This window comes from Pan paniscus, chromosome 12, assembly GCF_029289425.2.
Source record: "Pan paniscus chromosome 12, NHGRI_mPanPan1-v2.0_pri, whole genome shotgun sequence".
In the NCBI taxonomy this organism is placed as follows: domain Eukaryota; kingdom Metazoa; phylum Chordata; class Mammalia; order Primates; family Hominidae; genus Pan; species Pan paniscus.
Genome location: NC_073261.2, coordinates 99,439,377 through 99,561,863, shown reverse-complemented (window position 1 = coordinate 99,561,863; position 122,487 = coordinate 99,439,377). Strand labels below are relative to the sequence as shown.

At 47.6% G+C, this 122,487-nt stretch overlaps 4 protein-coding genes and 2 non-coding genes across 17 annotated transcripts; 5 read left to right on the top strand and 1 right to left on the bottom strand.

The window, feature by feature from the left end:
• Window positions 1-17,195: 17,195 nt before the first annotated feature.
• Window positions 17,196-73,518, top strand: MAPRE3 (microtubule associated protein RP/EB family member 3). Of its 2 annotated transcripts, none has more exons than XM_034952809.2 (7): window positions 17,196-17,488; window positions 68,528-68,655; window positions 69,651-69,796; window positions 70,415-70,571; window positions 71,903-72,057; window positions 72,200-72,352; window positions 72,600-73,518. In XM_034952809.2, the coding sequence occupies exons 2-7, from the start codon at window positions 68,535-68,537 to the stop codon at window positions 72,666-72,668; spliced, it is 801 nt and encodes a 266-aa protein (XP_034808700.1). In that variant the 5' UTR covers window positions 17,196-17,488; window positions 68,528-68,534; the 3' UTR covers window positions 72,669-73,518. The 2 variants fall into 2 exon arrangements, with proteins under 2 accessions (XP_034808700.1, XP_034808701.1); XM_034952810.2 differs by having other exon boundaries at window positions 70,415-70,616.
• A 5,702-nt stretch (window positions 73,519-79,220) lies between these two features.
• Window positions 79,221-87,991, top strand: TMEM214 (transmembrane protein 214). Of its 8 annotated transcripts, none has more exons than XM_008952436.4 (18): window positions 79,233-79,472; window positions 80,369-80,568; window positions 81,435-81,585; window positions 81,894-82,028; window positions 82,270-82,352; window positions 82,787-82,892; window positions 83,005-83,086; window positions 83,377-83,478; window positions 83,861-84,002; window positions 84,115-84,192; window positions 84,446-84,537; window positions 84,784-84,832; window positions 85,002-85,115; window positions 85,347-85,464; window positions 86,041-86,137; window positions 86,327-86,495; window positions 86,642-86,793; window positions 87,008-87,991. In XM_008952436.4, the coding sequence occupies exons 1-18, from the start codon at window positions 79,334-79,336 to the stop codon at window positions 87,132-87,134; spliced, it is 2,136 nt and encodes a 711-aa protein (XP_008950684.3). In that variant the 5' UTR covers window positions 79,233-79,333; the 3' UTR covers window positions 87,135-87,991. The 8 variants fall into 8 exon arrangements, with proteins under 8 accessions (XP_003827120.3, XP_008950684.3, XP_008950683.3 ...); XM_008952435.4 differs by having other exon boundaries at window positions 84,332-84,537; XM_003827072.5 differs by lacking the exon at window positions 84,115-84,192 and having other exon boundaries at window positions 79,221-79,472.
• An 8,252-nt stretch (window positions 87,992-96,243) lies between these two features.
• AGBL5 (AGBL carboxypeptidase 5) lies at window positions 96,244-116,952 on the top strand. Of its 4 annotated transcripts, none has more exons than XM_055108139.2 (16): window positions 96,244-96,769; window positions 97,792-97,878; window positions 99,237-99,497; window positions 99,726-99,897; window positions 100,220-100,383; window positions 100,956-101,133; window positions 101,401-101,579; window positions 102,012-102,468; window positions 102,950-103,119; window positions 103,631-103,766; window positions 104,731-104,933; window positions 105,522-105,736; window positions 113,831-113,983; window positions 114,964-115,076; window positions 115,905-116,038; window positions 116,424-116,952. In XM_055108139.2, the coding sequence occupies exons 1-16, from the start codon at window positions 96,696-96,698 to the stop codon at window positions 116,593-116,595; spliced, it is 2,868 nt and encodes a 955-aa protein (XP_054964114.1). In that variant the 5' UTR covers window positions 96,244-96,695; the 3' UTR covers window positions 116,596-116,952. The 4 variants fall into 4 exon arrangements, with proteins under 4 accessions (XP_054964114.1, XP_054964115.1, XP_054964117.1 ...); XM_055108140.2 differs by having other exon boundaries at window positions 96,244-97,068; XM_055108142.2 differs by adding an exon at window positions 115,380-115,426 and having other exon boundaries at window positions 96,245-96,769; window positions 115,905-116,539.
• TRNAY-GUA (transfer RNA tyrosine (anticodon GUA)) lies at window positions 97,112-97,200 on the top strand. Its single transcript is given in 2 exon segments — window positions 97,112-97,148; window positions 97,165-97,200. It is a non-coding gene; the product is annotated as a tRNA-Tyr (tRNA).
• Window positions 97,544-97,616, top strand: TRNAA-AGC (transfer RNA alanine (anticodon AGC)). The gene has a single exon. It is a non-coding gene; the product is annotated as a tRNA-Ala (tRNA).
• Window positions 116,820-118,093, bottom strand: OST4 (oligosaccharyltransferase complex subunit 4, non-catalytic). Its single transcript, XM_003827077.5, has 3 exons — window positions 117,923-118,093; window positions 117,654-117,791; window positions 116,820-117,053 (listed from the first exon to the last, which is right to left on the bottom strand). The coding sequence occupies exon 2, from the start codon at window positions 117,788-117,790 to the stop codon at window positions 117,677-117,679; it is 114 nt and encodes a 37-aa protein (XP_003827125.1). The 5' UTR covers window position 117,791; window positions 117,923-118,093; the 3' UTR covers window positions 116,820-117,053; window positions 117,654-117,676.
• Window positions 118,094-122,487: the final 4,394 nt, after the last annotated feature.

The window sequence follows — 122,487 nt, the reverse complement described above, 5'->3', positions numbered from 1 at the left end:
CCAGATTTCCTCTCAATACAAAAATTTTGACACTATGGGCTTGGTTCTTTAAAAACTTTTATTAATTCTATACCTCCTGCCAGTTATAAGCTCTCACTGGGCTTTAGCTTTGAGTCTTTTCTTTTTTATTTTATTTATTTATTTTTTGAGACACAGTCTTGCTCTGTCACCCAGACTGGAGTGCAGTGATGCGATTACAGCTCACTGTGGCCTCGACCTCCAGGTTCAGGTGATCCTACCACCTCAGCCTCTAGAGTACCTGGGATCACAGGTGTGCACCACTGTGCCTGGCTAATTTATTTTTTGTAGAGACTGGGTTTCCCTATGTTGCCCAGGCTGGTCTCAAACTCCTGGGCTCAGGCTATCCACCGGTCTCCCAAAGTGCTAGGATTACAGGTGTGACCCACCACGCCTGGCCTCAAGTCTTTTCTTGATGACAAGTCAACTCCTAGAGGGTGCAAGGAAGGTCTGCTTACCAGCTCCACTCCAATCTCAAATTTCCAGTGCACCTAATTTTCACTTTACCACTACCTGGTCATCTACAATAACTGAATGCACAGTTATTAGTGCAATGTGTGTATATATCAGTTCTAGCCAAGTGAGTTCTGCCTCCTTTAAAAATGTTTGAATAAATTAGATCCTTTGTATTTTAAGGTTTCCTTACACTTAAAGCAACACATTCTATCCTTGTGTAGCTTTTTTTAAGTTGACTATTTTTTAGAAAAGTCTGATTTACAGCAGCACAGATAGTGCGGAGTTTCCATCTACTCCACACCCGGCCTCCCCTATTACTAACATCCTACATTAGCATGTTAAAATCAGTGAGCCAACACTGATACATTATCATTAATTAAAGTCCATGCCTATTCAGATTTCCTAAGTTTTTATCTAATGTCCCTTTTCTGATCCAGGATCTCCTCCAGGACACCACATTACATTTAGTTGTCATGTCTCCCGAGGCCCTGTGGACTGTGACAGTTTCTCAGACTTCCCTTGTTTTTGATGACCTTGACAAGTTTTGAGAAATATTGTTCAGAGATTTTATAGAATACTCTCTACTGGAATTTGTCTGTTGTTTTTCTAAATGGTTAGGCTGGTGTTAAGAGTTTTTAAAAGGAAGACCATAAAAGCAAGGTGCCATTTTCCTCACGTCACATCAAGGGTATATCCTATGAAAATGACCTATTACTGATGATGTTGACTTTGATCACCTGGCTAAAGTCGGATCTACCTTTTCAAATTTATATGGTTCCCTTTTATGAGCTAAAAGCTTCTCTTTTTACAGTATGTGACTTCTTTAAGCAACTAAATATGGTTTGTATTGCTATACTAAGTTTTTCCAGTGTTTGCTAGATGATTCTCGCAGTTAGGAATTTTTTGAAATTCAGTATCAGTTGTAAGACTTTTGGCCAGACGTGGTGGCTCACACCTGTAATCCCAGCACTTTGGGAGGCCAAGGTGGGCAGATCACTTGAGGTCAGGAGTTCAAGACCAGCCTGGCTAACATGGTGAAACCCTGTCTCTACTAAAAATACAAAAAAATTATCTGGGTATGGTGGCGCAAACCTGTAATCCCAGCTACCCGGGAGGCTGAGGTGGGAGGATCGCTTGAACCCAGGAGGAAGAGGCTGCAATGAGCGGAGATTGCGCCACTGCACTCCAGCCTGGGTAACAGAGTGAGACTCCGTCTAAAAAAAAAGAAAAAAAAAAGACTATTTGCCTGTGGGGCACAAAGACGCAAAGATAGCAGTAACAAGAAATATTCACATAAATACGAGCTCTTGAGGTTTTATCTGAAATCCTCTTGACTCATGGGTCAAAATTTAAGCTTTAATTTAGGGCTTTACACACACACACACATGCATTTACATGCAGACACACAGAGAGGCTCATTTTAACTACATAACCAACTTTGTGAAGGCTTTGAATAACAAGTGTCCATTACCTTAAAGCTATTTAAGTCCAAACTTCCAAAATCCAATCTGAAATTCTAGGAAAAGAAAAACAGAGACTAACCAGGTAAAATTAATAAGCAACTGTTAAGAAAGTATAATTTATTATTTTAATGCTATCCAGAAAGCTGTTGAAGCTTTCTATTGCTTTATATAACTTCAGATTATGTGAGTTTTATTGAACGAATTGATAAAGCACATATTTTTCCAACTGTGATGCATTTCAGTAGCAATATCCTATACTGCTATCAAAATCCCACATTTGACATCACATTTACAAAAAGCTTTAGCTATTAGCTTTAGTGCAGAAACTCAATTTTTTTTTCCTTTTGGAATATTTCTAGCCATGAAACTCAAATTCTCATTGAAATCATTTATGCAATATCCAAAATTCCTGATTTCACATTCTGCATTAATTTATCACCTCGAGGGGGAAAAAAGATCGCTTCACACTGAAAACAGTTGCTTACAATTATGCATATTTAAATTTCATCATCTGCTCAGTGCCTCTTGCTTTATTGGAATTTTTTTTCTTTTGGATACAGGGTCTGCCACTGTTACCCAGGCTGGAGTGCAGTGGTGCAATCACCTCTCACTGCAGCCCCGACCTTCTGGGCTCAGTCGATCCTCCCGCCTCAGCTTCCAGAGTAGCTGGGACCACAGGCATGCGCCATCACGCCCAGCTAATTTTTCAATTTTATAGTAGAGACAGGGTCTCCCTATGTTGCCCAAGCTGGTCTAGAACTCCCATGCTCAAGCGATCCTCCCGCCTTGGCCTCCCAAAGTGTTGGGATTACAGGCGTGAGCCACTATGCCTCATTTTATTGGAATTCTTGATTTTAAAATATCCTCTGGGCCAGGCGCAGTGGCTCATGCCTGTAATCTCAGCACTTTGGGAGGCTGAGACGGGCGGATCACGAGGTCAGGAGTTCCAGACTAGCCTGGCCAACATAGTGAAACCCCGTCTCTACTAAAAATACAAAAATTAGCCAGCCGTGGTGGCACACGCCTGTAGTCCCAGCTACTCAGGAGGCTGAGGTGGGAGAATCGATGGAACCCAGGAGGCGGAGGTTGCAGTGAGCTGAGACCATGCCATTGCACTCCAGCCTAGTGACAGAGTGAAACACCGTCTCAAAAAAAAAAATCCTCTGAAGTTTTACAGTCTAAATTTACCCTGAAGAGAGTTATTGTCTTTTGATCAGTCCCCAATGATGCCAAGTTTCAAGACACTGCAGGGGTTAATTTCAGTAAAATAGACTGCCCCTGGGGATAGACTTTGATTCCTTTACTGCTGAGGAATCAGAGCTGCTGGAGAACAACTTCTCTTGGGGAGGACGGTGGGCATTTTGAGTCCTAAAGGGAAGGAAACTTCAGTGGCAGTGCTTTGACGGCCCCTTCCCATCTTGCACGCATCTGACAGAAGGGTTCCTGGCGTGCACAGAAGAGGAAAGCTGGAGGCTCCATCACGGGTATTTTAGGACTAGCCACCACATGTGGGAGTTGCTGTGGCTTCTTCAAACTTCAATTTTCCAGCAGCCAGGCTTTCTTTCTTTCTTTCTTTCTTTCTTTCTTTTTTTTTTTTTTTGACGGAGTCTCTCTCTGTCGCCCAGGCTGGAGTGCAGTGGCATGATCTCCGCTCACCGCAACCTCCGCCTCCTGGGTTCAAGCAATTCTCCTGCCTCAGCCTCCTGAGTAGCTGGGACTACAGGCACGTGCCACCTCGCCCGGCTAATTTTTAGTAGAGACGGGGTTTCCCCATGTTAGCCAGGATGGTCTCGAACTCCTGACCTCAAGCAATCCACCTGTCTCGGCCTCCCAAAGTACTGGGATTACAGGCATGAGCCACCACCCCAAGCCAATACATGTCTTTTACCACAATAAAAGAATTACATTATAAAAATTGACCATTTACTAAACCACAAAGCAGGTTTCAAAAAATTCCAAAGTATTAATATTTCACAGACTTTGTTCTCTGCTCGCATTGCAATGAAATTAGACATAAACTACAACATCAAGAAACCATTAAGGAAAAATACAAGTAAATTGTGACGTGTTTATACAAAAGAAATATTTTCATACAAAACATAAAATGTGTGGTATCTAGATAATGTCATTTAGAGTTAAACTTAGAGCTTTATGCACTTTTCAAACAAAACAAATGTAAAATCAATGAGTAGATTAATGGTTATATGTGGCAAATTAACACACCTATTTCTCTATATTCCCTCTCAAATCCTCACCAAAGTGACATTTAAAAAGAAGGGTTAAGCCACATGGGAAAAGATAATGGGAAATGAGATTATGGCTTATGAGGGATATCAACAAAATTTGGAAGTTATAAAATAAATGGATGAGCGGGTACAGCGTGGAGGAAGCTGAAATGACTGCCTGCCATGAAGGCAACCAATGAGAAGCCATTTAGCTCCCCAGAGCCCAATAAAGAATCCCCAGTAGCAGCTCCTGGGATCTCCAAAGGCCAGAGAGTGAAATCAGGATGACGGGCTAAAATTCTCTGAGAGGAGCAGTTAGACCCATAGATCGTCCAGCTCCTGCAAGCAACTGTCCCACTCTCTTTCAGGCTGCCATGGGGAGAAGATGAATTTAGGTGGATTTAGAGAAGGACAGAACACTGAACAGTGACATCAGCCTATTCCCAGCCTCCTTCCCATGCCGTCTACCATAACCAATACAGAGAACTGTATTCCCCCAGGCAAGAAATCTGAGGATCCCTCTCTAGGCAAGCTAACTGGCATGAAGAGAAAATACTTACATTCTGATATTTGAGGGATCCAGTAGTAATTTGGCCAGTTCCCATGCAATCCTTCTATGGTGAGACACCTCAACCCACATGCCCCACGCATGAGTTCCAATCTTTCAGTTAGCCGGTTTGTGTCTTACTCTTAAAGATGAAGAAAACCTCCAAAAAGCTAGACAGTCCAGCCAGCCAGGCGCAATGACTCAGGCCTGTAATCCCAGCACTTTGGGAGGCTGAGGTGGGTGGATTTTGTGAGTCCAGGAGTTTGAGACCAGCCTGGGCAACATGGAAAAACACTGTCTCCATAAATAAATAAATAAAATATTTAAAATTACCCAAGTGTGGTGGCATGTGCCTATAGTCCAAGCTACTCAGGAGGCTAAGGTGGGAGATCACCTAAACCTGGGAGACGGAGGTTGCAGTGAGCCAAGATCATATCACTGCACTCTGGGCAACAGAGTAAGACTCTGTCTCAAAAAAAAAAAAAAAACAACCAAAACAAACATAAGAACAAAGTATCTCAGAGGAAACACGACTCAAGGAGTAAATGAAAATTCTAAAGATAAAGAGAATAGATTCATTAAAAGACAAAAGGAAAACAGGAAAGACAAGAAAATTAGATGATCAGTCTAACAAGAATTCCAGAAATAAGAGCACAGAAAAAACAAAGCAAGGGAGTTTATCAAAGAAATAATAAAAGAAAATTTCCCAAACTAAAAAATATGCATTTCCAGATTGAAGAGACATCATCACGAAATTTCTGAACAACAGAGATAATGCTTCAAGAGCCAGCAAGAGACAAAAATACTAGCTGCATACAAGAATTGGAAATTGAATGTCACTCAATTTGTCAACAGAAATACTAGAGGATGGAAGATCATGGAGCAGATTTTCTAAATTCTGAGAAAAATAATTTCTAACCTAGAATTCTGTACCCAGCCAAACTTTCAACCAACTGTTAAGGTATTATAGAAGAAAGTCATTTTCAGACATGCAAGATTGAAAAGATTGACCTTCCTTGGAACCTATTAGAGAGTCCATTTGAGAGTGTGCTCCACCAAAATGAATAATAAAAAGACATGGGCCAGGCACGGTGGCTCACACCTATAATCCCAACACTTTGGGAGGCCGAGGCAGGTGGGTCACTTGAGGTCAGGAGTTCAAGACCAGCCTGGCCAACATGGTAAAACCCCGTCTCTACTAAAAATACAAAACTTAGCTGGAAGTGGTGGCATGTGCCTGTAGTCCCAGCTACTTGGGAGGCTGAGGCACGAGGATCGCTTGAGCCTGGGAGGCAGAGGCTGCAGTGAGCTGAGATCCTGCCACTCACTCCAGCCTGGGTGACAGAGCGAGACCCTGTCTCAAAAAACAAAAACAAAACAAAACAAAAAAAAACAAGACATGGGATGAAGGAAATAGGACATTCAGCATAAGCAAGAAAATAAGGAAAGTTCCAGAATGGTGGTAGAGGAAGTTGTTCTCTAAGCTGCTGCACAGCTGGTCCAGAATGGAACAGTCCTGAGAAAATCCTGCCCAGCAGGCTAGAATAGCCACCTGCCCTCAGTATTTGCCTGTTTGTAACAAAAAGCTATAAATGCTCAGCTGAAAGAGGTTCTTGGGAATGGCAGAACAACCAAAAGTTTGCCCTGGCTCTTGATAAAGAGCTGAAGAAGAAAAGATTTGCAAGAAGAATGAAATCATGGCTTTTCTGAGTTTGCAGTTTTCTTGCACACATCTAATTAAACCTCTGCAGAAATTTCTACCACATCCCTAACCAATCATCTAACTCAGGACGCAGGATGTTTAGCCCAGTGACGGTGTGCCTTCAGCAGGCATATATCACACTCCCCAAAAGTTCTATTTATTCAGTATCATTTCCTTAACTGAAACTAAATTATCTGTCTTCAGCTTGTGCCCCTTTATCCTAACTCTTCCTATGAAGGCACACAGAACAATCTTATTCATAAACAGCTCTTCCAATTTCACACATTATTGCAGTCTTTACTTCTGCCCACTACATTCATGCTTTCTGGGTTGTTCTCAGAGTTTAGCATGAATCAGAATCACCTGGAGGACTTGTTTAGCCCAGCTTGCTAAGCACCACACCAAAGTTTCTGACTCAGTAGTTTTGATGTGGGGCCTAAGAACTTGCTTTTTTTTTTTTTTTTTTTTTTTTTTGAGATGGAATCTCATTCTGTCCCCCAGGCTGGAGTGCAGTGGCACGATCCGGGCTCACTGCAACCTCCGCCTCCTGGCTTCAAGCGATTCTCCTGCCTCAACCTCCTGAGTAGCTGGGATTACAGGCATCTACCACCGTGCCCAGCTAATTTTTGTGTTTTTAGTAGAGACGAGATTTCACCGTGTTGGCCAGGCTGGTCTCGAACACATGGCTTCAAGTGATCCGCCCACCTCAGCCTCCCAAAGTGCTGGGATTACAGGTGTGAGCCACCGCTCCCAGCCACCATCCTTATCTCAAAATGTGGCACCAACCCTCCAGAATGGAGTTTTCTGACTGAAGGTGCCCAGACAGAGTGCTCACCCATGCAGAGGAAAGGACCAACGGGGCTTTGCAGAAGCAAAGACAATGCCCCGCTAACTCTTGATAACCTGAGCAGCTGATGAACTCAGCATGTGCCCAGGAGTCCCCTCAGGACTTCCGGAGAGCAGATGGGGCACCTTCCCTCCGTAGCACGTTACATCCAGGACAGTCAAGAATCCCAGCCAGCCTGTTAGGTGACCGACGCAGGCCCTCGCTGAGCAGCAAGCAGAACTGCTGCCCTTACCTGGGTTCTCCAAGAGCCTGGGATCCTCCCCGGCCCTCAGACAGCCTCTTCCACCCCCAGAGCAAGGCGTTTCGGGGGCTGTGAGGTGAGGTTCCTGAGAGTGAGTGAAAGGAGCGACTTTGGGGATTAACTGTCTTGGACACATCTTCCCTCCAGACGTCTACTTCCCAACCTCTCAATCTTTTTTGCCTCCCTTCCACACTCATTGGTGCGTCCCTTAAATTTCTTTCATCGTTTTGTTTTTCTGGATTACCTGCCACAGCCTTTCTGTTCATCTCTCCACAGTCAGACCTGGGATCTGAACCCTGAGCTGACAGAGATGCTAAGAATCTGGCCTTCTGCTGCTCCGAAAGGATTGGGGATGTGGCAGGCCATGCCCGCTTGGGAGGTCAGGAGCGACTGTCCTCAGTGCCTGTGCCCCCAGACTGAGGAAGAAGGAGATGCTAAGGGTAGCCTTTCATATCACATACAAAGAGCCTGGGAAGATGAGATGGAGGTGAGGAGGAGAGGCATTCAATCCAGAGAGAAAAGGGAAGTAACGCTTATTAAACGCCTACTGTATGCTAAGTACTTTGCTATACACGTATGGGTTACTGATTTAAGGTTGGAGTGGGGCTGAAATTCCCTGTGTCTATTGGCCCATGGGATTAAAGACTGTTCTGTCTTGGAAGATAATCATGACTGATGAGCCTCTGAGGACGGAGGGTGAAGATTTTTAAAACTACCCTCAAGCATGAGCCCTAATACCCTCAGCCGACCCAGGTCATGGTGCTTCTCCTAAGGCCAAGAATTCCAGCCTGGGGAAGAGCTGGGAACAGCTGGAGAGGCAGAGGATTCCAGGAACGTGAAGCCCTAGCCAGTAACCTCCTGTGGAGAGTGACTTCACCCCCAGGCGGCCAGAGCAGCAGCTGCTGCAAACCGAAAATGCCAGGAAGATCCATCTTCCCCTGCCCCTGGCCACCTCCAGGCTGGCTTCCTCTTCTGCGTGGTCTCTGTCTGGTTTGGCATTTCTCTGCTCCCCAAGTCCTGGATCTTGTGGGATGGCCCGTGGCCACTGTACTACCTGTAAAGGCCTCCAGATGGTGCTTTCAGCTCATCAGTGGTCGCTGCTTTGGCTTACGATGTGAACGGATAAAGCTGAAGGAATGGCAGGTGTGTCCAGGTTACCAGGCCTCAATCCCTGCCCCCAGAGCAGCTCAGGCTCCGTCTGCCTTGAGTGCAGGTGAGTGGCCATAGCAGCCTTCTCCCGTCTGGAGCTCCCTGGAGGAAGCTGCCCCTTTCAAGACCAATCTCAGAATTTAGGATAAGGTTGCCAGATACAGCAAACACAAACACAGAATGCCGGGCCAGGCGCGGTGGCTCACGCCTGTAATCCCAGCACTTTGGGAGGCCGAGGCGGGCGGATCACGAGGTCAGGAGATCGAGACCATCCTGGCTAACACGGTGAAACCCCGTCTCTACTAAAAATACAAAAAATTAGCTGGGCGTGGTGGCGGGCGCCTGTAGTCCCAGCTACTCGGGAGACTGAGGCAGGAGAATGGCGTGAACCCAGGAGGCGGAGCTTGCAGTGAGCCGAGATCGTGCCACTGCACTCCAGCCTGGGCGACTGAGCAAGATTCCATCTCATAAAAAGAAAAAAAACAGAATGCCCAGTTAAATGTAAATTTCAGATAAAAAATAATTTTTTAGTTTATGTCCAAATAATGTCTGTGTCATACTTATGCTAAAAATTATTTTTTGTTTATTTGAAATTCAAATTTAACTAAGGTGTCTTGTCTTTATGTGGCAATTCTAGTTTAGGTTTATTTACAAGAGTTCTCCACCTTCTGTCTAATCCATGCTTATAGAACATCTACCAGGCATGTGTGAGACATGACAACAGGAAGCAAGTGTAGCTCCTGCATTTAGAGGTGAGTTTGAAAAAAGACATGTTGACACACAAGAAAATGTAGGAAGCATGGGATAGTGGAAGAAGTCTGGATTTTGGTGTTGGCTTTAAGTTCAAGCTCCACTTCTGATGTTCACTAGCTGTGTTATCTTAGGTAAGTTATTAACCTCTCTGGGCCTCTGTTGTTTATGTGTGGAAATAAGAATAATACCAACCTCTGGCTGGGCGTGGTGGCTCACACCTGTAATCCCAGCACTTTGGGAGGCCGAGGCAGGTGGATCACCTGAGGTCAGGTGTTCAAGACCAGCCTGGCCAATATGGTGAAACCCCTTCTCTACAAAAAAATACAAAAATTAGCCGGGTGTGGTGGTGGGCGCCTGTAATCCTAGCTACTCGGGAGGTTGAGGCAGGAGAATAGCTTGAACCCAGGAGGCGGAGGTTGCAGTGAGCTGAGATCGCACCACTGCACTCTAGCCTGGGCAACAGAGCAAGACTCCATCTCAAAAAATAAAAAAAGGAAGGAATAATACCAACCTCAGAAGGTGACAAAGGAGGTTATAAGAAATTGTATGTATCTCATGCCTGGCTGCCATAGGATCTGAATATATGCTAGTTTTATAAAATAACTACCAGGCCAGGCATGGTGGCTCACGCCTGTAATCCCACACTTTGAGAGGCCGAGGAGGGCAGATCACCTGAGGCCAGGAGTTCGAGACCAGCCTGACTAACATGGTGAAACCCCGTCTCTACTATTTTTGTAAAAATACAAAAAAGCCGGGTATGGTGTCATGCGCCTGTAATCCCAGCTACTCAGGAGGCTGAGGCAGGAGAATCGCTTGAAGTTAGGAGGCGGAGGTTGCAGTGAGCTAAGATGGTGCCATTGCACTCCAGCCTGAGCGACAGAGTGAGACTCTGTCTCTAATAATAATAATAATAATAATAATATATAATTATAATGAGAAAGAGACAACTAAAAGTGTCAGCCATGGTAACAATTAACTTTACCTCCTTTGGGAGACTGTCTACAACGAATGTAACACTTCACTTTTATTTTATTATATTATTATTATTATTATTATTATTATTATTATTTGAGATGGGGTCTCACTGTGTTGAACAGGTTGATCTTAAACTCCTGACCTCAAGCGATCCTCCAATCTCAGCCTCCCAAAATGCTGGGATTACAGGCGTGAGCTGCTGCACCTGGCCCACACTTCACTTTTAAATAGAAATAATAGCTAATACCATGTATTGAATGCCCACAACATTGTCCTAAGTATCTAATAAACATGATCTCATTTAATCCTTATATTAACTCTCCAAGGTATTTACTATTATTGTCCCCAATTTACAGATGGAGAAACAGAGTTAAATAGCTTGCCACAGAGCAAGTAAGTGGTAGATTTAGTGTGTTCACTCGAGTCCAACTCCCCAACCAATGTTCCTAACCTCTATCTTACACTACCTTTGCATGGATTGGCCCTTGAAATTTGAGTTGGTGACCACTATGAAGAGAAGCACAGATTGTGGCTACAGAGCATCTGGAACAGCAGATGGAGATGCAGAAGCTGGGAGGGGTGAAAGAATAGTTCTGGGGCCTTGAGTTGCTCGGCATTCTGGAAACAGCAGGTCATTAATGTTCACAGGTGTGTCTTAAGACCTTTGCAAGTTCTCAATTTCCACACTAGTTTCTATATAGAAGGTATAACTGGGGCGGAGAGGGGGGATCAAGTAGTGATCCTACTGAATGACCCTTACGAAAGTTTTGTTAGTGTTGATAGTCACCATTTATTGGATATTTATCCATCAGGCAGTGCCAGGCATTTTTCACACATTATCTCATTTAACCATCACAACTACAGATGAGAAAAACCAAGGCCAAGGTCACATAGCTAGGAAGTGTTGGACCCGGTGCTTGTGTAACTCCAGCAGGGAGGAGGGTTGATGCACTCTCTAAATAAGGGCTCATTCACTTCAAGGCATGTAATTAAAATTCATTCCTCAGCAAAATTGTGTATGACTTACATAGGTCTCTTGTAAACATTCAAAACCATGTCAAAGGTTTCCTGTATTGTGGGAATCAGTCTTATTTCAGTGCCCTGTTCCACTTCTAGCTAGTTTCAAATGAATAATGAATGCAGTTGGTAACAATTACCAACTTTATAGCACCTTCCTGTCTCCACCTCACAGCCGGGGCAGGGCAGGCTTGCTTGCTCCAATCTAAACTCTAGCCCCGCAACTCACAGAGTTAATCCACCCTCTTAGACTCCTCTGGTTTGCCCACTCACCTTGGGGAAAGTGCAGAAAGATTAGATTTTTTTCAACTTGCTTGGGTGATTTTACTCCAAGGTGTTAAGAATGCAAAGTACAAGGTGCTAAGAATACAAATGTAGATAAGATATGGTCTTTGAGTGTGAGGCCCTCCTATGGGGAAACATGGGGATAAGCATAATAACTGAAGGCAAAGGGGAACCATAACAAAGAATGGACCCGGTACCAAGGAGAAAGAGCAAGTAGGGGCCGGACGCAGTGGCTCACGCCTGTAATCCCAGCACTTTGGGAGGCTGAGGCAGGAGGATCACGAGGTCAGGAGTTTAAGACCATCCTAACCAATATGGTGAAACCCCATCTCTACCAAAACTATAAAAATTAGCCGGGTGTGGTGGTGCATACCTGTAGTCCCAGCTACTCGGGAGGCTGAAGCAGGAGAATCGCTCGAACCCGGGAGGTGGAGGTTGCAGTGAGCCAAGATTGTGCCACTGCACTCCAGCCTGGGCGACAGAGTGAGACTCTGTCTCAAAAAGAAAAAAAAGAAAGAGCAAGTCGGTTCTCTGGGGGAGGCCCATGACCATGCCACCAAGTTGGTGACACAAAAGCTGGTCTTGGAGAATGAGTCCAAGTTTGCCTGATGAAGGGAAAGGAAGGGTAACCCTGCAAGGCAGGCTCAGCCACAAAACAAAACCACTTGCTTGGCCAACTGCAAGAACTATAAAAGTTGGAGTAGGGGATAGGGTACCAAAGGAGTAGAAGGTGAAGGGGAAATGGTTGGTAGGGGCCAGATTGTAGTAGAGCTTGTCCACCATGTGAAGATGTCTGAAGTTTTATATCCTTTAAGCCAATGTTTCTCAAACTTTTCCACTTAAAGTACCCCAAAGGCAGTGGATAACACAGGCATGGGAATAGAGGGCAGCCCATGTTGAGCTCAAACTCTCTTTAAAGGTCTTGTCTTTGAAATCATGTGATTCTTATATTCTACTCCATCTTATGTCTGTTTGTTTTAATATAAAAATGTTTACCTTAATAAATAAAAATACATTTAAAATTAAAATAAGATAAATATTTTCTGAATCTCTAAATAAAATTTAAAGATTACGTTTAAAGATGTATTTATTATAAATAAAATTCAAGAGGTCAGGCCTGGTGGCTGACACCTGTTATCCAGTGTTTTTTGAGACCCAGACAGGAGGGTCGCTTGAGCCCAGGAGTTCAAGGGTGCAGTGAGCCATGATCACACCACTGCACTCCAGCCTGGGCAACAGAGCAAGACCCTACTTCAAAAAAACAAATGAGGGCCAGGCGCAGTGGCTCGTGCCTGTAATCCCAGCACTTTGGGAGGCCAAGGTGGGAGGATAACTTGAGGTCAGGAATTCGAGACCAGCCTGGCCAACATGGTGAAACCCCATCTCTATCAAAAAATACAAAAATTAGCTGGGCGTGGTGGCTCACACATGTAGTCACAGTTACTTGGGAGGCTGAGGTGGGAAAATTGCTTGAACTCGGGAGGCAGAGGCTGCAGTGAGCCAAGATCGCACCACTGCACGACAGCCTGGGTGACAGAGTGAAATCCTGTCTCAAAAAAAAAAAAAATGAGGAAGATAATCTATTCTATATTTCTTCCGCCCTGTTTCCTTACATGAATCCCCCATCCCGGAAGTTGCTTCAGCAGGTCTGAGGACAGCCATAGGGATTTAAGCAGGATAGTTATGTGATAAGATTTATTTCTAGAAAGAGCCTTCTGACAATGGTATAAAGAATGGATTGGAGATGAGAGAGGCTGAAGGCAGAGAGAGCAGGCGGGAAGCTCTGCAGTAACCCAGGCAAGAGATGGTAAAGGTGAAGCAGATAAAGAAGGGAAGAGTTTTGAGAGGCATTTAAGAAGTGGAGGCCAGGCACGGTGGCTCACGCCTGTAATCCTAGCACTTTGGGAGGCCAAGGTGGGTGGATCACTTGAGCTTGGGAGTTCTAGACCAGCTGGGAAACATGATGAAACCCTGTCTCTACTAAAAACACAAAAATTAGCTGGCATGTGCCACATGCCTATGGTCTCAGCTATGTAGGAGGCTGAGGTGGGAGGATCACTGCAGCTCAGGAAGTCTAGGCTACAGTGAGCTATGATCACACCACTGCACTTTATCCTGGGTGACAGAGCAAGACCCTGTCTCAAAGACAACAACAACAAGTGGAATTAGGGTCAGGCCCTGGGCTTACATCTGTAATCCCAACACTTTGGGAGGCCGAGGCTGGAGGATTGCTTGAGCCCAGGAGTTTGAGACCAGGCTGGGCAGCATAGTGAGACCTCATCTCTACAAAAAAAAAGAATTTAAAAGAAAATTAGCCAGGTGTGGTGGCACACCCCTGTGGTCCCAGCTACTTGGGAAGCTGAGGTGGGAGGATTGTTTGAGCCCAGCATGTCAAGGCTGTAGGTGAGCCGTGATCACGCCACCATACTCCAGCTTGGGCAACAGAGCAAGACCCTGTCTTAAACAAACAAACAAGCTAAAGAAGTGGAATTAACAGTATTAGAAAACTGTCCTGGGGCTGGGTGTGGTGGGTGGCTCAAGCCATTAATCCCAGCACATTGGGAGGCCGAGGCAGGTGGATCACATGAAGTCAGGAGTTTGAGACCAGCCTGGCCAACATGGCGGAATCCTGTCTCTACTAAAAATACAAAAATTAGCCAGGTGTGGTGGTGCATGCCTGTAGTTCCAGCTACTCGGGAGGCTGAGGCGTGAGAATCGTTTGAACTTGGGAGGTGGAAGTTGCAGTGAGCTGAGATCGTGCCACTGCACTCCAGCCTGGGTGACAGGGCAAGACTCTGGCCCAAAATAATAATAACAATAACAATAATAATAATTTGCAAATCATATATTATCTGATAAGGGATTTATATCCAGAATATATAGAGAAATCCTAAAACTCAACAACAATAAACAAACGGTCCGATTCAAAAATGGACAAAGGACTTGACTAGACATTCGTGCAAAGAAATTACACAAATGATCTATAAGCACTAAGACAACATAAAAAGTCGTCCAGCAAGCGCCCTGCTGTTTAAGTTTCAGCCACCTTCTGATTCACACCTTGAGCTAGAACCATCCAACTGCGGGCTTTCTGAATTCCCATCCCACAGAAATAGAGATAACGAAATGGTTGTTGCTTTAAACCACTGAATTGGAGTGATTCATTTTGTAGCAATAGTTAATGGCACATAGTAAAATGTTAATATGTAGAGAATCTGGGTGAAGGGTATAAAGGAACTCTTTGTAGAATGGTCCTCTACCTTGTGTATGACAAAGGGGTGGGGTTACAAGGATCATAGCTTCTTCTCAGGATTACTCAGGACAGTCTACACCACCCAAGTCTATACCTGTAACAATGAAGCTGAGCTGGAACTTCAGAATGGGAAAGCAAGATAAACTGAGCGTGCGACTTCCCTATTGCCTTGGTGACACCCAGATACCCTGCAGATGCAGTTAGAAACAGCTCCAGTTGTCCAACTCTGTGGCTAGAAAAAAGTGTAGCCTGGGTTTTTACTCTCCTAACCCCTTGATTTGTTTTGGGAATTATTGTCTACAAAGAGCTCTCTCCTTTCTGAGAATTGCTTTAGGTGGAAGAAGAGAGGATGTGCTGTGTCCCCTCTCTTTTCTTACTTACTCTATTTGTAACTTTCTTTCTTCTTTTTTCCCCAAGAAAATGGGCTTAGTTGGGGTGCTTTGGCACCAATAGTCCTGCGGTGGAATCTGTGGGAGCTAGACAGGGAGATTTGGAAGAGAATGCTAGGTTGTGAGCTCTTGCTTTTGAGTTGTTTGAAGAGAATGCTGCATCTCTGGCATGTCAACAAGCCCAGCAGAATCCAGTAACGTTCACCAAGAAGGCTTGATTAGAGCTGGTTAGGGGATGATCAGGATGGTTAGGTGTGAAGAGCTTACGCTGATTATGGAGGGTATGGGAGTCACGGGGTTGGTACCCAGTGAGGAAATTTACCTTAGTAGAAACATTTGGGATAGTGTAGAAGAGAGAAGAGCTAGAGGCGAGGATTCAGGAAATAGAGAATGCCAGAGTCTCAATTAACAGGATGGAAAGGTAAGGAGATGAGAGACTTATAATAGTAGCATAGTACTAAAAGACAAACTATGTGTAAAGGTATTAGAAATGGGGACTGGGACTCTGAGGCAGTTAGGCCAGAGAAAAGAAGAAGGAAAAGATTTGTCTTCATTTGATTCAATTACATAAGCATTTCTCAGAATCTGCTATGTGTCACATGCTGTGGTGGATGCTGAGGGAGCTGATGAAAAAGACAGAATTCCTGCCCACCAGGGTCACATAGTCTGATTGGAGACACAGACACGTAAACAAATGACGATAGTGTAAGGTGTGTGTAAGAAAGGAGGAATGTACAGGGTGGGTACAAAGGTGACCTCAAGGCATCCATGGGAATCAGGGCTGAGGGAGGAAGAGCCAGAAGACATCAGCACAAAGAGAACCAAGATGCTGAGGTCACAGGGGGAAAGAACATACTGGAGCCCTGGGCAGAGCAGTGCTGGACAAGGACAGCAAGTGTGGAGAGGAAAGGGGGATCCAGAAGAACCGAGGAGATCCATAACAGCATGCTTGGAGGAGGAAATTCGGGAAAACGAATGGACATGTCAGAGGGAGCTAGTTATGAGGAAGTGGACTGCAAACCAGATAGTGAGCAAGATGAAGAAATGAGGTGTTTATCCTTGCAATGGGAGAGAGACAATAAGGCTGACAAAAACTCAAGTGGTCTGTGGATAGACGATTTCGTTAGCTCGACTTAAGGGTAAAGGGCACACTCTCTGGTAGGAGATGAAAGGGGATGTTTAAAACAGGTAGAAAAAAATTGGGCCGGGCGCGGTGTCTCACGCCTGTAATCCCACCACTTTGGGAAGCCGAGGCAGGTGGATCACCTGAGGTTAGGAGTTCGAGACCAGCCTGGCCGACATGATGAAACCCCTCTCTCTACTAATAATACAAAAACTTTGCCAGGCGTTGTGGCGCACGCCTGTAATCCCAGCTACTCGGGAGGCTGAGGCAGGAGAATTGCTTGAACCCAGGAGGCGGAGGTTGCAGTGAGCCAAAATCGCGCCAGTGCACTCTAGCCTGGGCGACAAGAGTGAAACTCCGTCCCAAAAAAAAAGAAAAAAAATTGAATTTGGGGATTAGAGAAAAAGACTGTGATTGGAACCCACACACCAAGAGAGGAGATAAAACCCAGCCTTAGCTCTTCCATGTCGCTGAAAGAGAAGAAAACGTCTCTTTTTCCTTTTCCGTAGCCATAAAAGATGAAAATCCGTCATCCAGCTACTGAAATCAGGTGCACACGGTTGTTCCTCCTGTGATGAGACAGGGCGGAGGGATTGTTACCCTGTTGCCAGGGAAAAAGGAACGGGCTGTTCCCAGTTGCTATGGTGACGAGGTAGGCGCGTTCCCTCGGTACCGCCGCACACGTCTGAAGCGGTCTCTTCTCCTCGTTGCTACGGCAACGCAGTGGGCCTGTTCCTGTCGCCCCCCGCCTCCCGCCGCAATCGCTAAGGCAAGGTGGAGGTAGGGGCTGTCCTCCCGCCGCTCAGTTGCCTTGGAGACGGCGGGTGCCCTGGCCCCGCCCCGCTCGGACTGACAGCGGCGGCCGCATCGCGCCTGCGCAGTGCCCTCGTCCCCCGCAGTCTCTGTGCGTTGAAGCCGGAGACCGCGGCGGCCTCAGCGAGGACCCTCCGCCCCGGAGCCGCCGGCCGGAGCCGCAGCCTCTGCCGCAGCGCCCCCGCCACCTGTCCCCTCCCCCGCCGCCTCCGCCGGAGCCGCCTCGCGCACTGTGAGTCCGGGTCGAGGCGACGGACGCCGTGGGGCTGAGTCAGCGGGAGGCCAGGGCCCGGGCTGGGGGAGGGGAACCGGGCTCCCCCCGTCCCCGCCTCCCCACCCGCACTCCCGCATCCCGACCGCGCCTTCCCCGCGCCGGTCAACCCCCTCCATCCCTGTCGCCGGGTTCCTCCGGCCTCGGCGGCCCGGCCTCCCCAGCCACTCCCCCTCCCCTTCCCTCCCCTCCCCTTCCCTCCGTCTCTCCGGGTCCACCTTGAGGCTCCTTCCCCACTAGACGTGGCCACTGCACCTCTGCCCTGGGCTGATATTTTCTCCAAACTACCTCCCGTCCGCCCTTATCCCTTCTCCCTCCTCCTCACTCCTCCTAGGCCTGACATCTCCCGGCCTCTCTGGTTCTCCCCAGTGATGTGCCAGAAAAAGAGTGACAGGAGAGCGACGGGAGACTTGGGGGAGGGGGAACATCGGGCCAGGCCCAGCCTGGGGGCCTCGGGTTTCTTCCCCACACGCTCCTGCCTGGCTGGTTTGGGGAAGCAGGTCTGGACAGTTCTCACTGGCTGCTCAGAGCTTGCAGGGCTTTCCGAATAGATTTGGCTGGGAAGGGTTCAGCCCCATCGTGATCATCTAGCGTTTAATGAACGCGGCTAGTTCCTGGTGGCCTTCTAGTGGGCTGAGCTACTGCCCGGCCGGTGTTGCGGAGCGGGGAGTAGAAGTAGTGGAGGGAAGGGAGAAGAGGTTGCGTTTGGGAGCTCCAAGTTCCTGCGCTTCCGGTGTGTTGTTGTGAATAAGCATCTTGCGGTACTCTTTAAAATAATTTTTTTTTTTTAATCGCACTACAACCCTGGTATAATGTGAGGTTTGGAAAAGGCCTGATACCATCCATAGGAAGTGCTTACTGTTTATGTATGAAGGGGCTGTGGCAGGACTTGATCTTGGATTCCTGTAAATTAACTAATTGGATAGTAGTGAGTTTTTAACATAACGTGTGCAGAGTTGAGAGGAAGGAGAAAAATCGAAGCTTCTCCATGGTGTAGGTGTGAGGCCTGTACACTGTGCCTCCTCCAGATGTGTGTCTTTGTGGGGCTGTCACCAGATAGGGATTCTAGCATATTTGGACAATTCCCTGGGTTATGTTTGCTACCCCTCCACCTGCCCATCTTGCAGTCCCTGTTCTTGGAATAGAAGAGGGTCCCAAACAGTTTTCTTTTTCCAGAAGAACTGAGTTGAAGTCAGAGTTAGTGCCCAGAGCCAGAAACTCTTAATAAACATGTCTCAACTTGAGGGCCCCTAACTACTATGTGTGTACCTCATTGTCAGCTTCTTTTTTATTTGGCTTCCAAATTTCAGTGTGCTTTTAGAAAGCACGTGTAAATATAAGCCAGATCTACCGCACAAGAGGCTTTGGGATTTTTACTCCAGATGGTAAAAGGAACGCATGGTCCATTTCTAAAAATCATGGTGAAGGAGCCACTCATTTGGAGTTTCCGGGGTTGCAAACAATGAGAAATAACTATTTCACTCTTTACTTTGCTCAATCATGGCCTATTGGCAGCCTCCTCATAGCCACTCCCTGCCCCCATGCCCATCAGATTAGTTTACAGTAGCCAAGACGGCTGTCGCCCTAGTTTTAAACATAGAGATGAAGTTCAGGAAAACTATAGCCCCCATCCAGCAGGGCAGTTTCTTCTGTTTCGAATGCCAGACTGGGGTTTGGTGGGATGCACCTGCCTGTGGTGCAATGGGAACCGTGGGGCCTGAGAGTGGCATTCCTTCTGTGTGGTCCTGTGTCACATAGCTCACCAAAATACCCGAGCAGGGCAGGAGCAGACAGCTGTGCTGGAGAGCTGCTCCTCCTGGGCGGAGTGTATTTTGGGAATCAGCGATATTACTGGGGTGGAGGGTTGTGAATTAAGGAGGAAGAAAATGTGTCAAGGCTAGATAGATCAGGAGGGTGTAAGTAAAATGTTCCTTTCCAGTTTGCTATGGGATAGTACATTTTCAGAGGATCAGAGTAGTTTTTATATGGATTGATTTGCCTTTGAAATCCATACCAGTGTTTTATGAGATAATGATGGAATGCCTTTTAAACTGCTACTATGAGGAAACAGGACTAATACTTGTCTTATACATTGCCTATCCAGCTGTTGCTGAATGTAATTGTTAAGATCAAGGAGAGGGACATGATTTGAACCAAGTTAGACCTAAATCTATGTAATGGATATTGAGGTTTTGTAGGACTGTATTCTTGATTCTAAGACACACCAGCAATTTACCAATAGCTTTTAGGTAAAATAATCTAATGCTACCAGATCAAAATATATATGTTGATTCCAAGGTGCATCCTCATTTTAGAAACATTAAAACCCTCAGGAAGTGGCAAGACTTGAGGGAGGGATTTGTGAATCTTGGAACTGAGAAAGAATGCTATTGATAGTATTCCTGTGTGATGATGCCGTTTCTGACCTACCGTCCTGAGAGTGCATGCATTGTGAAGTTGAGTTTCTTCTAGTCCTTCCTGCACGCCAGCACACATTGTGGGGTTGTATTTGTAAGATGACTGGCTGGAGTTGGGCATAGTAGGAGGCTATTGAACGGAGGAAAGTTCCCATATGAGAATCCAACCCAAGGTCTTAATGTGGTACTCTCCAGAAACTGAGCCAACTAACTGGCAGCAAACGTCTTATGAGCTATTCCTGAATTTAGCCGAGTAACATTTGTCAGAAGCCGAACAGAAAATATATTTTTTTAAAACAGAATGCATCTGCCCTGATTTGCTTACAGATACATTTGTAAAGGTCCCAAGGCACATGTCTCCCTCGCTTAGGATGTTAGCACTGGAGGTGACCCCAGATGGTATAGTTTAATGCCCTCATTTCTAAAGTTGACACAAGACACCAAGAGTTAAATGACTTATCTAAGGTCACCCAACCCATGCAGAACATATGTAAAAACACTTTGTAAACTGTGTACACTAGGCAGATGAATGTTGGTGGTTATTAGTGGCTGAGTCAGGATTAGATCTCCAGATTTCCAGACTAGAGTTATTCTTCAACACCACATTGCCTCATCCCTCATAATGTTCCAAAGGGTTTTAATAAAAATAATTTAGTAGTCTGTAATTAGCCCTGTAGACAAGGGCTTGTTTTGTCATCTGAGATGTTGCACAGCCAGGCAAAATTTTGTGTCAAACTGTCTAAATAAATATTTATTCTTGCCACCTTAAAAATAATATTTTTTTATCACACATTCTGACTTCAGGAAGGTCTTTCTTTTTTTAACTTGCATCAACTAACAGAAAAGCAAATGTGAAGTTGGGTATTTGAAGTCTTTTCTACTTCTTATCTGTGAGACTGCCGCATTCCAGAAAGCAAGGTGGAGAGGCAGATGGGGCTGAGAGGAGGAGCGTGCACATTGGGCAGCTGCGGGCTTATCTTCCAGCTCTCAGAATGGAACCTTTTGTAGTTTCTGGGAGCCATAAGGACTTCTAAACCCTCTCCTTGGGAAGCGCGGAGGCAGCCTGGCCTCTGGAAGCAGGCAGGCTTGAGTTCAGATCCCCATCCAGCCATCTCCTGGCTGTGTGGCCTTGGGTGAGTTATGTTACCTCTGAATGCCAGTTTCCTCATTTATAACCCTGGAATAATAACTATCTGTTTTACAGGGTTGTTGTGAAGATTAAATGAAAGGGAGTATGTAGAGTGCTTCCTTCATAAGAAATAGCAATGATTATTTTATATTGACTAAAGCATAAAATAGCAAATAATGGTTTCAAAATTGTTTCGTGATTTAGGTCCATCTTGGACTCTCAGTTTTGTAGCCCCCATCTCTCAGCACCCCTCTCGGTATTTGACAGGAACAGAGAAAAGGTTTGTACCGGGAAGACCCGGCACTTGCATTATTATTTCAACTGCCAAAACCAGAGTATATGAAATGTATCTTTGCTCCATGTATTCAGCCAACCTGAAAGACTGGCAGGACAGGAGCATTTGACTTTAGGAGGCACAGATGTGGTGTGCTTGGGTGTGTGGTGGGGGTGGCTAGTTCTCCAGCAGGGAGGCCAGTCTGGGGAGTGGTCTTCATTTGAAATAGAAAAGCTGCTGAGCTCTTGCTTGTGAGGGACACACATGTGGTCTTTATTGACTTCCTCAACTGGTAGAGGCATAGATTTCATCGGTGACTTTGCTAAAATCAGCTTCTGCATCCGTGAGATCCAGGGGGCAAGGGAAAGGAGCTATTCATCTTAAGAGGGAAACCTTGCCAGTGAGCAGAGGTAAAGGGAGGTCATTTTGGATGGAGAGAATTACAGACTGGCTCAAGGCAGAAACTACTGAGTAATTAAAGAACCAGGGCAAGCTGTTCAGATGCAAGAGCAAAAGTGAATTTAAATTCCTAGATAAATTTCAGTAGGGAAGGAAATACCCATGTATAGACATCTAAAGATTGAAAAGAGAAACGCAATAATGTTTACCTCTGGGAGGTGGGATTTGGGTGTGGGGAAGGGAAAAGGAGACTCAAAGGGGAACTTTTACTTTATATGTTTTTGTATTTGACTTGTTATAAGAAGCATGTATGCTTTAGTCATTTAATGAAGACCAAATAGAATGGGTAGTGATTGTTGTTCAGTAAATACATTTTGGTACAAAAGAAGCAGCTGCCTTTACTTGGAGCCTCCCATGCCTGGGGCAAATAGGGTTTGACAGCTTCAAGCAGGCCCAGGCAGTTTGCACCAAATCAAGCTCTTAAGTGAGGGCAGGACCCTCCAAAGTGGCTGCTTCCCGGTCAGCCCAGGGTACTTAACTGACCACCTACCCCATCAACTCTTCCTAGTCTTTTCACTCCCCTCTTGAGAATAGTCCCCTCCATCTGTTGACCAGCTAAAATAATCATAATTATTCTAATAAGCTAATTTTCAGCTATTGATGAAAATGGCATCTGACTATATGACCTTCATGAAAAATTCCTGCCTCTTAGTTAATGTCAAGAGGGCTTGAAGTTTAAAGGGACCCAAGCTGAAATGCTGGCACACTGTGTAGCTAAGTTCTAGGTCAGACCTGCCTGGTACAGCACATCTTTCACATAATGACTTATTAACTGCTTCTGGTAGGAATTACTGGTAAACTCTGATAAAATCCTTAAGGATTGTTGAGCTTTTAATTTTGTCGTAAGTTGGCCAGCTGTATTTTCTAGCCAGATGTCATGTTTATTATAGAAAGATGACACACCTATCATTTGGACATGTGCTTTGGGTTGCTTACCCAGGAGTTAGGATGGGTTATGCTGAGTAATTCACATTCCATCACCCAGTCTTCCCTTTGGCCAAGAGTACAATTTCGTGTGACAGTTAGCCAAGTTTCGTGAAGCATGCTGTGGCCACGGATGGTTTTTCTTGTGCATAGAGTTGACTGGCCAATACTAGCATAAGCCTAGATCTTGCACTCACTAGCACCATGCCCTACCAGCTTTGCTAAACTGACCAGATGTTGTTAGTCAACTTTTTAGCATAACGTCAGTGTTTTAGGCTCTGGATGCTTCATTTGCCTCAAGTAAATAAGGACTTGTCCTATCTAAAATGCTTTAACCCCATGCAAAATGATTTTTTCCCTGAAACTATTTCCTATATATAGGAGATACATACCACTTGTGTGATACATTTAAAATAACTGAGCAAGAAGCATGGCTTCAAATCTGCCTTGTAGCTTGACTATATATAAAAAAGCTTAAAAGGATGTATATCCTTAGACCAGAAAGTGCCATTCTAGCAATATTTAGAAAATCAGAGGTGTGTACAGAAATAATGGTAAAAGATTTATTAATGCAACATTACTAGTAATATCAAACATTGAAAACAACCAAAAATGCCAGCAACTGAGGATTGGTCAGGCTCGCCCAAATAAAATACTGCATGGCATTAAAAACATTTGGAGAAGAATATTAATACCAGAACTTTTAATATCAATGAAAAAAGCAGGATGAAAAATAGTATGTCAAGGAAAAAACCATATTTATAAAGAAAAACATGAAAAACATACTAGAAGAGCATATGCCAAGTCATAAGTGATTGAGTAATGGGATTAAAAACGAATGGCTTTCCTTAGTGCTTGTTGGTGTTTTCTAAGCTTTTCTGCATTAAGCAACTATAACTTAATTATGACATTTTAAAACCAGTGACTTCTAGATTCCATGTAGTAGAGTAATCTTTAGAGTCTTCTTTGCCTCTTCCTTTTACTATTTACATGTATCGGAAGGTTTTAGTAAAACCTTGTATACCACAGGGCTCTGTTTTGGGTGGCCTTCTTTTCCCAGGTGTCTTTTCAGATTCTCTGTATTCCCAGTTCTCCAGTGTTCCAGGGGCCTTTTTTGAGGGTTTTGCTCATTTTTTGGTGTGGATGTGCACCTGTCTGAATTGTCTGTTTCAAAAGACTCTGCCCAGGCCCACTACAGTTGCCTTCCTCCCTTTGCCCTTTGTCACCTTCCGTTCAGCCATGAGCTCAGAGGCCCTTTTTCCTTCCAGGGATAGAGAGGGTTGGGTGCCCACCTGTGGCCACCCGATGGGCAGAGCCCTATGTAGACATAGGCTAGGCCACTCCCCCTGTGCCACACCAGGTCCATGGAGCTGCTGACTGTGTTGGTAGGGCCTGACCGGGCAGCTGTCCTCTGGCCTCATCTTTCCCATCCACACACACACACTGTACACTGCCTAGATGGCCCAGTCCAGTGGACTGATACCTGCCTTCAACCAGTGGTGGAGTCTGCCCAGCTCTGAGCACTGAGAAAGGGGCACTTTGGCCTCCTCCTGAGGATCCGGGACTTCGAGTTGAAGAACATATGGCCTGTCACATAGCTCGACCTGTGCTGTGATAAATGTTTGCTAAGTAGGATCTGCCTCTTCCTCCAAATGGTCTGGCTACCTAAATACTTGTCCCAGATGGGGTGGAGGCCTTCCCTGCTGCCTGGAATTATTAGTGAGCAAGTCTTTGGGTATGGCTGGCTGGAGAGACTCCACCACTCAGAGAGAGTGATTGTGGGACAAACAGTCATCTTATCTTGAGGGCATTGTGGTCCTGGTCACCTTGTAATTTATATGGTGTTCTCTGACTGGTAAGAAATGAAATCTTAACTGCTTCTGAGTCAGCAAGATCATAGTTGGGTCTAAGGTGTGTGTTGCCATGTGAAAGGGGCAGGTCTTAGACCACTAGATGAAATTAGATACCTTTCCCATGTGAGGAGTGTTTCACGCAGGCTTATCTCCAGTGGCATAATGCGTGCTGTGTAGCCAGGCCTTTCCGCAGCACCAGACTCTTGGCAGCCAGCCACCCTGCACCCCCACCCGCTTCCCTGAAGGTTATTGACACTTACCTGGGACTCTGATTTGGTCCTTGATTTGTTCTGATTTTAGATGCGTAGAGCTCATAGCTGAAAGCTCTCAGTTTAGGCATTCTATTAACACTCTTAAGTGACAGGATCACTGCTAAGTACAGAGATGTGTTATGCTGGCCCCAAAATAGCAAGGTACAGTGTCTTGAGACAACTTGATAAGATTTCTATTACCCCAAAAGTATAGTTCCCAGGTTTACAGATTATTCATATAAATTTGCATATCATCTTCACAAGACATGTAAGCATGCTCTCAGCACGTATTCTTCATCAAGCCCTTTCTCTGTGTTGTATTGTTAGTCACTATGGGATATAAAGGAAATGAGACTCAACCCTTGTCCATGAGGAGGCTGTAATGTGTGTGGAAGACAAGATGGATATATGGAATGATTAGTGCATATGACAATATTGCATGTCAGAAACACATCTTTGGTGCCTTATTCTATAAGACACAGTGTCAGCCCTTAAGGAATTCAGCTAATATTCTGGCAAAAGAGTTGGACACAAAACTATATGTCACTGTAACATGAGGGGATGGAACCTTATCAGCTATGGGAAAGGGTGCTTTGGTAAGCCAGAAGGAAGAGTCACCCTGAGCCTGTGAGAACCAGAAAGACTTCAGAGATGAAGACACACTGGAGCTGGGTGTGCAGGTTGATGTGGAGACTCATCAGAGGACAGCTGAGGAAGAGAGGCAAAAGAAATGAAAAGAACAGTGCATTGGGTGTCACTGGTACTACAGAGTCTAAATTCCAAAAGGATGCTGAGAGGAAAATAATCATTGTGAACTGGAGTAATCAGAAAAGACTTCAGTCTAGGTGCAATGGCTCACGCCTGTCATACCAACACTTTGGGAGGCCAAGGGGGAAGGATCACTTGAGGCCAGGAGTTCAAGACCAGCCTCAGCAACATAGCGAGACCCCATCTACAAAAATTGTTTTTAAATTAGCCGGGCATGGTGGCATATACCTATAGTCCCAGCTACTAGGGAAGCCAAGGCAGGAGGATGGCTTGAGCCCAGGAGTTTGAGGCTGCAGTGAACTATGATCATGCCATTGCACTCCAGCCTGGGTGGCAGAGTAAGGGCCAATCTCTATTAAAAAAAGACAAGACTTCACAAAGGAAGCAGAACCTGACCTTGCCTCAAGGATGAGCAGGCTGTGAGTTGACAGAACACCAGAGAGGGCTTTTCATGAGGCAAGGTACAGCATCAGCAAAGGAATGGCCGTGGGAAGGGGTGTGGTGGGGTTTGTAGGCAGGGCAGCCTTACCAGACTGAGGATGTGTGCTGGTTTTGAGTTTGGAGAATGTTGGTGACATTAACCAGAAATTAGGAAGTTTGAAGAGACAGTTTGGAAAGGAGTTGCTTTTTAGACACAGCGAGCTAAAAACAATGTGACTGTGGGTTGCAGGACATCCAAGTGGAGTGATCTCATAGAACCGGAAGCTGAGGGTCAGGTTGTGGATGGAGCTGTAGAGTGGGAGTCAGCAGCACAGAGGAGGGCTGGCTTCCCTCAAAGGAATCTCTCCAGAGGTCTTGCATGCAGAGTACAAAGACCAGAGCCCCAAGTAATAAGCTTTGAGAACTGTCCATAGTTAGGAAAAAAGGAACAAGATGGTGGGAAATTAGGATGATTCAGCAGCAAGGGAAGAGAAAATGTCTGGAAGAGAGTTTCAGTGCTGCTGATTTAACTAGATTTAAGGATTTAACTAGAAGGCAGTCATGATGATTGCTTAGGGTATCCATTCAGTAAAACACTGGAGTGGTTTAAGGGGAAAATTGACAGGGAAAAATAGAAGCAATGGCTGGTCACCAGAGAATGGCAGCAGGGAGGGAAAGAAAGTACTAACCAGAAGAAGCAATCGAATCAAATATTTTATTTTTGTAAAATAATTCTATTCTTTATCAGCAAACATATAAAATTGTATATGTGGTTCTTAAAATATATTTTGTGTATTAAAATGTGCTTCATCTGCAGACTTCTCTATATTGACATAATCCATATATTTGTAACTTCAAATATTTCATTCCTTTGGTGGTATCCCATCATATTGATACCAGTATGCTTAAACTCAATCTGTTGTTGGGCAATTGGAGTATTTTGCAAGTGTAAATATCTCTGATTTGAACATTACTGTACAAGTGACTTTTTTTCTTTTGTGGATTATTTATTCATGGTATATTTCATAAAGTGGAATTACAGAGGTGCAAAGGGTACAATTTTTTTAATAAGCTTTTTATACAACGTTCTTCATGGTGATCTAACCAACTTTCAATTAGAGTAAAAGTTTGGTATTGACGAAGAATCATTTTTTATAAGAAGGAGGTCTGAGCATGTTTAATGGCAGAAGGGAAAAGGAGTTATCCAAAGAAAATAGTACACGGACAAGAGAAAAATAAAGCAAAAAGGAATGATCTTTAGGATCCCAGGGAAAGGTTACTTTGAAGAGAAGAGGGCATAGCTCTTTCTACCCCTGACTTTTAGGGTGAAGTCCAGGATAGATTACTGGGGTTCCTCCTAAGAAAAGACCTTTCTTTCTTTAGTAAAATAGAGCCAAGGCCACTTGCTGAGGTGGGGGAGGGAGAGGGTTGGTGGGGAATTGAGTTCTTGAAGGTCTGAATTACCCACAGTGAGAAATAAGTCTGGGCATATGAGAGATGAATAAAGGTCTTATTGTGAATGCTGCATTGGACCTATGAATTCATAATGGGCTGAGTCTTTAAAGTCCTCTGGCCAGAGAAGCAGCAGTGAGTGGGGACGGGCACCAGGACTGGGTGTTGCTTGGCATGTTCAGGGCAAGGTTTCTGAGGAGTCAAAACTTAAGATGCAGTGAAGTAGCTGGCCCTAAGGCCGGAGGTGGAGGAAGGGCCACAAGTCGAAGACAGGCGCTGGTTGTCAGCCAGAATGAGGAGGCAGAGGAATTACAGGGGCCAGTGGGAACGGAAAACAGGTTTAGAATATGAGGGATGAGCAGTGAGGAGGCCACTGACAGAGGAAGATTTTCATATTAAAATTTGGCAGAGGCTTCTTTTACTTTTGTTCATCTTTGTATAATGTTTACGTTTCTAACACAGACATGTGTAACCACTAACATTTCTTAAAGGAATATTTGAAATCTCAGGAGTCGAGCTGTGCCTTCCGGGTGTGGCTGGATTGCTGAGATGGATGAAGGAGAAATGAAGATGGAGCTGGATCATGGAGCCTACCTTGAAAAGGTGTTGGGCCTCTAAGGAGCCTCCACGTGTCAGCCAGTGGCTTCTGTGGTCTCAGCTTGTCACAAAAGAGTGGCACCCAGCCAGCAGCCCTCCTCCACCTACACTCCAGTAGTGTTCAAAATCCAAGGAGGCCCATCTTCCCAGGCTTGACAGTCGACTCTTAGATGTGCTGTTGCGTGAGTCTGGTGGTTTCCAACTCTCTGAGCAGATCCCTACTGAGCCATGCCTCTCTGGCCTCTGTGAGTGAAGGTTCTTCCTCCAGACAGATAGAGTCCCTTGCTAGGAATGCAGTTTTGTGAGTGGAGCTTGGGTTCTACTCATTTTGTGAGGGTTCCAGCCCTCATCTCCTCCACAAGGTGCTTTGTGCAGTGTACAAAGTGTACAACTGTATATAACAGCCCTGTTTCTCTCTTGCCTATTATGAAACTTGGCCTAAAGTCCTTTCCTCCTCTGACCCCTCTCTTTCTCATGTCCTCCTAGATCATTCACTTTGACTCTGACCCTGTCTGACACCCTGGGTTGTGGTCTTTATTCCACCTGCTGGATTCACATTACTTTCATGCTGCACAACTGAAGCCATTTACACAGCTCACCATGCAAAGCAGCCACAGGGGCTGATAGCAGGGGACTTAACAAGGTGGGAATATGTGGAAAGTCAGGTGCAGGAGTCAACCTGTGGAAACGGAAAAGCTAGGGCTGCTTTCTTTCCAGGGCCTTACACTGACATTACCTTGCCTGGACATTTTGTAGTCCCATTTCATGAAAGCCAGGACCTAAGCAGAAGTATGGCTCCCTGCCAGTCCCTACCAGGAAGGAACAAACAGCTTGCAGTACAGGCCTCAAGCCAGGTGGGGCAGGAGCAAAAGTGCATTGTGTTGCCTGTGGAATTAAATGGACTCTCTGTAAACACAGCCTCCTGCCACTGTTCTTTTCTCTTTCCCCCTAGTCAGCCTACCTGAGAATAATTAGCCCTTGGCCTATAAGTAGGTAGAATGATTATTTTACTACTGTTTATCCATTTCACTAGATAACTAGCTTCATGAGGCAGGGACCATGTGAGACCTAGCAGTATGTGGGGCTCAACAAATAATTGGAGAATGAATGGATTTCTAAGGCATATTTGTTGCTGTCCATCCTTAATGCTATGAAATGGTACCTAGGAGTGAGTACATAGTGACCACAGTAACTAACGAAAAAGCCCTCACATTTGTCCCTAATGGACAAGAGTGCCAGCAAAAGCAATGTTTTGGACTTCTCAAAGTCAAAACTCAAAGACTCTCAAGATTTGGAGTAGCATTGAAAACTAGGAAGGCCCAACCCAGCTCCTGTCAGAGGGAAATGGAAAGACATGAGAGGAAGATCCCACTACCGCTACCACTATCCTGTTCAATAAAGCCTCACTTGGGCAGAGTTAAGCTTCCAGTAAGACAGAGACAGAGATAGACATTCAGAGACGGAACCCACCACATAATCTGTGCTTGCATAAATTAAAAATCAAATGTGTAGTGGAGCCTTTCCCAAGGGTGCATTTCCCACTCTCCTAGGTATGGATGACTAGATCTTCCAGGAGCCCACTGGGTTCCAAGCTTAGGCTCCAGAACTCCTTTTCTCCATGCAGCACCCCCAACCCTGCCTAGCAGCTCTCCCCAAGTACTGCTCTGCTTCCCCTGCGGCTTCTCAGACATGCAAGCCTCTGATTGAACTTCTCCTGGCCTAGAAGGCTGGATTTTTCAGGACCCAGCAAGGCACTGCTCTGGCCTCGTGGCTGTCCCAGGATGTGTTAGGAGGTCATAACACAAGAGGACTCATGCCTCCGAGGCCCTCTCGAAGGGTATTGGGAACTCAGTGATAATGCAGGCCCTGTCAAGGGTACTTAAGAAGATCCCATTTGTACCTTTATCTTTAAAATTCATCATTTGAACTCAGATGGTTCTCCCAGTATCTAGCTGTTCTGTGGAAATTATGTTGCTTGCCACCTAGAGCAGATGACCTCTTTGGGAGGTATTAGGAAATAACTAGTTGTTTTAAAGCTCCCAGAGCTGTTAGCTAAAAGATCTTATATATTCCTTTCAGCTTGGTTTTCTGGAATTGACAGCCTTTTCTAATTCCAAAGAGGCTGCCTATCAGCTTCCTTAAGAAGCTTCCCAAGATACCCATTGAAGGCCCGAGGCAAGCAAAGAGAAACAACTGAGAAGCCTTTGACTTCAGGTGTCCCTGGGTAGCAGCTGCCCCTCACCCCGTCCCTTCCCCTTGTTGGGGATTTGAGGTTTGGAAAGAACTTCCTCAGATGACTGCCAAGTCCACAGTTATTCCTCTGAAGAACACTCGAGAATTTTTGCATCACTTGTCTCACCCTCACCCTAATAATGTTTGTGTCCATGCATTAGCTTTCCCATGAATTTAAATATATTTATATATTATTCTCAAAATCATTACGACCTTGCCCATATTTTCAGAGAAACTTGTAAGAGTGTTATGTGTTTAATGCCTTTAGTGTATAGTCATAATCAAAAACCCCTTGCTGGATGGCAAATATAATTCAAAATTGCTTTTAGAATTAAATATTTATGAATTAAAACATTGCAGAAATGCACAATGCAAAAAGTAGAAGTCCTCCATAACTCTGTCCCCCAAAGAGAATCACTGCCACTATTTTGTTGAATATTCCAACTTTTTTCTACACACATACTAACATATTATTTTTTTTAAACATGGAATCTAACTATTTTTCATTTGTAGAAAAATTGGAAAAGATAGTAAAGAGTAAGTGAGAAAATTAGAACTACTTTTAATTCTACCACTCAGACAGCAGTGGCACCAGGGGGTGGTTTGGGTGGGCTTTAGCACTGCCCTCTTCCTGAAAGCTGCCCCAAGGAAACATATGCTCCAAATACAAATGTGTCCTTCTTCTGCATATGCAGCGTCAAGACTTTCTTCTAGCTCCCTCTTCCCACCAGATTACCAACCCTAAGCCCCTCCATACAGAAAGCTCGTTGCCACCATTGCTTTTCACTGTGGTGAACATATTACTCCATTTTCTTCCAGTTGCACATAAATCTTTTAACTAAGAATCATATTCATTTATAGTTTTTACAGTAGTCATATCAAGTTCCAGTGTAAATTACATGCAGAACGCACTTCCCATTGCCCCAGGTAACATTAGTTTTAATTTTGTCCCCAGTAGCACTATTTCCAAGACATGTCAGGGAACTGTTTTGAACTCACCCCTGGGAGATGCTTTCACTGTGTCAGTGGAGAGCTGAAACATAGGGGCAATGACTTGTTTAAGATCAAAATGAAACTCTGCCTTAGCTAAACTTACCCACAGGTGTCTAAATGCCCAAGATCATTGGCTGAACTGCCTGAGTTTACTGCAGCATTTGGGAAGGAGTAGAAGGGACATCCCTAGGTCCTGAATTCTTCCTTTTTCTTTAGCCTCAATATCATTTGCTTAGTACCGTTTAGGTAGATGGTGCTTCGGCCCTGAGAGAGATTGTTAAGACATGTGCTGTTGAAACTCTTCTTCCCTTTTGGGGAAGGATGTTGGCCTTTCCTCAAGTCAGGCAGAATCCCACCTGGGCCATCTTCCCAGCTCCTGAGATAATTCACAATATTCTCATTCCAAATTCTGTTCTGTACATCTCATTTCTCCATGTGCAAAGACTTAGCCAGAGAGCATTCTGGCAGCATAGATCTGAGTGGGTGAAGCTATTCCTATAGCAGTAATATGGCAGAAGCAGGCCCTGGAGACCCTCCCCACTTGCTCAGGTGTGGCCCAGACCAGTGCTGTACCATACTGCCATGGCCACAGGGCAACCACCATAACTCAGAGCAACCCCTGGAGAATGAGAGAGCAGCCTAGGAAGTCCCAGTGAGAGGAGACCTAATCAGCCAGGTATTCATTTCTTACTGCTGCCTAACAAATTACTGTGAGAGTTCTAATCCCCCAGAACTGGTAAATATTCCTTTATAGGACAAAAGAATAGGTATTACCTTATATGGCAATAAGTGTTAATTAAGTTAAGGATCTTGAGAGAGAGGTTTATCCTGGATTATCTGGGTGGGCCCTAAATGCAATCATATGTATCTTTATAAGCAGGAGGACAGAGGGGTTTTGAGAGAGAAGAGACAGTGTGGCCACAGAAGCAGAGATTGGAGTGACCCGAAGCCACCAGAAGCTAGAAGAGAGGCAGGGAGCAGATTCCCCCAAGAGCCTTCAGAGGGAGGGCAGCCCTACCGATGCTGTGATGCTGGACTTCTGGCCTCCAGACCAGTGAGAGAATGACCTTTGTTGTTTTCAGCCACTCAGTTTGTGGTCATTTGTCACGGTAGGCACAGGAAACTAATCCAGTGTGCCAAAATCAAGGTGTTGGCAAGGCTGTGTTTCTTCTGGAGCCTCCAGGAGAAAATCCACGTCTTTGCCTCCTCCATCCTCTAAAGGCTGCCCACATTCACTGGCTCCTGGCACCGCATCACTCTGCTTCCATCATCACTGTTCTCTGACTGACCCTTCTGCTTCCCCTTATAAGGACCCTGGTGATTACACTGGGCCCACTCAGATAATCCAGGATAATCTTCCCATCACAGAAACCTTAATCACATCTGCAAAGTCCCTTTTGCCATTTAAGATGACATATTTATATGTTCCAGGGATTAGGACACGGACATCTTTGAGAATCTACCGTAGTCTGTAAGCCTAAATGGTATGGGTATGTTCAAATTAGATGCTACTCCCTGAATCTTGAGAAAAGCAGTATCAAAGGAAACACTTCTTTATACAGAAGTGGTATCCATGGAATGTATTACCTGCACAGGTTCTCTCAGGCAGAAAACATGGAAAGCTACGTCAGCTGCAACAGAAAGATGGGGGTATGAATGTGAGCTAGGCAAGATGAGGTTCTCCCTATAAGTTTTCGAGGTGAGAGCGTGGGGGAGGGTCTTCTACAGCACTCACCTTTGGTCCTTCTCAGGCAGACTAAGCTGGATGGGCCTTTGGTTTGGGCCAGTAAGGGCATTCCGTGCAGCCATCAATCATAGCACTGGTGCCTGTGGAGACACCGGCCACTGGAGAAGATCCAGAGGATGAATCACAGCAGTAGACATGGTGTGGGGATTAGAGGTAATGGGGCATGCTTGTTTGAATGGAGAGTGAGAGGGCTGTGGGAGATGCTATGGAAGATGGAAATGGTGCTTGTGGAGTGTTGTTTGGAGGGAGAGTGGGAAGCTGAGGAGCCACTGTGTGAAAGAGTTTCCACCTAGAGGTAAGAACTCAGGAGGGAGTGCCCCGGTAATAGCTACCCTTGAAGTCAGATGGAATTACTTGAAGCGGTTTGGCTTCACATCAAGACCATCAAAAGTCGAGTTCCCATTCTGCTCCTGCCTATCTCTCTAGCTCTGGAAAAAATGATTTCTTCCTCAGAAGTAAATAAAATTTCCTCCTTGTGTATCAGTGTAATGTGGGAATAAAAAAATAAAAAATTTCCTCCTTGAAGAGGATGAAAAAGCATTAATTATTAATGTTTATTTTCATATTTACAGATGAAAGACATGCTGAGTTCAAAGAGGTAGAGTTGGGACTGAGGAAGAGAATTAACTCTCAGCATTAAAATTATCCACTAGAAAATATTTATGCCTGTTTTGAAAAGTCTGGCTGGGCGTGGTGGCTCACGCTTGTAATCCCAGCACTTTGGGAGGCTGAGGCAGGTGGATCACCTGAGGTCAGGAGTTCAAGACCAGCCTGGCCAACATAGTGAGACCCTGTTTCTACTAAAAATACAAAAAAATAGCTGGGCATGGTGGCAGGCACCTGTAATCCCAGCTACTCGGGAGGCTGAGACAGGAGAATTGCTTGAACCTGGGAGGCGGAGGTTGCAGTGAGCCGAGATCGCGCCATTGCACTCCAGCCTGGGCAACAAGAGCAAAACTCCATCTCAAAAAAAAAAAAAAAAGAAAGAAAGAAAAAGTTTCTAGGGGTTGAATATAAAGTTGGAGAATTTCAAAAAGAGATCTGACAATCAATAAAGGGATCAGAGAAGAATCTTATTAGGACAGAAATGTTTGTGTTCCTAACCACCCAGACTCATTTCTAGGACAAGGCATTAGACAAAGGTGTCAGCAAGCAGCCACCTCCTACATGCTTGTGAAACACTATGAGAAATTATGGTGCATGCCTTGGAAACTTGCCAGATAATTAATGGCTTAATTCTGCTTCAGCTCTTCTTTTCATAACACAAAGGTCTGAGACTCCAATTAATGAATTTCACTTTAAAAAGAAGTTTGTTGAATACTTGCTCTAGTTTAAAGCATGAAGTTCAAGGTAGGGGACACAAAAAGAACCCATTCTCCTGGGGCCACCTCTCTAGACAACACTAGCTCCTAAGCAGGCGGGCCTGCTGGAGGCCAGGTTCTAACTGCCAGAGCCATTGCTACATGGTGTGTCCCTTGGCCCACTGTGAGCAGCCACAGCAAAGTGATACCATTGTCTTCATGGGACCAGCATCCTGACCTGGTAGAAGGGGAGGCTCCTCCCTGACAGTTTTTAAATACAAGGACATTCCAGCATCTCATTATTCTGTGATGGTGTGAGGTAATATCTGTCCTAGTCTCTAGCTTGTTTTTTTTCAACTTGTATATCAGAGCATCAAGAACACTGCATACATTTAGCTGCTTTTAAAAATGTTGGCAGAAGAAACCAATTAGCTAAGTGGTCATTAATAGCTGCAACTCATCATTGAAATTTTTCAGCAAATTTCTTTATATTTGTTCCGCAAGTTGTTTTATCTCATCACAACATTCTGGAATCCAACCAGAAAGGAGACTGAAGTTTCTGGAGATGAGGGAAAACTGAAATGTAAAACTCATGCTTTGCCCTGACTCAGCTTAATAGTCAGTCCACTGACTGATTAACAGTGACAAGAGCAGTGCTGGTAAATGGGGAAATCGTGTGTGTGTTCTCTAGAGCGGGGTTCTCAAGTGTAGTCCTGCTGCTGACTCACCAGGAAAGCCAGCGAAAAATGCAGACTCTGAAGCCCCAGCCCACAACTGTCCCTCTCTGAGGGTGGCCCAAGGAATCTGCATTAGTAATAGGCCAGTCACCTATGTGTACCCTAAATTTTGGGAACCTCTTCCCTAGAGGGGGTTTCCTCCTTGAGGTATGTGGAGTTGATCTTGGCTTGAAAACCTTTACCCAAAGCCAAAAGTGGCCCCTGACACTCCTTGGCAGAAAAACTCTCCTGCTTCTCTCTTTGTATCCCCTTGGACCTAGAGAAGAGTTGTGCTCCAGCTCAGCACCTCTGTGTGTAGTGAAGTCCCAGTTTATTATTCATTCTTGCTGCCCTACAGGTAGACAGCATCACCACCTCAGCTTTTTCATAATAGCCATGTAATTCCAGCACCAATGTATCCCACATTGATAAAGAAGCCAAGCCTTGGAATGCCACCATTTCACCTTTCACTGTGTGATAGCATTCTGAAGTTTTTCTTGGCACTCGAAGAAGAAAAGGCTGTGTAGAATTTCTGATGGCTGTTTTGCAGAACATCCAGAAACACCCGCTAGGATCCAAAGCCCTAGGCAGTCCCTGTTTAGTTGTGGTCAGGGAAAGAAATGACTCATCTCTGCATGAGCTGGGTGCTGTGCAGGATGCTTTCCATACACTGCCTCGATTAATAAGAAAGTGATCCGGAGTCCGTGCAATGCAAGGGAAAGGACAATAACAGCAGAAACTGAATGAAAGGCAGGCTTGAATTCTGTTCTGAGCTGTGGTGTGACTCATCAGGGTAGGAAAGTCGGTTCCCCAGTGCCTCTATGTATCCTTCTGTAAAATGAGGTTATTGCTGTTCCCATCGCCCAATCATCAGGTCAGAGTTGGGAATACTTTGAACTTCCCAGATGAAAGGTGATATAAAACTACAAAGTGAAGAGCTGGTGTAGAGGAGGGTGCTACAAAACTAAAAATGAGATGGCTAAGTGACAGCACAATCTAAGGATGTCAGGATGCTCCACTCTGCTGCCAGGAGACTCTCCGGACTTCATTTGCCTTGCTTGTCTTATGAAGGATGGTGTGAATACTCACTATCACATAAGGAGGGGCAGCCTAGTGTGGTGGTTAGGAGAAAAGACTTTGGGGTCACTGACCTGTTGAATCAGAATATTGAGTTAGGAGATGGAGAAGCTGCAGTTTTAAGAAATTTCCAGCTGTGTGTGGTAGCTCAGGCCTGTAATCCTAGCACTTTGAGAGGCCGAGGTAGGACGATTACTTGAGGCCAGGAGCTCAAGACAAGCCTAGACAACATAGTGAGACTCGGTCTCTACAAAAAATCTTAAAATTATCTGGGTACAGTGGTGCGTGCCTGAAGTCCCAGCTACTTGGGGAGCTGAGGTGGGAGGAACGCTGGAGCCCAGGAGTGTGAGGCTGCAGTGAGCCTGAACCATTGCCCTCCAGCCTGGGCGACAAAGCAAGACTGTCTTGAAAACAAACAAAAAATTCCCAAGTGATTTTGATGCAGACCAAAGTTTGAAGAACAGTGTAGCTCCCCTGGACTCCTGATGGTTCCCAAGGAAGCTGTGTATTTCCACACCCCCTCCTATGCGCCCCGTGCTCTCCCCACTCCCTGAGCCGCTTTCCACTCAGTCCTTCCTATGCATGCATCAGAAGCATCATCTTTTGGGTTTGCTTCCACTAAGTGAACTCCCACTCTTCCTTCAAAACCAGGTTACACATCACTTCTTGCCCAAAACTTTTCCTGAACCTTTGCAGAGGAATGAATCCTTCCCAGATACCAAAGAATACCATGCAACCATCAAAGAGAATGAGGGATGGAAAACTAACCATATTTTTAGAGGAGAAAAAAAAACTCACAATATTTCTATTTTGATTCAGTTTTTCTTAAATGACTGTACAAATAGGTATATATAGTTTGAATATGTATATAGAAAGGTCTGAGGAATATACATACCTGGTAACAGGAAACTTTTAAATTTTATGCACCTCTGTGTTTTTTAAATCTACATACTATTTTTATAATTTTTTGAATTTAATAACAATTAGAGTAATTACCAAGAGAGTAATTGCTTAAATAATTACAGGGAAGAATCAACTGCTGTTATAGCCCTAGTATATCATGTTATGGTTGCATGTGTCTCCCTCCACTGTTCAGCTGTGAGCTCCTGAATGGCAAGGCCTTCAGGCTATTCTGCCTGTCACCAGTGCCCAGCATTTCCCTGACACTCAGTGGGTGCGCGCCACGTACTTACTGAACTTAAGAGATCCACGGCCGGGCAGTCTCATGCCTGTAATCCCAGCACTTTGGGAGGCCGAGGCGGGCGGATCACAAGGTCTGCAGATTGAGACCATCCTGGCTATCATGGTGAAACCCCGTCTCTACTAAAAATACAAAAAAATTAGCCAGGCGTGGTGGCGGGCGCCTGTAGTCCCAGCTGCTCTGGAGGCTGAGGCAGGAGAATGGTGTGAACCGGGGAGGCAGAGCTTGCAGTGAGCCGAGTTGGTGCCACTGCACTCCAGCCTGGGCGACAGAGTGAGACTCCATCCCAAAAAAAAAGAGATCCAAACAGATTGTAGGGAAGCTTAGTCAATCAGTCCCAGGGGAGGTCGGGTCTGCCACTGAGGTACAGCCTGTGGTCAGTTGGTATGTCTGGTCCTAGTGGAAAGACAATAGCAGGAAGGAAGTGATAGTGGTGGCTGGACCAATACTGCCTACAGCCTCACCACAAAAGAAACAGTTTGGTGGTGGTGATAGGGAGAAGAGGACTTTGTTGGTGACGATTGGCTACAAATGGTCTGTGGGCCACTGCCGCTTGCTTTCTCAAATCCCTACTCCAGTTCTATCAGCTGTGTCTGCCTGCCCCGAGGTAGCCCCTACTCTTTCTAAACAATAGAATTCCACATTCATTTTATAGAGCCCCACATAAATAAAAGAAATTGGACTATTTTCACACAGTTTATCTCCTTTCTATTTCCATCCCTTCAGAATCCTGTAATCATGAGATTGCCTAAATGGTCTCTCTGGAAGGCCTTGGCAACTTCTAGGCACCCATCCTGTCTTGCATTTGTAGATCAGATTCTCAGACTCCAAATTGGGCCAGATGTAAATGGGTAACAACTGTCTGTGTTCTCTCTATTCCACTAAAAGCATCGGGCATTCCTCTTCTCCTCTTATTGAAATAACTTGCGTAAATCATGCTAGACTTTGCACCTTGACCTCCTTAGGCCACACGTGGAAATCCCTGCCCTTCACCACCACCACCACACACTCATATACTTTGTGCCAGATTCCTAAGAGAGATTGAATGTGTATAATTTTTTAATCTCATGATTTTGGAAAATCAGAAACTGTTACTACTCCATAACTAAGGGAGAAGAATAAAAGAGGTATGTTCATATTTATTATATTTATATCTAAGTGCTATAGCAATACCTTTTGACAAAAATGTAATTTTAAAGTCACATTTTAGGAGAAGCGTAGTACTCATTCTCACTGACTAATGTTACCAGATAATTTTTTTTTTTTTTGAGATGGAGTTTCACTCTTGTTGCCCAGGCTGGAGTGCAGTGGTACGATCTCATCTCACTGCAACCTCCACCTCCCTGGTTCAAGCGATTCTCCTGCCTCAGCCTCCCAAATAGCTGGGTTTACAGGCATGCACCACCACGCCTGGCTAATTTTGTAATTTTAGTAGAGATGGGGTTTCTCCACATTGATCAGGCTGGTCTTGAACTCCCGACCTCAGGTGATCCACCCACCTCAGCCTCCCAAAGTGCTGGGATTACAGGCGTGAACCACTGCACCCGGCCCAGATGATTTTTTTTTTTTTTAAATCCTGACCTATACTAAGAGTTTGGAATGGATATTTGAGGGGAGGAGAAGACAGGTCACTCAGCAAACATGAAGCACCTACTTCAGCCATGCTTTGGAATTTAAAAATGACAAATGTAAGATACTGCCTCATCCCTGCCCTTGAATTCATGTTATAGTTTTAACACACACCACTGCAATCATGAAATGTGGTATACATTCCATAAAACTAGAATCAAATAGGATCAATTGCATCTTACTCATTGATATCCTTGTGAAGACTGTGTAGGCCAGAAGTGAGAAGATGATTTGAAACCCTTCTGTTTCCTACATGGAGTGTTGATTCTGTATAATGTGTTGCTTCTCTCCTGAGAAATCCAGGGTTCTGTTTTATTTCCTATTGCACATGTTGTACTTCCATGCCCTTTTTATATTCTGCTACTTTCCCTAGTTTCAGTTTAGTCATAGGGATTGTATAGCTCCTACTTTTCCTTTCTCTGGAAATACCATGCATGTTTTAACTGGAAGACCCTGATGAGGTAAAATATTAGGACGTTATTAGCCAGGCACGGTGGCTCACCCCTGTAATCCCAGCACTTTGGAAGCCAAGGCGGGCAGATCACCTGAGGTCAGGAGTTTGAGACTAGCCTGGCCAACATGATGAAACCCCATCTCTACTAAAAATACAAAAACTTAGCCGGGAGTGGTGGTACACACCTGTAATCCCAGCTACTCGGGAGGCTGAGGCAGGAGAGTTGCTTGAACCCAGGAGGTGGAGATTGCAGTGAGCCGAGATTGCGCCACCGTACTCCAGCCTGGGCGACAAGAGTGGAACTCATCTCAAAAAAATAAAAAAAATTAGGACATTATTAAAATAAAACCAGAAACTGGTTTGTTAAAGCTCCTTTCTTAACCATCTGTTCTATCATCAGTCACTTCAGGCTGTTTGGTGTCAAAATTACAGAGTCCCCCACCATATTACACCAGTTTCTCTACTTAGAGCTAAGTCCTTCTCCAGGTCACAGAAAGAAGTTGTTCCAGGGATAGAAAAACTTCCTATTGAGGGAAAGTTCTGGGGAGGTCAGGAGGATGTGTAGCTCCTGCCTGATGTCCCTAACACTTCAGGTGGTGACTAAACTCTTGGTATGGATGTGACTCCCTCCCCATGAGATTGCCAGGTTGAAGACCAGCTGAGGAGTCATCTGCCCCCTTCTCAGCCTTACCAACTCGATTTTTGCTGGATTTAGGAAATAGGACAGTTCTGGTTCTTTATCCTACTACTGTAGGCCCTACTTGGCGATGACCATTGATTGTGTCCAAAAGTTCATGCCTGGCAGGAAAGCAAGAACTCATGATGGATGTCTTGAGAACCATGCTTCCTTGAGTAGGAGATGGCGCTCTCCCCCCAGACAGAGACTAATTGAGAAGACTGACATTAAGGAATGCTACCAGAATACCCCAGAATTTGACTTGAGCCCTAATCTTTATGTGTGGGAGCTGTCCAACATTTCAGCATACTTTTGCATTTGCCTACTTTGAAAGAAACATGATAATAATCTGACTGTCTTGACTGTTTTACTGTGTGCCATGTTCTGAGGAAACTGACACAATTCAGGATCTAGCCTCTCAGGTCTTTTGATCTGATAACTTAATTATCAGCTTTTCTTGAGGTCACCAAGCCGTGAGAAAACTGACTTACATTTATTTGCTTAGGCACATTTGTACCAGAAAGTCAATTTAATAAATATACTTCTTCCCTGTATCATGGTGGCTTGAAAATCAGAAAGGTAATCAGAGCTTGATTTATAAGCATGAAATCAGAGCAAATACAGTTGGAAGTTAAGAAATGATGTGTTATCCACACCATGGTTCAAGCTTGATTAATTCTCCTCTCTCTACCAGAGGAGACATCATTCATCCTAGTGACCAGAATACCAATTCTAGCTAAGCAGAGTGGTCCATTGGACAGTGTTACAGTTGCACTAACATAGTTTTCCTTTCTAACCATCTTTTTCTCTAGATTCCATAATAAGCCATCCCCTTTTTATAATTGCCATTACAATCAGCTTCTACATCATGACATCGTTACAGTTTGCCAAGTTTGTAGCTTATTTTGCACTGATAAATTTTAAGTAAGTCCTGCTCTGTGACATCTAGGAAGACATTGTAGTTTTATTTACAATATCTCCAAATCACTCTATTTCTCCTGATAGGTAATCCTGTCTATAACATGTAGATACTTATTAACTCATTAGCAGGGATTGGCAGACATTTTCCTTTCTTCTTCTTCTTTTTTTTTTTTTTTTTTTTGTTTTAAGAGAAGAGTGATGTCTTACTCTGTCTATCACCCAGGCTGGAGTGCAGCAGCAGGATCATGGCTCACTGCAACCTTGAACTCTTGGGCTCAAGTGATCTTCCCGCCTCAGCCTCCCGAGTACCTAGGACTACAGGCACAAGCCACCATGCCCAGCTAATTTTGTTGTTGTTGTTGTTGTTCAAGATGGAATCTCACTATGTTGCCCAAGCTGGCAGACATTTTTTGTAAGGGCCAGATAGTAAATATTGTATGCTTTGCTGGCCATATTGTCTCAAGTCAAAACTACTGTACTCTACTGTTGTAAAGTGAAAGCAGCTATAGACACTAGGTAAATGAATGGGTGTGGTTGTGTTCCAGTAAAACATCTTGACCAAAAGGGAGGCTCTAGCTCATAATTTGCCAGCCCCTGCTTATTAGTCATAATCACAGAGGGGACTCTATTCTTTCCTGGTTTTGCTGCAGTCCTATTTTGTCCTAGATATTAATAGGTTGTTTAAATCTTCAAAAGTAGTTTCCACTCTCCCCTAAAAGAACTCAGAATCCTCAGAGAAATGCCTTGCTTCAAGACCGAGGCAGGGAAACTGCAAGTTGATCCTGGAACAAATTATTCTTCTAGAAAGTAAGGAACTTACCAAAGAATGATGGGATGTGTCAACAAGACTCAAGAGCCAGCTGTAAGGGGCTCCCACTGTGGCCACCAATACTGGGACACTATGAACATCAAAATAAATGATAATAATGTATTATAACCCTTTGAATAAAATAATCATCTATGAGTTTATACTGGCCTAAATAAATAAAAGAAAAAATAAATGGAGGAGAAAGGGATAGCTCTTCCTTTATGATGGAGTTAAAAGTTAAGAACAGTTCTCAAGTAGGTTGGAGGCCAAATCAGAATGGGGACTTTTTCAAATACCTGAGGGTCTTTCTAAGAGAGGTGTGTGTGTGTGTGTGTGTGTGTGTGTGTGTGTGTGTGTGTGTGTGTGTGTGTGTTTTGGAAAAGCTCGCCACAAGATACTAATGGGCCTTTTCTCTTTGGGGACTACTGATATTCCGGCCACAGAAGACAGTGGAAAGATAGCAGAGGGAAGTATGTCTTCAGCTTGCTTGGCCCATTCATACCTGCCTATCGCCTCTATTCCTTGTTATCCTCATCAATCTATTTGGCCATCTTGGAACCTGGTGTGAGTCCAAAAGGAGGAGCTCCTGCCTCTGGGGTTTGTTCTTGGGTACCCATAGAAACAGGTGAGACATTAGAAGATAGGAATTTTATTTTATTTTATTTTATTTATTTTTGAAACAAGGTCTTACTCTGTTGCCCGGGCTGGAGTACAGTGGTGAGATCATAGCTCACTGCAGCCTGGATCTCCCGGGCTCCAGCTTGATCCTCCCCACTCAGCCTCCCGAATAACTGGGAATACAGGTGTGCACCACCTTGCCCCACTAATCTTTTTTATTTTTAGTAGAGATGAAGGCCTCACTATGTTGCCCACACTGGTCTTGAATTCCTGGGCTCAAGCGATATTCCTGCCTCATCTCCCAAAGTGCTGGGATTACAGGTGTGAGCCATCTCACCCAGCCAACAGGAGTTTTCTTAACTAGCAGAGACTAACCCTACAAGGTTTCCTTGTTAAACCCTTCACCAGGGCCAGGCGCGGTGGTTTACGCCTGTAATGCCAGCATTTTGGGAGGCTGAGGCGGGCAGATCATGAGGTCAGGAGATCGAGACCACAGTGAAACCCCGTCTCTACTAAAAATACAAAAAATTAGCCGGGCGCCGTGGTGGGCGCCTGTAGTCCCAGCTACTCAGGAGGCTGAGGCAGGAGAATGGCGTGAACCTGAGAATGGCGTGAACCTGGGAGGCGGAGCTTGCAGTGGGCCAAGATCACACCTCTGCATTCCAACCTGGGCGACAGAGCGAGACTCCATCCCAAAATAAATAAATAAATAAATAAATAAACCCTTCACCTGAGGAACAGAAAAATACCTGGAGGGAAAGTATCTAGTGAAGAAACGGCTCTCACTTTCCAGGGGATCTTCAAGAGAGAAAAGAAGCCCATTAGCAGAGAAATTAAAGTCAAGTTGTGAAGTAAGCATTTAAAATATTTTTATTCTATTTTGAACTAGTGTAGATATCTGGAGACCAAAGTTGTAAAATACATGATATGTGATCCCTGACTTCAAGGCACTTATCTTTTTGGGAAGATATTTGAAAAAAAAATTAAATGGCAATAGTAGAAATTGGCAGTCCCCAACCTTTTTGGCACCAAGGTTTTGTGGAAGACAGTTTTTCCATGGATGGGGTAGAGGGTGGGGGTTGGTTTCAGAATGAAATTTCCACCTCAGATCATCAGGCATTACTTAGATCAAGCTTGTCCAATCCGCAGCCCATGGGTCGCATGCAGCCCAGGACAGCTTTGAATGTGGCCCAACATAAATTTGTAAACTTTCTTAAAACATGGAGTTTTTTTGTGATTTTTTTTTTTTTAGCTCATGAGCTGTCCTTTGTGTTAGCGTATGTTATGTGTGGCCCAAGACAATTCTTCTTCCCGTGTGACCCAGGGAAGCCCAAAGATTGGACAGCCCTGAGTTAGATCCTCATACAGAACACGCAGCCTAGATTCCTCAAATGCACAGTTCACAATAGGGTTTGCGCTTCTGTGAGGATCTGGTGCCGCCACTGATCTGACAGGAGGTGGAGCTCAGGCGGGAATGCTCGCTGTTGCTGTGCAGTCTGGTTCCTAACATGCCACGGACCCGTACTAGTCCGCAGCCTGGGGGTTGGGAATCCCTGGTAGAAAGGATAGTTTGGTAACTTAAATGTTGTGTAGCAGGGTACATATATGCTTAATCCGCAAGTGAATTATGTAAACTCAATATTCACTAAATGTAGAGGAGTAAGGAATTGCTGAAGGCTAGAGAGGTCAACGAAGACAGAATAATAGAATTGTTGCATCTATTAGAAGGGACCTTAAGAAGTCATCTAAACATAAAATCTCAGCTAGTCCAGCCTTCAGTCTGGTTCTTGACCCCGATAGGGCATGCCCACAGGGTGTCATCAGCTTGAAGACCTGCCATGGTGGGACCTCACCCTTTCCTGGGGTAGACATGCTGCCTTTAACCATGTTAAAGCTGTCAGTTAACTGCTTTAACTGAAGCAGTACTGAGAATGTTTGTCTTCAGTGGGTCAACATCTGTTTTTCTGTATCTTCAACACTTTGGTCACAGTTTTACAAACACTGTGGTCACAGAAAATAAGTGTAATCCCTACTCTTCCTCTGGGCCCTTAAGTCATTAAAGGCAGTTCTCATGTCACGCTGAGTTTTTCTTCTGTCTCTAAGCTAACCCCTTAGTTTCTCCACCAGGTCCTCGGCTGACCGAGATTGGAGCATATCCACTCCACTCACTGTCATGGTCTTTCTCTTTAAACAGGCCTGCTTGTGAATGTTATTCTAAAAGTTTGCTGCACAGAACTGAAGTCAGTATTACAGGTGTCATCTGACAAGCCCAGAGGGGAGGAATATTATCACTTTCCTCATTCTAGAAGAAGGACTTTATAACCAGATATCTAGTTTCAAATCAGTTCTGTTCTCACTGGCTGTGTTACCTTGAGCATGTTACCTAAGCTCTCTGAGCCTCAGTTCAGTTCTGCTAATATCTGAGAACATTCTATGTGCTGGACACCATGCCATACAATAGAGCTGAAAAAAATCCCAGCCCTTGGGAAGCTCCTAGTGACGTGGAAGAAATAGACATACTTCTGTGTTAGAAGTATCTCCATACAGTATTACAGAAGTACCCAGAAGGCTAGGCTAACCCAGCCCAGAGGAACAGGCTGGGAGTCAGGAAAAACTTTCCAGGGGAGTTGACACTGGAGAGAGTACATGCCAGTGTAAAATCCTTATGTCTTTTGCACACAGTTTTGCAAACCTTATGTCTTCTGCCAAATATCTTCCATTTGTTTTTTAAGATACAAATGCAGAACCTAATATGTGTTTATTTGGAGTGGTTTAGCTTCTTCCCATAGCCTGTCACAGCACTTTGGAATCCTGATTCTGTCAGCTAGTGCTCACAGAAATGGTGGGACATGAGCTTGGCCTTGAAAGGAGGAGAGCATTCCAGTACAAGCCAAGGCAGGGAGGGATTCAGTATTAGGGAGACTGGCAGGAGGAAGAACAACAGTCTGACTGAAGTGAGGGGCTTGGGGTTGGAGACATCAGAGAAAGGGTTTGGGGAAAAAGGAAGTGGAATTGATCCTACAGATGTTTGGTCTTGATCCTACAGAATAGAGATATAGAGAGCCACTGGTGCTTAGGGGAAGGGGGTAACTAAAGCAGTGTTTTTGGAAAGTTTGTCTTGCAATGAGTAGCAGGAAAAGTTGAAAGAATAGGGACCAGAGGCAGGAATACTATCCAGTCACAAAATGGCAACAACCTGGACAAGGATGATGTCGGTGAGAATGGAAGGGACAAGATGAATGAGAAAAATCAATGACTTGATGACAAGTTGGCCAAAGCAAGAGAGGCAGGATTAGGGTCCAACTACATGCACTTTTTTCTTCTTTCTTTCCTTCTTTCTTTCTTTCTTTTTTTTTTTTTTGAGATGGAGTTTCGCTGTTGTCACCCAGGCTGGAGTGCAGTGCAGTGGTGTGATCTCGGCTCACTGCAAACTCCTCCTCCCGGGTTCAAGCGATTCTCCTGCCTCAGCCTCCCGAGTAGCTGGGATTACAGGCATGTGCCACCACACCCAGCTAATTTTGTATTTTTAGTAGAGACGGGGTTTCTCCATGTTGGTCAGGCTGGTCTCGAACTCCCGACCTCAGATGATCCACCTGCCTTGGCCTCCCAAAGTGCTGGGATTACAGGCGTGAGCTACTGTGCCCAGCCCAACTACATGCACTTTTAATGTGACTGACATCTCATAGATTTTTTTTTGGCAGATTCTTTTAACCACTTTAGTGGATAATACAAATTTGAAATACAAATTAGCTCTAATATTTTACCATAAAACATTTCATTTTTTCCACATTATCATTATTAAGGTTTCCATTTCAATTCTGAATATAGTTCTCAATATTTTACAACTGCAGTAAGGAAGAAAAAATATTGTTTTCAAACTACTTATCTTTCTACCAATTCTCAGTTGTTGGTTCTTAAAAAATGACTTCACAAAAATTTTAAGATGCTAATAACAAATTTCCACTTAAATATATGGATGGCTGATTTTACAAATAAATGTATGGGTTTGTGTTACTATTATGCTTTCCCTAGATAACAAAACAATAAAAGAAATTTTAGTAATATCAAGTAGGTACTGACCAGGTGAGTACTGTGAGACAGTGTCATGAAAAGGTTCTTAGGGGTTGAAAGACATGGTTTCTGCTCAGAGGACTCACCGCGGAGCAAAGGAGAGAGACCCGTGGACAGATAAGTACAAGGCAGGCTCCTGTGAGAAATGACAGAGCTATGAGGCTGTGGAGGCCCAGAATGTTCTCCATTATGACCCGATGAGGAGGGAGGAGGGAAGTGGAAAGAGGAACAAGGGTAGAAGAGAAAGGAGAAAAGTGAAAGACTTAAAAACAAGGAGGGAAAAGAATGAAGAAGAAAGAGTTACAAGGAAAATAACTTGCCATTTTTTACACCTAATAATGTATGAAGTACTTTCAGATTGGTTATTTCATTTGATTCTGCCAAGAAAGCAAGACATGAGAGACAGGAGGAGGAGGAGGGAAGCAAGGCCCATGACCAGGAGAAGGAGCTGCACCACAAAGAGCTCAGAGCCCCTCTGGCCTCCTGGGCCGGTGCAGCTGCCGGTGTCCACTGGTGAAGGTGGACCTCAGTGGCCCTAGTTAGAAGCCAGTGGGACCTTTTAAAACCAGAGCTCCAGCTGGGAAGTCTGAACCTCCTGGACAGAAAGCAACAGAAGCCTTAAAGTAGTTATCTTGGCAACTATTGTCAAGGACTCATTGCTGCCTGACCACAAGATTTATCCAATTATTTATCTACCTTGTTTTATTTTTTAATATTTTGTTTTTTTCTCATCACGAAAGTAAGACATATTCGCTGTAGAAAATTTTGAAAATTCAGATAAACCCAAATATGAAAATAAAATCCCATATAACCGTACCATCAGACAGAACCACAATTATAATTTTAGAATATACTTCACATTTTTCTTCAACAACTGTTGGTATATTTTTGTTCTGTAATACAGTCATACGTTGCTTAATGATGGGATACATTCTGAGAAATGTGTCTTGTGATTTTGTCATTGGGCAAACATCATAGAGTGTACTCACCCAAACCTAGATGGTATTGCCTACTACATACCTAGACTGTATGGCATAGCCTATTGCTCCTAGGCTACAAACTTGTACAGCATGTGACTGCACTGGATACTGTAGGCAATTGGAACATAATGGTTAGTATTTGGGTATCTAAACATATGGTCTGGGCATGGTGGCTCATGCCTGTAATCCCAGCACTTTAGGAGGTTGAAGCGGCAGGATCACTTGAGTCCAGGAGTTAGAGACAGCAGTGAGCCATGATTGCACCACTGAACTCCAGTGTGGGTGAGACAGAGTGAGATCCCATCATTCATAGATAGATAGATAGATAGATAGATAGATAGATAGATAGATAACTGATAGATAGGCATATAATTGATAGATAGGTATGTAGATCTAAACATAGAAAGGGTACGGTGAACTATGATTGCACCACTGCACTCCAGCCTAGGAAACAAATCAAGACCCCTTCATTCATTCATTCATTCACTCATAAATAAATAAATGCATATATACACACATACGTAAATACATGTATACATACATACATAAAACTAAACAGAAAGGGTACAGTAAAAATACAGCATAATCTTATGGAACCACTGTCGTACATGCAGTCTGTTGTTGACGTAAACATTGTGATGCGGTGCGTGACTGTGTTTTCCCCCAGCTTGATGGACTGTAAACATCTTTCCATGTGTTTTATCAGTTGGGATTGTGTTTTGAAACAAGTAACAGCAAACCCTGTCAACAGTGGCTTGAACAAATAATGGGGTATTTTGCTCGTGAGGCAGGAGTCTGAAAGTAGGAGGTCTAGGCTAGTGGAACAGCTCAAGGACGTTGCCAAGGACACTCCTGCTGTCTTAGGCGGCTGTGTTGCTTTACGGTCTCAAGGTGGCTCTTAACTCTCAGGGAGGCTGAGAAAGCAGGCATTTTGTTTTACTGGCCTCTCTATTGGAGACGGGTAAGGAAGAAGGGTGTTGGGATGGGAGCTGAGTCACCCAGCCAGCAGTGCCAGCATCATTACATATTCTAGAACATCCCTCTTTTCAGAGTGGCATTGTTTGGATGTGTCACAATTTATTTAACAATTCATTGTTGGACATTTCGGTGGTTTCCAGTTTTTCATTATTGTAAACATGCTAATATCTAAAGTTTTACACATATCTATAATTAGTGATTCAGTATAAAATTCCTAGAAGTGGAATTAAGGTCAAAGAGTACATAAAATCTAAAGGCTTTTAATCTTTTTTTTTTTTTTTTTTACCAAACTGCTCTCCAAAATGGCTGTACTAAACTATATTCTCACCAATCATGTTTAAAAGAACCCATTTCCCTGTACCCTCAAAACCAGGTTTTTTGTTCTGTCATTAAGCTGTTATACCATGCCCATTAGTGTGGGTTTAACTTTGTATTAGCCCTGACCAGACTCTGAACTGCCCATCTTGGAACCCAGAGCAGTTGCCCCCTTCTGTGTTGCACCTGGGGGTGTTGGTCTGCAGGCTGTCCTGTATGTCCAGGCAGGCTGGTGGGGCCCTTGTGCTGATGGGCACTGCAGAGGACCCATGATGTTTCTTGTGAGCATGCACCTCGCTCATCTATTCTTGTTTTGAAAGTCCTTTCTGCCACTGTGAAGTCATCATTTGTCCCACCTGAGTCCTAATTCAAGGCCATCCTGGCTTGTCTTAGATTGAGATGCACCTGGGAACTGGCCTTTTTCAATACAGTGCACCCCACATCCTCACTCGTTGCTCTTACTGGCCTACCTCAGGTATAATGGCCTTACAGGTCTGAGTCATCATCTGTAACAGAGAAGGCTGAGAAGATGGTGTCAGTAGATTCTGGGGACATTTTAATCTATTAAGCTGCTTTTGAGACGTACTACAGTTTCCTGAGGAGGTGGCCAAAAGAGTGAGTGATCCCTATGCATCAACACTCTATGAAGTAATTACTAACTGGTGAGCAGTTAGCCACTACGTACGGCCCTTCTCATCCAGTGAGGAGTCAGCCATGGATGAGACAGAAGGAGTCCCTGAACTGCAATCCTCTGGCCAGATTCTCTGTATGCACACAGTGGTGTTTCAATATTCATGAGTGTAGGCAGATAGTCACAAGTAAACAAATGAGCAATGAATCCAAATGAGCAAGACAGGCTGAATGCAGAACACAGGCCAAAGCCCCAGACCACATCACTACCCCTCTAAAATCAGAAAAAAAAATCAGAATTCTGATTCCAGGAGGGAAATGATAAGGACTCTATTTCAATGCTCCCTTCAGGACCTTGCCCTGATCTCTTGAGAGGTGACACCCTCAAGAGAGAAGCACCATCTTAGGGAATCAGCTGTCTACGAGCTTTTCTCATAGCCATGGCTTTACGCTTCTCTGTCAGTTACCATCACCACTTGGAAAGGGAAACTACAATTTATGAAGCATCTGTTATCGATCCAGCTAATGCCGGGAAGGTGATACCTGACCAGTCACTACTGTCAAACTTCCAGCTCACGGCTTCTACCCAGATCCCTCACTTTCCCCATGAGAGGGTGCTGCTCAATATGGCATCCACAAAATCAGTCCCTCACACAACTTACTTATTTAACAATATCACAGTCCCCATCCCCTTCTCCTTACCTAATTTCATTGTTACCGGCCCCATGTCAAAGATTATTTAAAACTCCCCGGCTGTCAAAATTCCATTAACAACCTCTGACCTATAACCGTCACTCACTGAATTGACGCGTGTGAGGTTCTGTGCGGATGCTCCACTTGAGTTAGCTTGAACCTTCACAACAGTCCGGCAGCATAGGTATTTTAGAATTATTAGTAATGTTGAGCATGTTTCACATGTTTGTTGGCCATTTACACTTCCCCTTCCATGAGTCATCTGTCGAGAGGCTCTGTGCCCACGAGCCATACACATAATGATGTCCAAAAAGCGCTTCTATTTTACTGTAAGAAACTCAGGCAAAGAGAGGCCGCCTTTGCCCAGAGGATCTCTCATGCCTGTGAGGTCGTGAGAGGCAGAGCTGGAGTTGGGTGCTGTGGAGTCCTTTTCACCACCTTTTTCATGCACCATGCTGCCCGTCCACATAGCTCAATGTGCCTGTTTATTTCTTAGGAAATACACCACAGGGCTACTATTTAGGTAGTGCAATTAAAGTTTACTTTCTGAATTCTCTATTTCCCCTATCTTTAGCAGAAAACTTGGGAAAGCCTAAGTCATTTTCCACTTCTTAGCCCCTTCCTCCTCCCCCTCATTTTCTAGGCAAAAATATGATAAGAGAGTAGCTTGGATAATGTCTAGCTTTGTTTTGGTTCTCTGGTGATGTGAATTTTTCCCATTGTTACCAAACTCCCACTTTTTCCACGTCGAAATACATTTCATGATAGCTGGAGTATGGCAACAGTACTCCTGAGTACAGGCATGCGCCACCATGCCCAGCTAATTTCTATTTTTGTAAAGATAGGGTCTCACTATGTTGCCTAGGCTAAAACCTTCTGATAAGGATATTTTCTAGTATCTCATGTTTAGAGCAAATTACTAGAATATCAAGGATCCAGTAAAAAAAAAAAAAAAGTAAATGCCATGGATATGTCTAGTACAGATTTATCCCAGGTTACTAGGTCTTTAGTAGAAGGTATGAATGGTGAGAATTCCTCAGCAGGATTTCCGGATGTTTGTTAGACATGAGCACACAGATGACTTGTGGGTTCTCAAACTCGACAGCCCAAAACAGTTCACAGAAGAGTAAATATATATGGGTAATAAACATAGAAATATGTTCTCCCTCACTAGTAATCAAAGAAACATTATTTTAAAGATAAAAAAATACTTTTCTTTCAATCAACACACTTTTTAAAATAATAACAATGTTGGTGTTGAAATGAGCACTCATAAACTTCTGGGGAAAAAAAGAAAGGTACAGCCTTTATGGAAGCTGTTAGTCCTTAAAAAATATATCATGCCCTTTGACCCAGTAATTCCCTGCCCAAGGAAGTAGTCACAGATTTAGACAAAAATTGAATGTTCAAATATATTAATTCCAGGACTATCAAAAATCAAAATGCCCAGCAACTAAAGCTAATGTAAGAATAGCATGCAATATTATGCCCCATGGAACATGATGCTTCCTAATATCCTTAATTATTCTTTGAAGTGTCCACAGTATAATCTTAAGTGAGCTCGTGGTCTTCACTGCACTCTCAAACCTGCTCTTCCTGCAGTTTTCTCCATCCTTCCAGTGGCTTGGGCAAGAAACTTTGGGGTCATCTTTGACCTCTCTCACATCTCATAGTGCTCTGCAGCAAATCCTCAGTCCCACATTTTGTAAGATTCTCCCTACTTTCCAGGCCTTCTGCAAAGCATGAACTGCAAAGGCTCGAGGAGGAAAGAAAGCAACACTGAACTCCCTTGAGTGGTTAGGGTTTTGTTTCCTAAATTAAGGCACAGTTTTCCTTTTCCTTGAATTAAGTTATCTAACTCTTCCTCCTAGGGCAGAATCAATGGGCCAAATGGCCTCATTGAGAACATGACATCTAAAGGGAGAGTGGCAGGAGTCAAAGTATTATTATAATGAATAGAAATAGGTGAGGGAGAAAGTAATGGGATTTCATTGGTGGCAATCCTACTTGCTGAGAAATGTTGTATATTTTCAGTGAGCAACAAATATTGTACAGCATGGAGGACCATCAAATTTAAAAGAGACCTTAAAACCAAGAGTGTGTCGGCCTGGCGCGGTGGCTCACGCCTGTAATCCCAGCACTTTGGGAGGCCGAGGTGGGCGGATCACGAGGTCAGGAGATCGAGATCATCCTTGCTAACACGGTGAAACCCCATCTCTACTAAAAATACAAAAAATTAGCCGGGCACAGTGGCGGGCGCCTGTAGTCCCAGCTACTCGGGAGACTGAGGCAGGAGAATAGCGTGAACCCGGGAGGCGTAGCTGGCACTGAGCCAAGATTGCGCCACTGCACCCTAGCCTGGGCGACAGAGCGAGACCCCGTCTCAAAAACAAAAACAAACAAACAAAAAAAAACAAGTGTGTGGAAGACATTAGCTTAGCTGCTGTGGCTATTAGACAAGTAGCCTTTGCCATTGGGTGAAGAGAGACTTAGTAGACTATTGATGTCTGATAATTCCCATTATTGGGGAGGAAATGTAATTTCTTCTCAACCTTCATAAGTTCATAGTTGGGACAGACCCCTGTAACAAAAGACAGATCAGCAAAAGAAAAACAAGCAAAGTTTTTTTATTTTGTTTTTCTCTTCAGAGACAGGGTCTCACTCTGTCACTAAGGCTGGGGTGCCGTGGCATGATCACACCTCATTGAAGCCTTGAACTCCTGGGCTCAAGCAATTCTTCCTCCTCAGCCTCCCAAGTAGCTGGGACTACAGGCATGTGCCACCACGTCCCACTTTTTTTTTTTTTAATTTTTTGTAGAGACGGGGTCATGCTATGTTGCCCAGGCTGGTCTTGAACTCCTGACCTCAAGCAGTCCTCCCGCCCCAGACTCCCAAACCACTGAGATTATAGGCATGAGCCACCATGCCTGGCCAAGCAAGTTTATTAATGTGTGGAGGGCACAGAATGCAGGAGAAACCCCAATGAAAGGCAACTTCAAGGCAGTGGCGTCAAACTCTGGCTTATATGCCATCTTCAGAAAAGAACAATACATTTGTAGAGAAATAACAGGACAGAAGAAAGCAATTTTAGGCTTCCAAAAGGGGGAAACTATGGGAAGTTAGATACATGGGAAGAAACCAATGGTGTAAGGTTTGTTTACAGATTCCTCTGGTGCTGTGTCTGGGCTGATAAGAACTATCTCCAGTAAAGAAGAATTTATATCCTGTCTTTAGGCAGAAAAGCAGGAGAATAGAGCTCATCCTCTATTTGCTGCTCTTTAATTACTTTTAGCTCAAAAATAAGTCAAATAGGCATATTTTAGGGTGACATATTCTGGTTTTCCTTTACCTTGAAGTTGAGTCATAACACCAAAGGTTCGTCTATATCTTGCATGTACAAATAGGTAGAAAGGTTTATGCTAATTAGGTGAGCCCAGATTGGCAGGTTGTTGAAGGGCTAATTTAACTCACAAAAGGCCTCTTCGTGTTTAGAATCCCAAGGAAGAAGTTTGGACTTGGTTAAGTTATCCTGTGATGATTTTAGAAAAGTTGTAAACCTGCTATCCTCATTAGCCAGGATTCTTCTTAATTGTGTCTTAGAAGTAATTGGGAAAGTTTTGAATGGCCTGTGGTCTGTCAGAAGTAAAGGATTTACTGCCCTGGGATAAATTATGTTCTGCATAACGAACTTTATTTTGACAATATTGTAGTTTCCCTTTGAAAACCTTATGCCCTTTCTGAAAGAAAACAGTAGATAGCTGGAACAGTCTTGGAGCTTATCTTTAGAACACAGCAAAAGGTCATCCACATGTCAAACAACAGTAGAATAACAGATATTTAAGGTCCTTGAGGTTGTCATTCAGGACTTGTGAAAAGTACAGAGGGGGCCCCTGTTAATCTTTGGGGCATCACAGTCCAAGTATACTGTTAATGTTCCCAGGAGAAGGCAAACAAATATTGCCTATTTTGATCTAAAGGAATACTAAAAAAAGTAAAATACATATCTACAACCGTAAAATATGCAGCTTCAGGAAGCGCTGGAGATAAAGAAGTATTTGATTCTACTCAGAGAATGACTATTCTATTTATGACCTCAAGGTCCTGAGCAAATCTCTATCCCCACCTATTGAGTTTTTTGACTGGGAGGGTAGGGATGTTACGAGGACTTGTTTAAAATATGATGAGTCCTTTCTCTATCATGCTTTTGACTATCTCAGTCCTTCTTTAGCTCTGGTTTAGAGGGTATTGTGCAAGTTTGGGTAGAAATTTAGATGGATGTTTCTGAATCTTTATGGATTCAGCCCCAATAATCCTACAGACAATTGGATGTTTGAAACTTTGTCCTCTTTCTGTTCTAAAGTGCCTCTCAAACAATTTTGTTCATCAAAGCTTCCTTGACTAGTGACTATAATTCTAAATTATACTTGGTGAAATTATGGCATCTAGAAAAATAAGGCCACAAATTTTAGTGATAGCGTAAATGCATTTAAGAAGCGAGAGTCTTCTGGGCTGGGCACAGTGGCACATGCCTGTAATCCCGGCTACTTGGAAGGCTGAGGAGGAGGATCGCTTGAGCCTAGAAGTTCAAGACCAGACTGGGCAACATAGTGAGACTTCATCTCAAAAATAAATAATTAAAAATTAAAGTTATGAAATTTATTTTAAAAAGAAGAAAAAATCTGAATTTGGATTTTTTGGAGGGAAAAAGAAGCAGGAATCTTATGAAGCAGGAGTACAGGTTTAGGATTAAACTGAGACAAAGCCATAATTCTAGGAACAGTCAGTCCAGAGTAACTCAGGTTTAACTCCTCCTGCCCTAAGCAAATGCCTGGGCCTTCCAACTACAAACTCCAAGCAGATTAACAGTTCCTAGAGGACAGAAAGGTTTGGAGAGGAGAACTCTCCCAGAGCCAGACTTCCATGGACAAAGCAAGAGAAGACTGAGGAAAGTTCTCATAGGGTGTATTTGTAATCACCCAAAACTGGAGACAACCCTGACATCCTCAGTGGGTGAATGAGTAGACTGTGGTACATCCATACGTGTGCCATTGTTTGGAATACTACTCAGCAATAAAGAGGAACCATTAATCCGTGCAACAACTTGGATGGAAGTTAAAGGCGCTATGCTGAGAAGAAAAAAAGCCAGTCTCAAAAGGTTACTGGATGATTTCATGTATATAACGTTGACAAAATGACAAAATTATAGAGTAATGGGGAACAGGTCTGTGGTGGCCAGGGGATAGGGTTGGGGGGAGGGCACAGCTATAAAGGGGTAGCATGAGGGAGTTTCTTTGAGATTATAGAACAGGTCTGTATTCTGGTAGGGTGGTGATTCCATGAATCCATCCATGTGATAAAATTTCATGGAGTATATGCCAAAAAAAAGAGTGCATGTAAAAACTGATGAAATCCAAATAAAGTCTGTAGTTTACTTACAAATGTGCCAATGTGGATTTCCTGGTTTTAATAATTGTTATGTAAGATGTTACTGGGGGAAGCTGGATGAGTAGACATGAAATACATGAGAATTATTTGTTCTGTTTTGCAACTGTGAGTCTAAAATCATTTCAAAGTACAAAAGTTTACAGAAAATTGGAGGGACTCTCTTGGGAATCTCTTCAGCTTTTACTAGAAAAGATAATATAAAATCCTCTGCAGAATTATAAATTGAATGCAGTTTCTAAGCACTGTAATTTCATTTGTTGTAATTTTGATTTGGAAATTATTTTAACTATAGTATTAGCAATATTTTGTATTGTTGACTAAAATACTGTGTACCTGAAAAGAAAATCCTCTGGAGAGTTTCCCTTCTAGATAAAATAACTCCTTAACAATGGCGTACAGAGCTACTGGTGATGTGGCTTTCGTCTGCCTTTTTAGCCACATCACCTTCTGCCCCAACATGACTCTGGGATGAGCTACTTGCAGTCCTTTCCTTCCTCCCCGTGCATTCCCCTTTCCTCTTAGCTCTTACCTGCCTGATGAGTTTCTCTTTCAAGACCCAGTTCAAACCATGTTTCCTTTACAAAGCTTTCCCTGATACAGGAAGCAGAGTTGCTCCAGCAGCTCCTGTATCTGGAGTTGGAGCGTGATGTGTTGCCCTTTGGTTATTTCGTTCAGTTATCTAGCCCTCACCTAAGTTCATTAATTTCTCGAGGGCCCAGAGTGGGTTCATTTCTTCCTATAGGTCCTGTGCTGGCACAGGGGCTGGCACACAGCATTGGGTGCTGAAGCACACATTCCACAAATGGTGATGAGTGACTGACTGAATCTGAGGCTCTGCAATGTCCTTAGAAAGCAATTTTGTCTATTCTTCCTGCCTTAATACAGTAATTTCCCACAAAACCAAACATTAAAAAGGGCTCTGATTAACCACAGTTAAACAAAGTTAATCAATATGTACAACATTATTTTCCAAACATTCAACTTAGTTAAGACTTTATTATATAAACACATTTCTCATCTTGCTTTTCATTTGTGATACAGTGTTGTGAGTAGCTGGAGAAAGATCATGAGTCGCACTCATGGGTCTTCTTGGACAGATAAAATCTAGAACTTGAGGGTAGGATATGGAGTCTGAAGGGGGATGAGTGAGATGTTGAGATAAGGAGCACAAGCCTACTTTTAATCTATATTTCTTTTTTTTTTTTTTTTTTTTTTGAGATGGAGTTTCGCTCTTTGTTGCCCAGGCTGGGGTGCTGTGGTGTGATATTGGCTCACTGCCACCTCCACCTCCCGGGTTCAAGCCATTATCCTATCTCAGCCTCCCAAGAAGCTGAGATTACAGGTGCGTGTCACCACACCCAGCTAATTTTTGTATTTTTAGTAGGGATGGGGTTTTGCCATGTTGGCCAGGCTGGTCTCGAACTCCTGACCTCAGGTGATCCACCTGTCTCGGCCTCCCACAGTGCTGGGATTACAGGCATGAGCCACAGCACCTGGGCCCAATCTATATTTCATTTCAAATTTTAACTGAAAGAACCAAAATGCTCTCCACCCTGCAGGCAGTCACTCACTATCTACCTGAAGTGCTGCAGCAGACACACATGGCTGTGATGACAAATGCCTGATGTCCTTCTCCAGCTTCCTCCTGGGCAAGTGATCAAGGACTCCACAATCATCCGCAGGTCTAGCTGCTGTCCCCACACTCCAACAAAATGACTCAGAGTTTCATCATTTCTTATTGCACAATCTAATGACCATATCGCCACCTCTGGTCTGGTAGCTTCATTAAACAGGGCAGATGACCTCCTCTTTGAAAGTGGGCCCTCCCTTGGCTCCTAAGACATCACCTTCTCTCCACCTCCTCTATTTTCATCGCGTCCCTAACAGTCCTCCAGGACTGAGTCATTGGTCTTATGCTCTTTTTTTTAAATAAAAGTAATAATAAATATGTTTCCCATGTCCAGAATTTCCCATTTTCTCCTCGCTGCTTTCTGGCATCCTGTCATCTTTAAAGGCCCAATTAGGTGCCACCTTCCTCCAGAAACCCTCTAACTGCTGATCCCCCTCTCATCTTTTTCATGTGCCTGGAACACTTAAAAGCCAAAGGTGCTTTCACTATTTAGCACTTCATATATTCTGCTTTGTGGCGTCCCTTGTTATTGTATAAATTACTCTTACCTCTTCAACCAAAGAAAAGCTCCTTAATAAAGACAAGACCCATGCCTTGAAATGATCCCATGTCCTCATGATGCCTCACTGGGTGTTGAGCATTTTGTCAGTGGTCAGTAAGCACTTGCTGGTCGAGATTAAGGCAATGCTAGGCCGGACCTGGTGGCTCATGCCTGTAATCCTAGCACTTTGGGAGGCTGAGGCAGGTGGATCACTTGAGGTCAGGAGTTCAAGACCAGCCTGGCCAATACGGTGAAACCTCATCTCTGCTAAAAATACAAAAATTAGCTGGGTGTGGTGGCACACACCTGTAATCCCAGCTATTCGGGAGGCTGAGGCAGGAGGATTGCTTGAACCAGGGATGTATAGGTTGCAGTGAGCTGAGATCATGCCATTGTACTCCAGCCTGGGCAACAAAGCGAGACTCCATCTCAAAAAAAAAAAAAAAAAAAAGAAAGAGAGAGGTTAAGGCAATGCTGCAATGTCTTGAAAAAATAAGTATAAAGAAGAAAACTGGGCCAGGCACAGTGGCTCCTGCCTGTAATCCCAACACTTTGGGAGGCCGAGGCAGGCAGATCACAAGGTAAAAAGTTTGAGACCAGCCTGGCCAATATGGTGGCCCCGTCTCTACTAAGAATACAAAAATTAGCCAAGCATGGTGATGGATGCCTGTAATCCCAGCTACTCGGGAGGCTGAGGCAGGAGAATTGCTTGAACCTGGGAGGTGGAGGTTGCAGTGAGCCGAGATCATGCCACTGCACTCCAGCCTGGGCGACAGAGCAAGACTCCATCTCAAAAAGAAGAAGAAGAAGAAGAAATCCTCTGAAATTCCCTTTCCCTCCTCCTGATTCTCAAGGGGTGAAGTCTGGGCAAGTCATCCTGCTCTAGAGCTGTGAAAAATCAAATCGTCCTTCCTGCACCAGTGTGGTGGTGTGGAAAGAGCATAGGATTTGTGTTCATTTGGCCAGGTTCAGCTCTGATCTTGCCAGTGGTTGATCTTGAACTTGGAAAAGTCACTGGAATCCTCATCCTTCATTTCCTCATAAGCAAAATTGAGGTAACAACTCAAAGGCTTTCTGGAGCTGGATGCTGTAATCCACAAGAGTGGCATTTCTGGTGGGAATTTCGGGCACTATGGTAGGGCAGGAGAGAAGCTATCTGCAGGCCTTCTGGAAGCTCTCCAGTGCATGTCCCCACTGGGGTGGGGGCTGACTGTCTCCACGTGGGGTTAGTCCTGCAGAACAGGCAGGTAGAGTAGAGTCTGAGGGCATGAGGAAAGGCAGTCTACTGGAGAGGGCACAGAGAGTTCAACAAACACTGAAACTTAAGTTTGTCCTGGACATCTTCAGCATCCGACTTTCTGGTGGAAAGCTTAAAGTATAAATGACTGTGCCCTCCCAAAAGGGCACAGAAGTAAAACCGGGAGGATTTTGGGAGGGGACTGGATGTGGGGTGAAAGGTATGGTGAGAGCAGAGAAGAGGGGCCTGAGCCTGGGGTCAGGGGAAAGTAGGCTAAACAATTCACAGGATGCAGACATTTCAGAGAAGGGTGACACATCACTTGGCCCTGAACAACAACTATAAGCCAGACAGTCCAAAGAGACATAGTTCCAAAGGAACATAAAGTGACATGGCTTGTATGTGTCCCCAGAGACATGGATGTGCTTTTGGAACTTGAAGGATAATTAAGAAAACATCAGACCCACCAGGGCTGCTGCAAACATGACAGTTCCCTTCCCAACACGTCATGGCAGCTGCTGCAGCTCCCTTCCCTCTATCTTGAGGCTAGCCACAGATGGGCCAGCAGCCCACCCCCAGAGCAGACCAAGCAGAGAGGTGCTCCCAGGAGTTACCAGGTTCCACTCTCGGAACCATCTTAAAATCCTGTTCTGGGAAATCCAGCAGCACCATGTTATATGCATTAGAGGGAGACTGTTTAAATCCCTTGCCAAGGTTCCCAAGGCTTCGTGCTGCATCTGTTTGCGTGTAGCCAGGGAGTGCAGCTAGCATTCTCCTCTCCTTGCTTCTCCATGTAGCCAGTGGCACCTCCTCAGGGTCAACAAACAAGAAATGAAAGCAGAAAACCACACTTTCTGAGTCCACCTGCCATCTGAACCCCCCAAACCCTAGTTTAACCTCTCCCATTCATTCATTCATTCGTTCATTCAATAAATATATAGGTACTGAGAAGCTATTGTGCACTGAGCCCTGAGCCAGTACTAATTGAGGGAAGAAATGGGCAACATAGCTCCAAAAGCACAGCTCTGTCCTTCTGCCTGAGGCAGCAGAGAGTGGATACCCAAGGCTGTCCCTACTCTCTCCCTGCTCAGGACCCTGATCAGAGGGTCTGTGGGAATTGGGTCAGGGTGCAGGAAAGAAGATGTTGAGTCAGATATGTCTATGTCAGTGATCTTGCCTATCAATAAAGGTTGCTCAGCCCCCAAAGCAGCGTGATGGTGAACCTTTGGCTCCTGCCAGCGGTACTCATTATCCTCCCAACAGCCCCATGCTCAATCATACCATCATTCTGATGCTTCATGAGAACTGAGGCTTGGATACCTTCGCCTACTTGCTTGTGTCTCACAGGCAGCGAATGGCAAAGCCTGTAGCCAAGTCACACTGTCTGCCTTCTGCTGGGAGCCTTGGATTGATGGGTGACTCCATGGACATTTGTTGACCTAAAAAGTAGGTGTTTGAGGAACTGAAAGATCTCCAGCAAAGAACCTTTAGAAAGAAAATATTGCCTATCTGCCCACCTAGATGAACCCTACTAAAATGGATTGATTTTAGCGATGAGAAATTCTGTTTACTATACTGCAGGGTTTCCATTAACCCTCGAAGTTATGGTCAGATAGGGTGACCTAGCCAGAACCTACCCCAAGGACTTCTTCCCTGGCTAGCAGCTACAGGGATGTGGCACCATTATCCCAACCAGCCTGGGGAGAGCCTTTGTAAGAGTTCAGATCATTATTCAGCAGGACATGTCCAGGATCCCAGTGGCTGGAACTTCAGCAGGGCTCAGGGTCTTAGAGTTGTGACCTAAAAGTGTTGTGAGAACAAAATCCTGGAGGAGTTTCAGTCCCTTCCTGAACCCACAGCCGTCCAGATCCCTGTCCTGGATCTGTGCGAGGGGGCGCATGCTGGGCTCCAGGCCAACCCTGCAAATACTCCACTTGCCCCGTCTCTGCATTGATTAATCCAGCTTTGAGAGGCTGAGCCTCTCAATGAATCAGGTCCTTGCTCAGCCATAAGAAGAAGGTGATTGGCCGGGTCTGCCAGGGCTTTGTGACCCGCTGGCTTGCTCCCCAGCCCCTCAGAACCCCTCAGCCCCACCTGCACATACTGCCTCCATGCAAGCCCAGAATAACCTGGATGTGTGACTCACAGGGGTAGGGGTAGCAATTTTGCAGATTTTCCAAACAGGTGACTTCAGCCCCCTGGGCCTGGGCAGGAAGGGGTAGCCCAGTGACAATGGGCATAGTCCCACTTCAGGAACGGGAAACGTGTTGGCTGGCTCTGTGGAGTTCTCTCTCTTCTGATCCCACAGCATCTGTTCCGGTTGTCTTGGCTGGTAGGATGGCGTCTACAAAGCAGGCTATATGGGAAATCTGGAGCTGGGGAGGGATTGTGGTCAGAGCCCAGCTTTGGAAAGCCCATGTGGCTGTCTCAAGGCAAAGCGGCAGAGAAAAGTTCCGTAGTCTGTCTCCCTTCTGGACTGGCATTTCCATGGTCTGAGAGACCAGAGGCTGGCTGTGTGTCAGGCACCTACTCCTCGAACAAATGCCCTTAGATTCTCACTGTCTGTCCCCGCGATGCTGACAGCACTTGCCAAATACATACTGAATGTCAGGCTCTGTGCTCAGCACTGTGTACACATGGCTCACTTAATCCTCATAACTGTTCTGTGAGGTGGGAGCTGTCACTGTCCTCACTTTATAGATGAGGAAACTGAGACCTAAAGTCAAGTCAGACAGCTAGGACATGGTACAACTAGGATTTGAACCCACATGATGTGCCTGGAGATCTAGTGTTCTTAAGCACTACCTTTCTGGAGCTTGCTGGAGGCATGCTGGCCACCTCCTTCAGGACTGGTAGACCTGGTGTGTCTTTCATAGCCACGCTGGGCAGAGGGTGGAGGCCTGGAAACTGCAGGGGGTTCTTCCAGGGACCAGCCAGAACAGGGCTAAACTTGGGGTAAAAAGAGCTCTAGAGAATTAGAGAAGACTGAGGGCCCCTAAATTACCCTTAAGACATATTTGTGGAGGACAGATTTAAAAACAAAAAGCCAAAATTAGATTTAGGCTGGTGATAAGGTCATTAAATAATAGAATGTGAAATTTCAGTTGTGCAGACTTATTGGCCATCTTTATGATTTAAGAATATAAGTGCCTAGATCTAAGTGCAGTCCTAATCGCCTGGGAAGGAAGCAGATGGTCTCTAGAAACCCTTCTGACCATGGGTTAGTGGGATTTGGTCTTGATGACCATTTTTAAGGCCTCAGTCTGCAGAATGACCAGCAGCTTCCCCTCCCGCAATGAGAGCTGTAATTGCCTTTCCCAGTTGCCTGTGAATGCACCATGAACCTTACAGTCCTAGTATAGGAAATGACTCAGCAAAATCACCAGATTAAACCTCCTCAACTTTTCTTTCCCTTGACTCCATTCCTGATAGCAGGAGTCGAGGCCCTTCAGAGCAGGCTTTCCCCAAAGCCACGTTGTCGGTCTGATCCTCGAATGGGGATCCGCCTGGATGATGACATGCCACAATCCAATCAGGGTCTGTTTCTCCTGACAGTCACATGTGCCAAAGATCATGGTGGAAACATGTGGATGGGGTTGGAAGACACTGCTACTACATCTCTTGGGACAGAGCCTGCCCCCTCCGAGTGGCTACCTACCATCCTCTCCGGGGAGGTGAAGGAGCTCTTGGGAACAAGTGTGTTATTATTAAGAGTTTCGTCAGGTTATGTCTTTTTTTTTTTTTTTAAGATGGAGGGTCGCTCTTTTGCCCAGGCTGGAGTGCAGTGGCGCTATCTTGGCTCACTGCAAGCTCCGCCTCCCGGGTTCACGCCATTCTCCTGCCTCAGCCTCCCGAGTAGCTGGGACTACAAGTGCCCGCCACTGTGCCCGGCTAATTTTTTGTATTTTTAGTAGAGACGGGGTTTCACCGTGTTAGCCAAGATGGTCTGGATCTCCTGACCTCATGATCCACCCACCTCGGCCTCCCAAAGTGCTGGGATTACAGGCGTGAGCCACCGCGCCCGGCAGGTTATGTCTTTGCTGTAATTGGAGGCAGCTGGTCCACTTAGACCCTGATGCTTGGGCAAATACTTTATACACCTCTGCCCCCAGCAGCTGGTCTGGTGTGAGTCCAGGCCCAAGTCAACCCCCAGTGCAAAAGCCAATCAGAAGTTGGACCTCTTTGGTGAGTTCAAACTGTGGTTTTGGGGGATACGGAGGCTGGCTTAGTTCAGTCCAGGATCTTAGAACAGCCCCAATGCTCCAGGCCCCTCAGCCAGCCCAGCTTTTAGAGGCTCCCAATTTGAGCTCTAAACTGAGCTCTGGAAAGGGGGGTTGGGGGGTGGGGGATACATTTAAATAGTTTTTGCTCAGGACTTGGGTGCCACCTGCTGGCCATGTTTAGTTCTACTTACAGAGCCAAAGCTACGAGAGGAAAATTAAAAGGGCATCCTGCCCTCCCCAATGTGATGTTTGCTCAAAGGAAACAAGGAGGCTGTTACTTCATGCTGCCCTAGCAGGTGCAGCAGAGGATTCCTGCAGAGACCCCTGGGTGCCCTGGATGAGTCCTCCTGAGCCAAATGGACCCCCACTAGGGCAGAGTGTAGCACCAGTTGTGAGGACCTGAGCGAGTCCTGAGTAGGGACTGAAGCTGTGTTCCTGCTACTAGCTACCTGCTTCCCCAGAAGCCCCATAGTGGGTAACAGCATGATTCGTTGCTGGGTCCTGAAAGGAGCCATTTTTTCCAGCTTCCTTCGCACAGGCACTGCTGCCACTCATGGGACCCTAGAGTCAGACCGAAGGTATGGAAAATGCACTCCCTTCATCAGGCATTGACAAAACTGGGTCAATGCTGAGAAGACCTGGGCATTTTTCAAGCAGCTATGTGGCTCTTAGTGACTCTTGGGAGCCCTAAAAGCAAGGCCTTTAGTTGTGTTCTAAACTCCAGGGAAACTGGAGATTTTCCCTGTGTGCCAAGGACTGGCTAGTATTTTCCCCCCAGGTAAGTGGCAGAACATCCCAATGTTCCAGCCTTTGCCATTGCAACAAAAGCCAGTAAATCACAGCTAAGTATGCATATCAAATGAAGGCTGTGGTTCTCATACAGGGCTGTGCACTAGAATCATCTGGGCTATTCTTTAAAATTATGTGTGTGTGTGTGTGTGTGTAAAATATGTGCATATAACATATAATGTATATATAATATATCATACACACACACACTTGGGCTGCACTCTAGCCTCTTGAAGTCTCTGCAGGAGAAGCCAGTGGACTCTGCTAGTAAAGAATCTCTGCAATGCATGGAAGAGGCCTGAACCATTAGCAGGTCCAATCCTGTGGAACCAGGAAAGCTGCCCCCAGGCTGGAAGACCCTTGAGGCTCAAATGATTTCAATCAAAAACTGGAGGATATATTTGGACTAAGACCATTGCCTTTCCTTTTCTTCAGTAGTCACCCCTTGAAATTCATACACTTTAAGCAGAACAAAATCCCTAAAGTGGCTCGGAAACTTCCAGGGCCAACCTAAGACTACTCCTTGCCCCCAGAACCACCCCAGACCAGATCAGCCCCTCTGAGGCCTGTCAGCCACAGCTGGCCCAGAATCACTCTGCCCCAGGGGCCTCATAGGGAAATGAGTCTCTGAGCCTGTGGAACACTCCTGCAGAGTCATTCTGGACAGTTCCCAGAATAGCTGGTGCCCTCTGCACCAGCTCCTGGCCGTCCTCTGCACCCTCCCTGGGGACCTGGCAGAGTCTGACCACTGTGGCCCTGGGGTCATTCACATCCATCTCTCTACCTCTGCATGCCCTCTCCTTCCCTATTCTTGTGGCACTTGCTGTTTCTAGCACACTTTGGGGCATTTGGTTATACTGTTCTCATGTGTGCATTACTCTCCCCAATAAGATTATGAACTCCTTGAGGACAGGGACAAATCTTTTCAATTTCTTGCAGTCCACAACTAAATAATACTCATCAAAATCAGATGCCCTTTCCTTGACCCTACCCACTCTGCCCCTTCGGCAAGCTTAGCATCCATCCACCCATCCACTCCTCCTCTTGTTACTTCAGGTGCATCCTGGGAACTCAGAAACACTCCCCTGACTCCAGTCTGCAATTCCACTCCACCAATATGGTTAGGCAGTTATTATCCACCAAGAACTGGTGTAGAACCCGAAAGTGAACGGAACAGAGCCTGACCATTGAAGAGCTTATAGTCAGGTGGAAGGGGCAGGCACACACATTTTTATTTTTTTATTTTTTTTATTTTTATTTTTTGGAGATGGAGTCTGGCTCTGTCACCCAGGCTGGAGTACAGTGGCATGATCTTGGCTCACTGCAACACTCCACCTCTGGGTTCAAGCAATTCTCCTGCCTCAGCCTCCCTAGTAGCTAGGATTACATGCCTGGCTAATTTTAGTAGAGACAGGGTTTTGCCATGTTGGCCAGGCTGGTCTTGAACTCCTGGCTTAGGTGATCGGCACCCCCCTCAGCCTCCCAAAGTGCTGGCATTACAGGCATGAGCCACCGCACCCGCTCTCACACACATGATTTCAAAAGACCATGTGGGATGCCATGAAGAGCCGTGCCCAGGGTGCTGTAGGATCATGGGCACATGTCTCCCACAGAGGGGGTCAGAAAAAGTCCCCTGGAGCTAAAGCAGAGTCCTGAGGCTGAGTGCTGGGGGAGGGAGGATGGCGGGGGGATGGCGGGGGGATGGCAGGGGGATGGCAGGGGGACCCAGGCCAGAAGGTGATGAGACGTGATTCAGAAAGAGGAGAGGACACGAGGCATCACTCAATGGTTCAACGTTACTGAACGTCTTGCCTGTGACAGGCCTGGATACCCCACTCTTGGCTTCAAGGCACTTCCGACATGGGGCACAGGCATTTAAACAAGTCCAATGGTGAGCGCAAGGGCCAAGATGCAGGGCAGTGGGCACAGAGACGTTGTGGAGGAGGAAACTCAAGTGCAGTCAACATTACCCTCGGAAAGCTCTGAAATTGCCAGGTCTTGAGTCTTTAGGCGCTCCCAAGACAATAATTCATTTCTGTTTCTCTTGGCTTTTTGGCCCCGCCTGGCCTCCCTTTGCCTGGGCAATGAAGGACAAGGTTTATTTTTCAAAGGAGGAAGAACTAGGAATAAAGAAGAGGGTTTTCTCTCATGATTTTTCTTCAAAGCATTCATTTAAGTTAAACATGCTCTGTCCTATGTACTTGGGGTCAGGGGTGGGAACGTAAGTGGCACACAGCTCTGCAGATGCCTTGCTGAACCTCCCTGTCTAAAGCAGTACTACTCAAACAGGACTGTGCCTGCAGATCCTCCGGGCATCTTGGTCAAAGGCAGTTTCTCATTTAGTTAGGTCTGGGGGAGGACAAGAGAATTGGAATTTCTAACCAGCTGATCCCCATATAGTCCCAGTGCGCAGGTCTGGGGCCACAATTGAGAACCATGGAACAGAGAATGAATGAACTTTGGGGTGGGGACAGCATTCCAGACAGAGGGTGAGTAGGAAGCTGCCTATAGCTCCTAATTGGGGAATCAAAGTAGGAGATAAGGCTGAAGAGGTGGGGTCCGCTTATGAGTTTGATAAGTGGTCAGGAGGAGTCACATGATAACAGCAGACGCCTGCGACAGGCAGGGAAATATTCTTTCTGTAAGAATATAAGGTGTATAAGATGTATCTTATTTCACAGAGACACTTTACATATTAAACCTGAAGAAATATTCTTCACTCACTCCAGAAACACATGTCCTCACAATTCTCGGAAAACACAGTCCTTTTGACCTATCTTGTTTCTCCATTTCTGATAAAGATGTGGTTACAAGAAATATGTCCTTTTCTTAACAGCGCAAGTCAGTTAGCAGCAGCAGCTGACCCTTGGCCTCTGTGGGGTGGGAAGGAGGCTCACTGCTGGCTCCACTCCAACTGCTGGTTTCAGTGCGGGAGCATAGGGTCAGAGTGGCCAAAAGAAGCCAGAAATCCCAAGTTGTTAAACATCTGAACTTTAAAATATTGGGCACTAATTCAAAACTGTTTCCAACACTATGAGTGCTGAACAGTTTAAGTCTGCAAGGCAAATTCGGCCAAGGAGTGTCTCTTTTATGACTGCTGGCTGAAAGGACTTGAAGTAGGGGAGGGCGGTGGCCAGACCTGCTTTTAGGTAGATTCTGACTACAGCAATGTCAAGGATGGATTAAGAGGAGGGAGAGACTGGAGGCTGGAAGGCCTTTTAGGAGGCTCCTGCTAGCCTGGGCTAGAGAGAAAATACAGTCAGCCCTTCACATCCGTGGGTTCCACATCTGTGGATTCAATCAAATACCGATCAAAAATATTCAGGAAAAAAAAAGGATTGTTGCATTGCTTACAGACTTTTTTTCGTGTCATGATTTCCTAAACAATACAGTATAACAACTATTTACATCGAAGTGACATGGTAGTAGGTATTATAAGTAATCTAGAGATGATTTAAATCATACAGGAGGATGTGTGTAGATTAACTGTAAATACTACATCATTTTATATAAGGGACTTGACTGTGCATTGACTTTGGTATGGGGAGATGTTCTGGAACAAATTCCCTCATGAATACCAAGGGACAACGTTATGCATAAATCCTGAGGGTAAGCAGAACAGGGCGAATTGAGGAAGTCGGGTTCCAGGACTTGAGGAATGACTTGATAGGTGCATGAGGGAGTGTAAGCTGTCTGGGATGACCCCGCAGGTTTCTAAGGTGGTGATTAATTGCTGGTGATGACATTCACTGGGATAATGAATACAGGAGCCAGAAGCATATTCTAAGGAAAGGTTGTGGACAAGCAGAATTTAGATGCCTCTGCATCAGCCACAGGAATGTGGAGTCTGAAGTCGGAGCAGAGGCAAAGGTTAGCTGGCTTTCTAGAACACAAATCTGGTCAGGTTACTGTCGCTTAAAACCCTCTAATGGCTTCCTGTCATCCAAATAGAAAGTCCAGATTCCTCCTTCTGGTAAACAAGGGCCTGGCAACCTGTCCCTGCCAACCTCATTGTGCCACACCCCAACAGAAAAATCTGCTCCCCGGGCCTGCTCCACGACTCAGAATGCCCGGAATAAGCTCTGCCTTTGTTCTTGCTAGTCCCTGTGGCTGAAATGCCTTCCACCCATCCCTTTTTATGTCTGGAAAATTCCTATTCTTCTCAGGCTCCAACATCTCTGCTCTGAAGCCTTCGCTGACCCTGCCCAGCAGATGCGCTCACACCCTTCTTTGTGCTGTCCCTGAACATTTATGTGCCTGTTTCACTGCCCCATCACTCCCTACAGAGGGGATCTGCCTGTCTGTAAATGCCTCAAGGCAGAGGCCATTTCTTAATTAACTTGGAATTACTGGCTCCTGGTGCACGTCTAGCATATAGTAGATGCTCATGAAATGTCTAAGGAATAAAGACCCTCCCTCTGGGGATAAACTGCGAGGCCAATCTGGAGGGAATGTTTCTTACTTCCCAGTATCATACAGCCCCTCTCTCTTGACAGCTAAGGAGCTACATGAGGCCCCAGTGCTGACCTCACCTTTCTTCTTGCTTTCCAGCTGGGGTATGGCCGTCAATGTGTACTCCACATCTGTGACCAGTGAAAATCTGAGTCGCCATGATATGCTTGCATGGGTCAACGACTCCCTGCACCTCAACTATACCAAGATAGAACAGCTTTGTTCAGGTAGGAGGCTGGGAATATGGGAAGTGGCCCTGCTGGAAGGAAAGGAAAGAAAGGTCGGAAGGCAGAGCAGCCACAACAGGGAATATACAGTCATGCATGGCTGAATGACTGATGTGGCCAGAGAAATGCATCCTTAGGCGATGTTGTTGTTGTGTGAATATCACAGAGTGTATTTACACAAACCTGGATGGTGTAGCCTACTACACACCTCGGCTATATGGTATAGCCTACTACTCCTAGGCTAAAAACATGGACAGCATGTTTCTGTACTAAATACTGCAGACAGTTTTAACACATGGTAAGTATTTGCACATCTAAACATACCTAAACATAGAAAAGGTGATAATAAAATAAAAACATGGTAGTATAATCCTATAGGACCACCATCATATATGTGGTTCATCGTTGACCAAACCATCGTTATGCAGCCCATAGCTGTAGCTTGTGATTAGATTAAGGAGGAGAGCTGGAGGCCCTGAACTAGTCAGACTGTCTGGAGCTGAAGTCAAGAAATGGAAGCAGGGAAAGAGAAGAGCAGGAGAGGCACCGTGAAGGACTACAGGGAAAGGAGGAGCGGGGAGCTGAGAGCCAGGATGGCAGCAGAGCCACAGGTCTGACCACACCTCTCTGGGTCCAGCTCTCAGCTCTTCTTCTGGTGGTGCAACCTTGGGCAAGTCACTATACTGCCCTAGGCCTCAGTTTTCTCATCCATAAGATGGAGATAGTATCACCAACTAACTAGAGTTCCTGTTGGGATTGCCCTACCTACATGCAGTGTTTGGTGTGGTGCTGGTACATAATACGCATCAATAAATAGTCATTGCTCTTATTCGTGGAAAGCTGGGGGGATTCTGGCCATGTCTATCCTGAAAGTAGGACTAGCCCCAGGCCCAGAACAAGGAGAGAGAAGAGGAGACGGGGTTTGGGGAAGTGAGAGAGAGCAGCTCACAGAAGGAGAGCAGCAAGACCCCTCAGCCAGCCATCCTTCTCCACAGGGGCAGCCTACTGCCAGTTCATGGACATGCTCTTCCCCGGCTGTGTGCACTTGAGGAAAGTGAAGTTCCAGGCCAAACTAGAGCATGAATACATCCACAACTTCAAGGTGCTGCAAGCAGCTTTCAAGAAGATGGGTGTTGACAAAGTAGGTGCCTGCGCTCCGGGGGGCCCTGAGGAGCAGTGTGACCCTGGGGAAGAAGAGGACCCACCAGCCCAGGCAACTGGGGCTGCTGGGGTCATTCCGGTGCTCGTGCCTCCCTCCACCTCCCGACTCTCCAGAGGGAATTCTCCCCCTGCTCAAGGCACAATGGAAAAGCCCACAACACTTGCCATGCCATCATGACAACATTCCTTTCCCTTCCTCCTCTCTGGACCCTGCCCACCCCAACACTGAGCTCTGTGCACCGCTCCTGTGAAGTTCCACCTCTCTCTGTCTCTGTAGGGCCCAAGAAAGTGTCTCTGCTCACTCTACTGCCTCGGTGGCTGCAGACCCCCAGCCCACACGCAGGCAGTAGAGCCAAGGGACGCCTCCCCACACAGTTCTTCCACACGGTGCCTGTAGAGAAGGGATGCCTCTGGATCTGACACTAGGGCCTACCAGCCTACCTGTCTGCTCTGGTGCCATGGGAGGGGGGCAAGTGGAGAAGGTGGAGGACGCTGCAGCCCAGGGGCTGGCTTTCCTGAGAGCAGTGGCCCTCAGCAGAGGAAGGCGGCCCTACAGCAGCAGGTGGCTAAAGTACTCTGCTTATGTGGTCTATTTCAGATCATTCCTGTAGAGAAATTAGTGAAAGGAAAATTCCAAGATAATTTTGAGTTTATTCAGTGGTTTAAGAAATTCTTTGACGCAAACTATGATGGAAAGGATTACAACCCTCTGCTGGCGCGGCAGGGCCAGGACGTAGCGCCACCTCCTAACCCAGGTGATCAGATCTTCAACAAATCCAAGAAACTCATTGGCACAGCAGGTAACGTGCCCGAGCCGGGGGAGGGAGCGTGGGGGGCCGGGCCGGCAGGCCTCAATAGCCAGGAGTGCCCCCTGGGCCACGGCCCGGCCCTGCCAGCCTGGAGGAGACTTGTTATCACGGAGTTCGGATGACGCCGCCTGCTGGCCAGTTAGACCGGGCGAGTGAAAGTAGTGGGTGAGAGAGCTCCACAAATTGGTCTAAGAAGAGAGCCACCAGCACCAGCCATGGTGGCAACTGGGGTAGGAGGCCCAAGGCACTTTGTTTCATAGCACGAGCTAACTTGTTTGCCTCAAGATGATGGGGCAGCAAGGTGGCTTGGTTTCTCCATCCAGGCGCATCCAGACCAAGAGCCTGGTGCCAGCACCACAGCCCCTTCTTGCCCCCTGCCCCCTGGATGGCCAGGGGCAGGAGTTGCCAAGCTGGATCACACCTTTCCCCACTCCAAAGGCCCAATAGTCCTAAGTCCTCAAAAGATGAGTCTCTAGAAACGAGGCTTTGTCTGGGTCCTGGAGGGGAAGGGAGAAAAGCAATAGGGCCTTTGGGAAGCAGCAGCATTGGGAGGGGAAGGGAGAGGAGCAGCCCCAGCCCGCGTCGGACCCCGTCATAGCAGAGCCACCTCCTCTGTCTGCACTGCTGTTCTGCCTGGGCCTGCCCCACTCGCCCGCCTGCTTGCTTTGCACTAGAAGCAGCCCGCTCTGTCTAGGGAGGTGCAGTCGCTAGTGAGCAAGTCGCCACGGCATGCTGGCTGTGCTGGGGAGGAGCTGGGGTCCCTGATTTGGCCACCACTGTGCAGATACCTGGTCCAGCCCAGCAGAGGGCAAAAGAGCCCATCCTGACACAGGGCCCCTGGAGGGGCAGCCACCCAGGGACGATGGCTTTGGGCTGGGGCTTCTGTTAGGGCAGACCCTGTGCCAGCTGCCTTTCCTCTAGCTATCACTACGAGAGGGTTCCGCACCCTTCCAACTCTACTTCCCCAAATTTGCTGTCCTAATTTCTCTCCTCTATCCCTCAGGCCAGCTCTCTCCCTGCCCCAACACCTCACACCTTGTTTAGTTCCCTATAGTTTCTGCTCTCCTGGGCTCGCCAAAGGGCTGCCCAGCTGCTGGAGTGTCCATGTGGCCAAGACTCGGGGCCTAGCTGTAGATGCCCTTCCTGGGGTGGGGGCAGAGGGGTGAGAGTGCCTGCCTGTCGCATGGGCCTGCCCCCGCAGTCCTCACACCGGGCTGTCTCCTGCCACGTGCGCTGTGGGCTCACGTGGACTTACCTGACTCTTTTCCTCTGGGCAGTTCCACAGAGGACGTCCCCCACAGGCCCAAAAAACATGCAGACCTCTGGCCGGCTGAGCAATGTGGCCCCCCCCTGCATTCTCCGGAAGAATCCTCCATCAGCCCGAAATGGCGGCCATGAGACTGATGCCCAAATTCTTGAACTCAACCAACAGGTGAGTGGGATGGGTAAGGGTAGCTGAGATAGCCCTTTCACCAAAGCCAGGCCCTTGGGGTGTCTGCAGGGACAAGAGGAGGGCAGGCAGGGGAGCCTGAGGTGGGGACCTCTGGCTTGAACATCACTTTGTCCCCAAGCAGCTGGTGGACTTGAAGCTGACAGTGGATGGGCTGGAGAAGGAACGTGACTTCTACTTCAGCAAACTTCGTGACATCGAGCTCATCTGCCAGGAGCATGAAAGTGAAAACAGCCCTGTTATCTCAGGCATCATTGGCATCCTCTATGCCACAGAGGTGAGCACTCCCAGGCCCATTGGGCCCTCCCCAGTCTGGCCTGGCCCTAAGACCAGAAGTGCAATAGGGCCAGAAGGGACCGTGGAGAACATTTACTGATGAGAGAGAGGTGAAGTCACTAGCCCAGGGTCACCCATTAGCAAGGCTCCTGGGCTCCTGACCCCTTGCTCTTCAGCTACTTACAGAACCTGAGAAGCCCTGCCTGGCCTGCCTGGCCCACCACTTTCCTCTCTCTCCCACCCTCCAGGAAGGATTCGCACCCCCTGAGGACGATGAGATTGAAGAGCATCAACAAGAAGACCAGGACGAGTACTGAGGGCGGCCGCAGCCCTGGCTGACTGCACGGCTTCCCCGTGCCTCCCTCCCTGCTCCACTCCCACATTATAGTCCTTTCCTAACACGGTCGGCCGGGTGCTTTGTGTCAGTGCCGCAGCACTGGGGAGCCAGGCGAGCGGGGCTTGGGGGCATGGGGCCGGAAAGCAGGCAGAAGCCCGTCCTGGGTGGCGCTGGCCCAGTTGGCGGGACCCCTGTCCACACCCACCCTATTTATTTCCGTTGTCTCTCTGCTGTGTCGCCCAACACTTCCCAGGGTGCTGCTGCCACCCGCCCCAGCCAGCCACCTGCTCCTGACAGCCAGCAGCTGTGTATTTGACAAAGTCATTGGTATATTTTTACTTACTGGATTCTCCTTGCACTTTACCTGTTCTTTTCCAGAGCTGACAGCACGGGCTCCGGGGCAGTGTGCCTGGCTTGGCTTCCTTTCCCCATGGCTGGGGGCTGGGGTAGGACTCACCCATTCTAATTTATTTTGTCTTTTGGCTTCTCAGTAGCTAAGGGGAAGGCTGATGTCAGGAGAGGGAAAGGGGGCTGAGGAGGTAGTGCTGTAGGCCCAGGGGGTCAGGGAGAGGGAGGGGGGCATGTGAGGGATGGAAATGACCTCCTGGCACCAGGCTCACCCACCCAAGGCCCCCTGCCCCAGCACTGAATCCCAGCGCTGCCCTGAGGCCCCCAGCCACTCCCTCCAGCAGCCTGGTTCACCACACAAACTCTGCCTGGACCCCATTGTCTGTCTGCTTCCCACCTGCCCTCCCCACCCCCTGCCCCTCGGGCACCAGCCTGCATATGTGTTCACTTTTATTTAAATAAACTTGTGTGGTAAAAGTCCATGCCATGTGTCCCTCAACTGAGCCACAGTCCAGGTCCAGTGCTTTCCACTTCCCATGCACCGCTCTCTCCGGAGGTGATAGCGGCAGCACAGCCTCACTGTCACCCTCCCACAGGCCTGGAAACCACCACCAGCTCTGGGCTCAGAGCCCAGCTCCAGCCTAGCCCCAATGCCCAACACTGGTGGTAGGGCTCTGAGGGCAGGTAGGGGCCCCAACACCCCATCACTGAGGAGGAACTAGGTCTGGGCCCGTGGCCATGACAAGGGACAGCCGGTGAAGTGGCTGTGGGGCACCGTGGTGGCCTGACCAAGAGGTGCTTCGTTTCAGTCTCCTTTGGGTCAGGGGGACTGCATGTCATCCCCCCACCTGTTGTCAAAGCTCATACGCCTCATCATAGTGATTCAGCTGGGGACAAGGGCTCACGTGACAGAGAGAGCTGGGATGGCCACAAAGAGCAAGCAGTTCTGAGTGCTGAAGCCCGGGACAGCAACGTCCAAGGGGTTCCTTCTGTAGAGCAGGCTCCAGTGGGAACAGGGAGTCAGGAACCCTTCCACATCACCTGCACAGCCCCAGTCCTGGCATGTGCCTAACAAAAGGCCATACTAACCGATGTCCCGGAAGCCCAGCAGAGACCAAGAGTGCAGAAATGAATGTGAGAGCCTTGGGGTCATCTAGACCAGCCCCCGGTTTACTGATGAGGGGTCAGAGGCCCACGTGCATGACTCACTCACCGTGGCTGAAACCTGGACTAGAACTCACACTTCTTGACTTGAGGTTCAGGGCTCATCCCCAAAGACCACTGAGGTTCCCCCAGCTGCAGGACAGCGCTGGTTTCCTCACCACCCTGAGTATGGTCAACATGCAGATGGGGCCGTGTCTCTTCTGTGGCCCCACCCCATGGCCCCTTTTGAGACCACCACCATTTCTCTCATGACACCAGGTTCAAGCCTTAAATAAGCAATTCATATCTGTTTATTCCTCAATCACCTCCACCACCCCTTTTGACTCCCACCCCCACATACATAGACACTTCTGCCTTATTCTATCTCTGTTCTCCTCCAGCAAGTTCCTTGCCTGCTTTTACTTATCGTGATGATTTTAATTCCCTTGCCTAATTTTTAAAGTCTTTTCCCCATGATTACAGGTAGATACCATGAAAGGATAGGCCAGGCTGAGACCTCACCCTGAAGGTAAAGTGGGCGTGGGAGGCAGAACAGTGCCTCCCCCAATGTCCACGTCACAATCCCCAGAAGCTGTGAATATGTGGGTTACATGGCAAAAGGGAATTAAGGCTGCCTGTGGGCCAGGCGTGGTGGCTCACGCCTGTAATCCCAGCACTTTTGGAGGCCAAAGCGGGAGGATCACTTGAGCCCAGGAGTTCAAGACTTCCCTGAGCAACATAGGGAAACACCATCTCTACAAAAAATAAAATTTGAAGGGCGTTGTGGCACGTGCCTGTAGTCCCAGCTACTCAGGAGGCTGAAGCAGAAGGATCACTTGAGCCCAGTTGTTGTTAAGGCTGCAGTGAGCCATGATTGCTCCACTGTACTCCAGCCTGGGCAACAGAGTGAAACCCTGTCTCAAAGAAAAAAAAAAAGAAAAAAAAGTTGCAGATGGAATTCAGGAAGTTAATCTGCTGACTTTAAAATAGGGAGAGTGTCCTGGTTTATCCAGGTGGGTCCAATGTCATCACAAACGTTTATTATAAGAGTGGAAGCAGGAGGCAGAAAGGGTCAGAGTGGGCAGGGTGTGGTGGCTCATGTCTGTAATCCCAGCATTTTGGGAGGCCAAGGCAGGAGGATCACTTGAGCGCAGGAGTTGGAGACTAGCCTGGACAACAGCGAGACCCCATCTTTACAAAAAACAGAAAAATTAGCCGAGCATGGTACTACATGCCTGTAGTCCCAGCTACTTGGGAGGCTGAGATGGAAGGATCATTTGAGCCCTGGAGGTCAAGGGTGCAGTGAGCCATAATCATGTCACTGCACTTCAGCCTGGGCAACAGAGCAAGATCCTGTCTCAGAAAAATAAAATAAAATAAGAGGTCAAAGTGATAACAATGTGAGAGTGACTCACCCACTGTTGTTGGCTTTGAAGACAGAAGGGAGCCATGAACTCAGGAATGCAGGTGGCCTCTAGAAGCTGGGCAAGGCAAGGAAATGGATGCTCCCCCAAAGCCTCCAGAAAGGAACCCAGCCCTGCTGACACCTCGATTCTAGCCCAGGGAGACCTGAGTTAGACTCCTGCCCTCCAGAACTGGAAGATAACGCCCTTGTTTTAAGCCACTAAGTTTGTGGCAATTTGTTTTAGCAGCAATAGAAACGTAGTACAGTGGGTAAAACAGTGCTTCGGTGAGCTCACCCTTCTGCTTGCTCCCACACTAGACACCCATGTCCTCCTTGACCCAACATCTTTTGGGTCTTCAAACCCCATGGCGGGGCCTACCCAAGCCCACCTCCGTGGCTAGTGTCTAAGGCTGCTCTTCAAACACCCAGAACTTAAGGATGTAAAGCCACTCCCTTCTCCCCACCTCTTCCTGGTACCTCATACTAAGTGCTTCTTTCCTCTGGAACACTAAGATGGTGAACTGTAATTTTCTGTTTATACATTTGTCTCCCACACAGACTTCAAGTTCCTTACAAGCAAGTGAGCTATATCTTCCAGCTCCACCTAGCACAGGGCCTGACACAGAGAAGGTGCTTAGAAAAGGTTGCTGGATAAGTAAATGCATGATTTATATGTCCTAGATGCCAAGTTAGAACTGGTAACTTACTAGACTATTCCAATGAAAGATAGAGTCCCTCTCCCATCCTTCTGTGTGTCTCCACCATGGGGCAGCCCCCTCATTTGCCTCAATGGAAAGCCAGTTCTGTTTCTCTTCCAAAAACATGGTCTCTTCTGTGATCATACATGTGACACAGGAGGGGTCAAACAAAGAGAAGATATTGTTGTTGGTCTCCTGAGTACACCTAAACCAATGATCTGCAAAATGTTGATTAATGATCAGTTCAAATATGGTCCTTGGCAAAGGCACTGTATCTCAGAGCTACCGGATGCAAAGTCAGCCATGGTCAGGCCTAAAGGGGCTGGAGGACAGGTAGAAGGAGGCAGCAAGATATGCTCATCTCCCACCCCCTGCCTTCCCCTACCAACACTTCACACAGCCACATTTACCCTTCCAAAAGAGTGGATTATGCCACCCTCTCACTGGTCTCCCAGGGCCTGAAGGATAAAGTCCAGATTTGGCAGGCAAGTTCCTTAGCATATGGGCTCAGATCCCTTTCCAAACTCATAAGAGGTTATTGTTGCATTGCTATAAAGAAACATCTAGGCTGGGTAATTTATAAGAAAAGAAGTTTAATTGGCTCACAGTTCTGCAGACTGTATAGGAAGCATAATGCTGACATCTGCTTCTAGGAAGCCTCAGGAAGCTTACAATCGTGGCGGAAGGCAAAGGGGGAGCAGGCACATCACATGGTAAAAGCAGGAGCGAGCAAGAGAGAGAGGTGGTGGGGAGGTGCCACACACTTTTAAATGACCAGATCTCATGAGAACTGGGATCCACCATGAGGGATCCACCACCATGATCCGAACACTTCCCACCAGGCCCAACTGCCAGCGCTGGGGATTACAATTCAACATGAGACTTGGGCAGGGACAAAAATCCAAACTATATCAAACCTCATCACCTCCAAAGTCCCATCAAGCACTGTCCCATTGAACTGCTTCCAGTTTACCACCCTCTAGGCCTTTGTTTTACATCAACAGATCCACACAACTGGCATTTTCTCTCCACCCACCCTAACCCTCAGCCAGTGAACATTCAATTTTGTTTTTTGTTGTTGTTGTTGTTTTGGGTTTTTTGAGACAGAGTTTAGCTCTTGTTGCCCAGGTTGGAGTGCAGTGGCACAATCTCGGCTCACTGCAACCTCCGCCTCCAAGGTTCAAGCGATTCTCCTGCCTCAGCCTCCCAAGTAGCTGAGATTATAGGCCTGCGCCATCATACCCGGCTACTTTTCTGTATTTAGTAGAGATGGGGTTTCACCATGTTGGCCTGACTGGTTTCAAACTCCTGACCTCAGGTGATACCCACCTTGGCCTCCCGAAGTGCTGGGATTACAGGCGTGAGCCACGGCGCCCGGGGAACCAATGAAAATGCTATTTCTCAGAACCCATCTCAGCTGCCATCTCCTTCGGGAAGCTAAACTCCTTCCTAAGGAATGCATCGCTCCCTCAGCTGTTCATCCTGTAGGAATTTGGACTCTCTTAGTTCTTACCATAATACCTCAGTATGGCAGGTAGGAATCTCATCCTCACACACAGTTGTACATGAAATAGCACATTTCCTTAATTGTGATAAGTCACTTTGATTTTATCTTCCCTCATTCTCCTCTGCTGGCATGCTTCAAGGTTCTGAAGGCTCCCAGGATACTAACACCCTCCACGCGGATGTCTGAGCAGGAACCTGTCTGCAGATGCCTCAAGTCTGGGGCTCTCCATCGCTTCCCTGACACATCTGGAACTTGGGATTGACTCTTGTGGTGGGAGGCAGAGCCTGTTCTTTCTCATTGCCTGGAAGGGGAAACCCGGCCCTGGCTGTCCCAGACCCCCAGACTTTTCTCAGCCTCCCATGAGAAGAACTCAGAGGCCGGGAGCAGTGGCTCACTCCTGTAATCCCAGCACTTTGGGAGGCTGAAGAGGGTGGATCACTGAGCCCAGGAGTTTGAGATCAGCCTGGGCAACACAGCAAAACCCCGTCTCTACAAAAAATACCAAAGATTAGCCGGGGGTGGTGGTGGGTCAGGTGATCCGTGGTGGGGGATCACCTGAGCCCTAGAAGTTGAGGCTGCAGTGAGTCGTGATCGCGCCACTGAACTCCAGCCTGGGCGACAAAGCAAGATCCTGTCTCAAAAAAAAAAAAAAAATATTCTCCATTCTCCACCTCCTACCCCAGCTCCCCCACACTCTGCCCTTTCCTCAAGCCCCCATCCTCTTCCTTGTTCTTTGGCAATAGATTTGTATAGCCCATTAAACCCGAGGTTTAATCACCAGCAACAGTAAAGCCAGCACTTTCCTAGAAGGAAGGAAGCATTTAATCTTCAAACTCTCCCTAGAGATGAGGAGCACTACTTCCCTTCCATCCTTCCAGCTCTACAAGAAAGGAAAGAAAAACAGTGGCCGGGCGCCGTGGCTCACGCCTGTAATCCCAGCACTTTGGGAGGCTGAGGGGTGGGGGTGGGGTGGGTCATTTTAGGTCAGGAGTTCGAGACCAGCCTAGCCAACATGGCGAAACCCCGTCTCTACTAAAAATACAAAAATTAGCTGGGCTTGGCAGCGGGAGCCTGTAGTCCCAGCTACTCGGGACGCTGAGGCACGAGAGTCGCTTGAACCTGGGTGGCGGAAGTTACAGTGAGCTGAGATCGCGCTACTGCACTCCAGTCTGGGCGACAGAGCGCGGCCCTGTCAATCAATCAATCAATTGATCAATAAAGGAAAGAAAAACAGAAGCAGTTCTACCAAGTCTCTCAATGCCGTGGCCTTCACATCGACGCTCAATGAACGTTCTCAGAAGGGAATCTCCTCTCCTCCCGGCCTCTTCGCCTGGGCGGGGGCCGCAGGCTGCCGCGGAAGCCTCTTCCCGATGCTCTTCGCTCAGGAGAGCCCGGCCCAGGAGAGGGACTACAAGTCCCAGGCTGCCTTGCGGCGGGCGCCGAGCGCCGGGCGCGCGGTCCTGCGAGGAGACGTGGCAGAGTGCGGCGCGCCCGCGCCGGACCGGAAAGCCGGGGAAGTGGCTGAGGAGGGAGGGCTGCGAGCCATGGCGACCAAGACGGCGGGCGTGGGGCGGTGGGAGGTAGTGAAGAAGGGTCGGCGGCCTGGGGCCGGCGCCGGCGCCGGCGGCAGGAACCGCAGGGCGCTCGGGGAAGCAAACGGAGTGTGGAAATACGACCTGACCCGTGAGTACCCGCCCTGTCCCGCCGCCTACCCCAGGCCTGTCCGGCAGGGTCGCAGCGAGCCGCTCCCAGAACCTGGGCGCGAGCTCGCAGGCACATCCCCGAGCGCCACGCTTGCGTTGTCTGTTTGGAGCCTCACGGGAGGCAGACAGCTCCAGGGAAGGTTGCGGTCCTCACCTCCCAGATGAGTAAACTGAGGCCCAGTGAAGTTGGATACCTTGGCCAGGGTCATGTGTCAGAGGGGCTAGGATTCCGGTCCTCAGACGCTCAGTTCACTGCACACACTCTCCCAGCTGCCCAGGGCCCTAGCTGGTCTCTCTGGGCAGGTGTCTGAGCTTTGAAGAGGTACTGTGGATCATTATACACGGTGCCCCCTCTTTAAGTAACCAGGTCATGGAGGAAGGGACAGGAGGCCCAGCAGTGGGAGAAATGACCGCCACACACTCAACACTCACCAGGAATTATAAGTGACACCTGGTTCTTCCACTGAGGAGTGGAGAAAATTGCCACTTGTTGGTTATAGAGTTGTCATGTCGGAACCAAGAGGCGTTAGGGTAGGACCAAGATGGAAAAAGCTTGTCTTCCCAGACTAGTAGCCACTCACTGAATAAGGCAAACCTCTATATCCAACCTCTCTGCTTGTTCCTACATACTCTGATTTGTCTAATGAAGAACTGCCCCATCTTTATGAAAGAGCCCATAGACTCGAGAGCTGTAATGAAAGAAGCTACCAGGAGAACAGCCTGCCCTGCTCCTTAAGCAGTCCAAGAGGAAGGGACTTTGAGACAGGCTCTTCCCTGGAGATGAATTAGGTGGCAGTGTGGGGAAAGGGACCACTGATAGGTGAGGCCTTGGGGACTCAAGGGTGGCCTGCCTTTCTCTACCTATCTTCACCCCAGCTGCAATCCAGACCACAAGCACCCTTTATGAGCGGGGCTTTGAGAATATCATGAAGCGGCAGAATAAGGAGCAGGTCCCACCCCCTGCTGTGGAGCCTAAGAAACCAGGGAACAAGAAGCAGCCAAAGAAGGTGGCAACTCCTCCCAACCAAAACCAGAAGCAGGGCCGCTTCCGCAGCCTGGAGGAAGCACTGAAAGCTGTGAGTGTGCCTAGACATGAGACGCAGAAAGAATGGGGACTTGAGATTTAGAGAAGATGAGAGGAGGGGGAGGTGGATGGGCAGCTGAGATCCTATGGGATTTGAAACACTTTAAGGGTTGAGAGGAGTTCAGGAAAAGATGGAAACCCCAGGGGAACAGAATGCCTGCACTTAGAATAGAAAGGAAATGGAAAATTTATAGGGAAACATGGATTGGTAAGAGGAAAGCCTTGAAGACCCAGGAACACCAGGGAGGAGATGGAGAAACTGGTTATGATTCTCTGTCCTATGGAAATACTGATCTTTCATTTTCTGTCTTGTCCTCTGTTTTCCTCTTTTTTTTTTTTTTTTTTGAGCTAGAGTCTCCCTCTGTCGCCCAGGCTGGTGTGCAGTGGTGTGATCTCAGCTCACTGCAACCTCTGTCTCCTGCCTTAGCCTCCCAAGTAGCTGGGATTACAGGCGTCTGCCACCACGCCTGGCTAATTTTTGTATTTTTAGTAGAGATGGGGTTTCACTATGTTGGCCAGGCTGGTCTTGAACTCCTGACCTCAGGTGATCCGCCCACCTTGGCCTCCCAAAGTGCTGGGATTACAGGTGTGAGCCACCGCGCCTGGCCCTCTGTTTTCCTCTTGAACATGTGGAGGGCCTGAGAGGATAGGGCCTGAGATCAGCATTTTCAGCTGTCCTGTTCCATTCTTAAAGATGTGGGTACAGCAGAATTGCAGCATTCCATGTTCTTATGCTTAAAAATGGAATCCCTTCTTCTACTGCCACCTAGTTCAACCATTTTCCCACCCCTACCCCATTTCTTTACTCCCTCACTCACAACTCGCCATGGTGGGGGGTTGGGGGATTGTCCCTGGCAGCTGGATGTGGCAGACCTGCAGAAGGAACTGGACAAGAGCCAGAGTGTGTTCTCTGGAAACCCATCCATATGGTTGAAGGACCTGGCCAGCTATCTCAACTACAAGCTACAAGCTCCTCTAAGTGAACCCACGCTGAGCCAGCATACTCATGGTAAGTCCTTCCAGCTTCCTCAAGCTCAGACAAGTTCAAATAAATTCAAAAAGGGTGGTATAACAGATCCCAGTGCCCCACACTGTCCTGATTTCCATGGGTGATTTGGGCTGGTCTCAAATCATCGTGACTGTGAATGTTTCTGGGCCTCATTCTGTGATCCTCCCTCTGGGCCTCCTCAGAGGAAGGATCCCAGCCTCAGTGCAGGGGCCTTTGCCTCCACTCACCATTCTCAGGGAGAGCACCACAGTTCTCAGAGCTGATGGGTGTCTGGTCCTAGCACTCACATTGAGGCCTACGGGCCTTAGATTATCCCTACAGCCTGGTGAGCCGGGAGCTGCGTGGGATCATCCGAGGGCTGCTGGCGAAGGCAGCAGGGTCTCTGGAGCTCTTTTTTGACCACTGTCTGTTCACCATGTTGCAAGAGCTGGATAAGACACCAGGTGAAAGGGGCACGGGAGGGATGACCATCTTGGGAGCCTCCTCCTTTTTTTCCTGCTTCCAGTACCACTCAGTGGTTCTGTTTCCAGCAGAGAAATGTGCTAACCTTGACACTTTTTGGAAAGTGTGGAGGAAGTTAGGAGTCAGTGGACCTGGGGCCTGGGCTCACCGCTGACAAATGGGAGATTTCAGGTTTGGGATGCCAAATAATGTGAGTAGGTGTGAGAATGTGTATCTCTCCAGGGGAGTCACTACATGGTTACCGCATCTGTATCCAGGCCATCCTGCAAGACAAGCCCAAGATTGCCACCGCAAACCTAGGCAAGGTGAGCTCTCAGTGATGGTGGGGACGCTAGGAAGCTAGGACTGGGGAGGCTGGGCAGAATCTACGTTGTTGGACTCAGGTTTGGGATAGTGGAAGACCTGTAAGCCTAGTAATAATGGGTAACACTATTAGCACTTATCCTGTGTGTGTGCTCTGGAAACATAGGAGCAAGGTACTGCTATTATTTCCCATTTTTATAGATGAAAAGATTGAGCCACAGAGGAGTTCAGTAACTTTCCTAGGCTCAGTCATCCAGTAAATGGCAGAGTATGGGCGAAGCCCACAAACAGAACCTGCACCACGTGGCCATAGTGCTCCACTCTTGCTCGGCCTGTCCTCCCTCTTCCAGTTGACATCTCCCTTCCCTCCTGGCTTTGGGGGGTGCTCCTGGTGTTTTGTCCTATCCCAATCTGCCTTCCCCACCGGTCTCCTCAGTTCCTGGAACTGCTGAGGTCCCACCAGAGCCGACCAGCAAAGTGTCTGACCATCATGTGGGCCCTGGGTCAAGCAGGTTTTGCCAACCTCACCGAGGGACTGAAAGGTAACAGGGAAATAGGGAAGAAAGAGGGAGGGTCTCGGAGCTGGAAAACTCCTCTTTGATGCCCCCAGTAGGTGCAAGCCTGAGGCCTCCCTCCTGACTTTTACCCCTGCAGTGTGGCTGGGGATCATGCTGCCTGTGCTGGGCATCAAGTCTCTGTCTCCCTTTGCCATCACATACCTGGATCGGCTGCTCCTGTGAGTAATGGGAGGGCAGCAAGGGGAAGGCTCAGGGTGTCCCAAGTGGCTGTTATAGCAAAATGGGAGGCTATGATCTTGGTCTCCATGGATATGAGGAAAATCAGGACCAGCTTCTCCCACCACCTTAGAATGTGATGGTGAGGAAGGAAGAAGAGGGAGCTATTAAGGGCTGGCAGATGGGGTAGAGTTTATACCCTTTTTCCTAGATGTTGGCTTAGCTGGGGTCATGGCCAAAACAGCTGGCATGGGTGGTGGTGTCCAGCAAGCCTGTTTCTTCATCCCCACAGGATGCATCCCAACCTTACCAAGGGCTTCGGCATGATTGGCCCCAAGGACTTCTTCCCACTTCTGGACTTTGCCTATATGCCGAACAACTCCCTGACACCCAGGTAGGACTGCTCTGGGGCACACCTGCTGAGAAGGGACCACAGCACCAGAACCACACTACATATTCCCATCTCTTCTTCCCCAGCCATCCTAGATCTGAGATTTGCAACCTGGAAGTCCAAGAGTAGGTTTCAAGGGAACAGTGACCCCTTGAAATTATATGGACCCTTGAGTGTGATTGGCATATGGGCATTTTCTTAGGGATAGGGTCCATGGCTTTCAACAGATTTCCAAGGAGTCTCTGAGTAAAAAGATTCAGAGCCATTGCAAGGTCCTCAGTGGCTATTCCCCACAGGCAGGCATGGGCTCTGAAGCAAGCAAAAGGTTCATATCATACAGCTCCACTTATAGCTTATGCCTGTCTTTCCTCCCCACCCCACCCAGCCTGCAGGAGCAGCTGTGTCAGCTCTACCCCCGACTGAAAGTGCTGGCATTTGGAGCAAAGCTGGATTCCACCCTGCATACCTACTTCCCTTCTTTCCTGTCCAGAGCCACCCCTAGCTGTCCCCCTGAGATGAAGAAAGAGGTGAGGATATGGTGGGAGGCTTTTTCTCCTTCCCCAGGGGTCAGCTGTAGCGGTCCCTATCTGCTGACAAAGGCCTTGCCTTCACAGAGCCCATTCTGAGGCTTTTCCTTAGCTCCCTGTTGACAGCTGCCTGCCCCGCTCACTCGAGCTTCACCCTCAGAAGATGGATCCCAAGAGACAGCACATTCAGGTCTGGGTGGTTTCTGATGCCCGTCTCTTGCAGATAGTGATCTTTGAGCTCAAAGCTCTAGCTCAGGAGCCCCAGCCTCCTGCTTTACAGCCTCTCAGAGAGCTTTCTGGAGTCTTGACACTGTTTCTCCACCCCTTAGGGTGGATGTGCGGCCTGGATGGCCTCGCTTACGGGAAGGGGATCACCTCTTAGCACTCCCCGCCTCTGCCAGCCCCATGCCCCCAGCAGCCTCTCCCTCTGTCGTGCTGTGCAGCTCCTGAGCAGCCTGACTGAGTGCCTGATGGTGGACCCCCTCAGTGCCAGCGTCTGGAGGCAGCTGTACCCTAAGCACCTGTCACAGTCCAGGCAGGTGGGGTGGGAGGCCAGCCTGTCCCTGTGCTAGAAGCAGAAGGGGAGCCTGGGTCACTGTCCCATGGCCTGACACCTTTCAGGCTGAGTGGGAACATTGCTGGAGCAGCCTCTAGGAAGCTGCTGCTCTGTGGGTGGTAGGTGGAGGGTCTTTCAGCCTGAAGGAGCCAGGGCTAATGGAGGACAGGAGGATGGGTGTGGCTGCGCGAGCCACCTGACTAGGGGGTTGTGCTTTCCCCACAGCCTTCTGCTGGAGCACTTGCTCAGCTCCTGGGAGCAGATTCCCAAGAAGGTGAGGAGCTGGGAGGACGTGGCAGGTTGAGCCCTGTCTGGATTCTAGGTTCTGAGTGGGGGCTCCTCAGCCACTGTCCCTTCCCTGAGAAGGGACCCTGTTGGCATGGAAAATGAAGCAGGATGGAAGCTCTGGATTCCCTCACAGGCCAGACCTTTCTTGTCCATAGGTACAGAAGTCTTTGCAAGAAACCATTCAGTCCCTCAAGCTTACCAACCAGGAGCTGCTGAGGAAGGGTAGCAGTAACAACCAGGATGTCGTCACCTGTGACATGGCCTGCAAGGTGCTGGTACCCGGTCCTCTCCAGCCTACACGCTATCTTACATCTCTGTCTCAGCACACCTGGGTTGGGCCTGTATCACATTCCTGCCCCACCTGTCTGGAGCCCCCCACTGCCTCCAGGATAATGTGAAGGCTTGACGCTCTTTCGGGAAGGCCTGGCCTGAGGTCTGCCCTCAGAGGCAAAGACCAGCCCCTCGCTTCTGACAACTGTCATCTGCTCCCCTCCCACCAGGGCCTGTTGCAGCAGGTTCAGGGTCCTCGGCTGCCCTGGACGCGGCTCCTCCTGTTGCTGCTGGTCTTCGCTGTAGGCTTCCTGTGCCATGACCTCCGGTCACACAGCTCTTTCCAGGGTAAGCAGCAATGGGCAAGCGAGGAGGATGGCGTGGGCGGGGCACAGAGCTACACGTAGCACCACCACCCCGCCCCCAGCAGCACACATCTTTGTCCTGATGAGTTCTCAATCCTGCAGAGTAAACACTTTACAGACAGATTTTTTTGTCCACAGATATGACACTACCATTTCAGATTGGACTAGGACTTCGCAGTATAGAAGTGCTTGCATATTCATAGTATCATTTTAGTAGGTGTTACCTCCTTTTAACTCCTGAGGAAATGGTCTCAGAAAGATGTAGCAATTAGCTTTAGGTCATAGCTAGTAAGTAGAAGGGCAGACCCTCAACCTGAGGCTTCCTGAAGCCTGAGCCTAGGCTCCAACCGGCAGCTGCATTCCTGCACACCTGGCCCAGCAGGAGAAGGGCAGCTCTGCATGCCTCCCTCCACAGCAGCCTGGAGCTGGCTTTGTGGCCCTGTGAGAACACAAAGCTCTGCCCAGCGCCTCGCTGTGCCTGCTCTGGGCCCTGTAGTGTCTGTCTCCCCAGTCCCTGCCCCTCTCACCTCCCAGCTCACCAGAGGCCCCCTTTACTTAGCCTCCCTTACTGGCCGGTTGCTTCGATCATCTGGCTTCTTACCTGCTAGCCAACAAGCGTGTGCCAAGCTCTTCTCCTACAGTCTGCAAGGCTACAGGTGAGCTCCTCCCAGGGAGGGGAGAGGAGAGGCAGAAGAGAGAAGGCCTGGGTGTCAGGGAGGCGACAGTCAGTGGGAAGCGCTTGTGATTCTCCTTTCCCACGGCCTCCCTTTCCCCAGCTGTTTCTTGGGAGCTAAGTGGGCCTGAGGAGACTCAGAGCCCTCTTCCCCCACTTCCATCTTCCACAGCTGGCTGGAGGAGACACTGCCGCTCTGGGGCTCCCACCTGCTCACCGTGGTGCGGCCCAGCTTGCAGCTGGCCTGGGCTCACACCAATGCCACAGTCAGCTTCCTTTCTGCCCACTGTGCCTCTCACCTTGCGTGGTTTGGTGACAGTCTCACCAGTCTCTCTCAGAGGGTAAGTCAGAGACAGGGAGTCAAATAAGGGGCTGGTTTTCCCAGGAGCAGAATCCTGGGAAAGGAGCAGCACTGTGTGGCCTGAGTCTTTAGGGCCAGGATGCAGTTCCCTGGATACTCTGACCCCATCCATTCTCCATGGTCCAGCTACAGATCCAGCTCCCCGATTCTGTGAATCAGCTACTCTGCTATCTGAGAGAGCTGCCCCTGCTTTTCCACCAGAATGTGCTGCTGCCACTGTGGCACCTCTTGCTTGAGGCCCTGGCCCGGGCCCAGGAGCACTGCCATGAGGCATGCAGGTGAGACCTTTGCCCAGGGCTCCGGCAGGATCCCCAGCAGCCCCATTCCCGGGCCCCAGGGACAAGCCATCTCTATCCAGTCTCCCACACTGTCCTGCCCCTCGCTCCCATCCCTGGCCACCCTGGGATGAGGGTTGTGAGTCTAAGCTTTCAGCCCCGAAAGTTGACACAGCTACACACGTGCATACTCAGAAATGTTCCACTTTCCTTCCAGAGGTGAGGTGACCTGGGACTGCATGAAGACACAGCTCAGTGAGGCTGTCCACTGGACCTGGCTTTGCCTACAGGACATTACAGTGGCTTTCTTGGACTGGGCACTTGCCCTGATATCCCAGCAGTAGGCCCTGCCTTCCTGGCCACTGATTTCTGCATGGGTAGACCATCCAAGACTGCAGCGGGTAGAAGGTGGCAGTTCTTCATGGCAGTCTTTTTAACTTGGTGCCTGAGTTCTCTCCTAGGCAAGTGGCCAGTTGCCTCCACCTCAGTTCTTCCATCTTTGGTGGGGACAGGGCCCAGCAGCATCTCAGCCTCCTACCCACAATTCCACTGAAAACTTTTCTGGCCCTACTGCACATGGCCCCCAGCCTCCATCCTTGTGCTGGTAGCCTCTCACAACTCCGCCCTTGCCCTCTGCCTTCCACTTCCTTCCATCTCATTTCTAAACCCCAAACAGCTCATCTCTAAAAAGATAGAACTCCCAGCAGGTGGCTTCTGTGTTCTTCTGACAAATGATTCCTGCTTCTCCAGACTTTAGCAGCCTCCTGTTCCCATTCTTGGTCACAGCTCTAGCCACAGCAGAAGGAAAGGGGCTTCCAGAAGAATATAGCACCGCATTGGGAAACAGCAGCCTCACCTCCACCTGAAGCCTGGGTGTGGCTGTCAGTGGACATGGGGAGCTGGATGGAAATGCCTCTCACTTCAAAATGCCCAGCCTGCCCCAAATGCCTCTAAGCCCCTCCCTGTCCCCTCCCTTGTAGTCCTACTTCTTCCAACTTTCCATTCCCCATCATGCTGGGGGTCTCGGTCACAAGGCTCAGCTTCTCTCCACTGTCCATCCCTCCTATCATCTGTAGAGCAGAGCCCAGGTAGTTGTGTGCCTTGGGCCCAGGGAACCCTCCATCAACCTGAGACAGGACTCAGCATATGGTTCTTGGGTATGCCCTACCAGGTGGAATAAAGGACACAGATTTGATTTCTAGCATTCTTGTCTGCATCCTCATATAGAAATTCCCCTAGTTATGGTTCAGAATAACAAAATCCTGGGCCCTTGCCCTCCTGAAGACTGTAGCCGTGGCTGTAATTAAGCTCCTGGTGGGGGAAGCCCACACACATGGTTCTAAAGTTTGACCTGGTGGGTGTTCTAGACACTTCTCTTGCTACCCTAATTATAGTGTCTGACTTGTCACTGTGATTCACGTCCCAGATTTGCCTTGATAGTTTTACGCTTAGAAAAGCAGGGGGCCGTCTCCTAGGGGAATTCTTGGCCAGTGACCAGGAGGTGTCCTTTCCTTGCCAGGACCTTCATTTTATAGAGCAGTGAGTGAAAGATTTAGAACTCCAAGGGACACATGAGTCCAAGGTTTATCACCGAAGCCCCTTTTTATTTTTGACTTGAGACTATAAGGAGTTAGATAACTGCTGGTTTCTTAGTTCTCAATTTTGTTTCCTTAAATGTTTCAAGTCAGCAGTACTAGAGATACGCTCTAGCAGTTCTCAAAGGCAGATTCAGCTTCCCTCATAAACTCCCATGACACTCAGCAGGTATGATGGCCAGTTATCACTTCCCCTCTCACACGGTGCCCTGAGACACTCCACTTTTTCAGTGGTTCGAATATAAAGTAGCAGATGTAGGAAAGTATCGACCCAAAGTGAGGTCATGAATACAACAGCATCTCGTGTTCGCTACGTTTCCTCTGGAATTAGCCCACAAGCAGACCCCTTGCTCTCCTAGTGGCAATTAACCATGACCATCTTCCTGGAGAAGAGAAACTACCTGGCAAAGGGCCAAAGTCTTAGGACTGCTGGGCAGGAGAACTGGCCTGTGTTCAAGGTGAGTTGGAGAAAGGTGGCAGTTGTGAGAATGGGTCGACAATGGCACAGGGAGGACAAGTTTGGTGATAACTGTTGTAGAAGTCCAAGGCTGCATCCAGCGAACCAAGGATGCCACAAGTGCTGTGTTGGCTTCTAATGTGTGACTATATTTACCTTGCTGGGTTCATTTAACTTCTGACACTAAAATCCTGGGGAGCAACATTTTTCATCAACTTAGATTAATTGTGGTCTCTACTTACAGGAACACTGACAGCTTAATTGACTTTATTCGATAGATACAGTTTTTTGACCCAATGTTGAAATTGTCTGAAATTTTTCCTGTGTGGTGGACTAGTCCAATACTGCACCTGCTCTGCATTAAAGCAAAACCAGATGTCCAGACATTTCATTTTTGCAGAGCTGTCAACAAACAGGAGTCCAAGCAGGGCCAGTAAATTGAACCAGCGTAGGCTAGCAGAGTATATGACAGTGATGCTGACAGGTGGGGCAGTCACACTGTAACTATTGCTGTTATTGGAAGAACCAAAAGGAGCTGACACCTCTGAGAGTCACACATCTGGACAGTAACTCCACACAGCTGAAGTTCAACCGATAACACACCATAAAGCTGAAGGGCAGTTAAGAGTATGGTTATCTCTTACTAACTTTATTACCAGTTCTTTTGTGGACTTGAAAATAATATGCATGACTCACTTTGAAACATCCTTTCATTTTCCTAAGTCTCCAGCAGATTTCTGGATTTCTCTGGTTATTTGTATCCAATCCACACTTCAGTTCTAGAGCAGGGCAGCTTGACGGGTAGCCTGACTTACTACGATGGATGTCACTAGGCAGATAGTGTTGCTGAGCCCATGCCTGCTACATTGCCAGTCCATTCACAAAATGCCACCACCATAAAGAGGGCGGGTTGTTTCCCACAGAGCCAGGCACACCTGCCCTGCCCTGTTACAGAATGACCCAGTGTCAATTACACAGGCATTTGTTTTTTGCTTTAAAGAAACGGGGTCTTGCCCTGTTGCCCAGGCTGGAGTGAAGTGGTTCGTGATCATAGCTCACCGCAGCCTCAAAATCCTGGGCTCAATGATCCTCACACCACAGCCTCCCAAGTATTTGGGCCTACAGGTGCGTGCCACCATGCCCGCCTCCTTTTTTAAAAATTTTTTGTAGAGATGGCTGCTCACTATGTTGCCTAGGCTGGTCCCATTGATTATAGGTTCATTGGTTCATATAATCAGTAAACTCCAGGTCTCTAGTGATCCTCCACCTTGGCTTCCCAAAGTGTTGGGATATTACAGGCATGAGCCGCCGTGCCCGGCCCTATACAGACATTTCAGTGGTTCAATGACCTCTGAGCATTTTGTTGTCTTACCTCACCTAAAGGAGTTTAAATTTAAGTGGACACTTAGAGTGATCTGTTTTTACTACATACCCTTCACAGTTGTTGAGGGGAGAAAGAGCCTTGCTTTTCCCTATGTGTATTCCCTTTATACTGGGCAGTTTTGGTGCTCTACTTGAGGTATAAGAAGGATTTTGGAGGGAGTGTCCACTGTTCAGGGTATGAGTGAATATTTAGTAAATATTGACTATTCTGCCTATTAATACAAATGTTGACTTTGAATGTGTTGTTGGATGTGCCTTGATATAACTTCTTTTTGTGTTAGCACATCACTTACTAATTTTTGAATAGACTTTTGTTTGTTTGTTTGAGACAGAGTTTTGCTCTCGTTCCCCAGGCTGGAGTACAATGGCGTGATCTCGTTTCCCTGCAACCTCCGCTTCCCAGGTTCAAGTGATTCTCCTGCCTCAGCCTCCCAAGTAGCTGGGACCACAGGTGCCCGCCACCATGCCCAGCTAATCTTTTGTATTTTTAGTGGAGAGGGGGTTTCACCATGTTGGCTAGGCTGGTCTCAAACTCCTGACCTCAGGTGATCCACCCGCCTTGCCCTCCCAAAGTGCTGGGATTACAGGCATGAGCCACCATGCCTGGCTTGAATAGACTATTTTTTAGAGCAGTTTTAGGTTCACATCAAAATTGAGTGAGAGTTTCCATACATTTCCTCCCCAACCCGCCCCCACCACAGCCTCCCCCACCATCAACATCCCATACCGCTGTGGTACATTTGTTGTAATCAATGAACCTACATTGACACATCGTCCATAATGTAAGTCCATAGCTTACATTAGGGTTCGCTATCTGCGTTGTACACTCTAGGTTTTGATAACTGTCCAATAGCATGTATACACCATTATACAGAAGAGTTTCACTGCCATGAAAATCTCCTGTGCTCTACCTATTCCTCCCTCCCTTCTTCCCCCAGAGCCCAAGGAACCACTGACCTTTTACTCTCTCCAGTTTTGTCTTTTCCAGAATGCCATATAGTCAAAATCATACTATGTGGCCTTTTCAGATTGGCTTCTTTCATCTGGTAATTTTTTTTTTTTTTTTTTTTTTTTTTTTTTGAGACAGGGTCTTACACTGTCACCCAGGCTGGAGTGCAGTGGTGCAATCTTGACTCACTGCAACCTCTGCCTCCTGGTTTCAAGCGATTCTCCTGCCTCAACCTCCCAAGTAGCTGAGAGTACAGGTGCGTGCCACCAGCCCTGGCTAATTTTTGTATTTTTGCTAGAGACAGGGTGTCACCATGCTGGCCAGGCTGGTCTCAAACTCCTGTACTCAAGTGATCCACCTGTCTCGGCCTCCCAAAGTGCTGGGATTACAGGCATGAGACACCACACCCGGCCATTTGGTAATTTGTCTTTAAGATTCTTCCATGTCTTTTCATGGCGAGATAGCTCATTTCTTCTTAGCACTGTATAATATCCCATTGTCTGGATGTACGACAGTGTATCCATTCACCTACTGAAGGACATCTTGGTTGCTTCCAAGTTTCCCAGTTATGAGTAAAGCTGCTGTAAACCTCTGAGTTTAGGTTTTTGTGTGGGCATAAGTTTTCAAACACATTTAGTTAAATACCAAGGACCACAATTGATCATATGATAAGAGTATGTTTAGTTTTGTAAAAAACATCAAGCTGTCTTCCAAAGTGGCTGTACCATTTTGCATTCTCATCAGTAGTGAATTAGAGTTCCTATTACTATGCATCTTCATTTGGTTTTGTCAGTATTTTGGATTTTCACCATTCTCATAGGTGGATGAAGATATTTAATTTGCAATTCCCTAGTGAAATTGAGCATCTTTTCATATGCTTATTTGCCATTTGTATATCTTCTTTGGTGAGGTGTCCAGATCTTTTCTCCATTTTCTAATTGGGTTGTTCATTTTCTTATTGCTGAGGGTTTTTTGTTTTGTTTTGTTTGTTTTGGTTTTAAGAAACAGGGTCTTGCTCTGTCACGCAGGCTGGAGTGCAATGGTGCAATTATAGCTCACTGCAACCTCAATCCTCCCACCTCAGCTTCCCGAGTAGCTAGGACTACAGGTACACACCACCACGCCAGGCTAATTCAAAAAAATTTTTTTGTAGACATTGCTGTGTCACCCAGGCTGGTTTCAAACTCTCAGCCTCAAGCGATTTTCCTGCCTCTGCCTCCCAAAGTGCTGGGATTATAGGTGTGAACCACTGTGTCTGCCCTTATTGTGGAGTTTTAAGAGTTCTTTGTATATTTTGGATAACAGTCCTTTATTAGATATGCCTTTTGGAAATATTTTCTCCCACTCTGTGGCTTTTACAATTGTTTTAAATAGCTATCTTATACATTATCTACAATAAAACATATTTACACCTTTCATAGTTTATATATTTCCAAATACCCTAGACTTCATCCATAGATATACTCTTCAGATATATGAGTGGGTGCTATTATTAACAGCTCACCTCACTTGGAAGGCCAGGAGATATCCAGTCTGTCCCAGACAGCTCCATGGAAATTACTACACATTTTTTTTTTTTTTTGGAAACGGAGTCTCACTCTGTCACCCAGGCTGGAGTACAGTGGCACGATCTTGGCTCACTGCAACTTCCGCCTCCCGGGTTCAAGCAATTCTCCTGCCTCAGCCTCCCGAGTACCTGGGACTACAGGCATGTGCCACCACGCCCGGCTAATTGTTTGTATTTTTGGTAGAGACAGGGTTTCACTGTGTTAGCCAAGATGGTCTCGATCTCCTGACCTCGTGATCTGCCCGCCTTGGCCTCCCAAAGTACTGGGATTACAGGCATGAGACACCACGCCCAGTCTACTACACATATTTTAAGTTACGATGCCTCCCACCAAAGAGAAAGATTTAGTTTCCAGGTAGTAAATATTTTTCTTATTTTCTTTTTAATTTTATTTTTTATTGTTTTGAGACGGAGTCTCACTCAGTTGCCCAGGCTGGAGTACAGTGGCGCCATCTCGGCTCACTGCAGCCTCCACCTCCTGGGTTCAGGCAATTCTGCCTCAGTCTCCCGAGTAGCTGGGATTACAGATGTAAGCCACCACTTCCTATTAGTAGAGACCAGGGTTTCTCCCTGTTGGCCAGGCTGATCTCAAACTCCTGGCCTCAAGTGATCCTCCCGCCTAGGCCTCCCCCAGTGCTGGAATTACAGACGTGAGTTACCACACCTGGCCTTATTTTATTATTATTATTTTTGAGACAGGGTCTCACTCTGTTACCAAGGCTGCACTGCAGTGGCTTGATCACAGCTCATTGCAGCCTCAACCTCCCTGCACTCAGGTGATCCTCCCACCTCAACCTCCTGAGTAGCTGGAACTACAGGCATACGCCACTATGCCCAGCTAATTTTTGTATTTTTTTTTAAGAAATGGGGTTTCACAATGTTGCCCAGGGTGGTCTTGAACTCTTGAGCTTAAGCCATCTTCCCACCTCAGCCACCCAAAGTGCTGGGATTACAGGCATGTACCACCACGCCCAGAAGTTACATTTTTAATTTTCTTTCAGACTGTTCATTATTGGTGTAAAGAAGCTCAATTTGTTTTTTTGCATGTTGATCTTGTTCTCTGCAACTTTGCTGAATTTTCTCTAATAGTTTTTTTTTTCTTCTAATAGTTTTTTGGTAGATTCTTTGGTATTTTCTATATATAAGACAATATAGTCTGCAAATAGGGATAGTTTTATTTCTTCTTTTCTATGTTGGATGCTTTTTATTTCTTTTTCTTGTTTAGTTGTTCTGGCCAGAAATTCTAGTACAATGTTGAGTAGCAACAGTGAAAGTAGGCATCTTTGTCTTGTTCCTGACCTTAGTGGTTGTTCCTGACCTTCACCGTTGAGTGTTATGTTAGCTGTGGGTTTTTCATAAATATTCTTTATCATGCTGAGGAAGTCCTATTTCTAGTTTTCTGAGTTTCTACTTTTCATGAAAGGGTGATGAATTCTGTCACCCTTTCCTGTATCAATTGAGATAATGTGGTTTTTTTCCTTCATTTTATTAATGTGGTATATTACATTGATTTATTTTTCTTTTTTTCTTTTTTTGAGATGGAGCCTTCCTCTGTCTCCCAAGCTGGAGTGCAGTGGCCGGCTCACTGCAGCCCCTGCCTCCTGGGTTCAAGCGATTCTCCTGCCTCAGCCTCCCGAGTAGCTGGGATTACAGGCGTGCACCACCATGCCCAGCTAATTTTTGTATTTTTAGTAGAGATGAGGTTTCACTGTGTTGGCCAGGCTGGTCTCAAACTCCTGGCCTCAGGTGATCCGCCCACCTGGGCCTCCCAAAGTGCTGGGATTACAGGCGTAAGCCACCAGGCCCGGCCTACATTTATTTATTTTTCTTATGTTGAACACCCTTACATTCCTTCAATAAGTCTAACTTGGTCACGGTTTTCTCCTTTTAATATGCTATTGGATTCAGTTTGCTCGTATTTTGTTGAGGATTTTTGCATCAATATTCATAAGGGATGTTGATCTGCAGTCTTCTTGTGGTCTTTTGGTCTGGCTGTGCCATCAGAATGATGCTGGCCTCATATAATCAATTAAAAAGTGTTCCCTTCTTTTCTATTTTTTCGAACGGTTTGAAAGGATTGGTGTTACCTTCATTTAGTGATCTGAGAGAAAAAAAAGGACTGGTGTTAATTCTTTAAATGTTTGGTAGCATTCACATGGAAGTCTTCTGATCCTGGACTTCTTTCTGTTGAGAGGTTTTTGTTTGTTTGTTTGTTGAGACGGAGTCTCGCTCTGTCGCCCAGGGTGGAGTGCAGTGGCACGATCTCGGCTCACTGCAACCTCCGCCTCCTGGGTTCAAGGGATTCTCCTGCCTCAGCCTCCCAAGTAGCTAGGATTACAGGCATGCGCCACCACGTCCGGCTAATTTTTTATTTTTAGTAGAGAAGGGGTTTCCATGTTGGCCAGGCTGGTGTCGAACTCCTGAACTCAGGTAATTCACCCGCCTCGGCTTCCCGAAATGTTGGGATTACAGGCGTGAGCCACCGCGTGTGGCCTTTTCTTTGAGACAGAGTCTCTCTCTGTCTCCCAGGCTGTTGTGCAGTGGCGCACTCTAGGCCCACTGCAATCCGCCTCCCAAGTTCAAGCGATTCTCCTGCCTCAGGCTCCCGAGTTGCTGGGGATTACCGGAGTGGTAGGCGCTCACTACCACTCCCGGCTGCTTTTTTTTTTTTTTTTTTTTTTTTTTTTTTTTTTTTTTTTGAGACGGAGTTTCGCTCTTGTTGCCTAGGCTGGAGTGGCGCGATCTCGGTTCACTGCAAACTCCGCCTCCCGAGTTCAAGCGATTCTCCCACCTCAGCCTCCGGAGTAGCTGGGATTACAGGCGCGCGCCACCATCCTCTGCTAATTATTTTTGTATGTTAGTAGAGACAGGTTTCACCATGTTGGCCAGGCTGGTCTGCAACTCTTGAACTCCGGGGATCCGCCCACCTCGGCCTTCCAAAGTGCTGGGATTACAGGTGTGAGCCACCGCGCCTGGCCATGAACGTGATTTTTTGATATTGAATAATAAAAGCTATGCAGATCTTCTATATTCTTCTATCTAAATGTTGACACAACTTTATATCTAGAAACTTCGGATTTAAAGCTCAGCCCGAGAGAACCCATCAAATGTTGGAGCTGCAAGGGGCTAGAAAGCATCACCAGACCTGGATTCCCGGGCGATGTTGGCTCAAGGTAGCACAGGACGTTGGCCCAGAGCTGGAAATTGAGGCCAGGTCTTCCGGCACACCCCCACCCCACAGGACGACCAAGCAAGGCTTCACAGAGGAGTTGGGGGTTAGGTTTATTTCTGTTGTTAAAAACCCGGTGAGCAAAAGGTTGTGGAAAAAACACATGCAAAAGACAGGCGAAGGTGTGAGCTGGATAGGGACAAAGATGGGGGAACCCGTGGGGTCACTCCTTGACCCCACCCGGGACACCTAGACATCCACAGTGTCGGGGGAGGGGCCCCAGACCAGGCAGAAGACCCTTCCCCGGCCCTGGGGAACCCAAGATTTCCGAGAGTAAGCGGACCTGTGCAAAGACCCACAAGGGAGGCCAGTGGCCTGTGCTGGGCACTGTACAGCCGCCCCGACCCCGACCTCACGTGGGCCTCGGAGGCTGCAGGGACCCACCCGGCCGCGCGCCGCCCACCATCCCAGGTCTACCGCAGGGGAATCCCCCAGGCTTGCGAGCGCTTCCGAGGGCAGGAAAGCCTGTACTGCAGCCCCGCCGCCCTCTCCTGGCGCGTAGCCCTCTCCCCGAGCCCTCGGGCCACGCCGCCAGGCCCGCGATCCCAGGGCGGCCCAGGGGGTTCGGCACAGCCCGATAACGCGCCGCGCCGAAGCCTGCAGCACCCCGCGGTCGCCGTCTCTCTTGCACTGGTCAGGACGAATAGAGCCTGACAAAACCTGAGTTAATTGGCCGAGCGAATGTCGTTGGCGTCAGGAGAGCACGTCCGGAGAAGCCAAGGGAAATGTGGAGCAGGAGCAGCCAAAGTGGCCCATCGGCTTTCGAGCAGGGTTTGCGCGTCGCGGTCGCAAAGCCCCTGTGAGTGCGGGTACCGCGGCACAAGCGCTGCCCTGGAGCTCCAGGAAGCGGCGGCGGGCTCGGCGTTCGCGGTCCAGGAGAAACCACCGCGGGGTGTTGGGAACATTTTGTTAAAAAGCCGGGAAGCTCAGGGCCGGTGTGGCCTCCGTTCTGGCCTGATAACCCGGACTTTGGGCAGCTTCTTTTCCTTGCCTTTGGGTCTCCGGCTTTCTCAGCTCTGTGAGGTCCCATGGGTCTCCTGCCCTGGCAGGTTCCTTCAGCTGGAGAAAGTGGGGGGGTCATGGCTGGATGAGGTTGCGGTAAGCATTAGAGGGCTATCAGCAGCACCTTATCGCAGCGGAGCCTTCGATAGCTCAGTTGGTAGAGCGGAGGACTGTAGTGGATGGAGTGTGGTAATCCTTAGGTCGCTGGTTCGATTCCGGCTCGAAGGACTTCGTCTGTAATTTTTAACCTCAACTTAATTCAATTATCCCATAAGGGGAAAGGCTTGGAGGCCTCCTATGACTTAGCATTCGTACTGCCGTCAGTCCATAGGGCACACCGTAGTATGTAGTATACGGTAACGCTCTTTCTGCGTTCAATGTACATGTGGTAACGTGTTTTAGAATGTTTTCTGCTTAAGCACACGATTATATGCTTGATTTTTAGAATCTTGCACATGGATGCCACTGTATTGTACTCTGCTAAATAAATGTCCTGAACTGTGGTTGATCCGCTGGTCAGTGAACAGTGCAGTGAACCTGTAAGGCAAAGGGAAGGAATTAAATAGCAGACGGGGGATTAGCTCAAATGGTAGAGCGCTCGCTTAGCATGCGAGAGGTAGCGGGATCGATGCCCGCATCCTCCACTCAGCTTTTTGCGTCCGTCACACTAGAGAACACAAAACGGGAGGGATTCCCGGCGCAGTGGGCTATGTTTTAGAGACACAAGACTGTTAAGCGATAAGGAGTTTCGCACGATGTCTTTTTATTTCGCAGTTGAGTCCCAGTTTCTGCCACTTTATCTTTCCCGCCTCCCGGCAGGCAGGCCGTTAACCGTCTTCCGGAAGACGCTGCTAGAACCCTCCGGCCGCTCCTGCCCGCCATCGTCCCCGAACGACACTCACTCAGGTACCCACTAACGTGCGAGGAACCCTGAGAGCTGACCAATGGTAGCGAGCTTTACTGGGCGGGTCGCCAGCTGCAGCCGCGGCCAATAGGCGAGAGACTTCTTGTTTCCTGGCAGAGCGGGGTCCCGGCACCGCGGCGCTCGGGTTTTTTTGGGGGCCCGGGTGGAGGGCCCGGGTGCCGGGGCCCAAGGTGCGGCCTCGCTAGCGGGAGAGGGAGCGGGATCACCGGCCCGGAGAGAGGTGAGGGGCTCTGCGCGGACTACGGGCCCCGCCAGCCCCGGCCCCGCCAGCCCCGGCCCCGCCCCCTTCTCTCAGCCCCTTGAGCCCGAGCCCCTCGAAGGCCACCCCGCACCCCCCTCCCGACCTGGCTTGCGCGGTCCCGACCCCGCCCAGCTCCGTGGCCTCACCTCTGACTCCTAGGCCCTCCCTGCCTAACCCCCTGCCGCGGGAGTCCGTCTCGACCCCTTCCATGCCTCCCAGTCCCACCCTGCCCAGGGCAAGCCCGCTCGGTGTGACGGTTCCCCGCGAGTCGAGGGTAGAGAAGCCAGCCTCCTGCCCCCGAGTGGGACTCTAGCAGCCCACCTCTTTTAGGGGTGCTGAGAACACCCATTACTCATCCACAGCTACTAGGGTAGCTTTCTCAGGGTGCAGTGCTTACGGGGCGGAGGGGGATGGAAACAGACCCATGCCCTGGCTGGAAGGGAGCTCCAGTCGCTAGGTGAGCGCAGTAGCCTTTGGCTTGGCAGAGGCACCACTGTTATAGTTTTTCTCCATACTAGGCATAAGGTAGGAACAAAAAAGGAAGAACCAGCCCTTCCAGGGCTCAGGGGAGCAACACCAGAATGTCCGCTCAGTACTTGTGAGGACAGAGGCTGGAGAGAGGACTACCCATTTACACTCAGAACCTCGATTCCTCTCTCTGCTCTGTGCTGGAGAGTGCAGAGCCAGAGATCCAGAACGGCCCATCTCTAAAGGTGGCCATGTATGGTGGTGAGTGTATCTTGGCTAGGTTTGGAAAATCTGACCTCTCTGATTATATTCTCTAATCTTTGGGCTGCAAAGCAGCTGAGAGTTTAGTGTTTTTCAACATAGTTAAGCCACTGAGTTTTATTTGGGAACAGCCAAGCTAAAGTAAAATGGGGTCCCTTTAGGTCATTTACAACCCTTAGTGTTGGGGTACAGAATGCTGCTTTCTCTTGGCCTTTGCTGGAAGACCACTTCTGTGTTTTCTAAGAGGGAGAGAGTCTTTTGTTTCATAGGGCACTGCCTAAGAATAGCTCTTATTTATCAAGAGATACCCAGAAAACTCTTCGATTTGTCTTCCCTTTCCTCCTTAACCTAACCCTTGTTTTCCCCCAGCTCTCAGGGCCAGAGCGGGGCAGGAGGATGCTTTCCCAGCCCCACCATGGAGCTGCGCTGTGGGGGATTGCTGTTCAGTTCTCGCTTTGATTCAGGGAATCTAGCCCACGTGGAGAAGGTGGAATCTTTGTCCAGTGATGGGGAAGGGGTAGGAGGTGGGGCGTCAGCCCTGACCAGTGGCATTGCCTCTTCCCCTGACTATGAATTCAACGTGTGGACCCGACCAGACTGTGCTGAAACGGAATTTGAGAATGGGAACAGGTATATGGAACGAAATGGAGGGTGGAAAAAGGCTCCAAACCCATGCTTTAGTTAGCCCTCTGACTTATCTGTTCATACCCAGCATGCTCCCTGTCCTTTTCTGACCCATCGTCCCTCCTTTCTCCTTGCCAAATAGCCCTTTCCCAGTTTGGCTGGCTCCAGCTCTCCCACAGACCATATCTCCAACCCTTCCACACGAAATGACCTCTCTCTTACTCTGGTCCTCAGGTCATGGTTCTACTTCAGCGTCCGGGGAGGAATGCCAGGAAAACTCATCAAGATCAACATTATGAACATGAACAAGCAGAGCAAGCTGTATTCCCAGGGCATGGCCCCCTTTGTGCGCACACTGCCCACCCGGCCACGCTGGGAACGCGTTCGAGACCGGCCCACCTTTGAGGTAAGTTCTCCATGAGGAGGAAAGAAAGACTTGGGTGCTAAAAGTAGAAAGGAAAGTAAAGCGTTTTTTTTTCCTTGATACAAGTATGAAGCAGGTGGGACAACAGGTTTAAGTATCAGCTTTTTCTCCAGTGTTAGCTAGAGTCTAAGATGAGCCCCTGCCTCAGGAAGCCTAGAAGGAGCCACTTTTCATATAGAAAGTGTCAGAGGGAGGGAAGTTGGTAAAGGTGTTAAGGGTGTGAGGTCAGTTCCTGGTGGTCCCAGTAGGAGCTCAGTTCTGACAATGGCATGTTGCCCCTCCCTCTTCCTCCTCTGCTCTTCAGATGACAGAGACGCAGTTTGTGTTATCCTTTGTTCATCGTTTCGTGGAGGGCCGTGGGGCCACCACCTTCTTCGCCTTCTGCTACCCCTTCTCCTACAGTGACTGCCAGGAACTGCTAAACCAGCTAGACCAGCGCTTTCCGGAGAACCACCCTACCCATAGCAGGTGCCAGCCCCATTCTTACTCCTGCCACACAGTCCTGGATCAAACAGCACCTCCACTACTTCTGGAATTTGCTCTTAGAGCTCTGAACCAAACTTTCATCCGTCTTTTTTCTGTACAGAATGTACAGACAGGACTTTGAGTACCTTTCAAAACTATGTTTCTGTATGACCCTGATCTCAGCATATCGACACCTGCCCTCCACTCTTTCACCTGCCCAGTTCAGACCTCTTACTAGCCCAGCTCCCATTAATTATCCAGAGTTTAGCCAGCATTATGTGACTCAGTATACCTTTTTTATCTGCCCCCACGGAGAACAACTCGGACTACATTAAGTAATCTATTCTAGGAAGCCACAAACTGGGGAAAAACAAGTTCACCCTGTCCTGTACTCTTCATTCTGGCAATGTAAACCCACTCAAATCCTTAGCCTCATTTAACATTGTGAGGGACTATAAGGCCCCAAAGGTTAGGGTGAAGGACCAGATTTTACAGATCCTGGGCTGGTGACAAGGCCTACCTCTTACTAGGACTTTAGGGACTTCTCCTGGCTTAATTTTTTTTTTTCCCTGTAGCCCCCTGGATACCATCTATTACCATCGGGAGCTCCTTTGCTATTCTCTGGATGGACTTCGTGTAGATCTGCTGACGATCACTTCCTGCCATGGGCTTCGAGAAGATCGAGAGCCCCGTCTAGAGCAGCTATTTCCTGATACCAGCACCCCTCGACCATTTCGTTTCGCAGGCAAGAGGGTGAGTGGAAATAGCATAAAGGTAGTTCTTTGGCTTTTCTCTAGCACCAGGTACTGTTTATAGCTAAAGACTATGTTATCTCTAGGCATCTTGGACATGGCCTCCGCCCACAGCGTGTGGCAAGGGTGATGGCCCCTGCTCCACTTGCAGATTCAGCCAGCTGGAAATCCAGCGGCTATTCCTGCCTCATCCATGACACCCCCCATATACTGTCAAAGTAGAACTACAGGGTAACTGACTTAATGTCTGCTCTCCTCTCTACCTCAGATATTCTTCTTAAGCAGTAGAGTACACCCAGGGGAGACTCCATCTAGCTTTGTCTTCAATGGCTTTCTGGACTTCATCCTCCGACCTGATGATCCCCGGGCCCAAACCCTCCGTCGCCTCTTCGTCTTTAAGCTGATTCCCATGTTGAACCCCGATGGTGTGGTCCGGGGACACTACCGGTAAGTGGCTTCCCCAGCCTGTCTGGACTGTTCCCATTTCCCCTCATGCCCTGCATCTCAGTGAAATTCTGTCAGCCTTCTGGCTTCTCCTGTGTTCCCAGTCCTCTTGCACCCTAATAAAGGCAAGCCCATCTCATCTTCCTGAGAAAGCATGAGATCATATCTAGTGGCACTCCCAGAAAGGAACCAAACTAGGATGACTGCAGGCCCATCTGGGTGGAGGCAGCTACCCTGAGGAAGCTCCTTAGGGTTCTATGGTAAGGGTGACAGCAGATCAAAGAGAGGCCCTGTCTTCAATTCTTTCTTTCCTAACATAGCTTCAGCCTCTCATTTGATAAGTCAGTCTCCTACGGTCTCCTTTTCATCTACACTAGTGTCTCCTTTCACTGGCCCAGTCCTCTAGAACCTGCTTCAGTCCTTGTTTTCCTACAGCACAGACTCACGTGGAGTGAATCTGAACCGTCAGTACCTGAAGCCTGATGCCATCCTGCACCCGGCCATCTATGGGGCCAAAGCTGTGCTTCTCTACCACCATGTGCACTCTCGTCTGAACTCCCAGAGTTCCTCTGAGCACCAGCCCAGTCCCTGTCTCCCTCCTGATGCTCCTGTTTCTGACCTGGAGAAAGCCAACAATCTCCAAAATGAAGCTCAGTGTGGGCACTCAGCTGACAGGCATAACGCTGAAGCCTGGAAACAAACAGAGCCAGCAGAACAGAAGCTCAACAGTGTGTGGATTATGCCACAACAGTCTGCGGGGCTTGAAGAGCCAGCCCCTGATACCATCCCCCCCAAAGAGAGTGGCGTTGCTTACTATGTGGACCTGCATGGACATGCTTCCAAAAGGGGCTGCTTCATGTACGGAAACAGCTTTAGTGATGAGAGCACCCAGGTGGGAGTCCTAAGAATGTCATGTGAGTGTGAGAAGTGTTGCAGGTTAGGAGATGGGGTTAGGCCATGAACAGAAGGAAGATAGCCTTAGGTAGCCTTCTGGAAGGAAGGCCTGTGTAGACTACCTCTGAAAAAGCTTTGAAGGGCCAAGAAGAGATGGCACAGGGGGATAATGTCTCAATCGTTACATCATGACCTTTTATTAAGGAAAGCTAACTGCATTATAGTCTGCTAGAGTCTGGGAATCCAGAGAAGGAAAATTTTGCATTGTTGGAGGGAGGAAGCTAAAAGCTTAAAAAAAAAAGAATTGCTTCCCAACACCTAGAAGTAATGTCAAACTGAGAATTCAGGCAGCACTGATTACTGTTAATGGTTGTGATGGTATCTGCTGTGTATTAAGTCACATGGTCGCATACTTGCTATCTCTTCCTTGCACCTTGTCCCTTCTGTCTCTCCTGAGTTGACTTTTCTTCCCCAAACAGGTGGAAAACATGCTATATCCAAAGCTCATCTCCTTGAATTCAGCCCACTTCGACTTCCAGGGCTGCAATTTCTCAGAGAAGAATATGTATGCCCGAGACCGTAGAGATGGCCAGTCTAAAGAGGGAAGCGGCCGTGTTGCAATCTACAAAGCCTCAGGGATAATCCACAGGTTGGGTGGAAGCTGAGATATAGTTGATGAAATAGCTTCCCTAAAGAAAACACCGTAGCTGGGTGTGGTGGTGCATGCTTGTAATCCCAGCTACTGAGGAGGCTGAGGCAGGAGAATCGCTTGAACCTGGGAGGCAGAGGTTGTGGCGAGCCGAGATCGCGCCATTGCACTCCAGCCTGGGCAACAAGAGCGAAACTCCGTCTCAAAAAAAAAAACAAAAAACAACACCCAGTTCAGGGTGTTTGAGAGGGAGGGAACCACCTTAGTCTTCTTAAAAGAGAACCTTACAATTAGCATTATTGTCTTTAGTCTAGGACTCTACCTTGGGGGGACTCTCTGGGTATATGGTACAGTACAAAGGTCAGCTGCTAGTTGCTATGGATTATTAGCACTTTCATTTGTGTTCACTTTTTTCCAAGTGATTGCCTCCTTAGACCACCTAAGTTGTCCTCTATGGTTCTGTCCTGATACCTGTTCAGGCGGGACACTGATAAAGGTCTTTATGTCTTAGCTACACACTTGAATGCAACTACAACACTGGACGCTCAGTAAACAGCATCCCTGCTGCCTGCCATGACAATGGGCGTGCCAGCCCCCCTCCCCCGCCGGCTTTCCCCTCCAGATACACTGTGGAACTATTTGAGCAGGTATGAATACATGGTGTAAGTGGGAAAAGGGAGAAACCTTATAGTCTGGAAAGGCCTTCACTCTTAGTGCCTGACTCTAAGGTCCTTTGAAGAGATATTCATCACTATGGCCGTCTCACCACTATGATTATTTTCCTCAGTTAACAGGAGCATAACTACGACTGTAATAGTATTGAAAGGATGAACAGGCACTATATCTGACCCCACATCACAGAGAATCCCCTAGCACCTCTGAGTCAGATTCTTTGCCTCTGGGCTTGTCTTTCTCATTCTATTGGATTTATTAGTTTCTGGGCTCAAAAGCACCCTGACTGTAGTGGTCTTAATGATTCCTATTATCCTAATAGAAAGAGCTGGCCAGGTGCGGTGACTCATGCCTATAATCCCAGCACTTTGGGAGGCCAAGGCAGGCGGATCACCTGAGGTCAGGAGTTCAAGACCAGCCTGGCTAATATGGTGAAACCCCATCTCTACTAAAAATACAAAAATTAACTGGGCATGGTGGCACATGCCTATAGTCCCAGCTGCTTGGGAGGCTGAGGCAGGAGAATCACTTGAACCCGGGAGGCAGAGGTTGCAGTCAGCCGAGATCACACGCCACTGTACTACAGCCTGGGCAATAGATCAAGATGCCGTCTCAAAAAAAAAAAAAAAAAGTAGATCTGTAGGTTACAGAAGGGATTCAAACCCCTTTCCTGCTAGGAGAATTCCTTCATGGCACCAGCCAGAAAGAAAGGACACACCTTGCCCCTCATAATGGAAGAGGGCCCCCAAATTGGCGGTAGTTTAGGGAACAGCTCCAAATCCATTTGCAATAAACAGCCTGGGCACAAAGGTTAGGGCATCCAATGAGCAAATTATAGGTCTGGCCCCTCCTTCCCTTCCACTGTGCTGTGTACCCACCCCAAGGTAGCAGCCTGGATGGGAGGACCAGCATGCTGAGCCAAACTGGACTACCCCACAGGTGGGACGAGCTATGGCCATTGCAGCCCTGGACATGGCGGAATGTAATCCGTGGCCCCGAATTGTACTGTCAGAGCACAGCAGCCTTACTAATCTACGGGCCTGGATGCTGAAACATGTACGCAACAGCCGAGGCCTAAGCAGCACTCTGAATGTGGGTGTCAACAAGAAGAGGGGCCTTCGAACTCCACCCAAAAGTCACAAGTAAGGCCAGCAAAATAGGAGGGAGAAAGGGTAGGACAGTGGGACAGGGCTCTAGAGCTAGGAGTTCCAAGGGATTTATATTCCTTCCATCCTCCTCAAAGTGCCAAATGGCAAATATCTTCAGGGTAAATTAAAATTAGTCAGATTAGTTTATTCTTTTAGAATGGGATCCTCTTCCCTTTTATTCTGAGCTACATACACCTAAGAGATCTGAGTATCAGGCGTGGGATTCACTGCTGCAGAGCCCTGTACAAAATCAAATATAATTGCAGTGGGGCAGGCCTCAGCTTCCAAGGGTTGTGAATGACTGACTGAAGGGAGTTCAAGGGTCAGTGCCAAGGCAGTAGGGGTGAAATTCATTGGGAGATAAAGCTGCTCAGGGATGGCCCTTAAGACATTTTGAGATTAGCTGGTATTCCCCAGGTTAGATACTTCATCCACGGATATGAATTCCTCACTTCTTCCTTGGGATGGGTCCCTGTGCCTTTTTACCCCAGAGGTGAAGCTTTACTGAGCAGCAGATCCTAGGGAAAGCCTTAGGACACAACCTTCCTGGCCCAGGGTTAACTGGCATCTGCTTCTTTGCAGTGGGTTGCCTGTCTCCTGCTCCGAAAACACCTTGAGTCGGGCACGAAGTTTTAGCACCGGCACAAGTGCCGGTGGTAGCAGCAGCAGCCAACAAAATTCTCCACAGATGAAGAATTCCCCCAGCTTTCCTTTTCATGGCAGTCGGCCTGCAGGGCTGCCAGGCCTGGGCTCTAGTACCCAAAAGGTCACCCACCGGGTGCTGGGCCCCGTCAGAGGTAAGCCAGTCTGGGAGCCCCTGCAACATGTGTTCGGTTGTCTGGGGCATTGCTGGGGGAAGTAAGAGCTTGAAGATATACTGTTGGCCCAGGACCAAGGGGTGAATCAATAAAATTAGTTTGTAGCAGAACCTGTGGCCTCTCCTACGACCTTGGTGTTCCCCTGCGGCATGATTCCAGAGCGGTATTGTGTGGCCAGAGGGGGAAGTCTGGGTATCTGGGCTTCAGTGCATGCTAGGAGCCAGGGAAGTTTCCAAGGATGAAACACTAGCTGAAGCAGTGCCAAACAGGACATGGAGCCTCCACGTCACAGACAATGTCAGTCTGTCTTCATGGGGGCAGTTAAGGGAATGTCCTCAGAATCCAAACTGCAGCACTGTAGAATGATGGGGAATCTTATCTGTGGTCTTTATGGGCTGAAATTTTTCCTGGCTTCAGAGCTCATTAAGAAAGTGATACCGGGCTGGGTGCAGTGGCTCATGCTTATAATCCCAGCACTATGGGAGGCTGAGGCAGACAGATCACTTGAGGCCAGGAGTTCAAGAACAGCCTGGCCAACATGGCGAAACCCTGTCTCTATTAAAAATACAAAAATCAGCCAGGCATGGCGGTGCACACCTGTAATCCCAGCTATTCAGGTAACTGAGGCAGGAGAATCGCTTGAACCCAGGAGGCGGAAGTTGCAGTGAGCCAAGATCGTGCCACTGCACTCCAGCCTGGGCAACAGAGCAAGACTCTGCCTCAAAAAAAGAAAAGAAAGTGATATCAGAAGGATTCTAACTCTTCCAAAGAAAAATGGAACAACTGCAGACAATTTCTTTTCTAGGTATAAAATGCAGCAGTCTAGCTCTTTCCAGCAGTGAGCACAGTTGCTTAACTGTGCATTAGTAACCCCCGGGTTTTGCCTGATGAGACCCTGCTGATAAGATTCTGGGTCAAAATTATATACCAGAAACAGATGGGCCTTTAGGGAAAAAGAAGAGAAAATTAACGGGAGTAACCTGGATTGCGGAGGGGGAGAGATTGTTATAGTGCCACTTCTGGAAGTACGCTAAACCACAAATCAATACTGTACTGGCCTCTGCACTACAGAAGTCTTGCCCAGAGTATGGAGGCTTGTCAGCTGGGGCTAAGAGCTTTGCTGGTCTTCCAGCATACTCATCCTTGTTAGCTTTTCCCAGCTTGCACCCTAGCTGTTGGTACAGACCAGACATGTGCTGTGTCAGTGGCTGTGTAAATCTGACTGCTAGTGAGAGAAGCCATGGAGGAGAGGGCAATGGTCCTTACCAGCTGTGACCATTGAGATATTCTATCCCTGACAGGCAACTTGATTATCTGCTTCCAGGCCCCATTGTTTGAGAGTCTATCTTCATCAGGAAAGGACACTTGTGCACTGTGTTTGAAAAATAATAATAATGCCTTATGTTTACATAGCATTTAACAGTGAACAAGATAATATCATATATATAAATTTCATTTAATCCTCACAAAGACGCTATGGGATGGATGGTGTTTCCATTTTTCCAACAAGTAAACTGAGGCTATTTAAGAGTGGTTTCTCCAAGATTGCACAGCTGTTCCAACTTGTATCTTCTCATGCTTCAGTGTGCCTAGTTTCCCATGGTAAATCTGCTTAAAGTTTTTCTTCTATTTCTTTTCCTTTCTTTCTTTTTTTGAGACAGAGTTTCACTCTTTCACCCAGGCCGGAGTGAAGTGGTGTGATCTCATCTCACTGCAACCTTCCACCTCCTGGGTTCAAGCGATTCCCCTGCCTTAGCCTCCCGAGTAGCTGGGATTACAGGTGCATGCCACCACACCCAGCTAATTTTTTTTTTTTTTTTTTTTTTTTTTTTGAGACCGAGTCTTGCTCTGTTGCCCAGGCTGGAGTGCAGTGGTGCGATCTTGGCTCACTGCAACCTCTGCCTCCCAGGTTCAAGTGATTTTCCTGCCTCAGCCTCCGGAATAGCTGGGACTACAGGCGAACGCCACCACGTCTGGCTAATTTTTGTACTTTTAGTAGAGATGGGGTTTCACCACGTTGGTCAGGCTGGTCTTGAACTCCTGACCCTCGTGATCGCCTGCCTCGGCCCCCCAAAGTGTTGGAATTACAGGCGTGAGCCACTGTGCCCGGCCAATTTTTGTATTTTTAGTAGAGACGGGTTTCACCATGTTGGCCAGGCTGGTCCTGAGCTCTTGACCTCAGGTGATCCACCAGCCTCATCCTCCCAAAGTGCTAGGATTACAGGCGTGAGCCATTGCGCCCAACCTCATTCTTTTTTGGTCAGCCTCTTCTAGCTCTTAACTCATAGTTCCTGGGAATTCCTTCATCAGCATCCTAAGTTCTCCTTTCCTGACTACAAAGGGAAATAGTAAAGAGCCTTTTCTAGGTTGTCACTGGAATATTCTAGGCCCCTGTTTTTTTTTTTTTTTATTTGAGATAAGAGTTTCGCTCTTGTTACCTAGGCTGGAGTGCAATGGTGCAGTCTCGGCTCACTGCAGCCTCTGCCTCCTGGGTCCAAGCGATTCTCCTGCCTCAGCCTCCCAAGTAGCTGGGATTACAGGCACCCGCCACCACGCCCAACTAATTTTTTGTATTTTTAGTAGAGACAAGATTTCACTATGTTAGCTAGGCTGGTCTTGAACTCCTGACCTCAGGCGGATCCACCCGCCTCAGCTTCCCAAAGTGCTGGGACTACAGGCATGAACCACTGTGCCCGTCTAGGCTTTTTTTTTTTTTTTGAGACGGAATTTCACTCTTGTTGCCCAGGCTGGAGTGCAATGGCATGATCTTGGCTCACCACAACCACCTCCTCCCAAGTTCAAGTGATTATCCTGCTTCAGCCTCCCAATTAGCTGGGATTACAGGGATGCACCACCACACCCGCTAATTTTTTTTGTATTTTTAGTAGAGACGGGGTTTCTCCATGTTGGTCAGGCTGGTCTTGAACTCCCGACCTCAGGCAATCCACCCGCCTCAGCCTCCCAAAGTGCTGGGATTACAGGCATGAGCCATGGCGTCCGGCTAGGCACTTTTTAATCACTATTTTATTGACATCCTCCCTGCCCCGCTTCCAATGCACAACACTGCATTGAGCCCCCTGAGGTGAAGGACATGTATTCTATTTCTCTGTTACTTCCTCCTACCAATAGAAAATATGCACAGTCAGTACTAAGTAATTCCTGGTTGATTGACTTGAAACTTAATAGGGGAAACAGGACAGTAAATACAACATGAGAGCGCACACACACTGTAAACATCCTGAGGGTTTGGGGAACTACTGTGGTAGATAAACACAAGAGTAATTAGCCAAAGAATGTTCAGTTAAGAAATAATTTGAAAAATAGGTAGGACATAGTTTGACAGAAACATTCCCAAAGTGAGAAATGACAGCCAGGAGCAGGAACAGAGCTGGTGGGTGGAGAGGACAAAAAGCTTGTGTACCTAGGTGGGTATGCAAAAGGCCAAGCCCGTCACCAAGGATATTAGGTGAAGAGAGCAGTAGCTGAAATGTCTTGAGAACAAGGATTATGAGCTTAACTGAGACAATGGCAACAACTGTGTGTTTCTACAAATGGGAATAAACGTAAGACTGTGTAAGACACTGTCTGTGAACTGTACATATTGGACAGGAAACGGGGTGAGATGACCAGAGCCAATACCAGCATCTGGAAAAGAGAGATAAGTATTAGAAAGGGGGGCAGGATTCAGTGATGGTAGAAGACAGAGGAACTAAGAGGGCTTTAAGGCTACTTTTTCCACTGCAAACAAAAGCTTCAGGAAGTGTCTCCTAACACATCTACTTATGCCCTTAGCATCTAGTCCTCTGCCTGCCACTTAGTAAGTGAACAGCAAGTATTTGTTGAATGAATAAAAAGCAAGAAGTTGGGAACCAAATGAATGCTTGTCTCGGCCAGGCGCGGTTGGCTCACGCCTGTAATCCCAGCACTTTGGGAGGCCAAGGCGGGCAGATCACGAGGTCAGGAGATCGAGACCGTCCTGGCTAACATGGTGAAACCCCATCTCTACTAAAAATACAAAAAATTAGCCAGGTGTGGTGGTGGGTGCCTGTAGTCCCAGCTACTCGGGAGGCTGAGGCAGGAGAATGGCGTGAACCCAGGAGGCGGAGCTGGCAGTGAGCCGAGATCGCGCTACTGCACTCCAGCCTGGGTGACAGAGCGAGACTCCGTCTCAAAAAAAAAAAAAAAAGAATGCTTGTCTCACCTTTCTACCCCTCAGAGGGCATAAATCAGGTCTGTGATTGTCCCGGGGATTCACTAAGATCTGGAGTGCTAGGGACGGTTCCAAAGATGTTCAGGGAGGATGACACACAGGACCTTGGCACAAGTCAAGTAACTGCTGCTGTAAACAGTGAGACCTTAGAACACCCATTCTGACTCATTCAAGGGGAGATCAGTCTCCCCTCAGACCTCTTAGACCTTTGCCCAGTACTATCCTACCACCCCCAAAATGGAACATCTGGCTGGTTGCCATAAGATACCATTTCATAACCTCTGGAAGCAGAGCTGATCACATCACTCTTGCACTCTTGCTTGTTCTTTCTCACTTGCTTTTACCCTTTCCTGGGGTAGGGTGAAGGTTTGTCCCTTAATATGGTTTCAGCATGCCTGTGTGTGTAGATATTTCTCAAATTATCTAAACTATTTCCTCTATCAAGTTCATGATTTCTGCCTCCTGTGCACTGTCAGCTGGACATCATCCTGACATCCATTTTAATCACAGAATTACTTGGCTCTGGGCCCTAGACTATCTCTGTCATTGGTGGTAGCTAATGTTTTAGGTTATTTGACTATGGCCACGAGTCTTGACTTCTGTTATCCTATTGGCAACCTGTGCCAACTCTCACTAGCCCCCTAACATCTGGTTGTTTTTGACTCTTTTTGAGACAGTCTCGCTCTGTCACCCAGGCTGGAGTGCAGTGGCATGATCATAGCTCACTCCAACCTTCGTGTCCCTGGCTCAAGTGATCCTCCAGCCTCAGCCTCCCTAGTAGCTGGGCCTACAGGTGCACACCACCACACCTGGCTAATTTTTGTATTTCTTTTTTTAGTAGAGATGGGGTTTCGCCAAGTTGCCCAGCCTAGTCTCAAGCTCCCGGACTCAAGTGATCCAGCCGCCTCAGCCTCCCAAGGCACATGAGCCACCGTGCCTGGCGTTTTTGACTCCTGACCACCATCTTAACCTATAATTGGTACCCAGCATATCTCCTCATAATAGAGTAGCTTCCATCCTGAGATCTCTCCCTTTCTTCTTTATTCATACAAGTATCGATTTTTTTTTTCCATTCAATTTTTTTTTTTTCCATTTTGGTTTGGAACCTTTTTTTTTTTTTTTTTTTTTTTGAGACAGAGTCTCACTCTGTCGCCCAGGCTGGAGTGCAGTGGCCGATCTCGGCTCACTGCAATCTCCGCTTCCCGAGTTCAGGTGATTCTCCTGCCTCAGCCTCTGGAGTAGCTGGGATTACAGGCGCTCACCACCACGCCTGGCTAATTTTTTGTATTTTTAGTAGAAACGGGGTTTCTCCACGTTGGTCAGGCTGGTCTCGAACTCCCAAACTCAGGTGATCCGCCTGCCTCAGCCTCCCAAAGTGGTGGGATTACAGGTGTGAGCCACCGTGCCTGACCTGGTTTGGACCTTTGAAAAGTATTCTTGTCACTGCCTGCTAATTCCCAGTGTGGCTGGGAAGATGAAGTTACTGTCACTTCTTAAGTTAGAGGATTTTCATATCCAACACGTTTATTAATGGTCAGTTGGCATGCTGGCACCTCTGGTGAATTCAGTTCTATGAAAAGTTAATAGCCCATCAGTTTGAGAGCATTTGGCACCTGCTGTTCCTCTGTGATGAGGAAGGACACGCCAAAGCTGCAAGCCTCCCTACCCCATCCATTTACCATCTGTCCCCCTGGGCCCCACCCTTCAGAACTTGTAGTAATAAGTCTCGAGACATGAGTGGACCAGAGACAGCTGCCCCAAAGGATATAACTGTATGCCTTTAGACTCCCACAGATGATTGATCCAGCTCATGGTGTCTGCTGTTCAAGTAAACAAAACATTGATTAAGGTCTCTGGTTTTTCAGGCAGCATTTTACAGGCACTGGGATATATAGTGTTGGAGGCAACAAAGTCCCTACTCCCAAGAAACTCAAGTTCCAGTTAGAAAAAATATTAGCTTATGTTTATTGAGTAGTATGTGCCTTTAAGTACTTTACACATACTAACTTAATTAAACAGAAACCATAAACTACTAGCCACACAAACAAAGGATGAAGGTAATGAGGAGAGAACAATTAATGTTGCCTGTAATGGTCAAGTAAGCTTCAAGTAAGAGAGGTAACATTTGAGATGGGACATGAAAGATGGTCATGGCTTCACTAGAAAAGGAAACAGTTCCAGAGGAACCACACACAACTAGTAGCCATGGGGTGTATAGCAGAGGGTATGAAGGATCAAATCAGCATCCTACTAGGGATGTGCAGACTGGAACTATAGTGGGCAAGGCTTTGAATGTGTAGTGTTCAAAAGTTTAGACTTCATCCTTTAGATCTTCAAGCCCAGTGCAATGGCTCACACCTGTAATCCCAGCACTTTGGGAACTGAAGCAGGAGGATCGCTTGAGCCCATGAGTTCCAGACCACCCTGGGCAACATGGTGAGACTCCATCTCCACAAAAAATTTAAAAATTAGCTGGGCTTGGTGGCGTGTGCCTGTTGTCCCAGCTACTTGGGATGCAGGAGGTCAAGTTTGCAGTGAGCCATGTTCATGCCACTGCACTACAGCCTAGGTGACAGAGTGAGACCCTGTCTCCAAAAAAAAAAAAAAAAAAGAAAAAAAAAAACCTTAGGTGAATGCAGAGATAGAATTGTAGGATTTGATTACACAAATGCAAATCTAAGAGAGGAGCAGTAGAAAGATGAAACAAGGTTTCTAGCAGTTGGGTTTTGCACGAAGACAGGAAGAATGAAAGAAAGGGAGAGAATGAGTTTTGTTTTGTCAAGGGGACTTTCTTGGGAAAAAAATCTCCAGTGGACAATTAGAGCTGGATTTCAGGAGAAAAGGGCTACAGAGTGATTTGGGAGTTTAAGAGTAAGTACAGCAGGAGAGGCCCAAGGACAGAATGGTGGGGAAGACTTGACATTTAAGGGGCAGGAAGAACAGCTGGAAGAGAAGCAATCAGTGGTAAGAGGGGAACCAAGGAAAGCTGTGTTAGCCAAGCTCAGTAACTTCTTTGCCAAAAGAATAAACTGGCCAGGTGCGGTGGCTCATACCTGTAATCCCAACACTTTGGGAGGCGGAGGTGGGTGGCTCTCTTGAGCCTAGGAGTTCAAGACCAGCCTGGGCAACATGGCAAAACCCTGTCTCTACTAAAAATACAAAATTTAGGCTGGGTGCGGTGGCTCACACCTATCTGTAATCCCAGCACTGTGGGAAGCCAAGGCGGGTGGATCAGAAGGTCAGGGGTTCGAGACCACCCTGACCAACATGGTGAAACCCTGTCTCTACTAAAAATACAAAAATTAGCCAGGCATGGTGGCATGCGCCTGTAATCCCAGCTACTCTGGAGGCTGAGGCAGGAGAATCGCTTGAACCCGGGAGGCGGAGGTTGCAGTGAACCAAGATCGCACCACCACACTCCAGCCTGGGCGACAAAGCGAGACTCTGTCTCAAAAACAAAACAAAACAAAAAATTAGCTGAGCATGGTGGCGGGTACCTATAGTGCCAGCTGCTCAGGAGGCTAGGTGGGAGGATCACCTGAGCCTAGGAGGCTGAGGCTCGGTGAGCCATGATCGTGCCATTGTGCACTTCTTCAGCCTGGATGACAGAGTGGAAACCTTTAAAAAAAAAAAAAAAAAAAAAAACTAGCAGGATGAAGGCTGGTGGAGAATGGATAACTGTAATAAATAGTAGGTCTTTCTACCCATCTTATATTAATAGTTACTTCAGGAGAGGGATGTGGGTCTGATGACAAGCTTGAAAACTGGCATCTTTTGACCACAGAAGCCAGCAGGTCAGTGAAGGCTGCCTCATAGTGCCCCACTTATTTGCCCTTTTATCTGCTTGTATCTCTTCCACTCAGAGCCCCGAAGCCAGGACAGGAGACGGCGGCAGCAGCCCCTGAACCATCGTCCTGCAGGCAGCCTCGCTCCATCCCCAGCTCCTACTAGTTCTGGCCCAGCCTCCTCACACAAGCTGGGCTCCTGTCTACTGCCTGATTCATTCAACATACCAGGTCTGTACCTGCTGCCACTGAAATCTGGGTTTGCCAGCCTCCTCCATGGCCAGGCCAGGTTCTTTAAGCCTAGTTGGGAGACCAGGGGCATCACTTATCCTCTTGGTATCCTAAACCTCTAACACTGGTGCCTTTGTATAGGAAGCTGGAATTTATTAATGTGTCTGTATAATAAAACAATAGTTAACATTTACTGAACATTTACTATGTGCCAGGCACTGCTCTGCACACTTAATCTCATTTTATCAGTTGAGGAACCTGAAGACTTTGTCTACCTGCAAAATGCTACTTATACAAATTCCCTGACTCCAGGAGCTGGGCAACACTAGACAAAACAGGAGAATGAAAAAAGCATGACGGGACTTTCTCCTGTCAACACTGCTAAATGCTGTGTGTAGCCGTATCATTCACACAAAGCCATCTCTTCTCCTTTATAGACCCAGCTATATAAAGAAAGGGATGGGAATGATTTTAAGACTCTAGTCCAACATGTTCTACCTCATTCAAAGACCCCCTACTCCCAACCTGTCAACTCTCCTCAATGGGTAGCACTGAACCCACCAGTCCTGGGTAGAGCTGACTTGATCCTCAAATGCTAAACATATGATTGCGGTAGTATAAACTGACACAGGAGTTAAGCTTGGGTGCGTTCCGATTCTAGCCTGGAGTTGCTGCTCCACCCCTTGGACCACCAGACTAGAGCCTCAACCAGGGGTGATTTTGCTGCCAGGTGACATCAGGCAACATCTGGAGACATTTTTGGTTGTTACACTGAGGAGTAGGGAGATGAGGAAACAGCATAAATTGTTTAGAGGCTAGGGATGCTGCAAAACATCCTACAATGCACAAGACTACTCCCCACGATAAAGAATTATCCAACCCAAATTGTCAACGTGCCAAGGTTAAGAAACCCTGATCCTTTGGAAGTTACCTCCTCTTCTCTGTGACCCCTACCCTGATCAGTTTCCTCTGTTCCCTAGGGAGCAGTTGCTCACTCTTGTCCTCTGGAGACAAACCAGAGGCTGTCATGGTAATCGGGAAAGGTCTGCTAGGGACTGGAGCTCGGATGCCCTGCATCAAGACTCGATTGCAGGTAATATTTTTGGGTCTCCAGCATAGCTACTCTGGCAGAACCCAGCAAGGCACTGTTCCTCTGGGTAGTGGGAGGGAAAATGCTCAGCACTGCTTCACTGCATCTACCCTTGGCCACATCAGAGAGCTTCTCTGGTGCCTGAGTGCCTGTCTGTCCAGTCCCCTTCCTGCCTTCCACCATCCCCATCAGCCAGGTCATTTGCTTGCTTTCAACCTGTGTCCCTGCCAGATATACCCCAACCTTAGCCTGCTAGCTTTGGCTTTCCCTGCCCCTGCCCTTAGCTTCTCCTCTCTTTCTGCCCAGACCTGTCCGAGGAGAGTTTCCGCCAGGAGGGGTCCCGGATTCCCCAGGTAACACATTTGGTTGCTGCTGCTAGGAACAGCCCTGCCACCAACTCCGATTCAGTCCAGATCCCCATGCTAGGTAAAGCTGAGTATAGGCAGAGGCTGACTGGATGGGTGAAGTGTACACTGCTCTGGCAGGGGCTAAAGCATAGAGGGCTCTGAGAGAGGTCTACCAACCCTCCACTATCTTTCTACACAGTGTTTCTCTACTCACCCAGACCTTAGTCATGGTGTAGCCATGGCGGTTAAATGCTGGATCCGTTTGCCACCCCTAGTTATAGACTTGGAGTGCATAGTCATGGACTGAATCCAGGACTTCTCTGGCTATTATCTTGCCTCACCCTCTCAGCTAGAATTCAATGTCCCAGTACCTCTACTGATCCCTATACTACAACACTCTTATGCATGGAAACTCTAGAAGCAAACTAAAAGCAAAAAACTCATGGAAGAATCCAGCCTCTTAGCGCAAACCCTGTCCACACAGGCTAGGCCCAGGTTGGGCCAGGGCTCACCGCCGACTCGCAGAGGGATGAAAGGCTCTTCAGGCCCCACATCCCCTACCCCCCGGACCAGGGAGAGCAGTGAGCTGGAGCCGGGATCCTGCTCTGCTACACCAGGGTGAGCACTTGGGTCCAGTCCCTCACACCACCCCTCACTTCTGTCCCCTCATTCCCATTTCTGTCATTCAGAATAATTTTCTGCTTCCCTACTCCTTTTGAGCACAAAGACTAAATGTACTTTCATTAAGAATCTAGTCCCTGATTTTTTTTTCCCCCACCATGGCCAAGTCTTCAATCCAAAGCAAAAGAAAACAACTTTTAGTCAGGGCCTAAGGTCTAGGAGCTGGCTGGTTCCAGCGTCAAACCACTGTGCAGTAACCAACTTGTCCATCCTTACCCATCTTCATCTCGCTCCACTTCTTTCACTTCCCAGCCCCTGGTTAGCAGAACAGAAGAGGAGCAGAGTTTTCACAGCCCTGATTCCTCTCTCTTTTCTGTTGCAGGCTGCCTCAGGCCAGGCCCCCACGGCCCCGCTCTGCCCCTGCCTTTTCTCCTATATCCTGTAGTCTATCTGACTCCCCATCCTGGAATTGTTACAGCAGGGGTCCCTTGGGCCAACCTGAGGTTTGTTTTGTCCCTAAATCTCCCCCACTGACTGTTTCTCCCCGGGTCTGATAATGCCTTTATGTTCAAGCCCAGGATATAGCCCCAAGATGGGGTAACAGTGGGAAATATGCTAGTTCCCCTCCAGGCCGCTGATTCCATGTGACAGCCGTTAAGTCCTTGGAATGCCAGCCACGCTGTCCAAGGCATTACAGAGTATCACCTTGAGACAGAACAAAACAGGGACCTGCCACCCCTTCCCTCCCTCCGCAGCACAAGATTTTGGGACCACAAAAAAAAGTCTATATTTTTATATTGGGGGGAGGGAGTAGAAAAGCAAGCCCCTATACTGGGCCCTATTCAGTGGCAGCTTCTTGTTCCATAGGATTAAGGAAGACTCTGAGGAAATAAAAGTTGTTTGGAAAAATCCAGGTGTAGTTGCTTTGTATGTTGTGATGGGTAGAAGGGATGAAGTGAAGTGTGAAGGCCCCTCATACCCTCCATCTTGCCTCAGACTATGTCCTGGAACCCTAGAAAAGAGGGGGAAAGACCTGAGGTAAGGAAAATGCTGCAGCTTTCCTCTGGGGAATCCTTCAGGAAGTAACGCCCATCCATGTTCCCTTTATACTTGTGACCCACACTTAAGGCTGGCTCCAAAGCCCCCCCTTCCTTCTCTATAGTTTGGGTCAGCAGCCAACCCCTGGCCTCAGAACATGGAAACAGAATTCTACATCTGTCACCCCCCTCACCAAAAAAAATCTGCCCAAATAAGGCCTAAACAACCTGGGGAAAATGAGGGCTATTTAAGAGCCCAAATCCTCATACTTGGATGGTACCCTCGGTACCTTCGTTCCTACCGGTGTCAGTGCCTCCTTACAACTATACTCCCAACTTGGGCATCTACCTACTGGGGACTGTGAGGGTTAGGCAACCCACTCCCATTCTAGCAGGGAACAGGTTACGGGGAGAGGACAGCGCGCTCTCTACTCTGTGCAGATAAAGGGGCCCAGTTCTGGACTGTATCATGCTTGGCCCGACACTTTCTGATTGTAAGTTTCGAACCCTGCTAGCCCTGGCGCGGCCTCGCCACTCAGCTCTGGGGACTGGGCGCTACAGCCCCGGGCCGTTACCTGGGGCGGAGAAAGCGCCACTTTCATTCCTGCTTCTTGGGATTGTTGACGGCCACGTAGTGATAGAGAACGACAAGCAAGAAGAGCGACACGCCCAGCATGTTGGCGAAGATGGCGAGCTGCACGTCCGTGATCATCCTGCGGAGAAGAGAGGGGCTGAGCTGCGGGCTGGCGCACTCCTCGCCCTCGCAAGAACCCGTCCTCGCCCCACGGGCCGGCCACGGCCACGGCGGGGCTGGCCCGTGGGACGGCCCCTGCGTGCCTCTGACCTGACCAGTCCGGCTCGGCTCCGACGCCACCAGCGAACAAGCCCGAAGTCAGAGACCTGGACCGGAACTTCGTAGCGCCAGCTCAGGCCCGAACAAGCCGCTTCCGGCGGGGGGCGCGGTCGGGACGGCCTCTCTAGCCCCGCCGTCTCGTCGGCTCCGCGCGGCGCGCTACGGCCGCGGCTGGGGCGGGGCCTCGGGCGCGGCTGCGGTGGGAGGTCCAGCCGTAGGGGGTGGGGCGGGGCTGCGGACGCGCGCCTGGGCCCGGCACCGCACAGCTGGCTGCAGCTGGCGTGGCTCGGGACGCGGCTAGCGAAGCCGTGGTGGCCGCCTCCCCGGGGCCGAGGAGTGGGCTGGGGCGAGGGTGCAGCGGCGGGGCCGGCGGGATACTCCAACCCCCTTCCGGCCCCGGCCCTCAGTACTGCTGCCCACCCTTCGCTTCCCGGCCCGGCCCAACCAGGTGCTTCCTTTGGGTCCTGCCCTCAGTGCCCTCTCCCTGGCCCGGACGGCGGGGACAGGGGTGGGAGGCGTTGTAGAATGGGGACAGGGCTGGTGCTGCCGGGTGCTCCTTTCTCCGGCGCCATCCTTTGTGACCCACATGCAACCAAGTAGAACCATCCTGCCTTTTGTGATCTGACCAGGTTCTGTCTTAGCCGGGCGCCCTCCCTCCACCCTACCCCCCGGAGGTGGGCGTCGGAAATAGGGCGGACCCTCCCGGAATCAAAACCCAAACCGTAGGACTTCGGCCAAGTGGGAAATCACCCCCCGGATGTGGGGGAGGGAGAAGGGGAGGAATGGAGAAGAGGAGGAAGGACTGGGACAAGCAAGAGGGGTCCTGGGTTCAGGACAGATTAGGTCGCCGAAGAGAACGAAGAGCGGTGGCTGCGGGTACCCGAGGGTCTCTGGCGAGGGGAGAGGCACCCTGGAACTCTCCAAGCCTCTGCCCAGCCAGAGCTTTCTCCCCCCTCACTCCATGCTTTCTCTCAGCTTCACCATAAAAGGGAACGGCACTGAGCCAGGCCGGGGCCGGGGGCTGGGCTGTTGCTCTGGAGCTGTCAGGGGTAATGGAAGCCAGTTGCTTTGCGGTAGAGGGGGGCCAGGGCTCAGGGGAGGCCTCTGCTTGTCGGAGCCAAAGAAAACTCTACAGGAGATGCTATGGGCTTGGGACAGGGGACCAGTTTCCCGCCTGTGTGCACTGAGCTGGGGATGCACTATCCCAAAGTGGCCTTCCCTGGCCTGGGACCATCAACAGTTTGTCACCCAGGGCTTCAGCCCCGTGGCTCCTAAACATAATCCCTGCCTTTAGTAGTCTGTAGTTCCCGTGGCCTCCCCCCACCTCACCACCAGCCCCCACTCAATATTTCCCAGAAGCTTGATATTTAGAAAGCCGAGTCCCCTCCACATAACACTGGTGAAACCCCAGACAGGTACTCCCTTATGCATCCCTCAGTAAGCGGTCTGTTTCCAGCTCCTCTCTGGGAGAGTAAGGGCCTAGGTCTTAAGGATTACACATCATTATGCTTCATGTCTCCTGGAAATTTGAAGCAGATCCAAGTCCAACCAAACACTTAGGTCTACTGTTGAATCAGAACTAGCCCTCCCTTTTAAAAATAAGCTCTACCTTTAGGCCAGCCCTGGAAGTTAAACTTTCTAGACTGAAAATGACAGGAAAGCAAGCCTTGGAAGTGCTTAAAACCAATTGACCCAGGTGCATAGTATCCTAGACTAGCAGAGCCGAAAGGGGCCTTCAAAATCATCTTATGAAGAAAGAAACTGGCCAGGCATGGTGGCTCATACCTGTAATCCTGACATTTTGGGAAGCCAAGGCGGGAGGATCACCTGAGGTCAGGAGTTCGAGACCAGCCTGGCCAATATAGTGAAACCCCGTCTCTACTAAAAATACAAAACTTAGCTGGTGGTGCATGCCTGTAATCCCAGCTACTCAGGAGGCTGAGGCAGGAGACTTGCATGAACCCAGGAGGCGGAGGTTGCAGTGAGCCAAGATTGTACATTGCACTCCAGCCTGGGCAACAGAGAGAGACCCTGTCTCAGGAAAAAAAAAAAAAAAAAATGGAAGGAAACTGAGGCCCAGAGGGTAAAATTTCACCGTTTCTAGAAACTGGTGAAAGAGCAGTGTCACCTCTTCCTCCTACCTCCACTCCATGTTCCAGGTCAAACTGTGGACTCGGTAGGTTGTCCTAGGGTTAGGCACAAGAAGGAAAGGATTTATTTTAGGACCACCCAGAAATTCATTCACCTCGCAGAACTTCCTGTGCCTAGGTCAGTGAGTCTTTATCAGCTTTGGATGGGTCATTTGGCCCAGTGCCTGGAAGAACTGAAACAAAAAACAGTCTATGAGACTGAACTAGACTTAACTAAGAACTGACAAATCTCGAACCAAGCTTGGATAAAAAAACTATGTGGGAAGTGAGACAGGCACAGCCTCGTCCTGGGGGGATTTGGGAGGATGTGGAGGGAAATGACTGGGGGGCACTTGTGGAGCTCAATCTCTGTGATTAGTGTGACATTTTCAAGGAAAGGACATGAGGCCAGGATTAGGCTCAGGAGTGAGAAAGCAACAAGACCTGGGAGAAGGGGAACTGGGTTCAGGGAGGTCGGCTACTAAAGTATTAAACCTGGAGGAAGAGCTGAAAGGAAAAGTAAAGTGCATCTCTTTGGAGAAAAGTGGGCTTTTGCTCAAGACTCCCCACAAACTTGAAGTCCCATGTGGATTGGCATGACCCAAGGCCCAAATCACTTTTTTTTTTTTTTTTTTTTTTGAGATGAGTCTCACTCTATCACCCAGTCTGGAGTGCAGTGATGCGATCTCAGCTCATTGCAACCTCTGCCTCTCAGGTTCAAGCGATTCTCCTGCCTCAGCCTCCTGGGTAGCTGGGATTACAGGAGTGTGCCACCACACCCGGGTAATTTTTGTATTTTTAGTAGAAACAGGATTTCACCATGCTGGCCAGGCTGGTCTCCAACTCCTGACCTCAAGTGATCCGCCTGCCTCGGCCTCCCAAAGTGCCAGGATTACAGGCGTGAGCCACTGCGCCAGGCCCCAAATCATATTATTCCCCCCTTTTCCCTCCCAATATTCAGTCCTCTGACAGAGAGGCTAGACATAAAATGCTCCTTATTGCTGGTGCCCACGGCTGTCCTGACCCTGGTCATGAACTCTTGCTTAGTCAGTGAAGCTGAATGAATGAGTTAATTGCCATGTAGGGCCAATTGGCACTAGATCCTTGGAAATTACCCACCTTGGAGAGGTTGTAAAATAGATCATGTCCTAGTGCCACCAGCAACTTAGCTTTTTGGGGGGTCAGGAACTCTTACCAATTGCTTTGGAAATTTATGGCTGCCTGCCAATACCACCACCAGCATGTCACTGCCACCATCACCACTACCACTGCACTCTAACTTTAGGCTCCATTGCACCCTGCTTGCCCACTCAAGCCAGCAAGGGGAAGCATCCTCCCTGGTGAACTCAGAGCCACTGATATGTTTGTGATTTCACAAACATTCATGACAGCTCCTAGGTCTCGTCTCCTAATTACATAAAGGCAAATGAAATGCAACCTACTGCAACTATATTTCAAAGCCAACATTTTTCACTTGATACACTTAAATTATACAATAGATTTTTGAATTTCAGAGGGTAGGAGAGGGAATGGGTAACAATTGGGCAGTGACAAGATGGCTGGGGTGACTTTTCAGGTTGCCAGAGGCTTCCTAAGGGTGAAGAGAGGGAGAAGAGCAGAGAGAGAAAACCCATAGCAGCAGCTGGGGCAATCTGGAGGGGAAGTGGGTTGGCTTCCTGCCAGGGCCAGAGCCACAGCCTAGAGACCAGGGACAAAGCTGCAACCTTCCACCGAAAACTTCTTTGAAATCGGGATCTCCTGTGAACATTTCCTTCAAATCTCCCTGTGTGCTGATCCCCAGGGCTCTAAGGGGCAACTACAAATTTCCATTTCTGTTTGTTCCAGCATTTACTTTCACCAACCACCTCCCCCCCCCCTTTTTTTTTCTGAATCAGTCTCACTCTGTTGCACAGGCTGGAGTGCAGTGGCGCGATCTTGGCTCACTGCAGCCTCCGCCTCCTGGGCTCAAGTGATTTTCGTGCCTCAGCCTCCTGAGTAGCTGGGATTACAGGCACACACCACCACACTGGCTAATTCTTGTATTTTTAGTAGAGACAGGCTTTCACCATGTTGGCCAGGAACTCTTGACCTTATGGGATCCACCCACCGCAGCCTCCCAAAGTGCTGGGATTACAGGCATGAGCCATCGTGCCTGGCCTAATTTTTGTATTTTTAGTAGAGATGGGGTTTCACCATTTGGCCGGGCTGGTCTCAAACTCCTGATCTCAAGTGCTCTTCCCACCTCAGCCACCCAAAGTGCTAGGATTACAGGCGTGAGGCACCACACCCAGCCTGACCCTGTCTTTTCACAAACATTTCTCTTAGCCATCAAGGTCACATTCTGGGTCATAGGACATCAGAGGCAAGATGGTTCAGAGTTACATTGATGATTTGATGGCATTCATTCTCATGGCTTCCACCTATTGC

Excerpts from the sequence above, each read along its gene's own strand:
- AGBL5 (XM_055108139.2), top strand. The coding sequence starts at position 96,696 with ATGTGGAGCAGGAGCAGCCAAAGTGGCCCATCGGCTTTCGAGCAGGGT. Across the intron at positions 100,384-100,955 it reads AACCACCCTACCCATAGCAG|CCCCCTGGATACCATCTATT; the intron begins GTGCCAGCCCCA and ends TTTTCCCTGTAG. Across the intron at positions 105,737-113,830 it reads GGTGCTGGGCCCCGTCAGAG|AGCCCCGAAGCCAGGACAGG; the intron begins GTAAGCCAGTCT and ends TCTTCCACTCAG.
- OST4 (XM_003827077.5), bottom strand. The coding sequence starts at position 117,790 with ATGATCACGGACGTGCAGCTCGCCATCTTCGCCAACATGCTGGGCGTG.
- MAPRE3 (XM_034952810.2), top strand. The coding sequence starts at position 68,535 with ATGGCCGTCAATGTGTACTCCACATCTGTGACCAGTGAAAATCTGAGT. Across the intron at positions 69,797-70,414 it reads AGAAGATGGGTGTTGACAAA|ATCATTCCTGTAGAGAAATT; the intron begins GTAGGTGCCTGC and ends GGTCTATTTCAG. Across the intron at positions 70,617-71,902 it reads GAAACTCATTGGCACAGCAG|TTCCACAGAGGACGTCCCCC; the intron begins GTAACGTGCCCG and ends TCCTCTGGGCAG.
- TMEM214 (XM_008952435.4), top strand. The coding sequence starts at position 79,334 with ATGGCGACCAAGACGGCGGGCGTGGGGCGGTGGGAGGTAGTGAAGAAG. Across the intron at positions 79,473-80,368 it reads GTGGAAATACGACCTGACCC|CTGCAATCCAGACCACAAGC; the intron begins GTGAGTACCCGC and ends TCTTCACCCCAG. Across the intron at positions 84,833-85,001 it reads GGGAGCAGATTCCCAAGAAG|GTACAGAAGTCTTTGCAAGA; the intron begins GTGAGGAGCTGG and ends TCTTGTCCATAG.